General features: G+C 41.1%; 2 protein-coding genes across 8 annotated transcripts; both read right to left on the minus strand.

The window, feature by feature from the left end:
- Window positions 1-6410: 6410 nt before the first annotated feature.
- On the minus strand, window positions 6411-46489 carry DDX50 (DExD-box helicase 50). 2 transcript variants are annotated; one of them, XM_049855076.1, is made up of 15 exons: window positions 46283-46489; window positions 41281-41577; window positions 37422-37497; window positions 36895-37073; window positions 34195-34312; window positions 33898-34083; window positions 33268-33413; window positions 28947-29096; window positions 19546-19707; window positions 18761-18880; window positions 17951-18024; window positions 17565-17724; window positions 11827-11961; window positions 10563-10607; window positions 6411-6897 (listed from the first exon to the last, which is right to left on the minus strand). In XM_049855076.1, the coding sequence occupies exons 1-15, from the start codon at window positions 46367-46369 to the stop codon at window positions 6628-6630; spliced, it is 2205 nt and encodes a 734-aa protein (XP_049711033.1). In that variant the 5' UTR covers window positions 46370-46489; the 3' UTR covers window positions 6411-6627. The 2 variants fall into 2 exon arrangements, with proteins under 2 accessions (XP_049711033.1, XP_049711034.1); XM_049855077.1 differs by lacking the exon at window positions 46283-46489 and adding an exon at window positions 46028-46271.
- A 1135-nt stretch (window positions 46490-47624) lies between these two features.
- On the minus strand, window positions 47625-108506 carry STOX1 (storkhead box 1). Of its 6 annotated transcripts, XM_049855170.1 has the most exons (5): window positions 108080-108150; window positions 94814-94909; window positions 60838-60990; window positions 57355-59701; window positions 47625-53204 (listed from the first exon to the last, which is right to left on the minus strand). In XM_049855170.1, the coding sequence occupies exons 3-5, from the start codon at window positions 60968-60970 to the stop codon at window positions 53057-53059; spliced, it is 2628 nt and encodes an 875-aa protein (XP_049711127.1). In that variant the 5' UTR covers window positions 60971-60990; window positions 94814-94909; window positions 108080-108150; the 3' UTR covers window positions 47625-53056. The 6 variants fall into 6 exon arrangements, with proteins under 6 accessions (XP_049711127.1, XP_049711122.1, XP_049711124.1 ...); XM_049855165.1 differs by lacking the exon at window positions 94814-94909 and having other exon boundaries at window positions 108080-108506; XM_049855167.1 differs by lacking the exons at window positions 94814-94909; window positions 108080-108150 and adding an exon at window positions 104563-107575.
- Window positions 108507-126009: the final 17503 nt, after the last annotated feature.

Genomic DNA, 126009 nt, shown 5'->3' on the forward strand with positions numbered 1-126009 from the left:
AGCAGTTAATACACAAGCCTTGTCCGCGCAGCTTTATAGACTGGTGGAGGAGATAGACAAGGGTTCATTGTTCTGAAGGCACAAGCTTTGGGACCAGTAGAAGGCACCCAAACCACCGGGAAAAAAAAAAAAAAAAAAAGCCATTGCCATCGAGTCGATTCCAACTCATAGCCACCCTATAGGTCAGAGGAGAACTGCACCATAGAGTTTCCAAGGAGCGCCTTTGCTGACCGCGGTAGCCCTCAATTAGAAAATAACAGGGGTCCCCAGTCTTGCGTATCAAACAATATACATATGCAAGCAGTTGAGGAAAAGTGACCCATTGAGTGATCTGTGACTGTTTTAAATTTTCTGAAGAACTAGTGACCCAGAGTATTGGGAGACAATTCATCATATCTGGCATTGAAACCTACCTTTGCCACTATTTGTCTGGGATTTTTGACACCTTACTTAGTTTGAACCTGAGTTTCTCATGCATGGAACAGATAACAAAACCTACCTGATCTGTTGAGAAAATTAAATAAATGGGTTTAGTAGTGCACAGTAAATAAGAGCTATTAAAACAGATGTGTCACAAGTGCTTGGAAAAACAATTTAAAATATTTCATTTTATGGCACAAATAAAGGAAAATGCTGTAACAATTTCTATATTAAATTAGTTTTTACTACACATTTTTTAATCTGACAGTTTTAAGGGAAAATCTCGTGTTTCACCAGCTTATTGTTTGGTGTTTCACAATCTCTACCTTTTTAAGAGATAAATTTATGTAAATGTGCAACAATGCTTTAACTTACACCCAGATATTCCTGAGCCAGGAGCCTTATCCATCTTTGTGTTCTCAGCATTTCAAAAACAGTGCCTGGCACATAGCAGGCTCGCTAAATGTTTGTTGGTCACTAAAATGGCAATTGGGGGAGGAACCCTCAAAATAAATTTGATACATATGATGCAAAGGCAGTACAGCACTTCAGTCGTCTTCGTGTCGGGTGTGACAGGAGGAGCACACTTGAATGCAGTCAACGAATCAACCGACAAAATCTTAACATCTGAGGTATCAGCACTGTACTTCGGACTTAAGGACACAGAGTCAAGGCCCAGTCCCTGACGCAAGGGACCTGCAATCTGGTTGAGAAACCGTGTGATACTGCTGTATACAGTATGGGGGATGTGTTTATTACCTTAAACAGATGTTTAACAGGAGAATAAGCCCCAGAATACTACTAAATGGAAAACTGTTGTCAAAGCTTATATAGATTCCTTTGTAACGTACCTCCACGTGGCACAAGATCCAAATTCCAAGAGGGAAACACACCGAAAGTTCCTTTTAGCTCCAAGACAGTCAAATTATTGAATCTAGTTATCAATATAAAATTCAGGAGTAAGTGAAAGAGATGGGCCTTATATACATTTGGTAGGAAAGGCAAAGTCCTAATTATTAATTCTGCCAAACTAATTTCCTTTGACCTAAATGATGTAACATGTTTTCATAAGATTAATCAGTTGCCATTGAGTTGATTCTGACTCATGGCAACCCCACGTGTGTCAGAGTAGACCTGTGCTCCGTAGGGTTTTCAATGGCTGATTTTTCAGAAGTAGATTGCCAGGCCTTTCTTCCAAGGTGCCTCCGTGTGGACTTGAACCTCCAACCTTTCAGTTAGCAGCCAACTGCATTAACCATTTGCACCACCCAGGGGCTTGTTCTTAAGATTAGGGGGACAATTTCTATTTTAAAAGGTATGTATACATATACACATATGCACACACACAATTCAGAAGTCTCCATGACAAAATGTTAGCAGTAGTTATCTCTGGGTGCTGTGATCCTTTTTTCAAGTTTCCAATAATAGACATGTATTACTAATAAGAAAAAGAGAATATGGTTTAAAAGGACTATTCAGCACCCCCAAAATATATAGGAAACAAAAACAGTGTGAGAGAAGGCTCTCCAACATTCATTCCTAAATGTGAATTCATTATTCACACTTACAGTGCTAAAGGGAAGAAAACATTTTATTTATAAATTCAAAACCCAATTCTAAGGGCGACTGATTCAAATTCAAACCACTGTTCAGTGAGGACACTAGCACACAGTACCCAACAGAAGGCTCTGAATAGCCAGAAGGCAGAGCCAAGAGGAAGGAGCAAAGATAAGTGGCTGAGTGTAGCCAAAGCTCCTTTCAGAAGATATGGAGAGCTATTTTGAATCTTATTAGGACTCACCCCATCTTTCTTGGGTGAGAATAGGCTAATAGGGAAGCCAGTCTTCAGTAGGTAGGCCCCTTAAGTCCATCTTTCATCCTATTGGTATTTGCCCAAATACTTTTTCACTGTCTTCCCTGTTGTTAAGTGCCATTGAGTTAGTTCTGACTCACAGTGACCCTGTGTACAACAGAACAAAACACTGCCTGGTCCTGAGCCATCCTCACAATTGTTGTGCTGTCTTCCCTAAGAAGTCTTCAGTTGCTCTCCAAAACAGCCTACAAATCCCTCCAAGATGCGACTCTTGCCTTGCTCTCGCTACTCCTTTCCTTGCGTGAAGATTCTGGCACCAAGAGCTACTTACAGTTCCTCATACTTAGACCGTGTTGTTTTATTAGCAATTCTGTGCTTGTCTGGATGCCCATGCCACTTCACTGTTTCTTTCACCTGACTTAATTCATGTTCAATCATATCCAAAAAACTTTCTTTGAGCCCCCATCCCTATTCCTGGGCTGGGCTAGGTGCCCTTGCACAGAGCTCTCAAATCAATGCCCTTCATTCATTGCCACGTATGATGTTCCATCTATTTCATGAGATTTTGAGCTCTTGAGGGCAGAGATTAGGCCTTCTTCATTCACTTTTGGACCCAAAGCATACTGCCTGGGACATTGTGGGCACACAATGTATTCTGGCTGAATGTACTTCTGCATCTTAGTGAGAACTGAGCCTCTATTTTATCTTGGTTCTATAACTAGAGCTCACAGTTATGCAAATAAGAGTCAACTGAGATTTTTTTTTTTTTCCTCAGGTATGGCCTTATGGAACCCTGTTTCCCATAACCAAAAGTTCCCCTTCCTCAATCCATCAGTCTTTCCCTCAGCTTAGCTTAACTGAATTCTGGCTCTACCTGAAAAATATACCCTCTGCAGTTTTCTCACACAGATGTTGTTCATTCCATCACATTCCATGTACTCTGCTGTCACTGTCCTCTTAGCCTCAAAGCCACTTCCAGACTATTACTCCTTCACATTCATGTAGAAGCCCTTGTCCTTTTGAGGATATGTGATAATATCACTGTATATACTCCTCATTCAGATAGTTTACCAACCTGCCCATCATACACTGATAATTTGGCACCTGGCTTAGTCTTTTTCTTCCTTCTCAACGCTGGTTTTTCTTCATCCTAAGAGACTTCATTGTCCAGGAAAACCACCTGGTTTCTCAGCTCCTTGACCACTTCAACTGAAATGAACTTAATCCTCACAGGCCTACTACCACACCTCCAACTTGTCTTCTTACCTGCTCCACTCTTGAAATCACAAATTCACAATCCTTGCTGACATTTAGTCCTTTGCCCCCTCTACATTCTCCATTATGATCCCCATCTCCATTTCAATCCCTAGACAGTCTAGATTCCATGGAACATCACTCCCATCAGTCTTACCAAAGTCCTCAACATCCTTGCTTTGTTACCCTTTTATTTCTCTCAGAGCAAAACCCTAATCCTGAATCAGTCAACTGTCTCCCTTCTCCATTCCTACCGCCAGAATGTTGAGCGTTGCTATGGAAAATCACTCTCTGGTGCCACCACAAGTCCAGTCTATAATCTCAGCTAGACTCTCAAAGCTGCTTGTGACTTGTCAGTTTGCCTAGTGAACTCTCTTCTTGTTCTATAGTTGATACTTCGGCAGTTCTCCACTCTCCTCAGATCTCCTAGCCTAATATTTCCTTCTTTACCCTCAACAGATGAACTTGTAGGAATACCACAGAAAAGACAGAAGACATGGGGCAGGTACTCCCTTGGCTTTTTACCTTAACACCTGCAAACTCACCTCATGATAATCTTACTTTCCTCCTGATAAAATGTTACGAGATTTGTCTCTCCCATCTGAGGCTAAAAACTCCACTTGTGTACTTGATCCCATCCCTCTGCGTTTTCATTAAGGATTGTGCTCCATCATACTTTCTTCTGAATCTTCACAATTGCCTTCCTCCTTACCAGCTCCTTCCCATTAGTATTTAAACACACTCAAACATGCCTCAACTCCCCCCCATACACACATATAAACCCTTACAAACTCATCTTTTTCTTCCTCCAGCTTTAGCTTTTTCTTGCCTATTCGCAGCCATATATGAGTTGTCCAAGTTTGCTGTCCTTACTTCTTTATCTCCACTTCCTGCTGAACCCACTGTTAAATGACCTCTAAATATTCTATTAAAATGTTTGCTCCCTATGTCAAAATTTATTTTTTGCCAAATCCAGTGGTCACTTGAGGCTCCTCTTGTGGTTCCTTTAAAAAACCTCATCCTCCTGGGCTTTCTGCCCTCCTCAAGGGTGAGATAGATGGGATTCCCTTTCCTCTGTTATCCAGTTAAGTATATTGGTATGCCTTTTGGTTCCTTCCTTAGCCCTCTTACTGTACTTGCCCTGGATAATCTCTACTACCTTGATTATAATTACCATTTTTTGCTTATTATTCCCAAATGTGCATTTCTAGAATGTATCTCTCCTCAACTTCAGACCTAAAAACCCTACCGCTACTGTTTATCTCCTCTTATATATCCTAAGGACTACTCAATATGAACATATATCTAATCCTGAACTAATCATATGCCCACCCCCATCCACATAACTTCTCGTTTCTCCATCTATTACGCTATCTCAGTGACAAAAATCTAAATTTCATATTTCTGTTTCTGTCTCATCTGTTGATCCAATCACCAAGGCTGACAACTCTGTCTCCTAAAAACCTCTGGTATCTATCCATGTTTCTCAACATCCACTGCCACTATTTAGCACAGTAGTTAAGAGCGCCAGTTCAGAAGCCAGCCTTACCTTGGTTCAAATCCTCCTTCCATTATACATTAGCCAGCTGGGTGATTCTGGACAAGTAACAACCTCTCCAGTGCCTGAGTTCTCATCACACAAACTATGATACCTATCAGTTCTCACCACTATCACCTCTACCTTGGACTACACTGACAGCCTCTGAAGAGGTCTCCTGGCCTCAAGTCTGGCCCTTCTCCAATTCAGTCTCCTCAGTGTGGCCAATAGTCTTTCTGAAACACAAATCTAATCATGGTACTTATTTTAAACCCTTTAATGGTTCCCTGCTGGGGGAACCATTAAAGAGCTGGGCCGCTAACCAAAAGGTTGGCAGTTCGAATCCACCAGCTGCTCCTTGGAAACCCTATGGGGCAGTACTACTCTGTCCTATAGGGTCGCTATGAGTCGGAATTAACTCGATGACAATGTTTTTTTTTGCTTTTTACTGTCCTCAAAAGGTTTAAACTTCTTAACATGACGCACAAGGCCTTTAAAATCTGGCCCAATTAATACTAAAACCTATCTCTTGTATTCCTGTCTTCTATCACATGTAAACCATACTGAACTAGTTGTATGTCTTTAGACTTACCAGGTTATTTTTTGCCCCTACGTTTCTACATATGCTGTTTTCTCTGCCTGCAAATCCTCTCCTGCCATACACATACACTTGGCTAGATCAACTCATACTTTTGCTTTACTTCTCTGTTGGTTACCACTTCTCCTAAGCCTTCCTAACCCATAAAACTGGTTGGGCGCACCTGTTCTAGGTCTTTAGCATCCCATGCCTACCTGTAGCTTGGCCTTCACTTGTTAATCTCTATCGTGACTGTCTGTTAGAGTGTAAGTTCTTTGAGGATAATGATTATACCTGTTCACAATATTTCCCAGTGATTAGCATCGATACTGACACATGGTAGGATTCGATAAATACTTGTTGACTACATCGTTGTGCACTTCTTACATCTTTTAGTTAACTCCACCTAGAAATTTAATGTGTTATACCTAACCAAGGAGCCCTGGTGGCACAGTGGTTAAATGCTGGGCTGCTAACCAAAAAGTCTGCAGTTTGGATCTACCAGCTGCTCCTTGGAAACCCTATGGAGCAAGTCTACCCTGTCCTATAGGGTTGCTATGAGTTGGGATCGACTCTATGGCAGCAGGTTTTGTTTTGTTTTTTTCTTTATACCTCACCAACCATGTATCACCAATTTACACAGCCCTTCAGAAGGGATTTTGTATTGTCTACCACATAACCTATAGGAGGAATGACCTGAAAATACACATTTTGTAAAAGCAAGTAACCTTAAGTAGAATCTTGATTACCAAATTTTAGAAGAAATATAAAAAGATTACACTGAAGAAATCCTTAACGCATAGTGAAAAGAGACAATAAAAGGAGGTTTTTTTTATTCAAAGGTATAACTGGATAAGTAGATTTGTTTACAACCATTCTTGTGAAATACTTTTTAAAAAAATACGACCAACTTCTTTGCAAACAGCAGACACATACCTCAACTATGATGACCTAATTTTTGGTGGGTAATGTACATGATTAGGCAGAAACAGACAAGCTCACACTGGTAGATTAACTATCAAATGCTCAGTCAAAACTCCGTTTGTGGCCCCCACTTCTTGATCGATTTCTATTTCCACTTCGTCTTCTACTGTCTTGTCGACTTCCTGACCGACTTCCCTGTCGACTCTGTCTACCTGACCGGCCACCAGATCGACCTCCTGACCGGCCTGACCGGCCACCTGACCAGCCACTCCTCTGTCTGGAATTAGAAGATGTATTTCCATCATAGTATTCTTCAATTTCAGGTAATTTGGCTGGCACTGAGAGTATCCAGTCTGAATCATGCCACTCTGCCTGTTAGGGGAATTTACAGGATTAATACAAATGCAAAATAGAAACTACAAGCAAGCATATGAGTATATCCATTATCACTACACTTAGCTAAAGGCCATCTACCCATTCAATTCAAAATGTCTGGAACAAATATGAAAACCAAAGAACAAAAATGTGCTCAAAGCTCATCCACTAAAGTTCCTGAGTTTAATCTCAGGACAAATGCTCAGGCCCATTTTGAGAATCTATATTTAGTTTATAAACTCTAAAAGAGCACCATCTGGTTTCAAAGCAAACATGCCATTAATAAGTACTGCATTGATTTAAAATGGTATACTGATAGCAGTAAGAGCTGGTGAGACTAGAAACCTGTCAGCACCAGTCAGGGACTAAGACATGTAGCCACTGGAGACAATTTGGTACACAGATTAATAACTCAAGATACACAAATCATTCGGTCATAAGAGCATCACTGTTACATCCTGCTACATTCACATGTTCATTGTGATCATGAGCTGCCAAGGAAAGTTAATATCTAAGATATCTTGTTGGTGACAGTGGGAAGAAACAAACACCCACACAACACTTGTAGATTTGGCAATATATGACCTAAAGCCTTAAAAATGCTCAAACCTTTGGGCCAAGCAGCCATCTTTAAGAATTCATTTTACAGAGGTAAACGTGGCAATGCATAAAGTTAGCTATACCAATGATCTGTACAGTCTTGTGTATAACAGTAAATTACTGAAAATAAACTAAGTGTCAAGAAATACGACATTGGTTAGCACGGTTGGCCATCCGTTATGGCCAAATGCCAGAGCCATTAAAAATAACTGTCTAGGTGACACAGAGATGTATTCACAATATATTTTGAATTTTTAGAAAGGCTTCGAAAATAGAGCAATTCCATTTTTTGTTTCAAAATATGTATACAAATATGCAATAAAACTTTAGAAGGATGCAGTATTAACAGTGGTTATCTCCAAGTTCAGCTTATGGGTGATTTTTATTTTCTTTTTTATTTCTATTTTTTGAAATTTCTACAATTAACATGCATTAACTGTGTAATATAACAGATTACCCAATTTAAAAAAGCAGGTTAGATATATGTATGCGCCTGACAATTATTTCCTAACTTGAAATCTTTCCTAGTTAAACAAACTGTTTTTAAAAATATACACACACAAAAATTTTTTAAATAGATATATTTTGGAAAGTTTTCCCTACAAGAGAGTTTTTTTTTTTTTTTTAAATATATGGATGTAAAAGGATCATTCTCAATAATGTGAAAACTTGAGTGGTAAGGAAAAGGAGCTGTGCTTTGTCTACCATGAATGTAATCCAATTCTACCTATGAGTTATGTTTTAGTGGGGTATTCCACCACCTGTATGTCAGTTTGTCATACTGTGGTGGCTTCCATGTTGCTATGCTGCTAGAAGCTACGTCATCGGTATTTCGATAACCAGCAGGGTCACCCATGGTGGACAGCTTTCAGCGGAGCTGTCAGACTAAAAAAAACTCAGAATAAAGGCCTAGTGATCTACTTCTGAAAACTAGCCAATTAAAATCTTAAGGATTACAAAAGAGCATTGTCCAACTCGCTTGCTTTGGACATGTCATCAGGAGGGATCAACTGCTAGAGGAGGACATCATATTTGGGGAAGCAGAGGGCCTCAAGCTCATGGGAGACCCCTTGGTGAGATGGACTGGAACGATGGCTACAATGATAGAAAAAAAATTGAAAGAAAAAAAATTTAATCTGCATACACCATTAGTAGTAAAACCACACAGAAAGGAATGGTATTCCAAGTCATTTTTTTCCCCCAAGTGATTTTATAACACAGTAATTAATCTTGGCTGTACGTCCCAGTATAATACTTCCTAAGGACAAAAATACTTAAAAAAAATTTTTTTAAAATAGTTTTCAATAGTCATATTGTTGAGAATAGTGTTAATTAGTACTGTTATTCTGAGACTGCAATGAGGGATAAAAAAAACCCCATCACTCGTTGCTGTTGAGCTGATTCCGACTCATAGCAATCCTACAGGACAGAGTAGAACTGTTCCGTAGTTTCCAAGGAGCACCTGGTGGATTCAAACTGCCGACCTTTTGGTTAGCAGCTGTAACAGTTAACCACTACACCACCAAGGCTTCCATGAGGGATAAGCTACTAATTATGTTGATGTCATTGAAAACCAGGATTTTTAGCATGGAAGAAAGGAGATACAGTGCTGCATTTGAATTGAGTTAACCAGTATAAACTTATGATACATTTTATCTTCAAAAAAAGAAGAAAATGTATTTTCTATGATCAACCTAGCAGCAACGACCACCTCTAGTATCCAGACCGTGGTCTCAAAATACAATTACTAAAAGTAATCAGGGCTTCTTGGAGAAATGGCTGATTCCAGGTCTAGGGCAAGAATGTATAAGATGAACCCAAATATCTTCTCATGAAAGAGGGAAAGAAAGCTATAAAAGACTACTAGGGTCACATCCAAAAAGGTCTCAGGAACCAAACTGGAGAGGCTCCTGCTGTTCAAAATTGGGATCATTTGAACATTAATAAGGATAACATGTAGAACATACTGAACGCATCAAATGTTTAAATCTACTGGTTCATAAAAATACTTAAAAAAAAAAAAGCTTCATTGGTAACTTCTGGAAGCTGTTTCAGAGTCAATTCATACTTTGGAAACTACCTAATAAAGGGAAAGTATCAAGCATTTATCCTGCCTTTCCTGTAAAAACTACCTCAGGATAACCAAGTAGTTAATGAGGAATAAAAAAAAGCTTCCCTTTATATAAGTATACCAGCTAATACATGAAGAAGGAATGAATAGAATTAGAATATTACCATTTTGAAATCTAACAGATTAATAGATCTAAGCAGTGGTATCAGTGGCTGCTAATATGACAAAAGGGAAAAACATCCATACATTATATGCCTCCTGATGGAAGTACACAACATTAGTTGTATCTAACTACTAATTTCAGGAAATAAAGGAAGGCAAAGGACCATGTTAAACACAAGGATACAATTGGCAAATTCTATACTACAGGAGTCTCCAGCAGACAACCTCTTTTTCAACAGGTGAAATGCAAGGAAAATTTAAAAAAAGAAGAGAAAGGAGGGAGAACATACAGCTTGAAAGAGATTTATCAGACAACAAATTACAATGGATGAGCCATATTTAGCTACTGTAAAAAATATTTAGAAGGCAAGAGGGAAAATTTGAACATGCTATGACACTGGGTTGGTTGGGATTTGATGATATTAGAGAATTATTTTTTAAATTATGGTGTTCTATTTTTTTTTTAAAGTCCTTCCCATTTAGATGTATGGAAATATTTATGGTCAAAATGGTACAATTAATTTGTTTTCGAAAGAATACAGGAGACTGGGGAACTAGATATAAATACAGATAAACAAAACTGGTCATGAGTTGGTAATTGTTGAAGCTGACTGATAGGAACATGGGGGCTCATGCATTTCAGTCTACCTATATATGTTTAAAATTTTTTATAATTTTTAAAACTATGAGGCAGGCTGGATATTTGATATTAATAAATTATTAATTGATTTAGGTATGATAATGGTATTGTGACTATAATTAAGAAAGAATCCTTTTAGAGAAACACTGAAATATTTACAGTTGAAATTAAAAAAAATAATAATAATACCTGTAACCTTTCTGAGTCAGTTGTGGGAACATCAAAGCAAACACCCTAAAAGCAAAATGAAAACATTTTTATTTTAGATGCATATGAGCTGACTAGTCACTAACAGACTAATACTTGCTGGTAAATCACCTATTAGTTGGGGGAAAAAAAAAAAAACTACAGTTGTGTAGCCACCACCAGCATCATTTATTACGACATTTCACAAGAACATTTTTAACACCTCAGAACGTTTCATCATGTGAATTCCTTTGAATTTTCTATGTACACAATCATCATCTTCAAATAAGGACAATTTTAATTAAAAAAAAAAAATTTGTTTCCGATGATTGCTTAGAGGACTGAAATAGATAATATGCACAGCACGAACTGGCAGCTTAATGTATTTTCTGAATATGAAAGAGTAGCTAAACACAACATCTAATAAGAATCTACTAAGGAGTACCTGCTAGAAAAGATTTTGTGAATACTCTGTTGTTAGGTGTCCCTTATAAAACTGTCCTACTGATAAAGTCCTTTAAAAATTTAGTGCCAGGAAGTTTTTCTCTTGAAGAGTTGCAGTGTTTATCAGATAATAAGACAGATGTAACTCAAGATGTTGCTTCTTTGGTCTTGGTTGCCAATAAGTTGAAAACTAATTTAGTTCTCAATTATAGCAACTAACTTGACCTAAGGATCTTGTTACACTTACTTTACCCTCCCCTCTACATTTTTTTCTGTACATGTATATTTATCTAATACTTGCCCCAATTTTTTGAAGGTAGCTTATATAAAATTTTGAGACATGACTATTTCCAGTAAACAATCTAGTTATTAAATACTAGGCTACAACGAACCTATGTGGGAGTTAGATTGAATGAATAAATACAATATCTCTTTTCAAAATCATTACAAGAAATCAGAGCCACTAAAATTACAGTTTAAACTTTGCTGTTTCCTAGTCATATTATAATACTTCTTATTCAACTTGCATCATTATCCTTACTGCAATTACAAGTTACTTAGTCTTAGAGAAAACATACACACATAATATGTATACAAGGGCAGAAACTTAGATAACTTGATATTAGATAGGCAAAAGAAGCAGAGTGATTTATAGCTTCTGGGGACCGGGGTTATAACTCCCAAAGTTTACAACCGGAAACAAACTAACAGAGAAACAGTATTCTTCATCCCATCAGGCATCAAAAAAAAAGAAGGAAAAAAATCTCCTAGTCTAAAAATAGGTAGTTGATTAAAAAGCTTTTTAACTGTGTAGAAGGCCTACCATATTTCCTTTTAGGAGGCACATTCTGGTAATTTGGGACACAGCATTACTACTCAGCTTTCTGTTAAGTTCTTTCCAAGCACAGCTGACATCCTGTATTTCTTCTGGGCTTTCCAGAGTCATGGTCACAAACCCCTTAAGAAATAAAAGTCACATTATGTTTGAAAAAAAAAACCCATTATTAACAGGACAATGAACTTTACCACACTTTTAACCGGGTACTTCTTACGAGGCAGAAGTATAGACTGGTTGCTAAAAAATTAACTTCTTTAAAACTATATTGATAACCACATGCAAAAGAATGAATTTGGACCCCTACACCTCATTCAATATGCAAAAATTAACTAAAAATGGATCAAAGATCGAAATACAAGTACTAAAATTATAAAACTCTTAGAAGAAAAGGTAGTGGTAAATCTTCACGACCTTGGATTTGGCAATGGACTCTTAGATATGACACCAAAAGCAAAAGCAACAAAAGAAAAAAACATAAATTGGACTTCATAAAAAATAAAAACTTTTGTGCAAAATACATGATCAAGAACATGAAATGACAATCCACAGAATGGGAAAAATTTTTGTAAACCATTTATAAGGGGTTAATATCTAGAATATATAAAGAACCCTTACAACTCAACAACAAGAACACAAAAAACTCAATTTAAAAAATTGGCGAAGGACTTAGACATTTCTACAAAAAAGATATAGAAATGGTCAACAAGCACATGCAAAGATGTTCAACATCATTGGTCATTAAGGAAACGCAAATCAAAACCATAATGAACCATCTAGAACAAAAGAGAATGAAGAAAACCAAAGATTCAAGGGAGTGAGTGGTCCAAAGGACTATTGTACCACATGAGCCACAGCCTACATTACCCCAAGACCAAAAGAACTAGATGGTGCCTGGCTACCACTACCGACCACTGATTGGGATTACAACAGAGGTTCCCTGGCAGAGTGGGAGAAAAGTTGTAGAATGAGAAATCAAATTCACAAAAAAGACCAGACAGAGACTACAGGAGCCCCTGAGACTATGGCTCTAAGACACCCTTCTGAAGTGGAATCGAAGCCATTCCTGGAGACCACCTTTCAGCCAAACCAGGCCCATAAAATAAACAAAAATACCAGAGAGGAACGTGTTCCTTAGAGCAATCAACTACACGAGATCAAAAGGACAACATTTGCTGCAGGAAGAGTTAGAAAATCAGGGAAACTAGTGTGGAAATGAGGAGGATGCTGACACATTGTGGGGAATGAAACCAATGTCACAAACACTTTATGGACAAACTACCAAATGGGAAACTAATTTGCTCTGTAAAGTTTCACCTAATGCACAATAAAAAAAAAAAAAAAAACCCACAATGAGCTACTGCTTCATACACACTAGGGCAGCTTTAATTAAAAAAAAAAAGGAAATGACAAGTGTATTGGCCAGGAGGTGGCAAAATAAGAACCACTCTATGGTTAATGACGGGAATGTGAAATGGTGCAGATGCTACAGAAAACAGTATAGCAATTCCTCAAAAAGTTAAACACAGAGCTACCATATGACCCAGCAGTTCTACTCCTAGGTGTGTACCCAAGAGAAATGAAAACATATATCCACATAGAAACTTGTACACGAATTTATAGCAGCATTAATCATAACAGCCAAAAGCCAGAACGACCCAAATGTCCAGCAACAGATGACTGGATAAATAAATTGTGGTCCATAAGTACAACGGAATATTGTTCTTGTTGTGTGCCCTGAGTCAGTTCCGACTCACAGCAACCCTATGTAGAACGAAGCACTGCCCAGTCCTGTGCCATCCTCATAATCATGGTTACACTTGAGCCCAGTGTTGCAGCCACACTGGAATATTAATCAGCTATAAAAAGGAATAAAGTGCTGATGCGTGCCACACTGGATGAGCCTTGAAAACATTATGCTAAGAAGTCAGACAAAAAAGGTCACATATTGTATAGTTCCTTTTATGTGCTGTAGCCAGAATAGGGAACTTCACAGAGACAGAAAGCAGATTAGGGATTACTAGAGGATGGGGGGGCGCGGGAGGAGAATGGGAAGTAATTAATGGGTACGAGGTGTTTTTTGGGGGGTGGTGAAAAAGTTTGGAAAACTAGAGAGAGCTGATGGTTACACAGCATTGTGAATACACTAAATACCACTGACTTGTATGCTTTACAATTGTTTACTGCATGTTACATGAATTTCACCGCAATTAAAAAAAAAAAAACTATATTAATAGAAGACTAATGTTTATAGAAAGAGTCCTGGTGGCACAACAGTTAAGCACTTGGCTACTAACCAAAAGGGTGGCAGTTTGAATCCACGTAGCGGCTCTACAGGAGAAAGAGCTGGTGATCTGTTCCCATAAAGATTACAGCCAAGAAAACCCTATGGGGCAGTTCTACTCTGTCACATGGGGCTGCTGTGAGTCTGAATCAACTCAGCAACACATGACAACAATTTTTATAGATCATTCATAGTATTCTCCTATGTATTACTCTAAAGAGTATATTTCATCCTAACCATCATTCTTTAAGAGAGTTAAACAATTAGCGCATCAGAGAAAGATAACAAGCTTTCACCTTATCAGAAAGATGTTGATGGAGCCAAAGTTAGCTTGGAATAGAAAAATCTACAAAAGGACATAAACCTCTAAACATGTGAAGGACTATAACATAGGTGAAATTAATTGTTTTATAAAACCTTAATGGACAGCAAAACAACATGAAGAAGCTATAGGGAGGCATTCATTTAACAAATATTTGTTCAGCGCCCCCATCTATGTTCAGTAGCAAATAGTCCTTTCTCTCCCAGAGGTGTATTCTAGTGGGGTGGGGGGGGGGGGACGGACAGAAGGAAGGGTATAGATGATAAATAACCAAATATATGTTTGGGTGATAATAAGCTTCCATTAAAAAGGGGGGGGGGTAGGCAGCAGGGCAAGAGAATAGAGAGTAATGGGAGGGGTAGGCTATTTTAGATACAGTGATCTTGAAAGAGCTCTTTGATACTGGTGATATTTGAACGAGACCTGCATAAAATGAAGGAAGCTATGTGGTTATTAAAGGGGAAGAACATTTGAGACAGAAGTGCAAGACTCACACAGGAGTGGGTTTCAGTAACAAGTATAGACTAGAGTGGCTGAAACAAGCAAGGGCAGAGGTACAAGGAATGAGGTCAAAGAGATAGCAATGGGAAAATTGTAGGCCACAGTAAAGACTCTGGATTTCGGTTTCATCCTTAAATTTCAAACCACTAGCCTCCATTTCTAGTATATTTAATCAGAGCTTGGATGACCATCTGCCAAAGAAGGCTTTTTTTACTGGCTAAGGATTAAGACTAAACGACCTCTTAGGTAATTCTTACCTCTAAGAATCTAAATATTTTCACAGGAAAATAAGTATTTTCTTAAGAAGCATTTGGTGGGGTATTACCCAAAAAACCCAGTGCCGTCGAGTCGATTCCAACTCATAGTGACCCTATAGACAGAGCAGAACTGCCCCATAGAGTTTCCAAGGAGCACCTGGTGGATTTGAACTGCCGACTCTTTGGTTAGCAGCCGTACCACTTAGCCACTACGGCACCAGGGTTTCCTGGTGGGGTATTAGGGATAGGATATTTGCTCACTGCTAAAGTATCAAGTCACAGATTACTTTCTGATAACAGAGAGTAAAATATACCTTTACAATGGGAATATGTGGTGCTTTTCATCTTAACCAGGTGATCAAACTAAGCATTACTAGTATTGGAACAATCTAACCATTATATTCCTCCTGCCAAAGGGTCGGGAGTTCAGATCCACCTGCTGCTCCTTGGAAACCCTATGGGGCAGCTCTACTCTGCCCTACAGGGCAGTTACGGGTTGGAATGAACAGCACATGCATGTGATGCAGTATGAGTGACACAGTATCTCCTATGGAGTACTACTGCCAAAAGTGTTTAGCCTGGATATAAAATCGAGCTTTGATATTATTTCCAGCTTAGAGCAAAGACTTTGGATGAAGGCAAAAATTAAATGATGACTGAAGAAAAGAAAATCGATAAATCCAGAACATGAGACATTCTACCAGATGACAACCGGCCTGGACTCTTCAAAAAATCAATGTCATGAAAAACAGGAAAAAAGTAGGTAAACAGTTCTAGATTTAAAGAAAACTAAACAAAAACAAAAAAAACCCACAAAAGCATAACAACCAAATGCAACATATGAACCTTAACTGGATCCTGACTTTTAAGATGGAGAGGGAGAAATAGGATTGTGTGAGATAACTCACTCCCAGCGAAATAACATTTGGCTGAACTGTTAACACCCGCCAGGGCGGAAACCATCAGATGACCCACTCGTGAGCTGCACTCACTATGCCTGATAAGTCACACTCAAGTTAACCTGTCTTGCTCCTTTTCATCCAGCTGGGTTCTCCTACCCGCAATTACTCTGTCCTATTTTTTATCATTACTCAAAAATCCTACCTGCAGATTCCTGTCTAATATGTGTCCCCAGAACCAGGCTTGCTCTCTCTACCCAAACATCAGAAAGCCCTCTTACTGATGGGTCCTCTCACTCAGGGATACCCCTCACTTATGTCTGAGTGAATAATAAACCTCTGAACTACTTGGAACCATGGCTCTGGTGTGGTCTGTTTTGATGTCTGATACTGACCTGGGAGTGGGCGAGGTGAGACCATGTTTAGACACAGACACACACACACACACACACTCTTCCACTTATACAGGCAATCCTTGCTTTGCATCTTGTTGTTGGGTACTGTCGAGTCGATTTTTGACACATAGTGACCCCATGCAACAGGGTAGAACTGCCCCATAGGGTTTTCTCGGCTGTAATCTTTATGGAAACTGATCGCCAGGTCTTTCTTCCACGGAGTTGTTGGGTGGGTTCAAACCACCAACCTTTCAGTTAGCAGCCTAGCAATTAACTGTTGCGCCACCTGTGTTAACGGCACAGAAGCTATTTCTTGTAAAATACAAAACAGAGTAAGTTCTGATAAACGTAAGTTTCAATTAACACAGTATTATATACAATGTAGGATTTCATATACATTTCTCCAGGTAGACAGACGGACAGACATAGTTTGGATAATTAGGAAAATTTGAGTATGGATTAGTTATTAGATAATGATATGGAGCTATTACTGATTTCAATAGATAAGATTACGGTACTGTGATTATGTAGGAGAATATCCTTATTCTTAGAGGATGTATGCTGAAATATTTAGTGATGAATATCATGATTCTTGGAGCCCTGGGGGCATAGTGGTTAAGAGATCAGCTGCTAATCAAAACGTCAGCAGTTCAAATTTACCAGCTGCTCCCTGGAAACCCTATGGGGTAGTTCTACTGTGTCCTATAGGGTTGCCATGAGTTGGAATCAACTTGATGGCAACAGGTTTTGTTATCATATTCTCCAATAGTTTAGCAAAAAACAAAAAAGTATACTAACAGTTGCTAAATATAAGTAGATGGTATATGTTTATTGTACTATTCTTTCAATCTTTCTGTAGGCTTGAAAATTTGAAAGAACTGACAGTCAATAAAGTACTGAGGAGTGGGAGAAAAAGAGGAGACCAATTTCTAGCAGAGCAAAATGTGTTTTTCTACACAGAAAGCAGGGCACATTTAGGGGGTTAAATGTAAATACTTATTAACTCACTATACAGTATCTGCTATGGTTCTATTTTTGTCTTTTTTCCAAACAAATATAATTTTCTACCTTATCAGAGGTGATCAAAGATCGTGGTTCAAAACTTGATGCACCAGAGATGTGGGCTAATGCTGCAGCCAATGCATCCACTGCCCCTTTCTCTTCTATCAGTCTCTGAGCTGATGGTCGGAAAAAATCAACAGCAGCATAAGAAACAGAAGCCAGAGACCTATGGTTTAAAAATAGTAATTTTCTTGGTCAAGACACAGGTTAAAAATGAAAGGTAAGAGAATGAATGGGAAAAGAGTAACATTTTCTTATTTTAATATAACTTAAGTGTCTGCTGGTAAAACTGGTGATTAAAATTTTCTGACATTTGAACTAGGAGAGCTAAAGATGAATAGCCTAATACAAAAAGAAAAAAAAATTTTTTTCAGCAAGGTCAGAAAGCATACCTGATGGCATCCATGCTTTTAGATTTAACTAAATCCATTGTAGAAGGAACACCTACACGTTTAAAAGTAATTCCCTGAAAATGAAAGAATTACATTAAAGAAAAATGGAAGTCTTTACAAGTAATTCTTAAATTAATATAGTTTGTTGAATTTCCATTTCTTGGACACAAAGATTTCCAAGCCCTAGCCAAAAGATCTGCTTTTTCTAATCATTATAAATTGCAGAACGAAAAAAAAAACTTTGTCCTTTTAAGTTTGTTAAAATTATGAAATTTAACTTGCAAAACAAAGCTAATTCCTAAAAATAAAAAAAAAGATGCTGTTTATCAACTTTTTTTCTTATTAGCCCATCTCATTCTACAAAGTATATGCAGCATATAAACACAAACAATAAAAATAGGAAAAAACGTGAAATTACACAAAAAAATCCAGACCAGAGAAGTGTATAATTTCTTATAGAAACTGGCATTTGTACCAATACTCAATATAATCTTAACTATTATATCAAGTCCCCCATTTACGATGCTGAGTAAAAGGTACGAAATCACAGCGCACTTCTGATTTTAGTATCCAGGGAGAAATTCAAGAAGAAAATGTGAAAGTCAGCTCTTCTATCTTCACAATAAAGGCTGTACTAAAACAAAGTCTTGCAGCTAATATAAATTTAGCTCTCCACATGCTTCACATCCAAAAGTAGCTTAAACTGAGAAAAGTTATGAAGATCTATTTGTGAGAACAAATACGAAAAGAGCTCTTTTCTAAAGCACCATTTAGATAATAATAAGCCTGAAATAATTTAACTCAACTTACTGCTTTTTGTTCCACATATCTTAGTTGACCTCTTTCTCTTGGCTGATAAAAACATATGCAAATCCCTGTCCGGCCCGCTCTACCTGTGCGTCCAGAGCGATGGATATAGGACTCAACATCCTAAAAATAAAACAGGCAATACCTTTAAAAAATACGGCAAGTTACATAGTCATTCCAGCATCCAAATACTAATAATGACAACACTACTACTAATAAAAATATTTTTATCTTAATCCTGCTGCTCTTTACAACATCCTGAAGAATTTATACACTTGAATTAGGGGGAGGAAAGATTTCGATTTAAGGCCTTTTTATCCACCTCACCCCAGGGCTCTTTATATGGCTGTTGTGATTGTTGTACACCATTGATTTTCGACTCACAGAGACCTCATGCAACAGAGTAGAACTGTCCCATGGGATTTTTCTTGGCTGTGATCTGTATTGCAGCAGATCACCAGGTCTTTCTCCCACGGAGTCAGTGGGTAGGTTCAAACTGCCAACCTTTTGGTTAGTAGCTCAGTGCTTAACCAGTGTGCCACCAGGGCTCCTCCTCTATATGGCAACTTATGATAACTCCTTTACATGATTTTGTTGCTCTATGCTTCAACTCCAAATAATAAAGTTAATCATTTGCAAGGTATTAGATTCTGATCAGTTCAACACTGCATTAACAAAAAGTGGCTAAGAGCAATAACAGATGACATATTTTTCACTTCCCAAGGAATATTTTGTAAATAAAAAGGCAATTTATAAAACAGTTCCCCAAATCAAATCCCACTTCCTACCTGTGGAGGAGAACTCTGAATCACCAGGTCAACCTCAGGAATGTCCAAACCACGAGCAGCCACATTGGTTGCCACCAACACTTTAAAACTACCTTCTCTGAAGCCTTTCAGTGTAATTTCTCTTTGTGACTGTGCAATGTCTCCATGTAAACACTGGGCATTCTGTTTTTAAAAAAGGGGAAAAATTGGGTATATAGCTCATAATTGCAGTTGATGGTACCGTAACACCATATGGTCTGTGCTCTTTTTCTGTTGTTTTTTAATCTTTTCTGATAATTATAATATATCCTACTGTTTAAAAAAAAAAAAAAAAACTAACATTACAGAAAGTAACAAAATGTAAAAACTTCCCTTAATCCCTGCTTGCTGGAAATATTTAGTTCTTGGCAGTTTGGTGGATATTCTTCCAGATATTTTTTAAAATACACACACAAGCATATACTATAATTTCATGTATTTGTTTACAAAGATGGTATCATACTGCACGTACAATGTTTTGCGACCTGGTTTTTAAGCTTTAGTATACCTTACACTGTTTCCACATCTATAGACATAATTCTACCTAATTTTTAAAAGCTGTACATGATTTCTTCTATGGATGTGCAGCATCATTTGATGATGAACACTTAGGTCATATCCAAATTTTCACCTTTGAAAACATTGCTGAAATGAATATATTTCTGGACACCGTAGTATACAAACATCTCAGTAGGACACATGTATAGAAATTGAACTTCTGAGTCAAAAACTATGATAGTTAACACTGAAATAGCAATTGCCAAACTGTATTACAAAAAGGAGTTGTAGCACCCCTGTTTATTCTGCAACATTCTACGAGTATTTATTTCCTCATCCTCTATCCACCCTGTAGGTTATGAATCATTACCATCCAGTGGATCTAATAAGCAAAAATAACCCAATGTTATTTTAATTTGCATTCCTATAATTTTTAGTGAAATTTAACTTATTTATACTGGCTTGATCTTCCACTTGTGCTGCAAATAATTTTCCTTACACCCGAAAAAAAATCTGTCGTCAAGTCAATTCCGACTCATAGCGACCCTACAGGACAGAGTAGATCTGCCCCATGGGGTTTCCAGGGAGCGCCTGGTGGATTTAAACTGCCGACCTTTTGATTAGCAGCCATAGCGCTTAACCACTATGCCACCACGGTTTCCTTCCTAACATAAGCCACTATTAAAGTCAAAAAAAGTTCAAAACAATGATTTAACCCTAACAGTATCTAAATCTCAGTATCTGTTTAATGCATTCACGAATATGCTCACTATGCACCAGGCACTGCACCAAGGTCTGTAACGTTCACAGAAGAACTGCCCTGAGAGAAGAGCTGGCAGGCACGTGTGCTGACTTGTGCTTTAACAGGTACAGGTGGAGAGTGCTACAGAGAGGAGAATCCACCTTCTGTCTGGGAGGAAGGCAGTACTGCGACCGAGACGTAACAGATAACAACGAACTAGCAGTCAGGTAAAAGGAGGAGCAGGAGGCCAGGGAGTTCTGGGCAGAAGAAATCTCATACATACAAGTGAGAGGCAACATAATGAGCCCGGGGAACTAAAATATTTGCGTATTACAAAGCACAGAGTAAAACAGGGAAATGGTTAGAGAGAAGGCGGGAAAGGAATATGAACTTTATCCTCAGGACAGTGGGAACAACTGAATGATTGTGAGCAGAACAGTATCATGATCAGATCTGCATCTTAGAAAGAACGCTCCGGCTACAATGTACAGAAGGTATTAGAAATGGGCAAGGCAAAAGCCAGGGAGATCCGGTTCACATGTAGAATTCAGAAGATGTACCAGTGGCTTCAGTAGGGTAATGGCAATGACCACCTATTCACTCAACAAATCCTTAGTGAACACCTACCACACGTCAGGCACGAGGGATAAAATGGTGAACAAAAATAAGACTATCTCTGTCCTCATGGAGGAGCCCTGGTGGCACAGTGGTTAAAACATTCGGCTGCTAAATGGAAGGTTGGTGGCTCAAACTCACCAGCTGCTCCATAGGAGAAAGATATGGCAGTCTGCTTCTGTAAAGATTTCAGCCTTGAAAACCCTATGCGGCAGTTCTACTCTGTCCTATAGGGTCACTATGAGTTGGGTTTGGTTGAGTTTGTCCTCATGGTCTTTATAATCTAGTAGGGGAGATGGACAATAACCAGATAATTACACATGCCAGTAAGTATTGCCAACAAATACACTGGATGAAGCAAAAGTCTAAGAGGCAGTGAGCAATTAACAGGGCAACCTGACCTAGTTTGGGGTATGGGAGAGTTCTCTGAAAAATGATGCTTCGAACTAAGCTCTGAAGGATGAGTAGAGTTGCTAGGCAAGGTAGACCGCAAGTTCAAGAGCCCTGTGGGGTAAGAGGAAACATGGCATGTGTGGAGAGAGTGCAGAAAATGAAGGGATGGTGTGACAATAAGAGGAGGCTGGAGGGGTAAGTAGGGACTAGGTTATGTGTGAATTTGAGAAATATCAGATGAAAATGGGAGTGGAAGACAGTGGAAATGAGTATAAAAGATATTATGCATGCCTCCCAGATTCTGAGCTTCTGCAATTGGGGTAGGAGAGAAATGGGCAGTTTTAAATCATAGGAAATAGAATCCAAAAATTACGCTGTAATTAACTGGATGGAGAATGGTGAGGGAAAAAAAAGTCAGTGGTGATACACAGATTTCTGGCTTAGGCTGTAGGTAGATGTGTATCATTCACCAACAGGAAAGTTGGAGACAGAGTGAGAACAGACATCTAGGAGAGAATGAATTCAGTTTTACATTCATAGTGGGTTTTGGTGTCTATGGTCAGTAGGATAGACACAAGCCTAGTTCTTCACAGTGAATTTTTAATAATGCCCAAATCTAAGCTAGAGAAAGATGTGGGCATTAGCATATACACAATGACTATCATGTTGTTGTTGTTTGCCATCAAGTCTATTCCGAACATAATGACCCTATAAGGACAGAGCAGAACTGCCCCATATGGCTTCCAAGGCTACAATCTTTACAGAAGCAGACTGCCACATCTTTCTCCTGCAGAGCGGCTGGTGAGTTCAAACTGCTGACCTTTCAGTTAGCAGCCTAGCGTTTTGGCACTGTGCCACCAGGGCTCCATACTAGAACCATAAAAAAAAAAAAAAACACTACCATCGAGTTGATTCTGACTCATAGCAACCCTATAGGAAACAGAACTGCTCCATAGAGTTTCCAAGGAGTACCTGGTGGATCTGAACGGCTGACCTTTTGGTTAGCAGCCATAGCTCTTAACCACTATGCCACCAGCATTTCCTACTAGAACCACAGGAATGATTATGTACATGTACCCATATACACTATATTTCTTAGCTGCTTACTACAGTAAAAGCATCGTGCTAAATACTTTAAATGATTTCATTTAAATATTAAAACTGATATTTTAAAAAGCGATTTTTAATTCCACTTCTTAAAAAGAAACATGGGCACAGAAATATGAAGTGACTTGCCTAAGATTACACAGTAAGTAACACAACTGAGAATTAAAACCCTGATATGCCTGACTCCAAGTCCGTACTATCAATCATGGCGCGCTTTTCCCCTATCAGGAAGGGTCTGTAGTGATAAGAACTAAATGTAGACGTCAGAACCATGAGGAATGCCAGTATTTAAAGTACAGGCAAGAATACAAAAAGACCTCAACAGAAACTGGGAAGAAAACCTGTGTGGTATCATGGAACTCAAGTTAAGAGAAAAATTAAGTCATAAGCAAACATGCTTTAAATAAACAGCTCTTCACAGTGAATTTTTTAAATTCACTTTTAAAAAACTCAACCCAACAGAGATTTTTTACTTGATAATTAGTCCTAAGAGGGAATGATACACTCACAATACCAGTGATGGTTTCCAAGTCTTCCAAAGTAAATGTGTTTGTGTCTAACTGCTTAGAATCCAGAAAGTATTTTTTTCCTGAAATCCAGGTAAAAACTGACCTTCGAAAATTAAATTTAAATTAAAAAATAAAAACTAACCATTAAAGTTCTCTGGTTAGTCCATAAAATCTCTTATGACCTAGGAGATGCTACTGCTACTTTCCAAATAAATAGCAGACAGACACCCAGCTGAGGAGAACCTCTGTTCCTTCCAACCATAGAAACTGATAACCACCCACTGAGAAAATTCTCCCTCAGCCTCTGCAGCAAGGCAATTCCTCCCTTTGAGATAAAGCAATAGCTTCTGCAAGACAGCTGCTGCTGAGAGGCCTAATACAATGCCAGGAAAGGTAAAGCAACTACCCTCCAATGATATTTAGGGTCTGTATGTTTATACTGGACATTTTAAAAATCAAACCTAATGGTACACAATTTAGTTAAAATGACAGCAGAAGATGGGGACAGCATATTTTTTAAAGCAATTCCCACATAAAAAAAGAACACAGCAACTAGGATAACAAAACTAAAAAATCCACAGATAACATCTATGACAGAACTAAGTGACAAGATATCCTCATGATTCCTAAAACATGAGCGGGTGGGGTAAGAACTATACTTACGGGTAGAATCTGCCAGTCCTAGAAATAAGTACTCCCTGGAAACCATAATGGGCCAATTTGGGATTAACAGTTGAAGCGAGGAGGGCTCTTGCACATTGAAGGGTGATTGTGAGGAGCCTGAGGTAAGGTCTGAAGGGGCTGGAACAGGCTGAGTCCTATATAAAGGCCTACACTGAGGAGACAACGCTAGGCCTAGAATCCAAACTGAGGATGCCAGGAACAACAGAAGCAAAGGAAAAAGAAGATCGAGATAAAAGGGAAGAGACGGCAGGAGTTCAGAAAGTGGGTGACTATATATATATAACAGCTTTATTGAGATATAACTTACAGATCGTATTTTTAAATACTGACAAAAATAACAAAACAGGAAGCTCTAGAGCTGTGAAGTTGAAAAACTATTCTGACCCATGCTTCAGAAAATTCAGAAAGATTAACCTCACCTAAAAATGAGCAATAAAAAGACTACAATCTCATACAAAGTAATTAGGAGAAAAAACAAAGAACAGACAAAATAATCTCTCTACAGATCATGAAAGCACTCTAGAAAGGCATGCCCACAAAACAGATGAAAAATACAGCCTTACATTTCAAAATGAGCTACAAAAATTTTTTAAGTAATATATGAAAGAATAAACATCAGTTAGAAACACTAAAAATAAGGTGATATAACTCAAGAAATAGAACCAAGAGCTAAGAGGTTTTCATAAATGAAGACTATACCAGAAGGAATATAACATTTGTCTTATTTATCTAGTGCTGCTATAAGAGAAATACCACAAGTGGGTGGCTTTAACAAACAAATTTATTCTCTCACAGTCTAGGGGACTAGAAGTCCATATTCAGGGTGCCAGCTCCAGGGGAAGGCTTCCTCTCTTTGTCGCTTCTGGGGGAAGACCCTTGTCATCAGTCTTCCTCTGGTCTAGGAGCTTTTCAGTGCAAGGACTCAGGGTCCAAAGGACACACTCTGCTCCTGGTGGTTCTTTCTTGGTGTCAAGAGGTCCCTCTCCTTTCTGCTTGATTCTCTCTTTTGAATCTCAAAAGAGACTGACTCAAGATACAACTTAACCCTAGAGACTGGGTCTTGACACATTAAAATAATTGCCTCTAATTCTGCCTCATTAATATCATAGAGGTTAGGATTTACAACATGTAGGATAATCACATCAGATCACAAAACAGTGGACAGCCGCACAATACCGGGAATCATGGCCTAGCCAAACTGACACACATTTTAGGGGACACAATTCAATCCGTAACATACTGACAATAGACAATGCTTTAAGACGGAAAATTCTGTAAAACTGAGTAAAGAAAAACATGAAAAACTGGATGTCTATCTGTAAAAAAATGGAACAGGACGCATACTTCACACCAGACACAAAAACTAAAACAAAATGGATCAAAATCCTAAATATAAAACCCGAAATGATAAAGATCATGGGAAGAAAAATAGAAACAATGCTAGGGGCCCTAATACATGGCATAAATACAATACAAACCATAACTAACAATACCAAACAGAGAGAACAAACTAGATAACTGGGAGCTTTTAAAAATTTAACAAGCTCATCAAAAGACTTCACCAAAAGGGTAATAAGAGAACCTATAGACTGGGAAAAAGATTTTGGCTACGACATATCTGACAAGGGTCTAACCTCTAAAATATATAAAATACTTCAACACCAACAACAAAAAGACAAATAATCCAATTTAAAAAATGTGCAAAGGATATGAAGACACTTCACCAAAGATGATACTCAGGCAGCTATCAGACACTTGAGGAAATGCTCACAATCATTAGCCATTAGAGACATGAAAATCAAAACTACAGTGAGATACCATCTCACTCCAACATTACTGGCACTAATAAAAAAACAGAAAATAACAAATGTTGGTGAGGTTGCAGGTATATTGCAACTCTTACACACTGCTGGTAGGAATGTAAAATGGTACAACCACTGTGGAAAACTATATGGTGCGTCCTTAAAAAGCTAGAGAGAGAAATATCATACCATCTAGCAATTTCACTCCTTGGAATACATCCTAGAGAAACAAGAGCCATCACACAAATAGACATACGCACACCCATGTTCACTGCAGCATTATTCACAGTAGCATAAAGATGGGAACAACCAAAGTGTCCATTAACAGATGAATGATAAATAATGGTAAATATACAAAAGGGAATACTATGCAACAATGATGAATCCATGAAACATCCCACAACATGTATGAGTCTGGAGAGCATTATACTGAATGAAGTAAGTCAATCACAAAAGGACAAATACCGTATGAGACCACTATTACAAAAAAACAAGGTTTACACACAGAAAAAAAATCTTTGATGGGGAAGTCACAGATACCACACAAGTGGTAACTCTGGTGACAGGAAAGACAACACACAGTGTAGGGCAAAGCAGCACAACTTGACCAAGGCAAAGTCATAGAAGCTTCCCAGGCACATTCAAACACCTTGAGGGACTGAGTTACTGGGGCTGAGGGCTGGGGACCATGGTCTTGGGAGACATCTAGGTCAATTCGTGTAACACAGTTAATAAAATGTTCTACACTCTACTTTGGTGAGTAAGCATCTGGGGTCTTAAAAGCTCCCAAGTGGCCACCTAAGATACAGCTATTCGTCCCCACACCACCTGGAGCAAAGGAGAATGAAGAAAACCAAAGACAAAGGAAAACATTAGTCCAAAGGTCTAATAGACCTCATGAACCACAGCCTGAGCCCAGAACTAGGCGGTGCCCAGCTACCACCACCGACTGCTCTGACAGAAATCACAATAGAAGGTCCTGAACAGAATGGAAGAAAAAATGTGGAACAAAATTCAAATTCAAAAAAATAAAGACAAGTTTTACTGGTTTAACAGAGACTGGAGAAACCCTCGAGACTATGGCTCCCAGACACCCTGCTAACTCAGAACTGAAGCCACTCCTGAAGTCTGTTTTTCAGCCAAAATGAGACAAGCCTATAAAACAAACAATAACACACACGATGAACGTGCCTCTTAGTTCAATCAAGTATACGAGACCAAATGTGCAACATGAACGCACGAAGGGACAGGAAACTGGATGAATGGACACGGAGAACCCAGGGTAGAAAGGGAAAGGGGGAGGGTGCTGACACATTGCAGGGACTGCAATCAATGTCTTAAAACAATTTGTTTTATAAATTTTTGAATGAAAAGCTAATTTGCACTGTAAATTTTCACCTAACACAATAAAAAAAATTTTTTAATGAAATATTTTCTCATATGGATATGAAATAAAGTAAGAAAATATGAGAGAGAAGAAAGGAGCACCAGCATACATATGAGTCCCTAAAGAATAAAACCAAAGCAATGAGACAACCCAAATACTAAAAACTGTGATTCAGGAAAAATTTGCTGAAATTGAAGAAAAAGTTTTGAAACTACAAATTGAAAGTATACACCATGTACCTGGAAAAACTGACCAAGAACACCACTACCAAAATATGTTCTAGTAAAACTACTAATTTTTAAAGAAAAATAAAAGTCTTTGGGAATCCAGATATAAAATCATTTATAAGGAACAAAAATCAGACTGGCAGTGAAATTTTGATAGTAATACTTTATTCTAAAAACAACGGAATAACATATTTAAGACACTGAAGGAAAAAAACGTAAACCAAAAATTTTATATCCAGGCAAAATTATTTTCAGGTATAAAGGCCACAGAGAAGCTATTATCAACAGGGAATATTAGTTCCATGAGCCCTTCTTTAGGAATCTACTAGATAACTCATGGACAACAAAAACGACTGGAGAGACACATCAACATAAAGGCTGATAACATTAATTTTCAAGTGCTGTTAATATGACAAAAAGAGAAAGAATTGACATTGTATACCTCCTAATGGACTTACACAACCTATAAAGTAATTTTGCCAATAAAAATAATAATAAACTTGAATATGATGAAGCCTTTGTATCTAACTACCAGTTTTCAAAAAATACAGAAAACAGAGGAACATGTTAAATGACAACGCAGGGAAGCAGTAATCTAGGTTTTATGAAAACTTGGTTTCTTGCACAGTAATTAAAGAGATGAAACAACGCATATACTAACACAGACTTAGTAAGTGAACTCACACAATCTAAGAACCTTATTAGAATACAGATTTTTTAAAAAAGAATCTATAAAAGAAAACAAGCATTTATGAACTACTAGGAATCTGAACACTGATTAACATTAGAAGAAACTGTTGTCAATTTTTTAGATATGATAACACTATTGTGGATTTTAAAAAATAACCTTTTATTTTTGAGATACATACTGAAATATTTACGGATGAAATAATATGGTATCTAAGGTTTTCATCAAAATAGCTCACGGGGGGTAAGTAGGTGGGCATATAGAAGAAGAAAATAAGTATTGAAGTTGGAGGATGAAGATATAGGGGTTCATTACAGTATTTTGTAGACTTTTGTATGTGTTTGAAATTTTCTACTATAAAATTTTTTAAAAAAGAAAAAAGACACATAGATTTAATATTCTGGTCAATTCACTGAATACGTACTTGTGATTCTAACACACTCTAAAATATCACCCATATCACCCACTCATACCCACAGAGTCTCATTTCATCTCAACCTTTCTATCTTCAAGATCACATTTTCAGAGTCTTAATTAAAAAAGCATCTGATGAAAATTAACAGAATTCTATCCTGACTTAACAGATCATAAGAGACTGGCTACAACAATTTCTTTCTAAATTAAACTCAATTCTGAGAATGACTATCAAATCCAGTCCATATGACAATAATGATTTTTGTTTAGTAATTCATCCCTATAATCTCTACCAGAGAAAGCATTAAAAAAAATACCTGTTTTATGTGTGGATTCATGGCCATTTCAGTTACGTTCTTCTTGGTTTCACAGAAAATAATAGCCCTCCCTTCAGATCCACTATAGACTTGAAGGACATCTCCAATAACTGCCGGCCTCTGAGACCAATGGCACTGGATGGCCAAATGCTTTGAGGAAAGAAAATGTCAAATATCTGTTTCATTAAATTTATTTTTAAAATACTTTCCCTGTACACTTTTTTTAATCTGGTCAAAACTGGCCGTCCTGGGAAACTATAAGATAGCAACTCTTCCTAACCCCATTTAAAAGGCAATATACAAATGCCCATCAATACATGAAAGGATAAATTGTAGTACATTCATACAATGGACAGTATTCAGCAATTAAAAGGAACCAGCTCCTGACACATGAAACAATAGAGTACATACAGTATGATTCCTTTTATGTGAAGTTCTAGAACAAGCAAAACTAATCTATATTGGGGAAAAAAAAAATCAGAGCAGTGGTTGCCTCTGGATGGGGGAACTGACTGCGAAGGGGCATAAGGGAACTTTCTGAGATAATGGCAATACTCTGTATCTTGACGGGTTTGTTTGGATTATACATGTGTATGAATCTGTCAAAACCTAGCAAATATACACTTAAGATTTTGCATTTAATTGTACAAAACTTACTTCAAAAACTGTAAACATTACATGGATGAACCAAAAAAACATTATGCTAATACTTATACATACATAACTGTAGGTACAGCTCATATAGAGTAGACAAGGGGTACAGTCAGGGAAACTTCTTAGACATAACCAAACACCCCGCAGGATAAAGTTCCTAGGCCGAAAGACAAAGGGCCACAGATTCAGGGGACATCTGTGTCAACTGGCACAACATAATATATAAAGACAATGTTCTGCACCCTACTTTGGTAAGTAGTGTCTAGAAGCTTAAAAGCTTGTAAGCAGCCATCTAAGATACACCTATTGGTTTCCTTCCGTCTAGTGAAGAAAACCAAAGACTCAAGGGAGCAATTAGTCCACAGGACTAATGGACTACACAAACCACAGCCTACCTGACCCCAAGACCAGAAGAACTAGATGGTGGCCAGCTACCACTACCAACTGCTCTGACTGGGCTCACAACAGAGGGTCCAGAGTGGGAGAAAACTGTAGAACCAAAAAATTAAAGTCACAAAAAAGACCAAACTTACTGGTCTGACAGAGTCTGGAGGAACCCCGGAGATGATGGCCCTAAGGACACCCTTCTGAACTGGAACTGAGGCCATTCCCAGAGACCAGCTCCCAGCCAAACAACAGACAAGCATATAAGATAAACAATAATGCCCGAGAGGAATGTATTCCTTAGAACAATCAATTATACAAGATCAAAAGGGCATTATCTGCCCAAAAGCAAAAATGAGAAGGCAGGAAGAGATAGAAAATCAGAACTAAAGAAAATGTGGAACCCAGGGTGGAAATGGGGAGTGCTGACACATTGTGGGGAATGAAATCAAGGTCATGAAACACTTTATCAAATGAGAACTAATTTGCTCTGTAAACTTTCACCTAACGCACAATAAAAAAATTTAAAAATGTAAATTTTACCTGTATCTTTGTTTGAATAGTATATGCACATATCTGTACAAAATTTGAATAAGCACACAAATCATAAAAAAACAGAAGAAAAAATATGCTAAGTGAAAGAAACCAGATACAAAAAATAATCTACTATATAATTCCATTTGTATAAAATATCCAGACTGGCTAAATCCACGGAGACAGAAAGCAGATTAGTGGTTGCTAGGGACTGGGGGGAGTTTTTGCTCAATGAGTATGAGGTTTCCTTTAGGGGTAAGGAAAATGTTTTGAAGCTAAGTAGAAGTGATGGTTGCACAACACTGCAAATGTACTAAACACTACTGAATTGTATACTTTAAAATGGTTAATTTTATGTGAATCTTACCTCAATCAAAAAAAATTACAAAAAATAAAAAAGATTTTTCTTTAATTGCAAATACTGAGCTGTAGATTACAATATACATCCTAAAACACTTATGGGAAAATATACTGATTTCTGCAATTTACTTTGAAATGCATCCAAAAAAATGATGCATAGGCATAAGATAAATATAGTAAAATGTTAATGGTAGCATCTAGATGGTGCATATATATAAGTATTCACTGTAAAATTCTTTTAACTTTGCTGAATATTTCAAACTTTTCATGACAAAATGTTAGGAAAACACTTAAAGCTGTCCATTTTAAATCTGTGCATTTTAATGTATGTCTTAATAAAGTTGTTTTTTAAAAGTAACATGTATTAATTCTAGATGAGCTAAAAAACCAGAGAAAAGTACAAGAAAATTAAGACTCATTTGACCACCTATGACAAAGTCTTGCTCTCCATCCCCTCCCCTGCCAAAAAAACCAAGCCTCTCAATCCATCAGCTCAAAGGAAAAATGAGACAGAAGAACGTGCTAAACAACACCGCAAGGATAGACGTACCAATCCTCAATATTCTGTATAAATGGAATTCTATAGGATGTTATCATTTTTATCTGGCTTCTTTCACTTAGCATAATGCTTCTGAGGTTCATCCATGTAGTGTTTACAATTTTTGAAGTTTTATAAAATTAGTTTTCATTTATTTATTTCATCAATAAATGAAATCACCAAAATTGAGATGTGGAAATCCAGGAGACAAACTATGAGTTTTTTTCCAACAGAACTGCAAGGAGAAGCCACTGATTAAAAGGATAAAGATACTTATCAACCAATGGCAACGTAAGGATCTTATTTGGATCCAAATGCAAGCAAACTACTGAAAAAAAAAGACAACCAGGGTAATGTGCACAGTATTTGATACTAGGAAGTACTTTTAATTTTTTTCTACTGTGATAATGGCTTTGTGGTTGTTTTTATTTTGTTTTTTAAGAGTCCTTACCCTTTTAGAAATACGTGCCATTACATGAGGATGAAACGATGACCGGGAATGCTTTACAAGCAGGGTGAGGAACATATTGGGGGGAGGGGGGAGTGGTACAGAAAAGATAATTGCTACAGTCTTTTTTTTTAGTGATGAGTACATCGGGTTCCTTATATTCTCTTTCTGTATATTTGAAAACGTCCTTAATAAACTTTCTTGCACTGAGAAATTTTACATGCTTCCTGTAAAATTTTTAACCATTCCAAAATACCCAAAGCCTCTTTTGACAATCCTTCACTAAAACAGTCCCCTTCCCAGAAGGAATCATTGTCATCAATTTGATGTTTATTCTTCCAACCTGTTATTGCATATTTATATAAATACCTAATGCCCATCAATAAATGAAAGGATAAATAAATTACAGTATATTCATACAACGGAGAGTATTCAGCAATTAAAAGAAATAGATATTTCTCTATGCTTTTCATGTTCTCCATGAGCTTAGGAAAGGCATCCACTTAGCATTACTTGTGTATATTTTTAACAACAACAAAAAAAAGATTCTGTACATATTACCCTGTAACTTGTTCCTTTCACTCTCTTTAACCATTGCATTGTATTCTATAGATTACACTACTGTTCATCAAAACTTCCATTTTCCCTATGTACACATATATGCATATCTAGTAAACGGAAAAGGTGACAAATATGGTACACACCTGACTGTTATAAACTTAGTGCAAATATTGCCTTTTAATTTTTTTTAATACGATTAGTTAAAATTTTCATGGAGTTAAAATTATCAACCTCTTTCTTTTAAGGTTTTTTCTTCTTACTTTGTGTTTAGAAAGGTCTTCTCTTTCACAAAGTCAGGTAAATATTCATCTACATTTGCTTTAAATTATTTTAAGACTTAACTTTTTTAATCTTTCTGGAATTTCACTGGTATACAGTATGATATGAGCTTTAGCAAATTATCCCAGCATCATCCTCTCCTAACCTACGTGAATTGCCTCCTTTCTCACATTCTAAATACTTTAAGTCTGCCTCAAACTTGTTTGTCGAGTCAATTCCAACTCATAGTAACCCTGCAGAACAGAGCAGAACAGCACAGGGTTTCCAAGGAGGAGCAGCTGGTGGATTCGACCTGCCGATCTTTTGGTTAGCATCTGTGCTCCTCACCACTGAGCCACCAGGGCTCCATGTATCTGTTAGGACTTGACTATTCGCATACTCTGCTTTCTTCCCTATTTATTCTATTCTGCTCCTCAGTCTTATACACAGGTATCTTATCGACGAGGGGCAAAAAAGAGAGATTGGGGCTGAATAGTTACTCAAAGCTAAAGTTTAACTTCAACAAACTTCAAAAGTAAATATCAACTAAAACCTAAAATCTATCATGCTGGAAAGCTACTTACTTCCACAGTAGTTGCAGCCTTTTGAGTCATTTTTCCAACAAGGTCAACCTGTTCATATCTGGACTTCATGTACTTTTTTGCAACTTTGTATACCCACTGTGGGCAAGTTGCAGAAAAAAGTAAAGTCTGAGGGTTGTCTTCAGAATCTTAAATAAACAAAAAGAATTAAAAAACTTTATCATCCCACAATGTAGCCAGCTCTTGAAAAATCTCCCCAAAGTTCCAAGAACTAATGGAAAATCAAAAACTTAGGGTTAATTCTGAACATGTAGGCTTCACTTCAACTATTAGAACTTCCAACTTTCAAAACTGGGGCATAATATAAAGAAAACTGAACCCAGGAGGCACGTAAGAATTTAAAAAGGAATACTGAGCAAAGAAGTCAGTAAAATGAGTTAGTAAATTTAACTAATGACTAAAAAAAACAATACATGAAAGAGAAGACAGAAAGCTCAGAAAATAGTTGAAGTGTGCTATCATCCTTTCTTGTTCACAAAGAGAACAGATACTAAATAATTTTAGCTTGGTTAGAATGCTAGGAGACAATGTGATAAAAATCATTAAATAAAACATTCACAAACTTTTAGACAGAAAAATTGCTAATGTGCTTATTTTGCATAAAAAATATACCAGTTTTGTAGGATTCATGGATAATGTCTTCAACTTGTTCAGCAAAACCTAAATCTAACATCTGATCCACTTCATCAAGCACAACATGACGGAGTTTAGAAAGATCCAATCGGCCACTCTGCAGATGGTCTTTGATACGGCCAGGGGTCCCAACCAAGATGTCAATACCATTTCGAATATGATTAACTGTGAGAGGAGACAAATATCAGCAATAAGGAAAACTCAAATGTACATGTTCATATTATTTCCTTATATTTAAGTAGCAAACACTTTGAGCTACCACACGTATTTACTCACTTTGGCTTTGATACGATGTTCCTCCATAAAAACACGCCACGCTGAGTTTCCTAGTTATATCTTTGAAGTCTTTGGCTACCTGGTTTGCCAGTTCTCTTGTTGGAGCCAAAACGAGTACCTGAGCAAAAGATTTAAAAAAAAAAAAAAAAAATTTTCCAAAGACTTCTGAATTCGAACTGAGACGACGTTTTTAAAGTGCATTTAAAACTAGGGAATTTCAACATCAATACTGTATTTAAAGACTGCCAACAAGTAACAACAAGCGTAATAACCAGTTGCCATCGAGTAATTCTGACTCACAGTGACCCCACGTGTATGAGAGTAGAACTGTGTCTACAGGGCTTTCAAGGGCTGATTTTTTTTTAAATGATTGCCAGGGCTTTCTTACAAGGCACCTCCGCGTGGATTCAAACCCCCGACATTTTGGTTAACAGCCAAGAACGTTAACTATGTGCATCATCCCGGGACTCTCCAACAAGCACAACCGCTTATATTTACTACACGTTCTCACTTTCTTCAGGTCTCTTTCCAAAAATCATTTTCTCAGTGAGATTCCCAACCCTTTTTTCATGTCCCCCCCTTTTTGCTTTATTTTTCTTCCTTAGCACTTATACCATATAAAATATTTATATTTCACTTATTTGCTTCTTATCCATCTTGCCTACTAAAATGTATAAGCTCCATAAAGGGTAGGGATTTATGCCAGTTTTGGTTACCATATTCCTTACATTTTAGTGTCTGGCACATAACAGAGACCCAAAAAATACTTGTCAAATGAACAAATGTTTACCCTGTGCCAGTTACTAAGTGCTTTATATGAATACGTAATTTAATCCAAACAAAAACCCTAAAAGTTGGCATCATTATCCTAATTTTGTAGATGAGGAACCTGAGTCTTAGAGACGTGAAGGGTCTTGTTCAGAATCAAATAGAAATGGTGAAGATGGAATCCCTAAAAACAAAAACAAACTCACTGCCATCGAGTCGATTCTGACTCATAGTAACCCTACAGGACTGGGCAGAACTGCTCCATAGGGTTTCCAAGGAGCGCCTGGTGGATTTGAACAGCTGACCTTTTGGTTAGCAGCTCTAGCTCTTAACCACTACGCCAGCAGGGTTTCCTGGAATCCCTAGTAACATCTTTTTAACATAAAAGCTTTTAAAGATGTTGTTGGGATTGTGTTCTATTACTTGTAATCTTCTCCAATTTCACCTAAGGAATACAACTCTCCAAAAAAGATTTGTCCTGAAAACCAAGATGGCCAATCCAATCTGGGATAGTTTTTCCAAGACCATTATGATTTAATTACATTCACATATGTGAATATGCTTTTATAATGTACAATAAAACCTTCGATAGCCAGAACATGTGCAAGGCAGAAGCCTGTCAAAGAAGGAAAACTCATATTTTCCACTAAAAAGAGTAACAGACAAGTGGTAAGATGGCACCCTGTCAACGGCGGAAAACTTGCTAGACCTGAAAAGGCCAGACAGTCCCGCTGAGTTCTGGCTCTCACAGATTTAACCATTTGGGGATCTTTCAAAGAACAAATAGTTTTAGTCAGATCTGTTCAAGTTACGATGCTGATACTTTCCTTTCTTAACCAGTGTAAAAGAGATGAATATTTTACAAACCTTAAAGTGAACACAGGTTCTAAAAAGGTCATATTTTAGCCTCAAATTTCACTAGGTCCCCTAGTGCGCCTGACCCAAGCCATGGTGTTTTCAATTGCCTCATATGCATGTGAAAGCTGGACAAAAGAATAAAGAAGACCAAAGAAGAATTGATTCCTTTGAATTATGGTGTTGGCAAAGGATAACGAATATACTGTCAACTGCCAGAAGACCAAATAAATCTGTCTTGAAAGAAGTACAGCCAGGATACGCATTAGAAGCAAGGATGGCAAGACTTTATCTCACACACCTGGGACATGTTATCAGGAGGGATCAGTCCCTGGAGAAGGACATCGTGCCTGGTAAAGTAGAGGGTTGGCAAAAAAGAGGAAAACTCTCAAAGAGATGGAGTGACACAATGGCTGCAACAGTGGGCTCATGCATACCAAGGATTGTGAGGATGGTGCAGGACTGGGCAGCGTTTCGTTCTGTTGTACAAAGGGTTGCTATGAGTCGGAACTGACTCGACGGCACCTAACAACAACAGGTCCCCTATGTTCTTTACTAATTATAAATGAATACAGACATTTAACACCTCAATAATACAGAAACTAACACTGTAACTTCTATAATACTATTCTTAAGAAGTCAACCAGTGAAATAACAAATACTGAATATTTAAAATATTGAATATTTACTAAATGACCAAATGAATAAACACCTTTTTATAGCAAATTCAATATTCATTGTTTAAAAGCAAGGGCCAGGACGAAGGACAAAAAAAAAAAAAGGACACTAAATACATTAACTGTGCATATTCCTAAAATAAGATATGCTGGCTTCAAATATACAAAGTTATCAAAGATGTCTATGGGTCCACAAACATATGCAACAATTACTTCAATTTCACTCTGCCTGAGATTTCTTTATGCTAAAATTAACAAATTTTTGCTTTAGGACCCAAACTTTTATCTTATGCCAAAGGGTTAACTTTTCTATCTTGGAGGTACTTGAACTAAAGACTAATATACTCTTTCCTTTTCTATTTAAATAATGTTTAAAGCCTTTACTCCCTATCATGGTTACCTTTGGTGAGCGGCTTTTTTTAATTGTCTCTTGATTTCTTTGGAGTCTTTCAATCAAGGGAATGGCAAAAGAGAATGTCTTTCCTGTTCCTGTCCGCGCTTGTGCAATTAAGTCTTTTCCTTCATATACAGGACCAAAGGTCTTAACTTGAATGGGAAAGAGATATGTTACCCCTCGACCTGTAAAATGAGATTTCATTAAAATTTCTTTAAGAGTAGCATTAAGAAAAAAATGTATTTGTTTGAAAATACATTTGATTCCTCAATGTCTACCTAAAGATACAACACTTAGTGACATTTACAGTTATTCCTACCCCAAAGAAGAACTATGAAACACTTGGCCTAACTTCTGACAAATACATGTAATTCTCTAAGATTAAAAATGGGTCAGAATACTGACAAGAATGATGTAGCATTAACTGTATTTCTCTATGATTTTAATACTCTCCATTTTGTTAGGAAAGGCACAAAAAATTATAAAATCTAACTGAATATTTGCATTCAGATATCCATTAAAATTCAGAGTACCTTTCAGAAGTTTTATAGTCTCTTCAGAAATCGGGAAATTGGAGAAGGCGCCTTCTTTCTGTTCACGTGTTAGGGTCTGTCGAAATAAAAATTCTAAATAGTATAGTCCATTTTTGTCCAGTATTTAGAATCTTTTACTCATTTCCCTCCATTTATTCTTTTGTTCGATTTTACTAAATGAGCTAATAAATCAACTTTAGTTAGTACTTGCAAATATTGTACAGATTAACTTAGAGATAAATTTCAAAAGTATTCCTTTAAATAGCAAGCTTACTTAAACATGTTCCCATATTTTTTATATGTTTAATTCACACATAAAACTCCCTTTAGAAATAAAACTACTGTATAAATCAAAATATATCTCCATCTAATTAAGATATCAAAAAAGCTATTTTACAATCTAAATCATAATCATAGATACAGATAATATCAACTATAAGGGTTAGCACAAGGCTGTAAGTCAGGCCTAAAAGAAATTATACAATGGGGAAAGTAAACTTTTTCCAAAAATAAAGTTAGGAAGTTGCTCCGTGGCTTAAAAACTTTTTTTTTTTTTTTAAGGTCTCACTAATGCATGGAAAAGCTCCCGTAAGCTTGAAGAATTCTTTTACATACAGGTTAGCATGACATTACCATTCAACATCTACCGAAAACTTTGTGTACTAGTCAATGTGTATACAGAACAAAGACAATACACCTGCCCAGTAAAATTTATTACTCATGTGTTGAAAGAAAGCAGTCCCAGAACAACACACAGTATTTTACAAACTGGGAACCAGAGTAAAAGACATAGTATCAAAATTAAAACTGTAAGTTATTTAAAAAAATCTCAATGCTATTATCTTTTTAAGATTAAAATAAAACATTTACCACAAAAATAATTTTCATCATAGAAATTTTAGAAACTACAGATAAACAGAATTAAAAAAAAATCTATAATCATCTAAAACCATATTTGAAACACACACTCCTCTAATCCTCACTCTACGCGTGTATACATTTTTTTAAATAAAGATCATCCTGTACATACAGTTTTGTAATATGCCTTTTTCATTTAACAAAATACACTGAATAGGTTTCTAGCATTCTTCTACACCCTTTGAGATAGCTACTGCATGCATATAGCATATTTTATTAAACCAACTTCCTCCTGCCAGAAATATAGGATGTTGTACATTTTTTGCTGTGATCAACAATGTCACTGTGATAAGCGTACTTCTTCCTACATCTCTACACACCTCATGAATATCTCCTCAGGATAAATTCCTAGAAGTAGAATTCCTGAACCCTAATAAAATCTAAACAAAATAATTAACAGTTAAGCCTATTACAGTACAGAGCACTGTATCTGGCAAAATCCCAAAGAGCAAGGAGCAGCCTGTCCCACTACTAGCAATATAGATTTGTAGGGCCTTATTTAGCTCAACTTTCTAGCATCTGTGTTTCCTGACAGACAACAAATTCACAAATAAAAAAGTACCCTATTGTAAGGCAAGGACTCAACATCTTTTCCCAAAGTCCCCCAAAGAGTACACAATGAATCATAAATGTATTTAAATTATCAATAATTATCCAATTTAAAGAATGTAAAGAATTATTAATTATACAGAATATAAAATTTTTTCTTTCTGAAGACCTGAGTAGTATGCTGAAAAATTGTAGCACCTAGATGAACTCTGCTAAAGTAATATTGCAGAAGAGTTTTTAACAACTTCCGTTCAAGAAAATATCTACTCTAACAGATACTGGTAAAAGCAATGAGTCCAGGACTGTAGGCTCTGTACAAAGCATGTTTTCTACGCCACCCCCCCCCCAAAAAAAATTAATACCCAGAAGACTGACAAGGAGGACCTTCCTCCAGAGCCGACAGAAACAGGCCTTCCCTTGGAGCTGACACTGTGAATTTGGACTTCTAGCCAGCCATCCACTTGTGTTATTTCTGTTATAGCAACACTAGATGACTAAGACAAAATTTAGCACCAAGAGAGTGGGGTGCTGCTCTAAGAGATACCTAAAATGTGGAAGCTGTTTTGAAACTGTGAATGGATAGCGGACTCTGAAGGAAGTGAGAACTGTTAACACCAGTGAAGGCGCAGATGGTGAGAAGCAGCAGCAGACAACCAGCAGCAGCAGACGACCAGGAGTTGCAAAACCAGGAGACCAGCGTGACACTGCAATGGAGCCAACCCACGGAGCGAGAGAGCTGAGCGCCTTTGTAGCAGAGGCTTCCTGGCAGGTTGGGGTGCCTCCTGGCACAGATTGGTGAACTAGGCTTGCTGACCCACAGAGCAAGAGAGCTGAGTGCCTTCAGTTTACTGGGGGAGTGCAGTGCCTCCAGGCACTTACCAGTGGAGCTACAGAGTGTTTCTAAGGGTGGAGCTGCCACCCAGATGGACTAGGAGAATGGCGCACCTAAAGCTGAAGGAGCAGAGCTGCTGTCCCAATGGGCCTGGAAGGCGGTACTGAATCCCAGGGCCAAGGGGCCTCCACTCAGAATCCGGAGGGCAGGGCCATTTTGTAAATTCTCTCAGAGAACAGAGGGTCATTTGCAAAGTATTAAGGACTAATATAATGTGTTCTGCTGACTTGCTTAGTGTCTGTTATGCCTTCTTTCCCTCCAATTTTTTCCATTTGTAATGGAAGTATCTACCTTGTGGCTGTACTTTGGAAGCAAATAACTTGTATTATAGATTTCGCAGAGGAAGAGGGATTTCTGGATTTTGGACTTGGAGTTGATTTAAGACTTTTGCGATGATATGACAGGGTGAATATGTTTTACATGTAGCAAGGACATGAATTTTTAAGGGCCAAAGGATGGAATGTCATGGATTGAACTGTGTCTCCCAAAAATATCTGCCAACTTGTCTAGGTCATGGTTCCCAGTATTGTACGACTGTCTACCATCTTGTCACCTGATGTGACTTCCCTAAGTATTGTAAATCCTATTACTATGATGTAATGATGGCAGTTATATTAATGAGATTTACAAGATTAGATAGTGTCTTAAGCCAATCTCTTTTGAGATACAGAAGACAGAAGCCAGCAGAGAAACATTGGGACCTCGTCACACGAAGAAAGCAGTGCCAGGAGTAGTGCGCATCCTTTGGACCCAGGGTTCCTATGTGGAAAAGCTTCTCCTAGTCCAAGGGAAATCTGACGAGAAGGAAACTTCCTCCAGGCCCGACAGAGACAGAAGGCCTTCCCCTGGAGCTGACACCCTGAGTTTGGACTTCTAGCCTACTAGTTTGTGAGAAAATAAATTCCTCTTTATTAAAGCCATACACTTGTGGTATTTCTGTTATAGCAGGAGTAGATGAATAAGACACTAAAATAGATGTCTTCAGGCCATTTTTGTATGTTTCATTTGTTTTAAAAATCCAAACAGCTTTACCATTAATGAATTACAATAAGACCTCAAGATCACCTGCAAGTTGCTATTTGTTACAGAAGGAGAAAAAGCAGAAAGCCTAATACACAAAGTCAAGAGGCCTTATGCACCTTGTTTCAGGAGGTCACAAGTCAATTCATGAGTACTGGTAGGGTCAGAATTAACCATAAGAAATGCAAGTAGGTGGCCACCAAAAAATAATTCAGAAGAACTGTTTAGGAACCCAAAAATACAGAAAAGGTTTAAATTTGACCACCACCTTCCAGCCCAAGAAATGACAATACAATGTAATAAGGGACCCAAAAAAAAAAAAAAAAAAACCTTAGATTTCAGGTGTATAGATACCCTGGTCTAACTGATTATTCCACACTAAACAGGAAATATTGTAGAATCAACTGTAATCAGCCTAAAAATTTAAATTAGCCTGTATTTGAAGAATCATGTCAAATGCAAAACAGAAATCATCCATACCTCTTCTAGTTTATTATCACTTGATCTATGGGTGGAACCATCTAAGGATGACACTCGCTTTGACTTCTTTTCACATTCGTCAACATCACCATTAGGCAGATCTTTTCTTCTTGACTTATGAGATTTAGAGAATTCATCTGAAAGTCTACTAAATCCTTCTTCAGTGTCTCCATTTAGCTTCTCTTTCATTTTAGCTTTTTTTGCCTTGGGAACATCCAGGTCATCTGTAATACCATTTTCTCTTGTTTCTGATTTCTCATCTGAGTCATAATGGTGCCTTGACTTCCTTCTATCACTCTGTGAAAACACAAAAAAGCAGTGACAAGAGGATCACAAGGTCTCATCTCAAGACTTCAGAGCATGACTCCCCAACCAGTAAAACTCAATCTACCAGTTATCTAGAAAACCCACCTGGTAGAAATCCGGACTGGTCCCTTAATGACAAGGTGTAAGCTTCACCTATCTGTCTCATCCCATCTCTTACATTCTCAAGACCTAGCCTCCGGCCCCCTCTAATCCATCAGCAGATGAAAGAGAAATTAAAGCAGCACGTTCTCAGAAAAAGAATGAGAACCTCATGTTTATAAATTAAAAAATAAACGAAAAATTTAACATCTGCAAGAAAAAAAATTAGTATTTATTGAGTATCTACCCAGTAATTTTTGCTTACCTTGTTTAAGTCTTCACAACAACCTTAAAAGGGAAGTACTAGTCCATAGCTCCTTATCCGAAATTCCAATATCCAAAAAGGTCTGAAAATTTAAAGTTTTTTGGAACTTATCTGGAGGTAAAACCTTACCTGACCTGAACTCATGTGGCAAAATTTGACCTGAATTAATGTGAGGCTATTTATAGTCTTTATTTATTCCCCTTAATATGAATAAAGAGAGTCCTGATGACACTGTGGTGAACTGCCTGGCTACTAACTGAAAAGTTGGTGGTTCGAACCTACTAGCTGCTCTGCGGAACAAAGATGTGGCAGTCTGCTTCCGTAAAGATTATAGCCTTGGAAACCCTATGGGTCAATTCTACTCTGTCCAGTAAGGTCACTATGACTTGGCATCAATTTAAGAGCAATGGGTTTGGTTTGGCATTCTTTTAGCATGTGTTATTTAATATTAAGGTGTTTAATTACAGGTTACAGCCCCAAACCCTCTTAGGGGTGTTACCCTTCAAAAAACCCTCAAAATTCTGAATTCCAAAATACATCTAGCCCCTGGGATATTGAATAAAGGATAGTGAACCTGTACTACTTTTGCCATTTTACAGATGAGGCAAGGAAAATTTCTTAGAATCTAAGACCCCAAAGTGGGATTTCCTGCAGGTGTAAGTGCTAGAAATTCAACCTAACCCTGTCTGACTTGAGAAGCGCAAGCTCTTTTCACACTATGCTCCTCCCTGAACTTTGATAATTAACAGGTTAAAGAAAATCAATCAAAATAAAACTCAATCATCAAAAACTCTAATTGTTACATACCTACGGAAAGACAAGTATTATTAGTAAACCTGGCAAAAAAAATTTTTTTAGTCAACAGAATTTTTTTAAAAAATGAGTGGACTATTCTGCACCTTTAGTTTTAAAATATCACTGGTGGCCAGTGTTTTAATATTTGCAGACCACAAGAAATGATTTGGAAATTCAGAATTATTTCATCAGATATTCCAAAAAAAAAAAAAAAAAACTAGATAGCAGTGATTGGTGGGAGTTCCTGGGTGGTACAACCAGTTAAGTGAGTGATCAACTACTAGCCAAAAGGTTAGCAGTTTGAACCTATCCGGAGATGCCTCAAAAGACAGGCCTGGGGATATGCTTCTGAGAGGTCACAGCCTTGAAAACCCTATGGGGTAGTTCTACTCCGTAACTCTTGGAGTTGCCACGGGTCAGAATCCACTCAAGGGCAACTAACAACAACCGTGATGGTAAAAACTACCACCACAACAATTTTCACCATGACTTGTACAATTTTTACCATGACTTACGCAATTTTTAGAGTGTCTTTACGTAGTTTTCTCACCCATAAGATAGGAGTTGCTACAAAAATTGAATGTTTTTTTTTTTTTTAACATTTTATTGTTGTTTTTAGGTGAAAGTTTACAGAAAAAATTAGTTTCCTATTCAACAATTTACACACGGCTTGTTTCGTGACACTGGCTGTAAACCCCTGAACATGTCAGCACTCTCCCCCCTTCCTCCTTGGATTCCCCAAGTCCGTCTGCCCAGGTTTCCTGCCCCTACCGTCCTTCTAACCTTTTTTTTTGGGCAAATGCTGCCCTTTAGGACTCGTATAGTTGATTGTTCTGAGGTGTACATTCTTCACTGGTATTACTGTTCATTTTATAGGCCTGTCTACCATATGGCTATAATGTGATCTCCAGGAATGACTTCAGTTCCAAGTTTGAAGGGTGTCTAAAGGCCATAATCTCAGTCTCTATGAGACCAGTAAGTCTGGTCTTATTTATGAGTTTGGATTTTGTCCTATATTTATTTTGTTCTGTATTTTTCTCCCTCTCTGTCCATGACCTACTACTGTGGTCTCGGTTAGAGTGGTGGTAGTAGCTGGGCACCATCTAGTTTTTCTGGTCTCAGGCTAGTAGAGACCACGGTTCATGTGGTTCATTAGTCCTCTGGACTAACTGGTCTCTTCAGTCCTTGGTTTTGATCACTCGCCTTTGCCCTAGACAGACAGAGACTGATTGTTGTAACTTAGATGGCCACTCACAAGCTTTAACGACCCTAGTCACTGCTAACCAAAATACGATGTAGAACATTGTCTGTATGGATTATGATATGCCAATTAACCTAGATGTCCCCTGAGACTATGAGGGCACCGCACCCTAGCCCTCAAGCCCAGTATCTCAGTCCTGGGAGGTGTATGGTTATGGCTAAGAAGTTTTCATGGCTCTGTCCCCTGCATGCACTACTGCATACATGGGTACATTTGCAGCATGTACACACATACATGTACATGGGTGTACTTCAATACGCCCTCCCACTCCTGTTCAGCTTACATATCTACGTATGTATCCACTTGTACATTACTGTTTTGTTATTACTGTTGAACATGTTTTGTAAACAGTACAGCTTTACGTGAACATAAGTTATATAGTTATAGGTTCTATCATTTGATCTTTATTTAACTAAACTAGTCCCACATCTCTCCAAACCAACAGGTTCTACAGGAAAACAAGGTTATTTATAGAGTTAACCTTGGGGTTTGCTTTGCTCCTGGGCCCAACACTTCAGGGGGAAGAGGAAGCAAGGCAAAGTCAGACCCCTAGGTCCAAGCTCAGCAACATCCCAAGGTGATGAAATACACTGTTTCACATCAGACGCACAGTGCTTGACATTGTCCATTCCCTTAGTTTCTGTGACACTCTGTAATTCCTCCTATCCTCTTACCTCTATCACAACTGCAATGGTTCCTCTCCCTCCTTCTTCTGTGGATGTTCCTTAAGTCTCTTTCCTCTATGACTTCCACACCATTTCCTATCTCTTGCATACAATTTCCATGGTTTCAACAAATATTTTCAGGCCCCCTTCCTCACTTGCACTCATTTTGAGAACTTCTGAACTAGCTCCATAACTCAACATATCCAAAACCAAAGTTATCTTTATCTCAAAGCCAGACCACTATCCTAATGCTCTATTTTTATTAGTTTGTACTCCAATCCATTTCCAAATATTTAGTTATCTTTCATAGTTAATGGACCAATGAACAAGTACTTCTGGAGAATCTACAATGTGAAAGCCATGAACTTGCAAAGATATAGCCACCAACTTACAAGAATATACTGAAATGTAAGGATGGACAAAAATGTGGTCGTTTCCCTCAAAAATCTTTGGGAAGTATACACAAAGGAAAAATAAGTTAACTTTACAAGAAAGCACATCATAAACGCCAAGTGAACGATAGTCAGTGGAAAAGGACTTCAAATGGGAATCAGACTACTGTACACTGTGGTGGTTAGAAAAGACTTGAACTAGACCTTGACAAATAGATAGGATTTGGATGCAAAAGGGAGACAAGTATTTCAGGAGCAGCCATAGAAAAATAACTGACTGGAATGGTGAATTTACCTTGGTGATAAGGTCGGAAGAGTAGGTTCTGCTCTTTGAAGCTATACAGAATAAATCTCATTCTTTTGCCACGACAGCCTTCGAATATTTGGAGATTGCTATCTTACCCACCTCAGGTCTGTTCTTTCCTACAGGTCAAATGTCTCCAGTAAAATTTTACCTTTTCAGCACGTTGTGGTTCCCTAACTGTTCTTGGACTTTTCTTTTGTCTCTAGAACTCCTCTGCAGGCCCTTTACGGCCGGAACCATCTTTTATATTCTTATTTAGTTTAAACTCCTTGATGCCCAGCAAAGATCCTGGTACAAATTAGACTCAATAAATACTTGTGGATTGAATGAACATACTGACCATAAAAAAAAAAAAAAAAAGACCATAAGGGCTATTAATAACACAACTCACATCATCTCCATCACAGTCAAATCCTGACAACGGTGCTGCTTCTTAAGCCTCGACAGTCTAGTTATCGAGGTTTGTAAATCCTAAGATCGCTTTTTCCCAAGACACTCAAACACGGGACAAGGTGACAAAGAAACAACACGTAACCAAAGCAGTTACTTTCCTTAACCATCTTCTAAGATGGTCAACGAAAACCAAGTGACAGGCTTCGCTGCTTAAGAAAGAAGAAGAAAAAACAGGTTCCACTGTGATGGGAGCCTGAGTCTGCCCACCTCTTAGGAGAGATTCAGGCGCCAACGGGAAAGGCTGAGGGGCCGTGGGAGGCCGGGCCAAAGCCCAGGGCCGCCATTCTCCAGGTCGGGGGTGTGGAGGTGGAATTGGTCCCGGATCGACCTCAGACGGTCGAGGGCGGCGCGAGGGCAGGCTCTCGGATGCTCCGACCCGGTTCTGACAGGCCATCAGGGACAGCTCCCTCCCCGCCCAAGCCGGCGCAGCCCAAAAGGAGGCGCGGCCCAGCCTCAGCGCACCTTTTGCCTCTCCTTCCTCTGGCTCTCCGACTCCTCCAAGGGTGCCTCCAGCTCCATAATGTCCCCCCAGAGGAGTTTCCCAGGCATCACTCGCCGCCGCCGCCGCCTCCTTCTGGGCACGGTGGCTACAACCACCTACGGGCAGCGACAGCGTGAAAGGAAGCGGGGGCAGGGCGGCCGCCCAGCCAGAGCCGTGCGTCACTTCCGGGACACGCACCGCACCGCGGGGGGAAATAATCCCGGATACTCTCCGTTTAAGCTCTTCCGTTGCACCGCAACCTCCCGTCCAATGACTGTGAGAGATCTAGACAGGCACACCCTCGTTCTGAAGTGATTGGCTTCTAAAGCAAAACCCTGGCCAATCGCCATAAACTACGGGTGTCCTGATTAGCATAAAATTATACGGTTTCTTCTCCCCTCCCCCCCCACCCCGAAAATTTTTTCTTGGCCCGGAGGAGAGGCCTCGGGGCTTCCCAGCATGCACTGCTGGGCCTGGGAAGCCCCTCAACGGTGATGGCGAGGCGTCTGCACGCAGTGCAGGGGTCGGTGGGAAGCGCCACGCACAGCCCACCCTTTCGCCACCGGAAGCCGCCGGCCTCGGCCCCGCCCATTGCGGGGTGAGGCGTTAACGTCTAACGGCTTCCCGCGAGGCCAGCCGTCCGACCTTCGTGCTGAGGGGCTTCGTCGGGTCTGGAGTCCGACGGAAGGGCTTGAGGTGGAGGCCGGCGCCAGACAACCTTCCCTGAAATCTTCGGTTTTAGTTATAAAGTTGGTCTTCGTTCACTTTAGGTCCTCCTCACACTCTCCATTTGACAGACGAAGAAACTAAACCCGAGAAAGGGATTTACTTGTCTAAAGCCACACAATCAGTGAGTGCCACAGGGAGGACTAGAGAACTCATCTGAATCCGAGATCGGTGCTTTATCTGCCGCACCAGCCTGAAAGCTTTCAGTTTCGCAAAGCGTTTCGGGAAAGATGCTCCCATGAAACATGGAATGAATAGGAAAAAAACTGGAGAAATCTGACAGTTTCTGCTAGAGAGAAAACACGTCTAACTGTCCTCGATAGATTATTCGTTTATATATAAAAAACAAATCCATTGCCATCGAGTAGATTCCGATTCATAGCTACCCTATAGGACAAAGTAGAACTGCCCCATAGGGATTCCAAGGAGCGCCTGGTGGTTTCAAACCGCCAATCTTTCTGTTAGCCGCCAAGCTCTCAAACACTGCACCAAAGGAACTACATTCATTTATAGTGAAATAAAAAAGTTGTATTTTATTGATGGTGATTAACTACCTTTTATACAACCGCAACCTTATACAAACTGGAAACCTGACAATACAGTTACTTCCCAGGCATATACTTTTTCTTACATTTGCTGGTGCTTTCTTTTCAGAGCCATTTCTTTATCTCTTCATAATCTCTTCAACCCAGTTACTACTGAGCTGAGAAGAAACGAAATGTAGGTGCAGGGGCATCTCACAAACTCTTGGACAATTTCCAAAACACAAGCCTTATAGCCTGAGCATCCAACTTGTGTCTTAGCAAAATTACAAAGTACTACACGTCACGAAGTTTGGGGATTAGTTCTGAATAACTCAAACTACAAATGTTAAATCTGTGGAAGCTACAGACCTGCATAATTATGAATGGGCCTGAAGTCAAGGGCTATATACTTATCTAGATGTAACCTTATGGATTCAATATTGTGAACACAAGGAGTGTTCAGCTAAAGGTGGTAGAATAAGTAATGCATCTGTCTCCCTAAATGTTAACAGCTATGCATTTCTAGATTTGTGCTTTTTTTAAATCCTTTTCTGCCATCCCTTTACACCCACACCAGTCCTACCACCCTAATGTCTTTGTAGCCCTACAACAGGGTATGCTGTACATAGGAATAGATGTAGTGAAGAAGGTCACAGGTATAAAACTGGGATATTAAGAAATGTTAATATGTTGTAGTTGATGATTAAATGCAGATGAAGTGTTGGTTCCTCAGGACTATTTGTGGCATTTGCTTTTATCTTTAGGAGGTCATACAGCAGGTCTGAAAGGGGAAAGGACTATTATTATTCCAGTAGCTAACAAGTATATTAATGTTTTTCAAAATGACCTTCTGTGGTTTGAAACACACTACAACACTTGCCTTCTAAGCCCTAAACTCACTACACCAAACCTCAGGCTGCTATGTCAAGTAGAAAGGGCAAGTGCATATAAATTAAACCAAATCATAAATAACTTGACCAAGGAGTGGCTTAGCTGGAAAAAAAAAGCAGGGGTGCCGTACTATATATATGTTCTCAATAGGTATCTTGCCTCAATCGACTAGAAAACTTTGGAATGGAGATGGAAGAGAATTTTTTTTCTTTCATTTGTGTTCTCCCTACAAATCTCAAGAGATTTGTATCAGATTTGTATCTGATGATTTCCTGGGAGAAAAGAGAAACATGAATTAAAATGCACAGGTAATCAATAATGCAATCATATTAAAATATTTTTACTTTCCAAATATCTTACCAGAGTCACTGAAAAAATTTCTCCCTCAAAATTCAACATTTGGGTGCCTCGTCTGTTGCTCTCCATCCTGAAGTTCTATAAAAATTCCCTCGCCTTTGGTCCCTCTGTGACCTTTAAAGTATAAAAACAGGCTGACGGTATCCAAACTTGCCCCTATCCAATCAGGGCTAGATTTTTATGGTTAGAAAGGTGGTTAAAAAGGGCCATCAAATACAGCCTTTTGAATCTGCATGTCAATATTGTGTGACAAGAAGAATTGAACCATTACTAAGGGATGGAAATAAATTAAGAGGTAGTTATGAATTGATCAAGAGACACTGGGGGCAGAGAATGGGACAGAATAAGTATTGAGAGTACTGCAGCGAAAGGAAAGAGATGGGAAAGGGGAGGGAAGAGGATGTTTTTTGCCAATACTAGCCATGTGAATTTGGCTGACTCAAATCTAAATCTAAAACATGTTTCTTCAGTTTGCAAAACTTGCTCTGATAGTGCAGGGAAACTGGGAGGATCAGCTGATGTTAACAGCACTACAGTGATGTGCTTACATTTTTACCTTTAGCCCATGGTTTTGAGGCTGAAAAGGAAAAATCCCTGAACACATTTACACATATATACTTATGTATCCTAATACAAATTATTTGGACTAGCTTTTTAAATGTTTAACCTTTAGAAGCAAGTCTCACTACTTAGTTTGTAGTTATTATATGGGGGCGGGGGGTGTTTTCAGAGTCACAGCAGTCACTCCAGAAGAGGGCACCATTATACAAGAAATGTTTGGAAGTTACTCCTGATAAAGAGGGCACACGTTTCTGCGATATCAAATGGGAGAAAGATGTGTGAAGGCCAGCAAAGCACTCAAGTCATGAGTTTATTTTTGATACTCTATTCTTGTTTCATTACTCTCTTCCCCACTTCCCAACTTTCTCAGCTAGCTGTAAATGGGATCTCGAAACACAGTGATTCTCAATCCTTTCACTACTAAGGGCTCTTTGCATTGTTTTTTCCTCATGGATCTGACATTTTTAGACATTTTATCTACTAACTGCATTTAATAATAACTGACTGTAATTTTATAATCTATGAATAAGATAAAAATAGTTTAACAGTGTCACATCAGCGTGATACAAAAAAAAAGTCGAGATTTCAAATCATATTCATATACTCAATATACTCATGAGTCACAGGACTCATAACAACCCTGTAGGACAGAGTAGAACTGCCCCATTGGGTTTCCAAGGCTGTAAATCTTTAGGGAAGCAGACTGCCCCATCTTTCTTCTGCAGAGTGGACTGGTGGGCTTGAGCTGCTGAGCTTTAAATTAGCATCTCCCCTCTTAACCACTGTGCCACCAGGACTCCTTTTAGTGTTGCTTTACTGAGCTGTAATTTCAGCCACTGGCAAAGAAACTTGTTTTAGTTAGCCAAGAGTTAACTGTAGACACAGGAAATGCACAATTCCCATTAGGATTTTTGAAATGTTGAAAATAGCTTGCAGAACACAGTTACTTTCTTGAGGATTCCCAGAGGTCGGAGATCCCAGATGAGAGAGAATGAAAAGGATCTCACATGTTGGTAGAGGGTCAGCAAGAGGAAGACCCTCAACGAGATGGACTGACACAGTGGCTGCAACAAAGGGTCAAACACAGCAGCGACTGTGAGGATGGCTTAGGGACAGGTGATGTTTCCTTCTGTTATACATGGGGTGGCTGAGTCGGAGCCAACTGGATGGCCCTAACAACAATAGCAAGACATAACTGAAAACTTGTTATCTGAAGACATAACCTCCTCCAGGCATAACTAGATTTTGACTGAGAATACTTTCTATAGTCTTTACCCAAAGGACTGAATCACTAATGGAGAAATTTCAGACAACCTGTCAATAAACGAGGAACCTGTCCAGTGTGTCATGTATTTACCTATCGGGCAAGTCCTGTAAATATGTATGTTTATAACAATATTGTTTCCTGTATTCGATCCTTTAGCTAGATTGTCTACAAATCTCACAACAATCCTATAAAGTAGATATCATTACTCATCTCCCTTTTACAAATGAGAAAAAAGACTGAAAAGTTTGGTAATTTGCTCCATCATACAGGTACCAAGGAATGGAACTGAGATTCAAACTTGTATCTGACTCCTATACTCAGGTCATCGTGCTGCCTCAAGAGAACAGTCTTCTCATTAAAGAACAGGCTGCAATATGGAAGAGAAATTAAGAACTAAAGTTTCTACACAAAGAAAAAAATACTGGAAAAAAAAAAAAGCAAGTCACCTATTTTAGAGAACAATCTCCCAAAAAACAATTTAATAACACATATTCCCATCTTTAATACTTGTGGTCAAGTATGTACCAACAAAGTTTCTTGGTTTCATAATAGGTTTCACTTAATACATTTAACTAGAGTCATTATGCAGCCGCTGGTAAAATTAGATGGATTTCATTGGTACCTAGACGTGGCTGGAGCCGGAAGACTCTGGATTCCTCCCTCTACTAAGAAACCTGTCCCAGTCCAAAATCCAAGATGGAACAGAGTTGTTGATGCTCCTTTTTCCAAGGGCTGGCAAGGACAGGTGCAGAAATGGACAGGTGGAACCAATATTCAAGAATCTTGCATGAGCTCAGTATTTCGCAGGAGTCTCATCAGCTCTTAGAAGCACAAAATCTTACAGTTGGAAGTAATCTCCAAAATCATCTAGCTGAGCCATTTTGATAAGCTAAATATTTAAAGTCCCTCTTCAAGGGATTATCAAGCCTCTGCTTGGATGCCCTAAATACTGGGAAATTCATTATTTTACAAAGCTGCCTATTTCATCTCCAGCACGGTGGTCTAATAGGAAGTTCTTCATACTGAGCTGAAATTTTTCTCCTAACTTCCACTAACTGGCACTGAATCTAAGCTCTAAGACCCCCTAAAAAAGTCTTTATCTCCCCACCTCCCACAAGTCTTTCCTATGCCAGATTATCCTCTTGGTACTTTGAACAGGGTTGCTCATCTTCTTCATGGCCCACTAAAAACCAATAGTCAGCAGTGAGTGGTCTGACCGCTCAAGGTGTGGTGGGTCTAACCACCCCCTAGGCACTCCCATAGGGCATGGATGCAGCTCTCCACAGTGCCAAGCTTCACTCTGAACTTCTCTGCTATCAAGCTGGTGAGATCTGGAGAAGGGCGTTGTTCAAATAGTTCAATGATCCTTGAGATCTAAGGCTTTGACAATCCTTAGAAACTTCTTAGAAAAAAAATCTTCCTTAACCATATGTCAGCATCAGTTGTCTACCCAACATGCTGAAAACATGCTTGACTGCTCCATGTTCCCCAGGCCCAAGAGAACTGACCATCCCACCTTTTGGTTTGAAAAAAAAACCTACCAGAAAAAAATTCTGGGAAAACTATCTAGGTCTCATCATGAACAAAAATAGATCAAATGTAGATAAACTGCCATTGTCCTCCAGAAGCTAAAATTCTATCAGCCATCTTTTTTTTTCCTTGAAATGTCTAATCCAGAACCTTCCTCATTCACAAACTATTTTGCAATCATTCTGCTTCCTTCTATCTCCAACATCTGAGAATATCTTGACTTCTCATTGCCATGCTGAGCCTGAAATGTGGGGAGGAATCAGAGGAATAGTAGAGCCAGAGGTCTGCTGCCACAGGCCTTTTGCACGTTGCCAGTCACAATGTGGAGCAATTTGTTCATGTTCAAGCTGTTGGCAGAGTAGATCTTGAGCAGCAACAACTGGATGGAAGGAACCCTTTTTGTAAAGTACCCAATACATCTATACGAATTCTTTCTGATAATGAGAAAAGACTTCAGCTGCAAACAAAGTATCTATGCAACCCTACAACACACTATTTTCCAGAATTTGTGTCAAATCCAGTGAGACTAACTTAACATAGGAACTAGTAGTATGGGCAGAGAGAAAGGGAATACTGGGGAGTAAAGTAGCATTCTGTGTATCTGAGAAACTAATGCCTGAAAATTTAGTTATGTTGAATTGGAAACAGTCCAGTGATTCCATGTTTCTTTTTATTGCAAATTTTATATTCCTAATAAATTCATGGTAAAATTAAACTAAAAAAAAAGCTTTAAAATGTCAAAAAAGAAAAAAGCAAGTAACTAGAACAACGTATGCAATGAAGTTACTAGCATACATGCTTGGCTTTAAAGGATCCTTATATATTGGTTGATTAAAACATTCTACAGTGATGCTGTACATTTTTACCAAAAAAAACACTTTCCAAAAGAAAAATAAGAATTAAACATTTATGACTGGAGTTAGCTGTAGTAAGGAATTGGGTGTGATTTCTTGACTGTTCTTTGTGCCTTCAAAGTTCTGCAGAAAATTCTTTCTTCTTTTAAGTCCATCCAAAATGACTGAATTATTAGATGCCAGACTCTGTGTCCTAAAGATATTAAAAATAACAGAATTACTATCTTCAGAAGGGACCTGGATTTCTAATCAAGGCATTATAGCTTCATTTGTTACTTTGACGGCAGTACAACATTTATTAACACTAAGATACATTTTTCACATAAATTGACATCTAAAGTTATCAACAGATATCAATTTACTGCCTTCTATAAAAAAAAAAAAAAGCTATCTATGGGGCAGTGCTACTCTGTCCTCTAGGGTCGCTATGAGTCGGAATAGGCTCGATGACAACAGGTTTGGGTTTGAGTTTTTATGTGCTAGGCAAGGAGCCCTAGTGGTGAACTGCTGGTAAAATAGGTAATTGCTCAGTTGCTAACCAAGAGGTTGGCAGTTCAAACACACCCACCAGCTCCACCAAAGACCTGACAATATGCTCCCAGAATGCCTAGGAAACCCCACAGTTCTACTGTGTCCTGTAGGGTTTCTGAGTGAGCACCAACTCTATAGCACACAACAACATGTGCTAGTCAGGTGTCACTGGGTGGTGCAAAGGGTTAACGCACTCGAGTGCTAACCAAAAGGTTGGCAGTTTGAGTCCACTTGGTGACAGCATCTCAGAAAAAAGGCCTGGCGATCTACTTCCCCCCAAATCAGCCACTGAAAACCCTAGGGAGTACAGTTTTACTCCGATATACATGGGGTCATCCTGAGTCCAAATCAACTCTATGGCAACTGGTTTGGTTTTTTTTTTTTTTGGTTTTACATTTTAAAAGCGTCACAATAGCACCTCAACTACTAAAGCTGCTTTTTCTTTTTTTTGTGTGTGATTTAGCTGAAAGATTACAGAGCAAATTAGTTTCTCATTCAAAAATTTATACATAAATTGTTTCGTGGTACTGTCACAATCCCGCATTGTGTCAGCACTCCCCCAGTTTCGCTCTCCATCCCAGGTTCACCATGTCCATTCATCCGGTTTTCCTGTCCCCTCCTGCCTTCTCATCTTTGTTCCTGGGCAGGTATTGCCCATTTGATCTCGTATACTTGACTGACCTAAGACACTCGTTCCTCGTGCGTGTTAATGTTTGTCTTATAGGCCTACCTAATATTTGGCTGAAAGGTGAACTTCAGAAGTTGCTTCAGGTCCGAGTTAGAAGGGTGCCCGAGGGGCCATACTCTCGAGGGTTCCTCCAATCTCTGTCAGACCAGTAAGTCTGATCTTTTTTGTGAATTTAATCATTTGTTCTACATTTTTCTCCCACTCTGTCCTGGACTCTCTGTTGTAATCTCAGTCAAAGTGGTCAGTAGTGGTAACCAGACACCATCTAGTTCTGGTCTCAGGGTTGTGTAGGCTGTGGGTCATATAGTCCATTAGTCCTTTGGACTAATTGCTCCCTTGGGTTTTTAGTTTTTTTCCCTCTCCTTTGCTCCAGACTAGAAGAGACTAATAGTTTATCTTAGATGGTTGTAAGCTTTTAAGACCCCAGACACTACTCACCAAAGTAGGCTGTAGAACACTGTCTTTAAGAACTATGTTGTGCCAATTGACGAAGCTGTCCCCCGGTATATGGTCCTTTGCCTTCAAGCCCGGGAACTTCATTCTGTTAGGTGTTTAGTTACGTCTACGAAACCCTGGTGGCGTAGTGATTAAGTGCTACGGCTGCTAACCAAAGGGTCAGCAGTTCAAATCCGCCAGGTGCTCCTTGGAAACTCTATGGGGCAGTTCTACTCTGTCCCATAGGGTTGCTATGAGTCGGAATCAACTCGACGGCACTGGGTTTGGTTTTTTTTTTTTGGTTTAAGGGATTTTCCTGACTGTGCCATTTGTATTTTTATTTTATTTTATTTTTTTTTTTTATATTAATATGAGGTAAAGCTGCTTTCTAAGGAGTTCATATTTTCTGAACAACATCTGTTCTCAGATTCAATATCAACTATATTCTAGTCAGAAACAAAAAGTAAGTTCCTTGGAAAACTCTTCTATAAAACTGAAGTGATCAACATCTTCCTGTGTAATTTATTTTTGTTTCTGGGAAGTCATACAGAAAGGAAAAGCCAAAAAAAAATTTTTCGTATTGACAATGTTCCCTTCCTAGAAGCCATCTTAGACCCTGATCTAATATATCCACCTTACTTCAGCCAATTCACATTAATGTTTGGTTATTTTTGCTTTTGACATTCCCTTTTTTCCACTACACTAGGATATGTCTCAAAAATCTGCCCAAAGTTTTCCTTCACACAGCCCACCACTCTTAACTCCACACCTCTTTGGTAGTTATGAAGAATTTATGCTTTTTCTCGAGTTCAATTTCTTCTCAAACTAACCGGTAAGCTTCCCGTAAGTAGCAGTAATGTCTTGTTCATCTCCGTCCCTCCTCATCCATGTAACAATTCTGGTACGCAGTTGATGGTCAGATGTTATTTTCCCTCCTCATTCCTCTAAATGACTTTAATATATGCCTTCCAAGAACATATTACAAGCTATTTTTAAGAAATTAAATTTCTCAAATTAAAATTCTCAATTGCAATGTCAAGAAGTAATTTCTCTAATGTGTCTTTTGCCAAAGAGAAAGAAAGGGAACCCACGGCTTCTTGGTTTACACCACCATGGTTTAGTTTTGGAAACAATGTTTTAATTTTCTTGAGACACTTGATATAAAATATTGTTTCAGGCAGAAAACGTTTTGTTCCCCCAAAAAAGACATAAAGATATGTTTTAAAAATGTAGACTTCCAGGAGTTTAGCCTAGGGAAATAAAAAGAAATGCCCACAATATACATGTAAAAATAATTACTGCTGATTGATTTATTATAGCAAAATACTGGAAACAATCTAAATGTCAAAAGAAGAAAAATAATGGTTATATAAATAATGAGTCCCACATAATGTAATACTAAGCAGTGATTAAAAAGAATGAGCTAGATCTCTATAATATTGATCCTGCACCTATCCATGATAATAATAAAAAAAAAATTAGGCGAAAAAAGAAAGCCATGGCTCTGTATGATTTTTTGTTGTTAAAAATTTTTTTCTTTGTTTTTTTTTTTTACTTTTATTTAAAAAGCATGGGAAAAAGTTGAGAAGACCATATATACCAAGCTGTTAACAATGCTCAGGTCACCTCTGTCGAATGGGATTGGGAAAGGTGGAGGAATGGAGACTTTTTACATTTCCGTACTGTTTTAATTTTTCAAAAGAGGGCACACAATTTTATATAATAAAAAAACTAGTAAAGATTTATACCAAATTTTTATGATGATCTTTTAAATTATTGACATGAGGAAATGTTCACAATGTACCATTTACTGAAAAAAGCAAGATGCAAAGTACAGTTGATCTACAGTATGAGCCCAATAAGCAAAAGCTACCTGTTCAGACTGCAGTGTTACTGGGAAATACGACGGATATAAGAGGTTTTAGAAATGTCTAGATGGTAGGATGATTATTGGTATCCTCAAAAAATATTTTTTAGTACTTCTCAAATGCTCTATTATGACCATATTTTATAATCTGACAATGTTATTTAAACAAATTGGTGTGGAAAATAGCCACATCTTTAAACACTTAATGATTTCTCTAAGGTGGCAATATACTATATCATGATCTGTGTGAAAGACTGTCCACATTGTGGTCATTATTTTTTATTCCTATTTTAATAACCTACCCATTCTTATTTATGCTGCACAAGTGATGCAGGAAAGCAGGAGCCATTTCCAAACATAATTGGATTTTGCATCTTATTTGTCAAGTGTAATGATCCTTCAGTCAAGTAGATCAATACGGGTATCCTCAGATTAAAACTGAAGGAACGAACACTAAGAAATTAAGTCATTTTGCACTAAATCACTCTTTCTCAACCTATGTAGACCCAGGGATGTAGGTGAAAACTTCCAACTGTCAATTCAAGGAGTGCTTGATTTATAGCAGTTGCTTCCTGATTTTAGAAATAATTCAAGATTTAGTGGTAGTGGGTCAGTCAAATTTTTGTTCACAGTAAAGACGAACCCTATCCTATCACGTAAGAGATTTCACTGTAATTTTGTACAATGGATTCAGGAAAGGGTGGCAGAATTACATCATTATAAAAAGTTTATACAGCAATCTCCCACCAAGTAACCCAAGATGCCCTTGGTTTTAATAACTGTTGAGGGACAGTGGCTAACCAAACACTTATGTGCACTTACCGAGGAGAATCTATTCCACTATCGCCTGCCATGCTATGATTTTCTGTTCCTTCCAAGTGGCTGTGTTCATGTTGGATATCTTGAGACAACGCTGGCATATGTGAAGCACTGAGGTGTTCTAACTTCTGTTTGAAATGTCTTCTCATTTCCTGATTCTGAGGACTCTGACTCCAGGTCGCTGGTTTCTTTCCTGTGTCACCAACAGAGTCTAGCAAGGTTTCAGCCTCAGAACCGGCTTTCCTTGTGCTGTAGTAACCCAACATACTTCCATCAGCAAGCGCTGAGGCCTGTGCACATTCAGCAACACTGGGTTCCTCTTCATAACGAAAAGCAAACCTGGTCCCTGAATTAAGGCCACAGCTTTCGGCAGCGAGATTAGGTTTTTGGCTTTCACCTGGGCTAGTGAACAACCCGCTGGGTTTGTAACGTTCCTTGCCATTAAGCACCTGAGGCTCAAACCTATGTATTTTGCTGTTGTACTCAGTCAGAGCTCTTTCAACCACCTTTTGTTTTCCTAAATGATCCCACTTACGTCTACCTGGAAAGGAATCCTGAGTATGACCAGGCAATGTTTGACACAAGTCATCATTCTCTGATACGTCATCATCCTCTAGGTATAATGAACTGCAGGCACCATCATTGTCTTCCACTTCATTCTCATACAAGGCCTGGTCATTGTCAGAAGGCCTTTCATTTTCTAGATGAGCAGTGTTTGTGTCCTGGATAAATGCCTTTCTTGTTAGTTCTTCCGAATCTCTGCTTTGTCTCTCAGTTGGTTTCAAATGGTTCACACCAACTGGGTAATGCAAAAGGCCAAGATTTTGGAACTGTTGTATTGTAGCAACTAATCCACAAGCAGAGGAAGCTTGGTCTAAAGAGGCGGGATCTTGTGATGGCAGGATGTGCTGCGCTTCTTTTGTCTCCCCTAATTTGTCGAAGTGAGAATGACTTTTCCTCAAGACTTCAGGGATGACCCTGTTTTCTCCAACATACACATCATAATCCGACATGCCCTCCCTAAAGGAACAGCATTTACTGTCAATTTGCAAAACACTACATTGAGGATCATCTGGGAGGTGATTTCTGAAGTCATCACTGATAGGTTTGACAGAGTCACTCATACAAATTGATTCTGCTTTCAGTTTATCTTTACATTGTTCAGTACATGGTTGTTTGGTTTCACAGTCAAAGCTTCTTGAGGAATTTAAAGATCTTGATCTATGGAAAGTCCTTTCCTTTGGGCCACTCTGACTGGGTTTCAGATCACTGGTCTTCTGACTCTTGTGCCCTTTAGTCACTGGGTTCCTTCGGTGAGGCAAACCCTGGAAAGGATTGCTGATTCTCCTTTTGTAAATCAAATGGGAACCAAGCACTGCTGGATTCTCACCAAGTGGTTCCTGAACTACTTCATTTGGGCTTTCACTTCTGGGGGTGGGCTGTGTAGCAAGGAGTTTGGGGTGCTTCTCCTGTCTAACGTTTCTCTGCTGAGGCTCACTTGCCTGAATCCTGCCTTTGTGTCTGTCTCTATGAGAATAACCCTGCCTTCGAGACTTTGCAGATCGACTCTGCCTTTTCTTAACTCCCTCTTTTGAAGGATATTTGTGTCTACCTATCTGCATATCAGTGGAAGTACCCTGGCTATTATATTTTTTCTGTTCTTCATATTTTTGCATTAGGACAGTGTGTTTGATTAAGTTGTCAACAGTCAGAATGGGGTTAATTCGTTTGATTATCTCATGTTCAACGTCTCGTGGGATATTGTCCAAGTTATCTTCATCTCGGACAGGCCATTCTTCAGGTGGGAACTGGGCAGAGAAACTGCTGTGCTCTGTTTTGGGTTTCTCCTTTCTGGATATATTACGCCAGAAGAGACTAAAGCCAAACTTCTTGCCTTTTTCTCTGTCTTTTGTACATGGCAAAGGTTTAGCCCTATCACAGACGTGATTCTCCTCAGACGCTGTAACTGTCTGATTTTGCACCAGAAGTTTGGATTCTCCGAGACCTTTCTGGCCTTTTCCAATCACTTCTGCAGCAGTTTGTGGTTCCTGTACATCCTGAGCACACACACCAGGAAAACACCGGCAAGACTGACAATGGGAAATGGGGGCAGCATTTTCTTTGGCTAATTCTGCAGAGTTGTCCATGCTCACCAGATACGTAATAGAAGTTGGCATCGAGTGGCTTTCATCTGACAGAGCTCTCTTATTTTCTTGGTTGGTTGTATTCGTGATAAAGTAAGTCTGAGGAGTAACTATGAAGTACCCTTCTCCAGTGTGATAAATCTTTCTTTCTTTAATCAGAGTTCCCAGAGTGGCATAGAGAATATCTTGAGATGGAACTGCAATGCCTGAAACACACGAGCATTTTACATGCAGATTGATTTTGAATAAGAAACAGTTTCATGAATGAAATCAGGAACTTAGAAATAACTACACATTTGCAGGATGAACCCAATTAATTATATGTAATAAAATCGATGCATGGAATTTAAGTGCCAAAGAAGCATTAACATCCTTAATTTAATCAAATAATAGCTGGGTTAATGAAAAAAATCTGAGTCCAGGCAAATACACACGCCGTTATACAAACACATACATTTAAAATGTGACTAAGAAAAGCATTCTTGGTGAACAAACATGGGAGATTTTGAAAACCACAGTCTCAATGGCTTAAATCTTCATAAGAATCTACAGAAAAAATGAGGGCAAGCTTCAAAACATTTGGGTATGGTATTTTTTCAAGCTGGGAAGGCAACAAAATAATTTTAAAAGAAATTCTCTTTTCCAAGTAGCAAGGTTCAAAATTATATTATGAAAACAATGTTAAAAATGTATACGAAAATTTTTAGAAAAAAAAAATCAATATGTTAAGATCGGTTTTCTTCCGGTGGTGATTTCTTTTTCTACGATGGGCATATTCATTTTTACGATGGGGAAAAATAAAAATACTCTTCTACATTCCTACACTGGCAAACCATGCAGCTATTAAAAGGGTGAGATAGATCAGTATGTGCTGATATGGAAAGCTCTGCAGGATAAAATTTTAAGTTCCAAAAAAAGTGCAGAGAGAATGCAGAGGATGATCCAATTTGTTATAAAAGGGGATATGTGCAGCCAAATACAATTTATGGAAGTAAACATGAGAAACTATAAACAGTAGTGGCTATCGCCTCTGGAAAGTAGGAATAGAGGGATTAGGAGGTGGGGGAAGATGGGCTCTTCACTTTGCAGCCCCCAACTATGCAGTCTAACTTGTCATATTTACTTATTTATTGTCATAAGCATTTCTGAAAAAGCTCATCTGAAAAATAAATGTCCTTGTCAAATTTGTTGATATAGGTCTTTTTTTCTAGCAGGAGCCTGATATAAGGCTCTAGGGAAGAAAAAAAAGAGGATATTACCCGGTCTATTTATGTGCTTGAGATTATAAATACAAGCCAAACACATGAGATGAACCGCTAACAGAGAAAACTGATTACTCCACCTGGGTACTGTCTCAGCAAATGCTCTCGTAGTGACTCCTGAGTGACTACAACCTGAGCTGCATTCAGATCAGACACAGCACAGCAGAGAACTTCAGCCAAAGGCAGGAACTGAGACTGAGCTATCAGGTTCATCTGCACTGGAAAGACATCACCTAAATTGGCGATTAAAAAATAAAAGGCAAAAATTAGGCATAATATAAAATGTTTAGAATCAGTGAATCGAAAATAATTACAAAGACTGAGTAGCAGGTGGAATTGCTATTCTTTCATCAGGCTTTACTCAGGACCTGTTAACGCGCATGCACCTGGGAGAAGAGGTTTAAGTTATGGCCCCCTCTTTTAAGAAGTTTGCAATCTCTGTCCTTGCCTTACAAGCCATACGTAAGGCACAAGGTGTTAGCAGAGTTCAGGAGGACAGACGATGTTTATATGACAGTTCACATATTTCAAAGCATTTTTTTCATATTAGCTATCTGAGATAAACATAAAAAAAAAAATAGATGTGATTATTATCCTTTTCTTTAAAATTCAAGAAACTGACTATAGAAAGCTCAGGTAATATGTCCGAAGATCTAAAAGCAAGTAAAGTGACAGAAATAGGTCTTCTGACTCCTAATTCTGTATTTTCACCATTTCACACTTTCCTGATTAATATGATCAGAAAGATTTGAAGAAGGAAAGGGGAGAAACATATTCCAATCAAGCAAGAAGACATGCAGCAAAACCACAGAAGGAAAGCACAAGGCATTTAATTAAGGACATGGATAGAGTTATCCTGATTAGCCAGAGTTTGAGGGTTATACAGGACCAAAGCAGAAGATAAAGTTGGAAATATAAACTGGGCCATATTATCTTTCCTCTTGGCCAGTGTATTAAAGATTCTTCTTAACCTGCCATTACTCATCATTAATTTTAGATTCCAATGAACATCCAAGGGAACCCCTCGATCAGTCGGAAATCTCAGGAAAGAGATTTGGGAGTCAACTAATAGAGATAAAATCTGAAACTAAGGAATAAATTAGGAGAGTAGAGAGCCTAGGAATACTACCCGTAGGAGTGTTGTTCGTTGCCGTTGAGTCGATTCCAACTATAGGAATCCACAAAAGAAAGTACAGTAATGAGGGTAGGAGGAAGAATCAAGAGTATGAGAAAAAAGAGCTTCCAAAAGAGCAAGTGTGAAGACACATACTTAGGGGACACTGAGCTTCTGTTAAAGGTGATGGAAAAATTTGGGAATGATTAATGGTGATGGTTGAACAACATGATAAACATAATGTTACGAAACTGTACATGTGAAAATTATAGAAACGGCAACTGCTTTGTTACGTCTATATTTACCACAATAAAAGAGAGCAAAGGAGGAAGCGAAAGTGTTAAGTGCTTGAAAGAGATCACAAAGATTGAGGAAGAAGAAATGCCACCAGATTTCTTGGTTGGAAGGTGACCATTGGTGACTTTCAAGGAAACAGTTTCAATAGAAGGCACAAATTAAATGTCAGATTAAAGGGAAGGGAGTTTGAATAAAACAGTGAAGGTTATGGGTCTTTTTCTAGTGTTTCTCAGCTCTGGCACTTCTGACATTTTGGTCCTGTTATAGATTGAATTTATTTTTTTTTTATAGATTGAATTGTGTCCCCCCAAATGTGTTGTGAATTCTAACCTCTACGCCTGGGGATGAGTTTCTGTTATGTGAATGAGGCAGGATTAGTAAAGGTCGAGTCTTGAGTTAATCTTTTAGAAGACATATAAAGAACAAATTAACACGCCCATGGAACAAAGCAAGACTGAAGAGGCACACCAGCCCTGGGGAAGGGACTAGAAGGCAAGAGGGAATAGAAAAGCTGGTAACGGGGAACCCAGGGTTGAGAGGGGAGAGTGTTGACATGTTGTGGGGTTATTAACACTATGTCATACAACAATGTGTTTACTGACTGTTTGATGAGAAACTAGTTCTATAAACCTTCATCTAAAGTACAATAAAAAGAACAGATTAGGCAAGCAGAGATGGGGGAAGACACATGCCAAGCTACATGAAGATCACCAAGGAGCCAAGGAATAAAGACCTTCCCCCAGAGCCAACTGAGAAAGCCTCCCCCTAGCGCCATCACCCTGAATTTGGGCTTCTGGTCTTCTAAACTGTGAGAAAATCAATTTTGTTTGTTAAGCCCACCTACTTGTGGTATTTCTGTTATAGCAGCATGAGATAACTAAGTCAGAATTTGGTACCAAAGAGTGGGGTGCTGCTCTGATACCTAAAATACGGAAGCAGTTTTGGAATTAGGTAATGGGTGAAGGCTGGAAGAGTTTTAAGGTGCCTAATAAAAAAAAAAAAATTTTTTTTTTTTTTAAGGGTAAAGGCCCTTTTTTTTTTTTTTAAGGGTAAAAGCCTAGATTGCCTTGAAGAGATTGTTGGTAGGATGATGGATGTCAAAGGCAATTCTGGTGAGGGGCTGAGAAGGAAGTGAGGAGAGCTATACAGAAAGTCTCTATCAGCAATAGAATGTGGCTAGAAATGTGGACAATAAATGTGCTTCTGGTGAGGCTTTAAAAGAAAATAAAGAACATGTGATTAGACAATGGAGGAAGGGTGATGCTCCTTATGCAGTGGCAAAAGAGCTTGTCTGAATTATGTTCAAATGTCTGAAGGAAGATAGAACTTGTAAGTGGTGAACTTGGGTAACTGGCTGAGTAGATTTCAAAGCAAGACCTTAAAGGGGCCATGAGGTTTCTCCTTGCCACTTATAGTAAAATGTGAGAGGAAAGAGATGGACTTAAAAATGAACTGTGAAAGTGAAAACAGAACTTAAAGATTTGGAAAATTCTGTTGTATAAACTAAGGACACATGTCCTAGAATGTACACCAAGGACATGGCTACACAATCTTTTAAAGAGATTAAGCCTGTGACTGGTGGGTCTAACCAACTACCACGGCAGGAAACCCATCAGCTTAGACTGAAGGGGATAGAGACAAAAATGCAAGAAAAGAATGCTGTCTGCCTCTTGGAATTCTACAGGCAGGAAACAGGCCAAAGGAGCTATATCTGTTGTCCTCCAAGAAAAGGACCATCCCTAGCGCAGCTCAGAAATCAGCAGAACTGTTGAAAGGAGCACAGGAAGCAGAGCTGCCTCAGTCTGAAAGGATGGGGCCGCAGCTTCTAGGGTCTCAAAGGATGGGGCTACAGCCTCTGGGATCTCTAAGGGTAGAGCCACGGCCTCCTGTGTTTCAAAGAGTCAGATCTTCACCAACTCAGTTCCAGAGTGTGGGGCTGCCATTCAGTTTGGCCAAGAGGATTGGGCTGTTGTCCAAAGCAAGGGGGTGGGGCTGTCATGCCCAAGAGGCAGAAGAATGGAGCTTGCTGGGGCTGAGGGGGTGGGGTCACCACTCAGATGGACTAGGAGAATAGGGCAGCCCAAGGCCAAGGGAGCAGAGTTGCCACCTTAGTGGGCCTGAAAGGTGGGGCTGAAGACCAGGGCCGAGGGGCCTCCACCACCCAGAATCCAGAGGGCATGGCCAATACCCAGAGTCTGGAGGGCAGAGCCATTATCCAGATGGTTTCAGGGAACACAGGATTATGTTCAAGCGTCAAGAGATAATATCATTTGTTCTGTTGGGTTCTGGACTTGCTTGGTGCCTGTTATCTCTTCTTTCTCTCCAATTTCTTCCATTTGTAATGGAAATATCTACCTTGTGCCTGTTCCACCATTATACTTTGCAAACAGGTAATTTTGTAGTCTAGATTTCACAGGTTCACAGATGACGAGGAATTTTGCCCCAGGATGAAATACACCTAAAGTCTCAGCCATATCTGACTTAGATGATTCAGAAGGTGAGATTTTGGACGTGGAGTTGATGCGAGGACCAATGTGTTTCACATGTGGCAAGAACATAAATTTTGGGGGACCAAGGGTGGAATGTTATGGATTGAACTGTGTGCCTCCAAAATATGTGTTGTAAATCCTAAACTGTGCCTGTCGTTATAATCCCATGCACGAATGGGTTGTTTGTTCTGTCAATGAGGTAGGATTAGTGAAGGGTGTTCCTTGAGTCAATCTCTTTTGAGATATAAAAGAGATTAAACAAGCAAGTCAGTAAGTAGGGATAAAATAGAGAATGAGAAATGCCAAGCCACATGAAAATCACCAAGTAACCAAGGAATAAGGACCTCCCCCTACTGCCGACAGAGAAAGACTACCCCTAGAGCTGGCACCTGAATTTGGACTTCTAGCCTCATACACTGTGAGGAAATAAATTCCTGTTTGTTAAAGCCACCCACTTGTGATATTTCTGTTATAGCAGCACTAGATAACTAAGACAGGGCCAGATATTGGATGACCAGCCATCCCAGTACACCCAGGGCTGAGGGGTTTCCTGGAACACAGGATTTTCAGTGCTTAGACTGAGAAAGTTGCAGGCAAAGCAGTTAGTCACTCACTCTAGCCAGATAGTTCTCTGTTGTGGGGGTTATCCTGTACTGCAGGATGTTTAGTTCCATCCCTGGGCTCAACTCACTAAACGTCAGTAACATCTTCCACAGTTGACAACCAAAAATGTCCCAGATATTGCCAAATGTCCACTGGGGGACAAAATTGCCCCAGTTGAAAACTGCTGTTCTAGACAGCTTGTTTCAGAAATCTAATTGTGAAAGAGGAGAAAGAATACAAACCAGAAAAGAGTAGGATCAAGTAAATGTGAATGTGTGTGTATATGTGTGTTGAGATTTTCTTAAAAGAAGCTCTCTGCACCTTTCATGCAAAAAGGAAGGGCTTAGCAGAGACAACAGAAATGATTCTGGGAGAGAGAGAAGAGTAAAACCACAAGATTCCAGAAGGGAAAGGACAAATGAATCAAAGGCACAGGGAGAAGAACCAGCGTAGAAGATATGAGATAGCGGTATGGCATGGTCACACCCGGAACAACTAAGACCACGTTTGCTGGCTGCCAACTTAGGAGAAGCCCAGACTCTCTCACCCAGTAACCGCAGGAGCACGCTCTTAAAACCCTCACCCTTCTGATGAACATCAGCTATTGCAACATGAACGAATCTGGACGGAATTATGCTGAGTGAAGTAAGTCAATCACAAAAGGACAAATACTGTATGAGACCACAATTATAAAAACACATGAAAATGTTTCCACACAGAAAGAAACAATGTTTGATGGTTATGAAAGGGAGGGAAAAACACTAACCTAAATAGTAGATAAGTGGTAACTTTGGTGAAGGGTAAGTCAGTACACAATACTGGGGAAGTCAGCACAACTTGACCAGGGCAAAGTTGTAGAAGCTTCACAGACACATCCAAATGCCCTGAGAGACCACGGTACTAGGCTGAGGGCTGGGGACCATGGTCTCGGGGAATATATAGCTCAATTGTCATACCATAGTCTATAACGAAAATATTCTACATCTGATTGTAATGAGCAGTGACTGAGGTCTTAAAAGCCTGTGAGTGGCCATCTAAGATACATCTACTGGTCCCATCCTGGCTGAAGAAAAGGAGAATGAAGAAGACCAAAAACATAAGGGAAAGATTAGTCCAAAGGATGGTACAAGTCCAAAGGACTAAGGGGCCACAACTAACACAACCTCCACCAGACTGAGCCCAGAACAACTAGATGGTGCCCAGTTACCACCGACTGCTCTGGAAGGGATCACAATAGGGGGTCTTGGACAGACCGGAAAAAAAATGTAGAACAAAATTCAAATTCAGACACACACACACACAAAAGACCAGGTTTGCTGGTCTGACAGAGACTGGAGAAACCTTGAGAGAATGCCCCCCAGACAGCCTTTTAACCCAGTACTGAAGTCACTCCTGAGGTTCATTCTGTAGCCAAGGGTTAGACAGGTCTATAAAACCCATTTAACCCAAACCCATTGCCGTCAAGTTGATTCCAACTCACAGTGACCCTACAGGACAGAGCCGAACTGGCCCATAGGGTTTCTAAGGAGCAGCTGGTGGATCTGAACTGCTGACTTTTTGGTTAGCAGCCGAATGCTTAACCACTGCGCCACCAGGGCTCCAGACAGTTCTATATGGCCAAGAATAACACACATGAGGAAAGTGCTTCATAGATCAATCATGTATACGAGACGAATGGGCACACCAACTCAAAAGCAAAGATGAAAAGGCAGGGAAGGGACAGGAAAACTGTGAGTGTTGACACATCGTGTGGATGGCAACCAATGCCACAAAACAATTTGAGTATTGACTGTTTACCAAAAAACTAATTTGCTCTGTAAACTTTCACCTAAATCACAACTAAAAAAAGAAAAGAGCTAGTTTGGAAGTAAGGAAGATATTACTTCATCTGAGATCTGAGAGAAAAACAGAGGGCCTGAAGACCAGGAATATACTGAGCCAGAGAAAGAAAACAGACACACACATATATATATATTAGCGCTGGAAGGTCATCTGATTCTCTGTAAAGTTAGAGAGGATGGGAATGGAGAGGAGACCAAAATGAGAATGAGGGTGTGAAAGGTGGAAAGGGGTTAGAGGAGCTATTCTTGAAGGAGCGAAGTAGAAAACAAAAAATGAATAAGATGATTATGGAGGAGCTCTGAGTCTCAAGGTGATCGAAGTGATTTCTGGCAGATGGGTGTCAAACTGGAATGGAAAAAAATAAGGGCCAGGGAGGCCAGCAGTGCTTCTAAAACTTTAATGTGCATATGAGAATCACCAGGGGATCTTGCTAATGTGCAGGTTCTGACTCAGAAGATCTGGAACAGAGCCCATGACGCTGCATGTCTAGCAAACTCCCAAATGATGTCCTTGCTGCAGGTGTGAGTACCACTCTGAGTGATACAGGCTAGGATATTAATGATAGCAATATTCAAGCAGTTGACCATTCAACAAATCAACATGGCCCTGAGGATGGAAGGGGAGTCAAATCGTCAGAAGGGAGCTAAACAATTGAGAAAACTTGGCTATGCCCTGAAATTAACTCTCCAAGCGACAGTGGAGGGGATACTGGTTGTTGTGGGGAAGGATAGTGGTGGGGGCTGGAGAGGTACGAAGAGCTGTAACAAGCCAAAGGAGGTAAGTGGCCAATAGTATTTCCTATTGTATCTGCAAGAAGATAAAGGACTTCTCTAAGGACTTTGATAAGCAGTTTGCAGTTAGGCATTGCACTGGTCTGTTCCTTGTTGACTTAGCTTCTCCTTTTGGTAGGATGAGGCATCTTTGGCCTTTGAGGGCCACATCACAAGGCAGAATTGTCTGTTTCTGCAGTCTAGGGAAGGATCCCCTCTCATGTGTGGTTGTGGTTATCCCGGGGATGCTGGGATGGCTATGGCACTCAGACGCTAGGATGGAAGGCTAATCAATTAATTAGCATTTTGAAGGGCAGAAACTCATTGTCCGAGCCTAACATTAATTTTCCTGAAACTCAAAATCCTTCTTAAAATTCAACCTCTGAGCTAAGTCAGTGTAACAGGCCACTTCCCCTATCCTCATCCCATCCTGGCTTTCATTTTTTCCTCCCCATCTAAGATTTACTTTCTTTAATCTCCCTCCTCAACCAAACAAAAGTATAATTTTAAGTACTTTTATGCTTCTTTTATATAGTTTTATATGCTTAATTTATAATAAGTGGCTTTAAACTTTTATATCTCTTCCCCACCTCCCCACTGTTACTTTTTTCTTGTGACCTATCTGATTACCTGATCCCCACTCCATGTGAACTAAAAAAAAACCCGTTGCCGTGGAGTCAATTCCGCCTCATAGTGACCCTACAGGACAGAGCAGAACTGCCCCATAGGGTTTCCAAGGAGCGCCTGGTGGATCTGAACTGCCGACCTTTTGGTTAGCAGCTGTAGCTCTTAACTGCTACGCCATCAGGGTTTCCTCATGTGAGCTAGAGGCCCTTAATTTAAAAAGAAAGACAAGGGCTAGAGCATTGGAGAAGTAGATGGCAAAACCTAAAAAGGCCTTTGCTCAACCGCATAATACCCATTGAAGCCTCACCTCACCCCTTCCCTAAAACTCGTCCCTTTGAACTTAATGGGAAGAGATTGGGGGGGCGGGCACTGAAAGGAAGAGAGGAGGGACTAGAAAGTCCATTTGTGTTCATTGCCCCTGGTGTCCCTGCTCGTTTCATCTGCTGTTGGTTGCCCTTCTGAGCAAGGGCCCCAAGTACCGTGAGGAACACAGTACTTGCTCAGGTCTCCACCATGCCTTTGGACTAGAACTGAAACAGCCCATTCTCTCTAGTCAATCCTTAAGCTTGCTTCCTCTTTTCATAAGAAAACTAATAATCAAAATAGATTTTTTTGGGAGGTTGGTTCAGTTTTCAAAGCCTATAATATGGAGCATTGTAAGTATGTTTGCTATGTCAGCACTCACAGGGCCACTGAGCCCTCCAGACCTAACAATGAGGCTGCCTGATGCACCGGCAAGCACAGGAATCGTTACAGTGGCTCTAGGGGTTCATTCTGGAGCAGCAAAGGCACCAGAGGATACAGTGTGTTTCTTTGTCTAATAACTGGCTGCTGCTGATAGACTCGGGAATTTCCATGGTGCAAGCTGGGCAACAGCAGAGTGTCAAACTGCTTCACCATACTCTAAGAGGTTACCGAGCCAAGCCTTAACATTTTTTGAAGTCTCCATAAATGCAGGGATTTCGTAAGTTAACAGGTCTGACAGCAATCATCCCATCCACGCACTAGTCTAGAGATCCATGAACCATATCATATGCCGTCATGGGTGCATAGCTGTCCACATGTGCACTTGCTCCATCACTTTTTTTTCAGGGGATGCAAAATTAGTACTTAGCAACTTGAAGACAAGTGATTCAACCCAGGACTGTCGATTGATCCAATCTATAATTGGCCCAGCCGGGTAACCTATGAGTAGATTGGCTGTACCTTGTACTCATCTTTTCCAATCTATAACCATAAAGGCGTTCAACTTCCTCCTGACTTGTTCGGCATTGCTGTGGATCTTGGCCGAAGATCCAACAACTCCAAGTAACACATCACACCTGAGTTTGTAAACTGACGCTTCTTCGAAAGCGACTAGGGGTGGTGGTTTAGATGAATCCCAAGCCTTGGGGTAAAATGAGGCTGTCGCCTTTATAGTTTGTCCCTGACTTTCACTTGTAGATATGTAAGCAGACCTGATCTTAACTCCTGCACCTGCTAATGCTTCATGTAGGCCCTCCATGAAATAACCTAAGAATATAAGTCCTGGAGTTATGTTGTGGAACCTACTCCAGAGGGGCAAGCAAACCCTCCCAAGGCCTCTGATCCTGGAGAAATCCTCAACTGGAGACAATGGACTAAATCCCTCAAGTTTCCTAATGCCAGGACTCTTTTCGTCTGAATTCCCTGTTAATACTGCAATTCTCCCCTTAAAAGGCTATATAATCTGTTGTGGTCTTCCATTGCTGGTCTGATGGCTTGGTGTTCCTTGGGAAATGTTCCTCAAAATAGGTTTTTCAGGGAGCTGAGGAAGGGGTGCATGGGGCAGTCCTATCCATTTCTGTGCAATTTCCTGTGACTCTAAAATTATTTCAAAATAAAATTTTTTTTAGATTTTTCAGAAAGGGCTACTTTAAATGAACAAGCAGAAATGTGTGAGAAACAACTCTTTTCTTATATATTTTAAATCCCAAGGAACTTTTTAAAAGAGTCCTAACACTGTTTGCCAAATCCAGAGATACTCTACGAAAACTACAATTCCTACCATTGTGTGGGAATGTGTATTTTAAAAGACTAAACGAATTTACTACCCAGTTAGGATGGGTTTGGTTTTTTTTTTTTTTGGTAGGAAGAATAAGTGCCTTTTTTTTACCCTTAAAATGAATACAACAGTATATGAACTGCATTTTAGAAAACATGTGAAATTGTATTTAACCTCTGCTTTAAGCTCTCTGTAGACAAAGCCTAGAGAAAGCTTCTCAGTACATTTTCTTCAGAGCTGTTGCTAAGATACGTGTCCTTCAGGTGCATAAATCATCAAGAGTTTTCTTTGTGTAGGAAAGCAGGGTAAACCCTGACATGGGACCATTCGTGAGGGATTCAGGAGTTATTTTCAAGCTGCAGCCAGTCGGTTACAAAACATTTTGCACTTCTTTGGTTTTGGGAACGCAACAGCTCTTACTGAGTTTTCCACCAAAAACTTCCTGTGTAGAAGGTTCCACTTACAGATTACACAGTCAGAGAAGGCCAGCCCTTTGGCTTCATTCTCAACTATGATTGAGGAGCGCCCTGAGGTTCAGGCCTGCTGCACCCCTTTGACCCTTAAGCTGGAGCAGGGATCAGAAAAGGCTGAGAGGCTGTGGCCAGAGAGTAAACAGTTCACAACAATGTTCCCTCTGTTTACACGGTCTAGTGTTCTTGGGTGCTGCGGAAGTGGATGAAGTGCTTAGGCGGGAAGGCTGGTTTCATAAAACATACCGACAAAGTAGAACGGTAGAGATGCCATTTTTGTCTGCTACGTTTAATTTAATGCCACCAAAGCTTTTTTAAACGTCCAGGTTATAACAAATGCAAATTACGATTAGGTTTAAAACATTTTTTTAAAAGTCCACCCACATTGGGGGGGGAAGTAAGGGGAACAGTATAAGACAAATGAAATACAGCCTGTGGATGCCCAAACAGGCAACAAAAATTTTGAGCTCTCAACTATCAAAAACTAATGACATCCAGTAAAACCCTGGGCAGGTGCCCTGTAGCTTGCAATCCTAAAACTGTGACTAGACTCAGCCTCCTGTGGGATGGCTATAAACGCATCTAACCCCACGTAATTAATCCCTGCCTCCTGGTGCCTAATGACAGTGGCCTAGAAAGCCCCTGGCCAATAGGAGCAGACCCCTGGGAAAGTGTAGCTTGCTCCTGGGGTTTGTGACAATAGCGTAACAATAATCTTGTGCAATTCAAAACCTCATCAAAATTCTGAGGAAAAGGAGGTGGTTTCTTTGTGAGGACAAAGATCCCCCCCATATGCCTCAGGTGGAAGGCCTCCAGCAGAATACTTTTCTCTGGCAGTGTCGTATTAGGAAAGAAATGAGGCTGAAATAGCCATTTCTTGGATGATTCAGGAGATGTGGATACCCAGGCCCCAGTGTAAGTTCAAGAAGTACACCATGGCCAATATGGACACAGCACAATTGCCTTCCGCAAGCAAACCCCTCCCAAGGCCTGTGATCCTGGAGATATCCTCAACCATGGACAATGGACTCCTAAAATCTGCCAGCTACAGGTTATCAATTGGAAGCATTAGTAAAATGAAAACAAACCTAAACTTTGCACTTTCTCATAAGTGGGAGAGTTGGCGTCAGCATACTGGCCTGTCCAGTGAGGTCATTTTCCCCAGGGCTGGTGGGGGGAGCACAAGGCAAGAGACGTGTAACAGTGACCAGTGCCTGCACTCCAAGTGAAGGTCTGGCACAGGGAAGCAGTACCAGGGTTCAAAAGGCATAGCCACTACCCATCTTGAAGGTGATTATCAATTAGTTTAAGGTGAGGTTTGATATCATGGCCATTTTAGAGGAAACACAGTCAGACACACACACACACACACACAAAAACAACTTGTACCCTCAGGTAACCAAGTGAAAAAAAGGCAGAACCCAAATCAAGTTACAATCTGCCTAGCCCAATCCTATGCTTGCTCTGTCCACTGAGAAAATTCTTCAAAAAAAAGCATGGCAAAATTCAATGTTTATTTTTGTATCCGAATTAGTAAAATTCATATCTGATAGTAAAATCTCAGGGACGAATTTAAAGTTTTACATAAAAATGACCTTTAAGGTAAAAAAACTTACTACGCAAAAAGAGAAAGAAATTTTTTAACCATGCTTATATTTACATTTATGTTTTAAGGTGCCCAAACGAGTTCCAAGAGGGCCTGCTCAATTTAAATTCTGACATTTTCATTCTGGGCATTTGAAATCTATGTTAAGGTCCTTAAGGGACCGTGCTGCCAAATATACAAAACAGAGGAATGATTTCTGTGGGAAGCATTCACATCGGAAGAGTTTTGTGTCGTACTGAAACAGGAATTTGCCATAGGATTAAATTAGGCAAGGCTAACCCTAACATTAAAAAAAAAAAAAGTTACTTAGTTCATATTTAAAACATAAAACTTGCTCTGCTATAAAACTGTTCAGTCCCTATACAAGTGGGTTTATGGACTCTGCGGTAGGCAGTCCGCCAGAAATTCATGCATCATTGACCTTCAGATGGTTTAACCAAGCCGCTCAAACCCAGCTAATTACTTGGACACGTGAAATCTGAGACCATCTTTTTGGATGCCTGTAATGAATCACACTGTGGGAAAGGTATCTTCCATGTGCGTTAGAGATGACAATAGGGCATGAATAAAATAACCTGCAGATACACGAAAGTGTAGTAAAAAAGGATGTTTTGTTCTATGTAATCCAAGAAGCTCCCCTGTTTTTAAACTGCACTTTTATCCAGTACAGAATTACTGCCAATTTAACATTAAAATTAAACCTCAACTTTTCAAAGTGAAAGTATTTTGCAACAACATCTCCTCATCAGAGAGATAAGATGCTGTGCAAAACTTTCCGTGGCTTGAAATGATTGGACCTATTGTGTTATGACTTCAAATAGGTCCAGAAAATCAAACAAAATGGAAACAAAAAGAAAGGTTTCAGGCCAGCAAAACTGAGCCCCTCTCCATGCATCCCTTTTATTTTAGTAAAAGAATGCAAACACTCCTCCACATTTAGAAACAAAAGAGAACCAAGACTCAGAAGTTGGCTGTAGATCGAAGGCTAGTCTACCGGGTTATCCACTACAGAAGCTGAAGTTGTTTCTAAAGCACCAAACAAAAAAAACAAACCTACTTGTTGCCATCCAGCTGATTCTGACTGGTAGCAACCGCACAGGACAGAACAAAACTGCCCCATGGGGTTTCCAAGGAGGGGTTGGTGGATTCAAACAGCTGACCTTTTGGTTAGCAGCCTGAGCTCTTAGCCACTGCACCACCAGGGCCCCAATAAACCCACTGCCACTGAGTCAATTCCAACTCATAGCTACCCTATAGGACAGAGTAGAACTGCCCCCATAGAGTTCTGAAGGAGCTCCTGGTAGATTCGAACTGCCGAACTTTTGGTTAGCAGCCATAGCACTTAACCACTACGCCACAAGGGTTTCCAGGCTCCCATAGTAAGGCTTATTTTGGACTCCTAGATAAATGGATCCCTTCTGGGAAATGCCCTATCAAAAAGCTAAAGGCTTCCCTTAGAAAGCTGGGCCGTTCAACAGCAGGAATCTTTAGTGGCATCTTCTTTAATAATCACACTGCAACCTGTCAGAATTAGTAAATTAGCAGCCCCTTTCTTTTCAAGTGACATACTCACCAATATCGACTATCAGTTGAGTCACAGAGGCCCTGGGCCAAGTGTGACAGAAACCCCATGCACAATTTGGTTGTTGGAAAGCTGCATGTGGATAGGGTAGAGAAGACACAAGAGGTGGCCCTATCTCAGGGTAGCCCTCTGAGGCTCTACCACTCTTCCTCCAAGACTACCACCCTCACTTTGGGTAGAGATGCAGGGAAATACTGAGAGGTAAGGATGGGAATGACTCTAAACAGCTGTTTTTTTTAACCCCTAAAACTGATTCACTCTCAGCTCTAATGCCCTCCAGGTCCTCTAGGGCCCTTTCATAACCTCCCCACTTTTCCCTCTGGGGCTTTACTTATGTTAATTTGACATCACCAGGTGTTTTAGTTTCCTATAACCAGTTACCACAAACTTGGTGGCTTAAAACAACACAAATTATCTCTGAGTTCCCATAGGTCAGAAGTGTGGGTGGCCGCATTAGGTTCCTTTGCTCCAGGTCTCACAGAGCTGAAATCAAAGTGACAGCTAACCTGGGCTCTTCTCTAGAGGCTCTGAAGGGAATATGCTTCCATGCTCATTCAGGTTTTTGGCAGAGTTCAGTTTCTTTTTGAGTGTAGGCCTCAGGTCCCTTTTTGGCTGTCAGATGGAAGCCTCTCTCAGTAACTTAAGGCCACCTGCATACATTGTCATGCTGTCCCTGCATCTTCAAAGCTAGCGTTGTCTGTCTCACACTTAATTCTCTCTGACTTGCTCTCCCACTATGTCTCTTCTGACTCCAACCAGAGAAAGTGCTCTGCTTTTTAGAGCTCGTGTGATTAGACTGGGCCCAACCCAGATAATCCACACCAATCTTCCTTATTTAAGGTCCATGACCTAATTACATCTGCAGTGTAACATAGTCACAGGTTCTAGGAATTAGGACGTGGACATCTTTGGGGGTCATTCTGCCTACACACCAGGTGTTAGGGTTGGAGCAAGGAAGCGCTGAAGAGAAAGGCACAGGTTGTACACCGCCTCCTCCCTAAATGTCTGTAAAAATGGCTGTGGAGGAGAACATCTCCTTTGCCCTCCAGGCAAACCTGGCACAGATTTGAGATGAACCTCTCCTTCTCAGGATTCTGGAGGCCACATAGGCAATGACAGTGATTGGCACCTCTCATGTCTGCTCAAAGTCATGAAGATGAATATAAAATCCAGCCCCAAGGTTTTTTTTGTTGTTTGGAGTCTAAGTAAAAATTCTCTGTAATAAAAGGACTGTCCTTTATGTACACACAGTCCTCACATTACAAATGAGCACTATACTGGGGTGGGGGGGGTCAAGAGATCTGATTGGGGTTCTAATCCAGGTTCCGCTATATGGCCCTGAGTAAGCCACCTCTCGTCTCTGGGTCTTGGTTCCCCTGCCAATAAATGTGGGGCTGAACTAGATCAGCATTTCCCAAAATATGATCTGTGAAACATTCATCCCATGAAATGCTCTGCAAGGAAAAGGGTCCCTAGACCAAATCTTTGGGAAAAATTCCCTATATTCAAACCGGCCTCTCCCTAGTCTACAGTGATTTTTTTTTTTTTTAACGAATCTAATCTTCATTTATTAATGATTCTCTCAGGTTGTCTTTCCTCTTGGTAAACGAAGAGAGACCTGGTCAATGTTGTTAGTTGTAATGCCCACCTAGGCCAGTATATCCTTTTGCTCTGCAGTAAAATAGCCACTGCTCCCATGCGGAAGCATCCACGTGTACACATTTCTCAGTGCAGATTCAGAGAGTCATCCCAGGATTGGCTTGTCAGTTCTGTAATTCTTCATGATCAGTGTTGTTTCCACTGCATGATAGACAGCAGCTCATGGAACTTTAGGAATGCCTCAGGACATCTTACTACCTCAGCATTAGGGGACCACTCTCCTGTCTTCTCTTGCAGATGCTCATATGCTTCTCAGAATCTTGGTATCTTGTCAGTCACTCCAGGTACGAGAATAAGGCTTGAGTCAGATTCTCACAGGAAGGCTATCAATCACATTTATTGTGGTCAACTGAGACTCTTGCACAACCCTATACACCTGCACCATCATTTTTCCAGCAGGACCAGTGAAATCAGTGCTAAGGATGCCAAGGGCTCCATGAAACCATGGCTGAGCAGCAATAAAGGTCATGTGTCTAGTGCTCCTATAACAGGAATACCACAGGTGGGTGGCTTTAACAAAGAAAAATTTATTCTCTCACAGTCTAGGTGTCTCTAAGTCCAAATTAGTGCCAGGTCTAGGGGAAGGCCCTCTCTCTCTGTTGGTACTGGAGGAAAGTCCCTGTCATCAATCTTCTCCAGTCGAGGAGATTCTCAGTGCAGGAACCCCAGGTCCAAAGGACATGGTATTTTCCTGGCTCTTATTTCTTGGTGGTGTGAGGTCCCCATGTCTCTTTGCTCGTTTCTCTCTTCTGTCTCTCAAAATACAATATTGGGAATCATGGCCTAGCCAAGTTGATAGATATTTTAGGGAGACATGATTCAATCCATAACAGCATGCAAACAGATATATCAGCAGTTGGGTATGGTACGTACACCGCAGCCAAGTCGATAGCTGCCTTGAGTGCTGTCTTAGTCATCTAGTGCTGCTATAACAGAAATACCACAAATGAATGGCTTTACCAAAAAGAAGTTTATTGTTTCACAGTCTAGGAGGCTAAAAGTCCAAATTCAGGGTGCCTGCTCTAGAAGAAGGCTTTCTCTCTCTCTTGGGGGAAGGTCCTTGTCAATCTTCCCCTAGTCTAGGAGTTTCTCAGCACAGGGACCCCGGGTTCAACAGATGCACTCCCCTCCTGGTTCTTTATTGTTGGTGGCAGGAGGTCCCTCTTCTGTCTGCTTGATTCTCTCTTTTATATCTCAAAAGAGACTGACTCAAAATACAACCTAATCCTGTAGATTGAGTCCTGCCTCATTAACATAACTGCCTCTAATCCTGCCTCATTAACATCACAGACACAGGATTTACAGCATACAGAAAAACATCAGATCACAAAATGGTGGACACCCATGTAATACTGGAAATCATGCTCTAGCCAAGTTGATACACATTTTTGGGGGGACACAATTCAATCCATAGCAAATTCCTTGAATCAATTTTCAGATAGACAAATACAACTGCTGTCATGAGAATCTCTGAACAGCCCAATGAGCATGCTCAGCGCAGCATGGTACAAACCAAGCCTACGTTACAGGCTGTCAGGAACTTCTGGGATGCAGCATTGCGCTGTTCCACAGAGTCATGGCAACCACGGTATGGGCTGCCCTTTGGAATCCTGGAGATGCATTGAAACTTCAGTGAACAATGCCCTGACAGCAGGGCATACACTGCACGGAACTGCTGCACACACCGTAAGCACAGTATCTTCCTCTTGTTTCAGGGGAGTATAGTACAAGAAGTGAAGGCAAGTGCCTCTCACTAACAGATGGAGCAATGATTTCTTAAATTTTGCTTGGAAGGGCCAGGAATCCATGTAGAATCGAAGACAAAGCCCTCAGACTCCCTACCATTTGGATAGTTGTGTTTGGAGCACAGGAGGGCTATTCCACAGTGGCATTTTTAAAGGCTCTGAGAGCTTGTGTAAGGTTATGTAAACAACCTGCTTTATTTAACTCAATGTTTCCCAATCATAGTTGACAACAAGCCCCTTTTTTCCAAGTAATATCTTTTATTACCTTCAGATAAGACTTCCCTGCATTCAAACTGGCCTCTCCCTAGTCTATACTTTTCCACCTCCGCAACCTTGTCCATTTCCTCCACCTAAAACACTCTTCCCCACATCTCAGTGTTTCAAAATCCTGTCATTTAAAAATGCTCCAGTGCTGACTGACTCTTCTATGAACTGCTTTCTCTGATCCCATCAGCTAAAAATATATTCCCCTTCCTCACATGTACTATTTAAGAAATATTTAATAACTGCCTACCTACTATGGTTTAGCACTAAGCAGTCATAGTACACTGATACTATAATACACCCGTCACACAACCATTCATTATCCAGCAAATATTTATTGAATATCTACTCTATGCCAATTATCAGGGATATAAGAGTGAACAGGACACAGTCCGTGCCCTCAAGGGGATCCAATTCTAGTGGAAGAGCTGTGGTTGGAGGCAATTACAAACTAGTATGAGGACTATAGTTAGTAGGACTAGGACTTGGTAATCAACATTTGTTGCTTTCTCATACTTTCTGTTGAGGGCAAAATGCTTGTCTTGCAAAGGTCTTGTTTAAGGATTCTGGATTTGCCATCCACCAGGATGTCTTTTTTTCAGCACCTTGACTGCTGCAAAGGTAGAGTGCCACACTGATGGATATTTACGGAACACGTGCCAGGGCTCCAGCTGCCTGACTCGTGTCAAGTCTGGAGCATGCCATGCGAAGAATGAGGTGGAGGGGCTTTAGTTACTACTGCTAATTTTTAACTGCCTGGGGAAATCTGTACTAGACAGGTTACAACAGGCACTCTCCTCTGAGTGGGGAAGGATTTCCTTACTGCATGTAGAAATCACAGAAGGGACGATAAGAACTGTCACAGGTGTTAGCTGAACAGCTCCCTCTCAAAATGGGTATCTACCATTACAGCCCCGAGAACAGGAGGTCTTTCAATACCTCCTCAAAGGACTCTTGTGAAATGGAGCCAATAAATCAAAATCACAGTTAACATCAATGTAGGATTAACTCGGGACTTAAAGAGGCAAATAATGACTAATTCACTTATACTTCAGGGTTGGCAATCCCTGCCATTTGCAGAAGAAATTTGTCTTCAGTCCTGAAAGAGCCTGGACCAGCTAGACAGAAGGCAGGTCTCTGTGGCTGGATCTGTGTGATGGTGGAGGCCTCCTGCTCCAACGGGGACTGGGCTCTGAGGTGATCGGAAGCGAAAGAGCCTCTATTTGGCATCATGAGATAGACATATAACAGCCTTTTACCCTGGACGCTACACATACATGTATGCTTTACCAGAGGCATCACAAAAATGGCAACCATGCCCACTTCTCTCCTACAGATAGGGTGGGGTGACCCAGAATAATGCCCAGGATCTGCTCCAGAATCCAGAGAGCCTCTGCCAAGCCTGCAGGTGCTTCCCGCACCCCCTCAGCAGGGCCGCTCCACCCGGCCAACCACCCCCTCTCCCAGCCTCTGCACCACTCTTGCCCCAATGTGGAAAGCATCGTTGAGTTTCTGCATCAATGGTCTCTTTCACTTCTCCCAGACAGTCTGCCACGCTCCAGCTGCTCACAAGTTGATTACAGACTCTCTTGGCCTCCTGAAATATCAACTTCTAAAAGATAAAAGCCACTCCAGGGATAGAATTCACATAAACGTAGTTTTACTGAGATGCATTTCAAGGCTGGTAGAAAGTTTAAAGACAAAGTTTTCAATTTTAAGACTGAATTTCCTTTTCTTTAGCACAGAAGTAAGGGTTCATATTACACCTAGGCAGATGTGACTGTACCTTAGCAGGACTTTCACATATTCTCACAAGGTAATTGCCTTAGAAATTGAATGTGGAGGGGAAAAAAAATTGAATGTGAAGTTCACAACCCCTAAGAAATCTCAAAAGAAACTGGAGGTCTTGCTTATGGATCAGTGGTTCTCCTCTTTGTATGTGAGGGTCATCTGATCACTCCTCACACTAAGCCAACCATGATTGCACATTTGTCCTAGTGCATCCAGAATGTTCCCTCAGATTACATTCTAGTAGGAAGAGTGTGGGTTTTTGCCCGTCGTGCTGTGAGTGTGTCCAGGCAGAAACTTCAAAGTCCCTCTGTAGAGGCCATCTGATCTTCTCTCCCTCTACCTTCCACACAAAATGGCTCTCCAGTCCCACTCAAAACAAACACACAGACTCTCTCTCGGGTTTCGGCCCAGAAATAGAGCTCTAATATATCTTTTTATTGGGGCTGGGGGGGTCTTATAAGAACAAATTTAAGGTCTCACAGTTCTGGAGGCTAGGAGTCTGAATTCAGGGCATCGGTAGGGCCACGCTTGCTCTGTCCACTCTAGGGGAAGATCCTTCCTCATCTCTTCCAACTTTTGGTATAGCTCTGGCCGTTCTTTGGCTTATAGAGGCATCGTCACATGGCCATCTCTCCTCTATCTTACAATCTGTCTTTCAAATACACTTATTTCCTAGCTTACTGTTTTTCTATCCCACCCTACCTCCTCCTATTTAGGCATCTAATAAATGGATCCACCACTCATCTGTCAGTTTGTCATACTTTGGTGGCTTTTTAAATATCAGCAGGGTCATCCATGTTGGACAGGTTTCAGCAGAGCTTCCAGACTAACCCAGACAATGAAGAAGGACCTGGCGATCTACTTCTAAAAAAATTGGCCAGTGAAAAACTTCTGAATTGTCTGATATAGTGCCGGAAGATGAGCCCCTCAAGTTGGAAGGTACTCAAGATACAACTGGGGAAGAGCTGCCTCCTCATATCAAAGTCAACCTTAATGATGTGGATGGAGTAAAGCTTTCAGGACTTTCATTTGCATTTCTTGACTCAAAATGAGAAAAAACAGCTGCAAACATCCATTAATAATCAGAACATGGAATGTACAAAGTATGAATCTAAGAAAACTGAAGTATTCAAAAGTGTATAGAACGCATAAAGATCAATATCCTACACATTAGTGAGCTGAAATGGACTGGTTCTAGCCATTTTAAATCAATCATATGGTCTACTATGCCGGGAACGACAAAATGAACAGAAATGGCATTGCATTCATCAAAACGAACTTTTCAAGGTCTATCCTGAAGTTCAACGCTGTCAGTGATAGGACAATATCCATATGCCTACAAGGAAGGCCAGTTAATACGACTGTTATTCAAATTTACCCACCAATCACTAATTCCAAAGATGAAGAAACTGAAGTTTTTTACCAACTTCCGCAGTCTGAAATTGATCAAACATGCAATCGAGATGCACTGATAATTACTGGTTATTGTAAAGCAAAAGTTGGAAACAAAGAAGGATTAGTAGTTAAAAAATACAGCTTTGATGACAGAAATGACTCCAGAGATGGCACGATAGGATTTTGCAAGACTAACAACTTATTCATTGCAAACACCTTTTTTCAACACCATAAAAGGTGACTGACTATACATGTGGACGTCACCGGATGGAATGCACAGGAATCAAATTGACTATATCTGTGGAAAGAGATGATAGAGAAGCTCAATATCATCAGTTAGAACAAGGCCAGGGGCCAACTGCTCATCTACAAGTTCAAGTTGAAGCTGAAGAAAACTAGAACAAGTCCCGGAGAGCCAAACTACAACCTTAAGTATATCCCACCTGAGTTTAGAGACGATCGCAAGAATAGATTTGATGCTTTGAACGCTAATGACCGAAGACCAGACGAGTTGTGTAATGACATCAAGGACATCATACATGAAGAAAGCAAGAGGTCATTAAAAAGACAGGAAAGAAAGAAAAGACCAAAATGGATGTCAGAGTAGACTCTGAAACTTGCTCTTGAATGTAGAGTAGCTAAAGTGAATGGAAGAAATGATGAAGTAAAAGAGGTGAACAAAGGATTTCAAAGGGCAGCTCAAGAAGACAAAGTATTCTAATGAAATGTGCAAAGACCTGGAGTTACAAAACCAAAAGGGCAGAAAGGTTCAGCATTTCTCAAGTTGAAAGAACTGAAGAAAAAACCCAAGCCTCAAGTTGCAACACTGAAGGATTCTATGGGCAAAATACTGAATGATGCAAGAACCATCAAAAGAAGATGGAAGGAATACACAGAGTCACTGTACCAAAGAGATTTGGTCAACATTCAACCATTTCAGGAGGTAGCATATGATCAAGAACCAATGGTATCGAAGGAAGAAGCCCAAGCTGCACTGAAGGCACCGGCAAAAAACAAGGATACAGGAACTGACAGAATACCAATGCATGCAATGCTGGAAGTGCTCACTGTTCTATGCCAAGAAATTTGGAAGACAGGTATTTGGCCAACTGACTGGAAGAGATCTATATTTGTGCCCATTCCAAAGAAAGGTGATCCAACGGAATGTTGAAATTATCACACATCGTTAATATCACACACAAGTAAAATTTTGCTGAAGATAACTCAAAAATGGTTGCAGCAGTACATCAACAGGGAATGTCAGAAATTCAAGCTGGATTTGGAAGAGAACATGGAATAAGGGGTATCACTGCTGATGTTAGATGGATCTTGGCTGAAAGCAGAGGATACCCGAAAGATGTTTACATGCGTTTTATTGACTATGCAAGGGAATTCAACTGCGTGGATCATAACAAATTATGGATAACATTGAGAAGAACAGGAATTTCAGAACACTTTATTGTGCTCATACGGAACCTGTACATAGACCAAGGGGCAGTCGTTCAGAACAAGGGGATACTGCATGGTTTAAAATCAGGCAAGGCGTGCATCAGGGTTGTATCCTTTCACCATACTTATTCAGTCTGTATGCTGAGCAAATAATCTGAGAAGCTAGACTATCTGAAGATCGAGACATCAGAAGTGGAGGAAGACTCATTAACCTGTGATATGACATTGAGCAAATAATCTGAGAAGCTAGATTATCTGAAGAAGATCGAGACATCAGGAGTGGAGGAAGACTCATTAACAACCTGTGATATGACACAACCTTGCTTGCTGAAAGTGAAGAGGACTTGAAGCACTTACTAATAAAGATCAAAGACTATAGCCTTCATTATGGGTTACACCTCAACATAAAGAAAACAAAAATCCTCACAACTGGACCAATAAGCAATATCATGGTAAACGGAGAAAACATTGAAGTTGTCAAGGATTTCATTTTACTTGGATCCACAATCAACGCCCATGGAAGCAACAGTCAAGAAATCAAAGGAAGCATTACATTGGGCAAACCTGCTGCAAAAGACCTGTTTAACGTGTTCACAAAAGCAAAGACGTCACCTCGGAGACTAAGGTGTGCCTGACCCAAGCCAGGGTATTTTCAATTGCCTCACATGCACGCGATAGCTGGACAATGAATAAGGAAGACTGACGAACTGCTGCATTTCAATTATGGTGTTGGTAAAAAATATTGAATATACCAAGGACTGGCAGAAGAATGAACAAATCTGTCTTGGAAGAAGTACAGCCAGAACGCTCCTTGGAAATGAGGATGTCGAGATTTCTCACATACTTTGGGTATGTTATCAGGAGGGACCGGTCCCTAAAGAAGGACATCATGCTTGGTAAAGTAGAGGGTCAGTGAAAAAGAGAAAGATCCTCAACCAGATGGATTGACACAGTGGCTGCAATAATGGGCTCAAGCATAACGATGACTGTGAGGATGGTGCAGGACTGTTATGGAGGCTAAAAGTCCAAATTTTGGTTTTGGCCCTGTGGATTCTTTCTGTGGACCTCTCTTCTAGTTTCTGGTGACTGCTGTCAATTTATGCTGTTCTTTGGTGTCTGACTTCCTCCTGTGTGTGTCTCTGTGTCTAATTTGCTCTTTTTATAACTTAGAAGTGATTAGGTTTAGGATCTACCCTACTCTGATACGATCTCATTAACATAACAAAAGAAAAACCCTATTTCCAAACAGGATCATATCAACAGGTGCAGGGGTTAGGATTTCAACACATATTTTTTAGGGGTGGGACACAATTTAATCCACAATGTTTCACCACTTGGTCCCCCAAAAGTTGTGTCCTTCCCATGTGCAGAACATATTTACCCTATGACATCATCCAAAAAGTCTTATCTCATTACAGCATCAACTCTAAATCCAAATTCTCATCTTCTGAATCATCTAAGTCAAGTATGGGTGAGACTCTGGGTGTGTAAAATTCATTTCAATCTGTAGGCCTGTGAAACCTAGCATACAAGCTATCTGCTTTCAAAGTACAAATGGTGGAACAGACACAGCGTAGACAGTTCCATCCCGAAAGGGAGAAGCTGGAGGGGAAGAAGGGGTCACAGGTACCAAACCAGTTCAAAACCCAGCAGGGCAAATCTCATTAGCTCTCAAGACTGGAAAATAATTCTGTTTTCCAAGCACATCCGGGCAATGGCCCTGTCCTCCAGACTCTGGGCTTTGGCCACATTCTCCAGATTTTGGATGGAGGTCCCTCAGCCACGGGTGTCAGTCCCACCCTCTGGAACCAAGGTGGCAGTGACTCCAGTCTGAAACCTAGGCAGTAACCTCACCCTTTGAAACAGAGGGGGTGGTGGCTCTACCCTTTGAAACCAAGGAAGCAGCCACATACACCCTCCCCTCCCTGTTCCTTCCAAGAGTTCTGCTGGTCTCTGAAATGCTCCCAGGATGGTCCCTTCCTTTTTTTTGAGGACAAAAGATGCTCACAACCAAATACCTCTGTTGGCCCATTTCCCACCTGACTACACTGACAGTATTTCTGCTGTGATTGATTAGATCCATCAGTCACAGGCCTAATACCCTTAACAAAAGATTGCATAGCTACTATACCTTTGGTGTCAGTTCCAGGGCACATTCTCTTAGCTTTTACAATAGAATTTTCTAAATCTTCTATCTCTTTCCTCCCACATTTTACTTTAAGTGGCAAGGCAAAACCACAATGCACTTTTTAGGTTTTGCTTAGAAATCTCCTCAGCCAAATATCCAAGTTTCTACTTTCCATAAAACATTCTAACACAATTCAGACAAGTTCTTTGCCACGTTAGAGCAAGGATCTCCTTTTTCCTCCAGTGTCCAATAACTTGCTCATCAATTCTTTTTAAAACCTCACCAGAGCCACATTTAACATCCACAATTCTAGCAATATTCCATTTATGACAATAGATACTTTGTCTGTACCATTCCTCATTTCTTTCTGAGCCCTCATTACAATCACCCTTAATGTCCCTAATTCTATCAATAGTCTCTTCGAGGCAATCTTAGTTCTTATTATCAAGCACATCAAAATTCTTCCAGCCTCTACCCATTACCCAATTGCAAAATCACTTCCATATTTTAGGTATTTGCTAGATCAGCACCCCTACTGTCTGGTAGCAAATTCTAGGTCAAGTGAACAGCAGTCTAACTCAAATCACCAGTATAGACAGTCACAGCCCCTCAATCAATTTCCAGACTTGAGTGAGTTTAAAGACCCAGAACTCCTTGAATGAAGGGTTGCCAGGCCCCCTTGAGCAAGGACTCAAATACATTCCCCAAAACTTATACTGTTAATCTTTCTCCCAGCCTTCCCCAAAAGGATCTACGGCCTTTTATGAGAGTGACTGTTCATTGGGGAAAAGGAAATAATCAGACTTTTGGAGGATTACTGGATACTGGCTCTGAACTGACACGAATTCCAGGAGACAGAAAACATCACTGTGGCCCATCAGTCAGAGTGGGGGCACATGGAGGTCAGGTTATTAGTGGAGTCTTAGCTCATGGCCATCTCACAGTAGGTTCAGCACATCTTGTAGTGATTTCCCCAGTTCCAGAATGCATAATTGGAATAGATATACTCAGCAACTGGCAGAACCCCTACACTGGATTCCTGACAAGTGGAGTAATGGCTTTTATGGTAGGAAAAGCCAAGTGGAAGCCATTAGAACTGCCTCTACCTAGAGAAATAGTAAACCAAAAACAATACTGCATTCCTGGAGGGACTGTAGAGATTACTGCCACCATCAAGGACTTGAAGGATGTAGGGGTGGTGATTCCCACTACATTCCCATTCAACTCACCTCCTAGGCCTGTGGAAAAACAGATGGATCTTGGAGAATGACAGTGGATTATCGAAAACTTAACCAGGTGGTGACTCCAAATGCAGCTACTGTTCCGGATATACTTTCATCTTGAGCAAATTAATACATCTCCTGGTACCTGGTATGCAGCTATTGATCTGGCTAATGCCTTTTTCTCCATACCTATTTCAAAGCACCACCAGAAGCAGTTTGCCTTCAGCTGGCAAGGCCACCAACAAACCTTCAGTGTCCCACCTCAGAGGTATTTCAACTGTCCAGCCTTATATCATAATTTAGTCCGCAGGGACCTTGATCACCTTTCCCTTCCACAAGATGTCACATGGGTCCATTACATTGATCACACTATGCTGGCTGGGCCTAGTAAGAAAGAAGTGTCAATGACTCTGGACTTACTACTAGAACATTTGCATGCTACCAAACCAAAAATCAAATCCATTGCCGTAGAGTCGATTCCGACTCATAGAGACCCTATAGGGCAGAGTAGAACTGCCCCATAGGGCTTCCAAGGAGCAGCTGCTGGATCTGAACTGCTTACCTTTTGGTTATCAGCCACGCTCTTTACCACCACACCACCAGGGCTCCACTTGCTTGCTAGAGGGTGGGAAATTAATCTGATAAAAATTCAGGCGCCTTCCACCTCAGTGAAATTTCTAGGGGTTCAATGGTGTGGAGCACGTTGAGATATTCCTTCTAAAGTGAAGGATAAGTTACTGCATCTGGCCTCTCCCACAACTAAAAAGGAGGCACAATGCCTAGTGGGCCTCTTTGGATTTTGGAGACAACATATCCCTCATTTGGGTGTGCTACTGAGGCGTATCTATCAAGTGACTTGATAAGCTGCTAGTTTTGAGTGGGGCCCAGACCAAAAGAAGGCTCTGCAACAGGTTGAGCCCACCATGCATGTGGCTCTGCCACTTGGGCTGTATGATCCAGCTGATCCAATGGTACATGAAGTGTCCGTGGCAGATAGAGATGCTGTTTGGAGTCTCTGGCAGGCCCCAATCGGTGAATCACAGCACAGACCCTTAGGATTTTGGAGCAAAGCCCTGCCATCCTCTGCAGATAACTACTCTCCTTTTGAGAAACAGCTTTTGTCAGGTTACTGGGCCTTAAAAAAAAATATATGCTTAACCATGATCCGCCAAGTCACCACATGGCCTGAGCTGGCCATCATGAAGTGGCTATTGTCTGACCCACAGAGTCATAAAGTTGGATGTGCACAGCAGCACTCCATCATTAAATGGAAGTGGTATATATGATCTGAAGGCAGAAGTAAGTTGCATAAGTGGCCCAAATGCCCTTGGTCTCTACTCCTGTCATATTACCTTCCATCTCCCAGTCTGCATCTATGATCTCATGGGGAGTTCTTCCATGATTAGTTGACTGAGGAAGAGAAAACTCGTACCTGGTTTACAGGTGGTTCTGTGTGATATGCATGCACTACTTGAAAGTGGACAGTGGCAGCACTATAGCCCCTTTCTGGGACCTCTTTTCTGGGACAGTGGTGAAGGGAAATCCTCCCAATGGGCAGAACTGTGAGCAGTGCACCTGTCTGTTCACCTTGCCTGAAAGGAGAAATGGCCAGATGTGCAATTGTATATTGATTCATGGGCTGTGGCCAATGGTTTGGATAGATGGTCAGGGACTTGGAAGGAACATGGTTGGAAAATTGGAGACAAGGAGGTATGGGGAAGAGGTATGTGGATAGACCTTGCTGAATGGGCAAAGAAGTGAAGGTATTTGCATCTCATGTAAATGCTCACCAAAGGGTGACCTCAGCAGAGGGTGATTTTAACAATCAAGTGGGTAGGATGACACGTTGTACGGAACCGTTCGTCTTCTTTCCCTAGCTACTCCCTTCATTGCTCAATGGGCTCATGAACAAAGTGGGTGGCCATGGTGGCACGGATGGAGCTTATGCATGGGCTCAGCAACATGGATTTCGACTTACCAAGACTGACTTTGCTACAGCCACTGCTAAGCGCCCAAACTGCAAGCAGCAGAAGCCAAAACTGAGTCCCCAATATGGCACCATTCCTCAAGGACATGAGCCAGCAACCTGGTGTAAGGTTAACTATATTGGACCGCTTCCATCATGGAAAGGGCAGAATTTTGTTCTTATTGGAATAAGCACTTACTCTGAACATAGATTTACCTTCCCTGGATGCAATGTTTTTGCCAAAACAAACATCTGCAGACTTGCAGAATGCCTTATCCACCATCATGGTATTCCACACAGCATCACCTCGGATCAAGGGACTCATTTCACAGCAAGTGAAGGGTGGCAATGGGCCCAGGCCCATGGAATTCACTGGTTCTACCATGTTCCCCCTCATCCTGAAGCAGCTGGCTTCACAGAATGATGGAATAGCCTTCTAAAGAGACAATTATACAGCTAGGTGGCAATACCTTGCAGTGTTGGACGGTGTTCCCCAGGAGGCTGCATATGCTCTAAACCAGCATCCAATATACGGTGCTCTTTCCCCCATAGCCAGGATTCATGGGTTCAGGAATCAAAGGGTGGAAATGGGAGTGCCACCACTCACTATTACCCCTAGTGATCTATTCACAAAATTTTTGTTTCCCATCCCTGCGACCCTATTGCTCTGCTGGTCTAGAGGTCTTAGTTCCAAAAGGAGGAATGCTCCCACGTGGAGACACAGCCCTGATTCTAATGAACTGGAAGTTAAAAATGCCACCTGGCCACTTCTGAGTTCCTATTCCTCTGGATCAACAAGCAAAGAAGGGGGTTACCATATTGGCTGGTGTGATCGATTCTGATTACCAAGAGGAAATCAGATTGATATTAAATAATAGAGGTAAAGAATGAGTATGTCTGGAATGCAGGAGATCCCTTAGGGCATCTCTTAGTACTACCACGCCCTGTGATTAAAGTCAATGAAAAACTACAGCAACCCAATTTTGACATGACTACTAACGGCCCAGACCCTTCAGGAATGAAGGTTTGGGTCACACCACTAGGCAAAGAACCACGATCAGCTGAGGGAACAGGGAATACGGAATGGGTGGTGGAAGAAAGCAGTTTTAAATACCAGTTATGACCACAAAACCAGTTGCAAAAATGAGGACTGTAATTGTTATGAGTGTTTCTGCATTATATGTGTGCATCAGATATTTTTGGTTTTCTTCACTTATAAAATATAAGATGTAAACAGGGCTAGTGCATTTTCAGTTGTATGTGTGTTAGTTGTATCACATCAGGCACAAGCACGAATTTATGATTGTCTTTATTCAGAGATTACGTATGGTTTAAGATGTGTACAGGTGCCAAGCTGACAAGGGGTAGGCTGCAATCATTAAGGTTGTGTGTCACTGTGGCTAGGCCATGATTCTCAGTGGTTTGGCAGTTACATGTAGTTCGGCAGTCATAAAATGATGTGATCATCTCCATGATGAAATCTGATATAGTGTGATTACGTCCATGATGGGATCGGCTATGAGTAGCCAATCAGTTGAAAGGGAGTTTCCTTGAGGGTGGGGCCTGCATCCAATATAAGTGGACTTTCTGGCAAGGCTTGCGGGCTTTTGTTTGCACTGGATCCTGCACGTGGCTCCTATTTGTCTCATCTCTGGTGCTTGGAGCTTGAGCTAGCAGCTTACCTGTGCTCTTGCCTGCTGATCTTGGGACTAGTTGGTCTTTGTAGCCTGTGAGCCAGAACTCTGCTGACTTGCTGATCTTGGGTCCACCAGCCCCTGCAGCTATGTAGATTAGGAGAAGCCTTCAGCCTGACCCATGTTCCTGCCTCTACAACTGCATAAGTCATTTTCTTAATATAAATCTCTCTATACATTTTTTTTTTATACACACATTTATACACATTTACTAGTTTTGCTTCTCTAATAACACAGCCTAAGACATCCTCCTTGTTGAAGAGTCCTTCCATGTCTCCCAGAGGGGTAGAAGGTACCTCTTTTAAATGGTGAATGGGTGGAAATCACACAATTATCAATTTTTCAAAATGTAATTTTTATGTACTCTATATAAAAATGTGGGCCATTTCATATTTTTAGGAAATAGTGATTTATAAATTAAACAATGGCAAGAGGTTGGCAATGACTAGCCTAAGAGAACCACTCAGTGATTCAGTGTAATGAGAATAGTATATTACAGCACGGGACATGCCCACTCCACAAACTAAAGCTAAAGGCCCGAGACAGTAACTGACTGACTACTAAGGGAAAAGTTAGGACCAGAATCCAGGTCTCGTGGATTTACTAAGCCAATAATGCCTGGCTGAATCTGAAAAAACAGAGCCCAGACCACACTAGTGAAGTGTAAATACAGAAGAAGAAAGGTCCTCTCAGGGTCTTTTACCACCATGTGAAGTCAAGATGACCAAGAGGACATGCCCCAGAGTGACAGAATGAGGTCTCCAGGGCAGTCTGCAATGTCAGACTTGAGTGCTGTGCCTGACACTGAATCACAATCATCAGGAGCACCGCTCTAGAAGTCCAAAATCATAATGAATAATTTATAGTTCACTGTGTGCTTGGCACACTTCAAAATGCTTTATATCACTTCATTTAATCCTCACAGCAACCCTGTAAGATTGGTAGTACTGTTATCTCCATTTTACAAATGGTGAAGCAGAGGCACAGAGAAGTTAAGCAAATTGCCCACTGTCTCACAGTTAGTGACCATTATAGAATTTGGTGCCTGGCAGTCTAGCTCCAGAGCTGGTACTCTTGACCACTGTTTCCCTTCTTACATATCTGAGTGATATTAAGTGTCACTCGGAGCCTCCTGAATAGCCCAAGTAAAGGCTGGGTGAGAGGAGGCCTTGGGGACCCCTTGGGCTTGGGGAGACAGCTGCTGTGCAGCTGGGTTGAGCCTGACCTGGCTGAGGAATTAGCGCCTCCCCATTTTTGATCAATCAGCAGGGTCTAGGGGCCAGGTTCCTTGCCTCTGCCCTGAAGGAGAAAAGGGAAAAAAATAATTATAGATGGTGTTTTCCAGTACAGGCAATCCTGCTCACAAGGCAAGGGGACCAAGTATCCCTCACTGTGCCCCACCTAGCACCCAGGTCAGGGCCAGCCCGGCAAGGTTCTTGATCAGCTCCTAAACGAAAGGCCTTGATCAACTCCAAGCAGGATGTCAGTAGAAGACTTGAAAATACAACGTCTACCCTTTAATCCCTAAACTCACTCCCAACCCACCAAAAAAAAGCTCCCCAAAAACCCAAGCCACCACAATAAACACGTCTGCTGATGCTCTTAAAACTTAAACCAGGGACAGCTTTTGCTGCCTTGCTAAATATTTTCTCCCTCAGCTGATATGGATTTTATAATTTTCCCCAAGAATTTGTTTCTTTTTGATCCTCAGTGCCCCTGTGCCTCTAGAGAATTTAAATGGGTCTTCTGGGGTTTCTTGTTTTCGCTCCTTCCTCAGGCACCTGCCTTGCTTGCTTCTTGGTATCAGGAGGGTATTTGGTTTCACAGGCTTTCAAAGACTCCGGGGGTCAAAGGTCACAGTTGACATTTGCAACACAATCAAAAACAAAGACGATTTAATAGCTCCCTATATTGTGTTCATAGATGGGAAGATTCAATGTTGTTAAGATTTGAATTCTCCCCAAATTGATCTACAGATTTAACACAATCCCAGTAAAAATCCCAGTAGGCTTTTTATGTGGAAATTGACAAGCTGATTCTAAAGTTTATATGGTAAAGCAAAGGACCTAGACTACCCGAAGCAAAAAAGAAACAAAGTTGGAGGACTCACAATACCTGATTTCAAGATTTACTATTTAGTATACAGTTACAAGCAAACCCTGGTGGTGCAGTGGTTAAGTGCAATGGCTGCTAACCAAAAGGTTAGCAGTTCAAATCCACCAGGTGCTCCTTGGGAACTCTATGGGGCAGTTCTACTCTGTCCTACAGGGTCACTATGAGTCAGAATCGACTCGATGGCAATGGGTTTTTTATATAGTTACAATAACCAAGACGGTGTGGTACCGGTAAGAGGATAAATATCTAGGATCAACGGAACAGAACCGAGTCCAGAAACAGACCCACACATATACGGTCAAATTGATTTTTAACAAAGGGTAACAAGGTAATTTAATGTCTTGCCTACAAACGGTGCTTGAACGATTGGATATCTATATGCCAAAAAAAAAAAAAAAAGAACTTTGACTCGTAATTTAAGCCATATACAAAAATTTACATGATCTGAAATGTAAAACTTAAAGCTATAAAATTTCTAAAACATAGAACAAAATCTTTGTGATCTTGGTTCCGTGATTTCTTAGCTAGCACACAACAAAAGCACAAACCTAAAGATAAAAATGATAAATTGGACTTCACTAAAATTAAAAACTTCTCTTTACAAAATGCTGGTGGGAAAAAAGACAAGCCATAGATTGGGAAAAGACACTTGCAAAACACATAGCTAAAAGGAATATCCTAAATGAAAAGACACAAAAAGCTACATACTGTATAATTCAATTTATAATGACATCCCAGAAGAAACAAAACTATAGAGACTGAAATCAGAGCAGCAGTTGCTAGGGGCTGGGAGGGACTGACAACAAAAGCACACTCCGGAACTTTTTGAGTGATGGAACTATTACATGTCTTAATGGTGGTAGTGGTTATATAACTCTTTGTTTTCAAAACTCAGAAATGTATACCTAAAAAAGGGTAAAACTTTCTGCACCTAAATTATACCTCACTAGAGCTAAAACCTGGTAGTGTAACGGTTAAGTGCTATGGCTGCTAACCAAAAGGTCGGCAGTTCAAATCCACCTGGTGCTCCTTGGAAACTCTATGGGGCAGTTCTACTTACTCTGCCCTATTGGGTTGCTGAGTCAGAATCGACTTGACACCAATGGGTTTGGGTTTTTTTTAAGACCTAAAAAAAAAAAAATGCCAAAACATTTCCTTTTATAAATGTAATTTATAAGTAATTGCAATTATGTAAGACCAACCAGGCATGCAAAAATCTATGCTGCCAGATGACACCTCATACCTTCCATCAAATGACCGCAGTCACTGCTGATGCGTTTAGACTTGAGAGGTCAAAAGCAGTTTTGGTTTAAAAAGAATTTCAGAAGGGACTTCCCAACCCTGAATAACTGCTAAAGGAAAGGTGCAGAGTGATGGTGAGGTTCCTGGCATCAGCAATAAGAAAGAAGACCATTTTGTACTTTTTTCCTCCATCAGTTAAAAGTAAACTTAAAAAAAAAACAAGTTAATTACTATTGTAATGAGCTTAATAATGCAAACAATCTTGGGCAAGCAGTTTGTTTCCTCATCCGTAAAAAGTTAGCCAGCTTAGGGACATCTCTGCACTGTAAAAGCTTCAAGTCTGACCTAACCAGCACAGAATTTAGCTGAACCTCCAGGGGGCCTTTGAAAGAAAGCCCTCTGATCTATGTAACCTGTGAACCCGTGGGAAGTCAAACTCTGCCCTTTCCTGAAACCCCACTGTGGGGTGGGGGGAGGAACACCATCCTCTGAATAGGGCATTTCTACATCCGAATCCCACAACTTTGGGACAGGGCAAGCATGGTGATTGTCATTTCAAAGGGGAGGACTCTAGGATCAGAAAGCTGTGAAAACTGCCCCAGACCACATGGTAATACTGTGCCTCCAGACTCTAGGTCCAGTGTTCCCTTCACAGTCCTACCCTTGACCCACCCACACACACACCTCCCGAGGCAGGTTTTGGTAACTTTTACACTGTCTGTTTTTTTTGGTCCTTACTCTGGTCTGGGTTTTTGGGTCCTTACTCCACTGTCACTTGATACTCTGAGACCACGGCCCACTTTGATGTTTTGACCAGCTCCTGCCATAGCAAGATGCTCAGAGCCAACTCAGGGTTTCCCAAGCGTGCCTCCAACACCTCTCCAACAAGAAGTTCACCAAAAGGAGCTTCCAGGTTAGGTTCCTGCCTCCTGGACATAGACAATTAGCATACCAAGGTCTCCCAGAAGTCTTTGCGGTAATGGAACCTATTTAAACGTAATTCGCACACTCATTTCGTAGGAAATTTTCTTTCATGTAGTACTGATTTACATTCCACATTGCAAAGCTGTTAATGCCTTTACGTTTATACTGTTCCTTTTGTTTTAATGATTTTTTTTAGAAGCCTTTGGTGTCTAAGAAAAAGTGATACATGTTGTCATGGATTGAATTATGTCCCCCCGCAAAAATATGTCTATCAGTTGGGCTGGGCTATGATTCCCTGTATTGTGTGATTCTCCTGTGTGTTGTAAATCCTGCCTCTATGATGTTAATGAGGGAGGATGGGTAGCAGTTGTGTTAATGAGGCAGTACTCAACCTACAGAACTGGATTGTGTCTTGAGGCAATCTCTTGAGATATAAAAGAAAGACGGGAGCAGAGACTGGGGAACCTCATACTACCAAGAAAGCAGTGCCAGGAGCACAGCACGTCCCCTGGACCTGGGGTTCCTGCGCAAAGAAGCTCCTAGTCTTGGGGAAGACTGATGAGAAGGCCAACAGAGAGAGAAAACCTTCCCCTGGAGCTGACACCCTGAATTTGGACTTTTAGCCTACTTCACTGTAAAGAAATAAATTCCTCTTTGTTAAAGGCATCCACTTGTGGTATTTTTGTTACAGCAGCAGTAGATGACAAAGACACATGTAATATGCTAACATTTTTGTAAAAATGGGGGAGGATCTATCTGTACACATAGCTTATACATAAAAAAATAGTGCATAAAAACTATCTCTGGGAGAACACAGGAACTGGCTGGCCCCAGCAGCTGTTTCCAGAGAAGGCAAAGGGGTGGCTGGGGACAGGAGAAGGAGAGAACCATGGGCACGTGTTACCTAAGCAACACATTAAATTAAAAGCAAGTTAAAATAACAGGTACTAAAAAAGAAATACGCATGCTTTAAAAATATAAAAACATTCACAAGTGCATACGCACGTGACACACAGACAGCCCCACCAAAATCCGCACCAGAGGAAACTTGACTGCTGTTAGTATCTGGTGTTTGTGCTTCATACTTTTCAAAGTGGTTTCACAGATAATGTCTCACTCGAGCCTGGTACCCACCTGTGAAGAAGAAAGGGCAAGTGGAAGGGTCTCCGACAGATGAAGCAAGCGAAGCCTCAAGAGAACTGGATGAGTAGCTGGTCACTCAGCTGATTAGTGACAGAGGATTCGATCCCGGGTGCCCTCCATGGCCCCTTGGGCTTCTTCTATGGCCAGCCTTAAGCAGATGAGAAACTGCCATTTAACAAGCACCAAGGCATTTTTAAGCTGCTGGGAGCCCACGGGGGCTTACCTAACTCCTCAAAGGCACCTCTGCTGCAACAACAATCGTGATGGAAGACAGTAAGGCCGGGGAGTATCTACTATGTATCATGTAAACAAAATTATGAATGTAATCACATACACCTGTGTGCACTCTGCTGCTTAAAACTCTTCAATGCCTCAGGCTCAAACCCATGCCATTAGCAGAGTCATCAAGGTCTGTCACAAGCCAGCCTCTGTCCAGGCCCTTTGTGCCATGACCACCTCCCGCTCCGTGCTCTGGCTGTGCTGAGCTGCTCACAGTTCCCACGTGGGTCATGCTCTGGAGCACATGCCACCCTCTCTCCCTTTCTCCGGCTTAAAATGTGCTTCTAACCAAGCTAACACCTACTCATCCTTTGCATCTGAGTTTAGGAATCACTTCCTCCACGAAGCCTTCCCTGAACACACATGCACACAGGCATGCACACACGGAATCTATGACTCTGTCACTTAGTCATCCATTTGAACTCCTTGGGGCCAGGGCATAAGCCTTTTGCCCCTTTGTATCTACCAGAACAGGGCCAGGCACAGGTAAATGCTCAATGCATATCTGAAAAATGATTGTGGGAGCAAGAGAAGCCCAACACAGTGTGGTTGCTCCAACAGCTGTGGACTTCTGACATCTCATGAAGGGAGAAATGGTCTCAGAGAATCAAGATGTCTGGGCAGGTCTAAGGGGAAGGCACAGCTTCCCTGCTTGTGGAAAACATCTTAAGCACTTCAGTGTGAACTTTTATCTATTCTTCCCTGGAGCCTCATGACACCAGCAATTGGGAAGGTGGCCCTGCTGAGGTCAGTGCCAAGCCAGGAGCTGGGAAGCCTCAGCTGCTCACAGCTGAAGAACCAGAGACCCAGAGATGTGAGATGACTGACCCAAGGGCACCAGCCACTCAGCAGCAGGGCTGGCTCCAAAACTCCAGCATCGGTATCCCAGTTCAGGGCTCTTTGTAGAACACCAGCCACCCTCTATGATCTAGACTGGGGCACAGGACAACAAAGGCTGCGTTCCCTGGCCAGCACCAATGAATCTGGAACATAACAGGAAGGACAGGACAGACAGACAAAGGTCTTGAACATAAATACGTGCCTAGACCGGCAATAATGGGCACGGGCCCCAGTGGAGGTAGGCTGTCTGAGGAACATGTTTTTCTCCCTCCATGCTGGAAATTGTCAAGTGCTTGCTGTTTTCCTGATGCTGACTCTGCACCAGGCACAGCGTGAGCGCTCCTGGGGACCTTTATCTTCAAAACAACCTGTAAAGTAGCTATTAAGTCCTCATTTGCACCCACCAAGACACTGGTGCTGAGAGGGGTAAGTAACAGACTGAAGGTCACACAGTTAACAAGCAGCAGGGCCGGAGTTTGAACCTGAGCTCTCTTCACTGCACAGGGTGGTTCTGTGTGATCCGGGAACTTCACAGCTTCCACTGACTCCTCGGATCTCAGTTTTGCTGCCTGAATTTGAAAATAATTTTGCACTAGTGCTCTTCAGTAGTAACGCACATGAGACTCACAAGACTACTGCAAGGGCTCAAAGCACAGCACAGTGAGGGAAACCCAGAGGAGGAAGATGACCAAGTGTTAAAAAAAAAAAAAAAAGAAAAACCAGGCTGAAGCTGACCACCAAGCTTTCTGGGACATTCACTTCTCAGGCAGCAAAGCTAAGAATGGAAGTGTCCAAAACTCAAAGCTGATGTGAAATAATTTGCTTTTCCCTAAGTGCTAAAAAGTCTTTTTTACAAAAATCCAATTCGTCCAATTAAAACATTATTAAACACTGTATATTTAATATCACGTGATTTCTCTGGGAAGCAGGAAACTGAACTTGTTTTCCAGATGGGGAAACTAAGGTACAGAGAAGCTGACGCACTCAATTAATTGCCACACAGCAAGAAGAGAATGAGCGGAATCCAGACGCCCAGCCTTCCAGCTGAGACCACAGAGAGTCAGTTAGGGTTGGGCAGGCAGTGAAGTTCTCCACGCAGGCCCAGGTGGGCAGCTGGGAGCAGTGGGGAGCTCTGAGAAGACGGGCCTCCAGTGTAGCCCGAGGGCACTGCAGGGCTGTATTAAGGCAACACCAACGGCTGGAGAGGCAGGCAGCCTCTCACATGGCCATTCAGAGTAGTTTGGCACTGCCCTCTCTAGATCTCGGGGTCCTCTGGAAGTGGACGGAAAAGAACCCAGAAGGCAAAGCTGCTTTTTAATGGCACAGATCCAGAAGTGAGAGCCATCACTTTTGTTCACATTTCATCGACCAGGACTAGTCATAAGGCCCCTTCCACCTGTAAAGAAGGCTGAGGAATGTAGACCCTGAATAAGTGGCTGGTTGATTGTGACAAGGCTACACTATAAAGGAAGACCTTTGACGGAACCTTTCATGGAAGGCTGCAAGGCTTATGCCATAAGGGCCGAAAAGGTCCAGATCCTAGAAGTTTACACTCTAGTTTGAGAGATAAGGCAAAATTTCACAAAATGTTAAATGCTAACGCAACAGAAGTCCCAAATGGGCACAGCAGACAAATTTTCTGAGCTTTGGGTAGGGAGAAATCCCTGTAAGCAGGGTGAGCTGGAAGCAGGAGTGGATTAACCAGCAAAAAAAGGTATGCACAGGCTTACTGTGATCAAGGTACACACAGGCTTACAAAGAGCAAGGTATGCACGGGTTTACGGTGAGCAAGGTAGGCACAAGCTTACAGTAAGCAAGGTATGCAGAGGCTTGTGTTAACTGACTAAACTGTAGTGCACAATTTCAACTCATGTAAGCGCGTGTGTACCCTGTTTATTGGGTAATCCATCCCTGGCTGGAAGGCTTTCTGAGGTTATTTCTATCCAGGACCACAGAAGCAATACCAAGCCGAGCATCCTGCAGGGACGACAGAGGCATGTAAGCCTTGGCACAGCAAACTCTGCCAGGGAAGACGGATCAGGTGGCTCAGGAAGTACAAGCAGGTCACAGGGGGCACATGTGAAAACCACGTTGATAGGCAGGGAGAATCCAGTCACTCATTCACTTACCACGTGCCCAGCGCCACGCTGGACATCAGGGACACAGTCCCTGCCCTCGAGCTCTGACAGACACACGTAAGTACACTCCAGGTCTACTAACAGCATGCATGAGAACCCAGGAATCCAGAGAGAACCCACCTCGGGCGCCCAACAGATGGAACAGCCTGTGTGAGACCACAGCCTACTCGGGGAACAGCCCCCGGGTTGAGCTGAAGAAAAGTATGAAGGTCAGTTTTAGTGTGCCAACTTGGCTAGCTATTTTGTAGATGTGATTAGAGTCTACAATCAGTTGATTTTTAAGTAAGGTTATGGTAGATAATCTGGGTGGTCCTGATTCAATCAGTTGAAAGGCCTTAAGGGCCAAACTGAAGAAAAAAGAACACCACCTACGCATAGCCATTTCAACTTGTGCCTCAGCCTTCCAGCCTGCTCTTCCTGACAGCCTGACCTATACAGATTTTGGACTTGCCAGCCCCCGTAACTGTGTGAAGCCAATTCCTTACAATAAATCTCTTAATATCTCATACTGGCTGTTTCTCTGGCTGTACTCTGACACAGGAAGGAAAGCACCTCTCAGAAGATGGGGAGAAAGGGAGGCTCGGGCTGGGACTGGATTACAAAGAGCCTTGCAATGCATGTTAAAAGTCTCGACTTTTCCTGAAAAGCTAAGGGGAGCCGTGGAAGGGATTTAGCAGGCGAAGAGCAGATGTGACCTGCATTTTAGATGTCTGGCTGGCTGTAGAATGGAGAACGGACTGTGAGGGGTCAGACAGAGGTGACACTACCACCAAGGAGAAAGCTGGAGCCATAATTCAGATACGAAATGACGAGATCTTGGGTGGGCAAGGGCTGGGCAGTGAAAACGCAGAGAAAGTGATGAGTTCAGGAGACTCTGAGGAGATAAGCCTGATGGGACTTGGAGACCCACTGGCCTGGGGCCTTTCACCACCTGGAGAAGGCGGAGGCATCCAAGTTGATTTTCTAGTACTGGCTCTTTTCATCTCACTGGGCTTCAACATTACAAGGCAGCAACTAGAAGTGTCTTCTCCGACTTGCCAGCTGCTAAAGCAAACACAGAACTGTGGACACTTGCTAAGTACCCAGATGCTCCACACGGCTTGATAACAACATTATGCCTACAGGACATCCTGTTATGAGCCCTCTGGCTCTCTCAAACTGAGCCCCCCAGCTGCCCCCAAACGGAATAAGGTAAAAGGCAACATCTGGCAGCAAGGAAAAAGAAACAGAAAATACATGGCTGAAAAGATCCCGGGTGGGAAGGGAGGTGAGAGCAAGGGCATGGTCGGAACAGCTGTTTCTGCCATTTCTCAGGCCTTGGGGTGGACCAATAAATCTGACAGCCTCATGGGGAATGGCAATGCTGGGGCGCTGGCTGGAGAGGAAGACCAGAGCCTTTGGGGAAATGCTGGGAGGACTGGTGGTGAACAGAGAGGAAGGCAAGAAACCCAAGCAGCCTAGGACACATCCTTGATTCAGTTTCCTGTCTGCAAAATGGGTGGAATTATTCCAGTTTACCACCTAACAGAAGAAAAGGGGTCATCAAGCTAGGAAAGACCGGAGAGGCGCCAAGATCTATCAGGGAAGAAAAGATAGAATGGAGACATTTATTTTTGGTGACTGTCCAAATGATCTTGTCACAGCCATCAATTTCTCTAGATTCTAGACATTTCTCACCAACAGAACTATATTTTAAGAGGGAAAAAGATAGGAATCAATTCATTAATGGGTTTCACTTCCAATAATGGTGGACTGTATCCTATTAAGCCAACCTTCTTGCAAAGAGCAACTACAAACTTTGGACAAGATATGAAAGGCCATTACCCAAAGATGCTGAAGAGGGACCAAAACCAGGCAGAAATTGAAAGGGAAGTCTCTTTGTAAGGGAATAGCACTGGGTAAGTCTCCTATTTTTTTCTTTTACAGCTCTTCATCTAGCAGGAGCCAGGCTAGGAAAATAAAACTTCATAGAAATCCAGGGCCTAAAGGCTTAAAGAATCTAAGGACTGAGTTTAGAGTGACTGTGGCAGCTAGAAAGTAACAGGTAAAATGCTGGAAAGGATACAGCCACTGAGGTGGAACTCCAAGTTCTACATATATGCTCTGCCCAACTCTATGGCTGAGCCATGAACTATACACGCTTAGGGTACGAGCAGCCTATCTTAAGCTAGAAGAACTGAACGGTGATTTTAGCTGCCATTTACCGAAGGGAAAACAGAATTCAGAGTTTTGAATCCAGCCAAGTTAACTGCCTGATAAAGTAAATGAACAACAAACAAATAAAAAAAAATCAACACTATAGAGAGGGATTAACAATCCAGAGTCTCTACGATATATCATACACAATGTCAAGGACACAATCCATAGTTACTAGATAATACAGAAACAGGAGAATGTGACACATACCCAAGAAAGAAGGCAGCCAGTGAGGTGGACCCTGAGATGACCTAGATAGTGGAATTACAAGGATTTTAAAGCAGTTATTACAGCTATGAGGAGCCCTGGTGACAATGTGTTTAAGTGCTTGGCTGCTAACCAAAAGCTTGGTGGTCTGAACCCACCACCTGCTCCATGGGAGAAAGATGTGGTAGTTGGCTTTCATAAAGATTACAGCCTCGGAAACCCTAAGAGGCAGTTCTACTCTGTCCTGTAGAGTCACTATGAGTCAGAATCAACTTGACGGCAATGGGTTTGGTTTTTTTGGTTTATTATAACCATGCTCAAACACAAAAAGGAACATACGCGTAATAGAGAACAAACTGGAAATCTCATTAGAGAAACAGGAATTATAAAAAATAACCAAACGAGATCTACCCAGAATAAAGATATGTCCACACACAAACTTGCATACGAATGTTCACGGCAGCATTATTCAGAGTAGCCAAGATGTGGAAGCAAACCGAATGCCCATCCACTGATAAATGGATAAACAAAATGTAGTATAGCCATACGATGGAATATTACTCAGCCACAAAAAAAACTGAAGTACTAACACATGCTACAATATGGATGAACCTTAAAAACATTACGCTAAGTGAACGAAGCCAGACACAAAAATATGAAGTGTCCCCAAATTAGAAACAGAAAGTAGTTTAGTGGTTGCCAGCTGACTGGGGGAGGGGAGAAGAATAGGGAGAAACTGCTGGGGGCACAGGGTTTCTTTTTGGGGTGAAGAAATACTCTGGAATTAGATAGTGGTGATGGTTGCATGGAATCCCTGGGTGGTGCAAATAGTTAAGCACTGGACTACTAACTGGAAGGCTGATGGTTCAAACCTATCCAGAGACACCTCGAACGTAAGGCTTGGCGATCTGCTTCTGAAAGGTCACAGCCTTGAAAACCCTATGGAACAGTTCTACTCTGTACACATGGGGTCACCATGAGTTGGAATCAACTCTACGGCTACTAACAACAACAACAACGGTTGCGTACCCTAGTATATATACTAAAGGCCACTGAATTGTGCAGGTTAAATTGGTGAATTTTATGGTTAGTGAATAATATCATAATTTAAAAAAATTTTAAGGTCAAAAATGGGAGCTGGGTGATAGGTATAGTAAAATTCTGTATCACCTTTGCAATTTTTCTGTAAATCCAAAATTATTCCAAAATATTTAAAAATAATTTAAATAATTATTTTTTTTTAATTCCACTTATAATAGCATGAAAAAACATAGTGTTCTTAGGAATATAAATTTAACAAAAGATATGCAAGACCTATAATAACACTCCAAAGAGAAATTAAGAAGACTCAAATAAATGGAGAGATATACCACATTCATGGATTGCAAGACTCAATATTATTAAGATGTCAACTGCCCCCAAATTTAGGTGACAAATCATCCCAGTTTGCCCAGGACTGAGGGGTTGCCTGAGACACAAGACTATCAGCTCTAAAACTGAGGCAGTCTAAGGCAAACCAGGATAAGTGGGTCATCCAACCCCAATCAAAATCCCAGCAGGATTTTTTTTTAGAAATTGACAAACTGATTCTAATTATAGGGGAAAAACAAAGGACCTAGAGTAGCCATAATAATTTTGAAGAATGTTAGAGGACTCACAATATCAGATTTTAAGTCTTACTACATAGTAATAAATACAGTGAAGAAAGGGCAGACTCAAGATCAACAGAATAAAATAGAGTCCAGAAATCTATCCTCACATAGTCAACTGATTTTCAACAAAGATGCAAAGGCAATTCAATGAGAAAGGACAGTCTTTTCAATAAATAGTTCTTGAACACTGGATACCCATATATAAAAAAATGAATCTCAATCTCGTATCAGACACAAAAAAATTTACTCAAAATGGATTATAGACCTAAGTGTAAAACCATAAAACCAGGAAAAAAAATTTTTTTTTTAAACTTCCAGAAGAAAACAGTAGAGAAAATCTTCAGGTTAGGCAAAATTTCTTTATATAGGATACAATTTAAGTTATGAAGCAAAAAAAAAGGATAAATCAACCTTAATCAAAATTTAAAATTTCTCCTCAAAAGATACCACCAAAAAGTGAACAGGCAAGTCACAGGCTAGACCATATTACAAAACATATATCTGACAAGGGACTGGTATTCGGGATCTATAAAGAACTCTTACAATTCAACAATATAAAGCCAAACAGACCAGCTTAAAAAAAAAAGCCAAAGATTTGAACATAGACTTCACAAAGTCAATAAACACATGAAAAAGTGTTCAACACCATTAGTCATCAGAGAAGTGCAAATTAAAACTACAAGTTATCCCTACATCTCACCAGAATAGGTAAAATTAAAGACTGACATCAAATGTTGGCAATGATGTGGAGCAACCAAACTGTCTCATGTTGTTCATAGGAGTATAAAATGGTACAATCACTTTATAAAAAGGTTCCATAAAACTAAACATAAACCTACTCTATGAGCCAGTAATTAAGTATGCACCCAAGAGAACTAAAAGCCAATGTCTACAAAAAGATTTGTACATGAATACTCATAGAAGCTTTATTCATAACTGTAAACTGAAAACATCCTAGGGGTTCATTTAAAGGAAAATGGGTGAACTGCAGTATATTTATACAATGGAATACTACTAAGCAGTAAAAAAGCACAAGCTGGTAACGCAAAAGGGTGATCTCAAACATAAAGCTGACTGAAAGAATCCTCACACAGAAGAATACATACCGTATGATTCCATTTACGTGAAGTTCTCGAACAAGCAAAACTAACGTACAATGAAAAGAAAATTTAAACAGTAGCTACCTCTGGGGGTAGGGTAAGACTGACTAGAAAGGGGCATGAAGAGAACTTTCTGCAGTGATGGTAACGTTCTAAATCCTGATAGGAATTGGGATTACACACGTGTATGCATTTGAAAAATTCATCATATGGTACACTTAACCCATTAGCTACTTAACCCCTTAGCTACTAAATCCTACAAGATGCCCAACTACCTGCCATTCAAGGCAGAACTTCAGAAACAAGGCAGAACAGGAGTTAGGTCATTCCCTCTCCTCACAACCTCTACACAGGCCACCCCAGTCCCTAGGTCACAGGAGAAGTCAGAATAAAGTTTCAGAGATTTGTCCAAGTCTTGATCGGACACAAGGTAGTTTTGAACTCTTCCTCCTCTGACAAACCAGATCTCAGGATAGACTCTGAAATCAGTTATTTACACCTAGCATAAACTAGTGACTGGTCTCTACTCTCCTGGGGCACTTGCAATTTAGCCTTGATATCTGTGATTGGAAGACTATGCTCAGACATGTTTCAAGGAGCAGGCAGGAGAAGCAAGGGAAGAGGTGGGAAGAGCCTCCCATCACCTCCCCTTGGCCACCAAGACCTGCCTGATCTTCAGTACTCCCCAAAACACACACCAGAGAACTCTTGCCCATCTAACCCAAAGGCAGGATCTGGACGGCCCACACATGTCACTGCGGGACGGAGAAGCCTGTGTGTGAACCAGTCAGCTCCTAGAACATGGCCTCCTGCTCAGCTATGCGCTCGCTCTTGAACTGAATGCAGTAGAAATAGGCTGACTCCACTTTTTCCTTAAGTACATGCAACTCTCAATGAAAGATGCACTAAAACACACAATCACCTAGAACAAGGTCTGGCACATGAACGAATTCATGAAGCAAGCATTTAAAAAAAAAAAAAAAACAAAGGCATTTAGGGCATTTTTATTCAGAGACTGGATGGAAGGCCAGGCTGCAGGTGAGAGGTTAGTGACAGCTTAGCTACAGATTTCAGAAAAAGGGAACAAATTTCTTTGGCCAAGTGGCCTTCCCTCCCTCACCCCAGGAAGCCATTCTTTGGCCTCCCACTATTCACCTTTCACCTCCCCAGTAGGTGTAGTCTCAGGGTAACAACAGATTCATCCAAACAAATACAGGTGCCCCCATGGCTACCTCCTGCCACCTCCCGCAGTAGCTCAGGCCTGTTAACAGATGTCTCCCTCCAGCTTCCAGAGCAAATCCCTTTCATTTGTTAACGACAAAGAAAAAAGAAAAGAAAAGCTACTGGAAGATCTGAGCACAACAGTGAGTTCCTGGTTATCAAGTTAAAGATCCAGTGTCCTTTTTAAGGAAATGCCCTCTCCCTAAAATCTGCTGTTCTTGTCAGAGGAAAGTCAAAGTACAGAACCCAAAATCAAAAAACCCATTGCAGTCGAGTCCATTACTACTCACAGCGACCCTAAAACACAGAGCAGAACTATAGTTTCCAATGCTGTAATCTTTACAGAAGGAGTGCTGGTGGCGTAAACAGTTAAGAGTTTGGCTGCTAACCAAAAGGTTGGCAGTTTGAAACCACCAGGCACTCCTTGGAAACTCTATGGGAGCAGTTCTACTATGTCCTGGAGGGTCGCTATGAGTCAGAATCAAAATCTTTACAGAAGCAAATCACCAGGTCTTTTGTCCTGCAGAACGGCTGGTGGGTTTGGGCAGCTGGGTATTAACCATTGAGCCACCAGGGCTCCTCACAGAAGGTGAAGAGGAACTAAATGTGGAGGAGAAAACATAAACCATAGCAGGGCCTTAAACTGCCCACACGTTCAGGTCTGCACCCAAGACTCAGGTCGCTCCTGTCTGCTTAGCCCGGGTGCTCACTCCTCATGCTCTATGAGGCCCCATGAGCATGAGGTCCAGAAGCCTGGGAGAAGGGCCCAGGAAAGCACAGTTGAGCTTACAAAGCTGAAGCCATGCCTCTTTCTCTCCCTGTGCCCAAATACATCCAAGCGGGAGTAAATCAGCCTTTGAAAAAAAACCTGACAGCAAAGAAACCAACTTGATCCTTTGATCCCTTTTCTAATATTTTGCTCCTCCCCACAATAACAGTGAGAACAGAGCAAGAACCTTGCAACAGTCCACAGCAGCTCTGTTCTCACCCTCCTGCGGCCCATTTGAGTTTCTGGAAGCCAGAACTGCCCAAGTCAGGAAAGTAAGCCAAATGAAAACTTCCTGTGGGAAAGGGTAGCTCCTTCTGCCTTCACCACCCTCTGGGATTCTGCTGTGACCCTGGTGCCTCACCTCTTAATCTGACCCAGTGATCCCAAGTTAGACTAAAACCAAAAAACCCCAAACCCATTGCCGTCAAGTCGGTTCCGACTCATAGCAACCCTATAGGACAGAACAGAACCGCCCCACAATGTTTTCAAGGAGTGCCTGGTGGTCTAGAACTCCTGATCTTTCAGTTAGCAGCCATTGCACTTAACCACTACACCACCAGGGTTTCCCCAAGTTAGACTAAACCAAAAAAAACCAAACCCACTGCTGTCGAGTCGATTCCAACTCATACCGACCCTACAGGACAGAGTAGAACTGTTCCATAGAGTTTCCAAGGAGCGCCTGGTGGATTTGAACTGCTGACCTTTTGGTTACCAGCCGTAGCACTTAACCACTACATCACCAGGGTTTCCCCAAGTTAGACTAGTATTTAGCAATTCTGTTTAAAAAAAAAAAAAGCTCCCTCCCGCCATGTGCCTGCACTGCTGGACATGAAATTAAGATCTTTTCCCATTTCACTCCTCAAAATGTTCTAATAAGTAGTTTTGTCCAAACTCCAGCTGAATGTCCAAATTATCCAAACTCCTTTAAAAATGTCAAAAGCATTCCTGCCAAGAGACCCAAGTCAGGGGCGATGTCCCAAGTCAGAGGCGATGACCCAGTGTAAAGGCCACTGTGTTACACTCCAGACCGTACAGTGCCCCCCACATCCCGGGCCCATGCCATGAGGCAGTACCAGTGTTAACTAGCAGCACCTGCTGGATGTGCTCTGTCCACTGCATCTTTCAGAGGGCAGCAAACAGGGCCAACCCAGAAACCAGCACTGACGACTGCTTTGCTGGATCCCATGTAATGGCGTTATGGCTGCCTCTGAATTAGTACAAGCCCTCTCGTATTTCACCCCCAGGTCTGGACCCCCACTCTGTCCCACCCTCTCTCTCCAACGCACTCTATGCTCACCTTTGAAAGGGGGTTGGGGAATCAGAGAATGTAGCCACTAATTCAAACCAGAAAAACCGAGACTGAAAAGGGTTCTGTCTGAAAGACCCCTTCCCCCTGTGGGGATTTTGGTTTGGCTACCTGGCTCACTGCTCTCGGAGCCAGAAACCTATTTTCTTCACTTGTGCAGGTAAAAGTCGTAATGAAATGTGTGTATGTGGCTTTGCAATTAACTCTTTTTTTGCTCTTCAGGAAAGAAAAAGGAAAAAAGACAAAAAATAGACCAAATAGGAGTGCACAGAGGTGAGCAACCGAGGTTTAAACTCACCGATCAGCACTGTCTGGGATGTAGAGACACCGTCTGGGAGCAGATGATAGACAATTATCAGGTGCCTCTGGTTGCCCTGGCCCTGAGGACTGAAACAAACGTTTTTGTTTGTTTTTATTTGCTACCTCTCCTCAGATGGAAGAGGGAGGTGATTTATGGACTAAGACAAGAGAGGGGATCCTTACCAGGAGTCAAAAGTCAGGACTGGGACAACTGGTGACTTGTCAACAGCACACCATCAAATGGCCCGTCCCAACCCCACAGAAGGGCAGACAGACAGAACCAGGCGGTTACAGAGAGCTAAAATTCCCGCCAGAATTTAGTGGCCGGCATCAGAGACCTCTCACTGGAGCAGTGGGTTCCCAAATAAGAAGCTATTTTCCAAACGGGCTCTCTGAGAAGATGGCGAAGGCAGAATTCTCTCTATCTGTAGCTGATGGGATGGGTGGTGTCCGAGGCCCGAGGCGCCCCTTGTCAATTCTTTTTCTCAAGCAGTTAGCCACCCCAAACTTCCCCCGAGGCTCTGTTCCCAGACCCCACACACCACCTAAGACAGCATAACATGAAAACTACAGTTTCTTTGCTCCAAGTCTATAACTAAAAGAAAAAAAGCAGCCAGTTAAGAATCGGCGGGTTTTACCCTTCTCAAGAGCTCCCACGGAGCTGAGCTCGGGGCCTCTGTCTCTTGCTCGCAGCTCGTACTCCCCACCCCCCACCCGCCCCCCCGGCCCGGACCCAAAGACTTTTTTTTCCAGAGCATCATTTTCTTGAGTAGAAAGTTCCTTTCTTCCGCCAAGAACCTGTGCGCCTAGCAAGCTGAAGAGTTGAGGAATGGAGGCATGCTGGAGGGGTACAACTTGGAGGTAAAAGCAGTAATGAAACGTGTGCATACGGCTTTGCAATTAACTCTTTTTTCGCTCTCCGACGAAGAAAAAAGAAAACAAATCTTAGGGGCTGGGACTTAGGTGTCCAATCGGGACGGACTGTCTCCAGGGCGTATCGGGAGGCCAGCACCTCCTCCTCCAGCCACCCGGCCTGGCCTCCCGCCCACCTTTGGCGTCCTCCCTTGCCCCGACAGGCTCCCTCGGAGTTGGGCAGGGGACTGAGTCCCGGCAGCTCTGGCGGGGTCCCCCCACCTCCGGGCCCCGCACTCACCCACCGCCTTGATGCGGAATCCACGCGGAGGGCGCAGAGCCCGGCGCCGCCAAGCGTCGCGCAACACCTGCAGGCTAGCGGGGGGCGCGTGCACCAGCAGCACCCCGCGCTGCAACCAGCCCTGGAACGCCAGCCGCGAGGCGGCGCGCGCCAGTCGCGCGTTCCAGAAGCAGCGCGCGTTGGCGCGGCAAAAGGCGCGGAATACCGCGCGCCCGCTGGGCTCCTCGGTGTCGCCAGCCTCCGTCGCCCCTTCCTGCGGCTCCTGCCTGCACAGCACCAGCGCCAACGAGCCAGGAGCCAGCTGCATGGGCCGAGCCATGCTGCCGCTGGTGGCCGGGGGCCCACAGCCTAACGCATCCTTGGCGAAGCGGCCGCGGTGCACTGGGCGCGCGGGCGCCGCTGGCCCGGCGGGAGGGATCGGCTTACTGCGCGCGGCGCCGGCTGCCGGGGGAACAGGGCTCCAGGGGGCGGGGCCGACTGCGCCTCGCCGGGCCAGTGGTTGGGGCGGGACGCGCAGCCGGGTGGCGGCCGCTGCCTTCGCGGCCGGGCACCGTACGGGGTTTCGAAGTGCTCAGTTACCGGCTTCGTTCTCCACACCCCAGCCAGGACTCTGCCCCCCGCCCCGGCGACCTTCTGCGTGTTCCTCCCTCTCCAGTTGCCCGGGGCTCCTTCCCGTCCACCGACAGGCACACCCTGGGACTTTTCCAGGTCCTCTGGAAGGCCCGCAGCCCCCTTGGAAAGCGGAGCCGCCTCTAAACGCAGCCTGAGTGACAAGGCCAGCGGTCCCCAGAGCCAGGAGGACCAGGATCGCCACTGCCACCCTGGTTTAGGGCCAGCCTCACCTGCCTCGGGAGGCAGGAGACCCAGATTTGAGTCTCGGTTCTGCTCCTAACATTTTTACTGCAATTACTTCCCCTCTCTAGACCTCAGTTTACTCCTCTAAAATGAGGAGTTGGGACTCAGTTTAAAGTCCCTTTCATCCATGATTTTCTGAGATTTTAGGACCTGGGCCCACCCCTGGGATATCGCATCCACTTGAGTTGTGACGAAAGTAAAGTGCTCGAGAGGCGCCCCCCAGATTGGCAAGGCAGGGTGGTGAAATTCGAGGTATTCGGCCCTGGGCGGGAGCTGGGGACACCAAAAAGGCTAAGTACTTTCTCCCAGGAGCTGCCAGGGGGGAAGGGAGTGGGGCTTATGACCTCATCTCCCAGACTGTGGCCCTGTGCCTCCCGGCAAGAAGGGAACAGAGGTTAGAACCCTAAATAGGACACTGGGTGAGAGCTCCTTGAGAGGAGAATATTTGAGAACAGAAATTGACAAAAAGGAGAGGAAGAGAATTGTTCTCAGTGCTTAGATCAGCATTGTAAGCGGGAGCAGAGGTGCCTGGCAAGACCTGGGAGTCATTTCAGACTTCCCCTTTCCTCATCTCCTCAGTCATCCACAAAAACAGCTAGAATCATTTGAGATCATCTATACCCTGCCCCTAGTAAGCATGCAATAAATGATAGATGGTGTTATAGCTAACAATTATTAAACATTATATGCTGGGGACATTAATTTCATAACTCAGTGTTTACTATTATTATCCCTATTTTTCTTCCTGTTTTACTAGGTGAGGAAACTGCAGCTAGTTTGGATCAAGAAGTGTTTGCAGGTCACACAGATAATAAGAAATGGAGTCAGACAGCTGAATCAGTCTTTATGTCAGATAAGTCTTACTTAATTTTCAATTCAAATAAGCATGCAAAGCTGAGACAACCATCTCACATTTGAATTCTGATTCCAAGAGGGATGGATGGATAAATACCGCACAGGGCCTGAATGGAAAACCCCCGTGCCTGTGTCATCTCTACAGGGAGGGTACGTTCCTTCTCTGAGCTCTCTATCCTGACACTCACCTTGCTGAATCATAGCTTCCGTTTTCTCTTCCCTCACTGTGTGCCTAAAACTGTGCTGAGGGCTTTACATGTGTGATCTAGTTTTATCCTTAAAATAACCCTCTGAAGTGGATACTATTAAAGCCGGGATCCCAATGTCCTCTTGGGACACACCTAGCTAGAGGGGAGGGCAGGAGACAATCACCCTGACTCATTAGACCTGTGGCCTGGTGTGAAAAGTCCTGAGCTTGATTCTCTCTCCCAAGAATTTGAACTGGGAAGTACACAGAGACAATCAGGCCCTTATTAGCAAAAGCTATAACTGCAAGAGGAGCCCTGGTGGCGCAGTGGTTAAAGAGCTCGATGGCAATGGGTTTTGCTTTTTGTTTTGGCAGCTGTAAGGATGCTGTGAGGTAGAGTCTGGCAATGAGGTGTCATGTCCTGAAATGGTGGTGGTGTTGTTGGGTGCCCTCGATTCTGACTCATAGCAACCCCATGTGACAGAGTAGAACTGTCCATAGGGTTTTCTTGGCTGTAATCTTTACCAGAGGAAGCAGATCACCAGGTCTTTTCACCCACCGAGCTGCTGGGCAGGTTCGAAACACCAACCATTCCGTTAGTAGCTGAGCACTTAACTGTTGAGACATGAGGGCTCCTTTGTCCTGAAATTATGAGGTAGAAATGGTCTTAAGCAGTGGAACCTTTTATTCAGATTGTGACATTCCTTTTATCATTTCACTTAAGCTGGCTCAGTTAACAAAGAATGGGTAAAGAATGTAACTCAGAGGAGAAACATTTAAAACTAGAGCCAAATCCTTATCTACTTTTTTCCCCAAAGGATCTGCTATACCCCCCACATCTATCCAAATATGCCCAAACTCCTATAAAATGGAACACGTCTTAAAAGGTAAATGGAAAACTGTAGGTCTCCAACCTGGATGATCCTACATTACATGGGAAAACTAGAGAAACAGGAATTGCTCAAGGGCCTTCCATCTTTGTGGTTTCTGTAGAGCCGACACAGAAGAATTTTTAGAAGCTAGAATTGGCATCATTTTCCACTTAGAGAGGAACATGAGTAGGCAGATCATATTTGAACTACAAGCTCTCAAGATAGAGGAAATTGGTTTTTTATTTTATATTTGCAGTGGCTCCTGTGTGCCTGAGAAAGGACCAGGTAATCCTGACATGGTACGAGAGCATGCTATGCAGTCATTAAAAAGATGGAGATAGAACTTCATGTACTGATACCAGACAATACCCAAGATCTATTTTAAGTAAAAACAATAAGATACAGAATAGTCAGTATAATTTACTAGACCCACTACTTGTGTTTAAAAAAAAAAAAACCAGCACATATATTCATATGTGGCTGGAAAATCTCCGGTCCGTAAGAAGCTGGTGATAACTGCAGTTACCTCTTGAGAGAAGGTCGAAGGGACAAAATGAAAAGAGAGGCTTGCTTTCACCCTGAGTGCCCATTACCATGTGCAAATACTTCTTGTGAAAAAAAAAAAAAAAGCTCTAAAAAACATATATCAGGGAATTAGTTCTGGTCATTTTGAGAAATTGTGTAACAACTGTTCAATCCATTCCCTCCAGAGTAAATGATACTCATAATTAATCATAAATAAAAAATAATTTACTTCACTTTTCTCTTCTCGTATTTCCAGATGACTCCTCTCTCGCCTGCCTTGTCAGCCCTGAAATTCCTCCCCAGACAACCCCTCCTTAGGAAAGACCATGTCTCCAAAGTCATGGTTAATGGTTTATATAAGTGCCTCTCCTATTATCACATTTTTGCAAGGATTTATTTACTTCATCCAATTTACCATTGACTTCAAAAGCACAGTGCACTTTCATGGGAAAAGACACAGGAATGTCAAGAGCTTTTGGGCCTCAGGACCACTGAGTGAGATTAAGTTGGCTTGTCCTAGAGAGGAAGGAATGGGAAGCTAATGCCTTTGATTGAATTGAGGGACCAGGACTACTGGGAGGGGATAGGGGCTTCTGGCCCTCTCCATAGGAATTGGAGATGCTAATGCTTATGGGGATCAGACCCCAAGGCTTCAACCTTGAGAGCAATAGTGAAAGGGTCTCTGAAGCTACACAGTAACGACCATTGCAGGGAGTCTTTCTCAGCCAACATAGAGCTGTGGAGCTTTGTACTCAGCAGAGGTAGAGGTAGGGGGAGTAGCTCAGTTACCAGTGACAGCAGGTGCCTAAGGGAACTATGATGCGCACCCCAGGAAAAAGATCAGCTCGTATTCCCTGTTTATTGGGTACCATATAAGACCCCAAGATTCTTGGACAACTCCAGGGAGTACCTCACCATCACCACTGCCACCACCAATATAATCAAGATTCAGTTTTTAGCCAACTCTGGCAAATGGGGCTTGGAGTTAGATTTTATTTGGATTAGAAAAATCAACCTGAAGGGGAACAAATTTATAATTGCTGTTGTAGGGTTATGTTATAATTGCTTGTCTTAGTTACCTAGTGCTGCTATAACAGAAATACCACAAGTGGATTGCTTTAAAAAGAGAAATTTATTCTCCCACAGCCTAGGAGGCTGGAAGTCTGAATTCAGGATGCCAGCTCCAGGGGAAGGCTTTCTTTCTCTGTTGGCTCTGGGAGAAGGTCCTTGTCATCAATCTTCCCCTGGTCTAGAAGCCTGTTAGTACAGAGACCCCAGGTCCAAAGGACATGCTTCCTCTCAGCTCTTCTTTCTTGGTGTTAGAAGGTCCCCCTGTCTCTCTGCTCTGCTCGTTTCTTTCATATCTCAAAAGAGATTGACTCAAGATACAATCTAATCTTGTAGATTGAGTTATAAACTTCCTCTAATCCAGCCTCATTAACATCATAGAGGTAGAATTTACAACACATAGGAAAATCACATCAGATGATAAAATGGTGTACCGGGAATCATGGCCTAGCCAAGCTGACACACATTTTTGGGGGACACAATTCAATTCATAACATTCCACTCTTTGGCCCCCCAAAATTCATGTCCTTGCCACATGTAAAATACATTCACCCCATCATATCATAGCAAAAGTCTTAGATCGACTCCAAGTCCAGTATCCAAAAATTCCTCTTCATCCATGGAATCTAGAATTCAAGTTATCTGCTTCCAAAAAAATACAATGGTGGAACAGGCACAAAGTAGACATATCCATTACAAGTGGGAAAAATTGGGGGGAAAGAAGGGATAACAGGCACCAAGCAAGTCAGCAGAACACATTCCATTAGCTCTCAAAGCTTGAAAATAATCCTCTGTTCTCTGAGGCCATTTAGGCAATGGCCCTCCCCTCTAGAATCTGGGTGTTGGCCACACTCTCTGGGTTATGAGTGGAGGCCCCTGAGCCCTAGGCTTCAGCTCCACCTTCCAGGTCCACTGGAACAGCAACTCTGCTCCCTCGAATTTGAACAGCCCCATTCTCCTAGTCCATCTGAGTGGGGACCCTACCCTTTGAAACCCCAGAGGTCGTGACCCTACCCTTTGAGACTGGGGCAGCTCTGCTTCCTGTGTTCCTTGTCTCTTCAGTTTCTGCTTCCTGGTTTCTTGGCCTCTCAGCCCCTTGAGAGCGTCGCTGCCCACACTTTCCCTGCTGGGGCAATGTTCCAAAGCTCTTTAGCTCCACTGATAAGTGAGTGTTGGCACCCCACTCCACCAGGAAGCCTCCTGCCTGAAAGCACTCAACTCTCGTTCCATGATTTGGCTCCAGTGCTATCTCACTCCGGTCTCCTGGTTCTGCTGCTGCCCTTCCTCTGCTGCTACTTCTTGCTGTGTGCACCATCTCCAGTGTAACAGCTTTCTTGACTTCTTTCTGAGTCCTCACCAGAATTGTCTTTGATGTCCATAATTCCACCAACAGGCTTTTCAAGGCAATCTAGGCTTTTACTATTGTTGTTGTTGTTCTTAGGTGCCATCAAGTCGATTCTGACTCATAGTGACCCTATCTATGCACAACAGAACGAAACACTGCCCAGTCCCACGCCATCCTCACAATTGTTGCTATGCTTGAGTCCATCGTTGCAGCCAGCTTTTACTATTAGGCACTTTAAAACTCTTCCAGCTTCTACTCATTCACAGTTTCAAAACCACTTCCACATTGCTATAAAACGAACTTGATCCTTTGATGCTTGCATCTGCCTAGTATCCATCCTGAGTGTGTCATTTGATGTTCTTCACACTCTGACCCCAGCCTCTAGTCAGAGTTTCATCTCCATGTCCATCATTGCATTCTTCCGCCATCCACACCAAGGACCTTGTGTTCCAGCCACACACAGTGACACACCTTCCCAGACAGATGCTCCCACATCTTTGCTCACACCATTCCCTTTGCCTAGAATGCCTTCCCCCTTTCCCACCAGGTGGTATCCTACAAAGCGCAGCTCATAAAACCTTTTGTGACACATTCAGGAAAAATTAATCTGCTCCTTTCTCTTTTTGGAGCATATTGTTAACCCTTCTATAACCCTTGTGTGTTAAGGGCTATACTATTTGGTTACCTGTCTTATCAGGCAAACTGAGATTCCTTATGGGCCAGGCTCCTGCTTGTTTCATCTTTGTTCCCCAGAACTTAGCCCAGCGCCTGGCACATAGTTTCGTGTAACCTGAATCAGATTCAATTTAACTAGTACCTCTTTGGATCCCTGGTGGCACAATGGTTAAGAACTTGGCTGCTAACCAAAAGGTCGGCATCAAATCCTCCAGCTGCTCCTTGGAAGCTCTATGGGGGCAGCTCTACTGTGTCCTGTAGGGTCACTATAAGTCAGAACCGACTCGACAGCACATAATAACTACTACTTTGATCCAGGGTAACATTGCCCCGGCTGATTTCTGACTAGTCTGGTGACACCATACATAAGGCATTGCTGGTTGGAGGGTGAATCGCAGGATGATCTGACTACTCACCAGTCAGTGCCAGGTCAGAGCCTCAGGAACAGGCCTCCTCACACACCTAGATGTCTGCCTTTCAGTTGTTTCTCCTGTGGAGCCTGTCTGTAAGCACACGTTATATGGAGGATGGGGTTTGAAGTAACCACCTCAAATTTTTTTTCCATGCCTAAATTCATCAGGCTGAAATTCCCTCCCTTTAACTCAGAAACTGAAGCCTTGACACTTGAAGCTGATTGAGAAAGCATTTTCTGTCTGAATTCCTTTTATTATGACCATTTCCTCGGCATTTATTTTTTTATAGCACTTATACTGGACAGCAACAGGGTTTTTTTTTTTTTTTCCTTCCCTTTATCAGGAAAAAAAAAAAAAGCCCTGGAGACATTTGTTTCTATTTCTTAAAGAGAAATGTGGGGCTTTGCTAAGCAACTGTGCTGACTCAAAGGGGAGGAAAAAGGAGGAGGGAGGGAAGGAAAGGACATTTAATGCCATTTCATTTAAAAACATCACCTCCTTTATTGTAACTGCTGAACTTAGACAAGACACAACCTTCGTAAAATGAGGGTAAAAATACTTAGCCTACCTGAAGGATTTCTTAGGGCCATTCCACCTTTGTGATTCTGTTACTCCCAAGATTCTCATATACCCAAGGATGGGAACTCTAATGCAGTTGAAATAACTAATTAAGTCAAATTAGGCACTAAACAGGAGATGTAAAATCAGAGCCTGAGAGCCATATACATCCAGAGCTGATTCTGATTTGCCTTGAGCAATTCACTTAATTTCTTCCTGTCTTCCCAATGCCAAGAGTCCAATAAAGGAATATATATTGGAGAAAAAAATTCCTCAACTTGAAATGTGAGAAGGCTAAGAACATTAGAAATCCCGTGATTCTGATGTGAGAAGCCAGTACAATATTCCCATCACTGGGCTCCTCCCCACTTTGTTAAAGAAATGAACACCCATAAAGCATTTGAAAAACATCCTATAATCCTGTTTTTGTTTGCAGGGGTTGGGGGTGGGGAGCAGGAGATGACTGGAATAATTATTATGTTAACAGAAATTATTTCTGGATAATGGATTATAAGCAGTTTTTATTTCTTTACGCTTTTCTATCCTTTCCAAAAATTTTACAATTAAAAAAAAAAAAACCCCGGTAATTTTTTGTTTTGAAAGAAGTTACGGCTGTTGACTTTCCTGCACTGGGACCAAAGGAGCCAATAAGCTATTTAACCAAAAAGAGGAGACTCCACCACTCCCCCCACCCATTAAAGTCAGGGTGGGGGTGGGGAGTTGGAGAGCAGGCAGGTCTGATCAAAACACTGGAGCCAGGTCTTACAGCCCAAAACATCACTTCTGGAAAGAAAGCTGGAGCACCAGGCTGTCAAGAAAGTGTGCAACCAGATACCCAGGAGCCAGTCAGAGCAAATCAGCAACATTCTTATTATTTGAAACATGGAAAATAAGATCAATAGTTTTCCACCATCAAAAAAAAAGAGAAGAATAAGTATGGAGGCCTAAGGCAAGATGCCAAACCCAGTTTCAGGATTTTAAAGGAGAAACCAGTTCCCTTCAGTCTTTATTAGAGCAGAGTGTAAAGCTGGGCCTCATAGCTCATTATTTACAAGCAAATCCCATAAAAAATGAGTTGGCCCCACTCCAGTGCCCAGATCTCAAAGGAACTCTGTTTCCAATGAGTCCTCTGACTTCTAACCCAAAGTCTCCCTCTTCTCTGGTTTCTTATAGGGGGAGGAGAGAAAAGGTGCTAAGACATCTTCCTCACGCCCTGAAATTATTATTGATTGGGAAACAAACTGTTGCTGTTACCAGTTTTTTAAGCTTAACAGCAGGAAGCTGGCACTATCTCTTACTCATCTATGTAGCCCGCCAAACCAACAAGCCAAACCTGTTGCCATCAAGTTGATTCCAACTCATAGCAACTTTATAGGACAGAACAGAACTGCCCCACAGGGTTTCCAAGAAGCGGCTGGTGGATTCGAACTGCAGGCCTTTTGGTTAGCAGCCGAGCTCTTAACCACTACACCACCAGGGCTCCAACATATAGCCCACAGTACCGTTTAAAAGGAAGAAAATGGTTCTCTGAACAATTTTAATAATTAACAAAAGCATGATACCAGGGGACAAAATGTCCAAGTTGGTAGCAACCTTAGCTTAGGACTACATAGATTTAGTTCATTCAACATTCTACAGATGTCCCAAATAAAATGTAAAAGGCTTTACAAAAATACATATAATACAACAGGAATAAAAAACTTATTGAATCTGCTAAATACCCGGTACTTTTTTGGATAAGAAAAGGAGGACACAAAGCTGAACAGGCATTTCTATTAGTTCAAACAGCTTACAATCTAGTGTTTTTCAAAACAGCACAGGTTTCTTCAACAAATTCATGACAAGAAAACAAAAGGGGGGGACTATAATTAAAAGAGAATTAAGATACACATGAGCCAATGTAATGGGAAGTATAGACCATATATGGATCCTAATTTGAACAAACCAAATGTAAAACAAATAATTTATGAGACATGAGAGAAATCTGAACATTGACTAGATAGTTGATATTAAGGAGAAAAGAACAAAAGGGGTATGTGAAATGTGAATTTATGAAGGAATGAATATACTTTTAAAGTACCTTCACCCTTTTAAAAATACCAGTGTGCTGCGTAAGTTTTATAATGTTCTTTTCTGCTCTTGAGTAAAAATGATTACTAATCCTCAGCTACCACCTCTTACAATAAGGTACATATGAGTAGGAGAGTGTTTATAAAATATACTTGCCAATGAGACACAAAAACATTCATATTTTTAAAAAACATCTTTGCAAGAGAAAAATGTGGTTTTCAATAAACTCAGCATCATACACTTCACCCTCATGCCCAGAAACAACAGAAAAGAAAAAGAACAGCACTGGAAGAACAAAGAAGTGGTATGAGCCTTCAAATAGGAGATGGCAAATTTTGATCAAGCTATGAAGGAGGTGGAGCCCTGGTGGCATAATGGTTAATAGCTTAGCTGCTAACCAAAAGGTTGGCAGTTCGAATCCACCAGCTGTTCCTTGGAAACCCTATGGGGCTGTTCTACTCTGTCCTATAGGGTTGCTGTGAGTAGGAATCGACTTAACAGCAATGGGTTTGGTTTTCGTTTTGGTATTAAGGAGTTGGGAATTAGGAAATTATGACATTCGTTGTTTCTTATATTAGGATAAAGATTCACATTGGCAATATTAAGACTTATTTTTTCCTTTAACTAATTTCCATTCCACATAAATAACCTTGCTGGTGTTGACATATGTCCTAAAATAGAATTAGGAAGTCCAGTATTATAGTTAAAAGGAAATTTGTTTCATCTGTTGTTCCCCATTCTGTCAAAACACAGCTGATGAAAAAATCAAGGCCCAGAGAAGTTATGTGAGAGCCCAGGGTCCCATACTGAGTTAGTGGTTGAGCCAGGAGAGGAAGTGGGGGAGGCCTCCAGACTCTTAGACCAGAGCAAAGGTCAGTAAACTATGGCCAGTGGGCCAAATCTGGTCCCCTGCCTGTTTTTGTATGGCCCACAAGCTAAGAATAGTTCTTACATTTTTAAATCGTTGAAAACAATCAAAAGAATTTTTTGACATATGACAACTATAGAAAATTCAAATTTCAGGGTCTACTAATAAAATTTTATTGGAACGCAGTCACTCTCATTCATTTATGTATTATCCGTAGCTGCTTTTGTGCTACAGTGGCAGAGTTCAGTGGTTGCAGCAGAGACCACGTGGTCCAGAAAACCTAAATATTTACTCTCTAGCCCTTTGCAGAAACAGTTTGCAGATCCCTGGTCAAGGGCCCTATTAGTGTCAGGACTGACTTATAGAACAGGGCCAGGCATGTGGAAAGAATTCTGTGGAGCTCCTAGTCCAAACCCGTTGCTTTACATGTGGCATGCTGCTGGAAGAAGGGAGAAAGGGTAGCTTCTCTACGTGTCCTCTAGCCAACAGGCTGAGCTGAGGTGGGGTAATTTAGTTTCTCTTCTCACTGCCTGTTCAATCATGAGCCTTCAGCTAAACCTGTCAACAGGGAGACCAATTAGTGCCAATTCTGATGTGAAAGGCATTTCGTTAAGGCAGAATTGAGATGACCACCTCATTTCACACAATTTAGGGTCACAAGGTTAGATTCAAGCCAGGGTGTAAAAAAGTAAAAGGCAGCCCTCCTGCCAATCCCTAGAGCTCTCCAGACTCCTTAGGAAAAAAAGTGGCAAAGAACACACCTCATTTACCAGAAGGGGATCTGACACTGCAGGGGTAAAGAGCCAATAGGTCCTGCAAATTTAATATCCCTCCACAAGACTACCCTCAGATTTCCCTCTTATGTTTATGACAAAACTTTATTAGAGCCATGTGTAGTAATCAGTTTCCTTGAAATTCAACTCAAGAGCACCAAATAGCAGGCACTCCACTTCAGAGTCCTAAACTTCTAGGGAGTCAGAGATGCACCCCCATGGGCTGATGAGTTCTCAAAACATATTTCTTACAAGTGAAAATACTCTTTTGCTTAGGGGGAAAAGGTGCATTTACAGACAACCTTATTTTACACTAACCCATTGCTGTTGAGTTGATTCCAACTCATAGCAACCCTATAGGACAGAGTAGAACTGCCCCAGAGGGTTTCCAGGGAGTGCCTGGTGGATTCGAACTGCCAGCCTTTTGGTTAGCAGCCGTAGCTCTTAACCACTATACCACCAGGGTTTCCTATTTTACACTAACCCAAAAACCCAGGGCCATCAAGTAGATTCCGACTCATTTTACACTAGATTGCCTAAAAATGTACTGCAAATGAATTTATGTGTATACTAGAATATTTTAATAACATGAGAAGAGCTTACTATTTAAATCCTTTTGGTGACTCATTTCATAAAATTAATAAATATGTCTTATTTTTTAAATTGAAGTGCAATTATGACCACTCAGAAAGAAGATTTAACCAAAGACACAAGGGAAAGATTAGTTCAAAGGACTAACAGACCACAACTACCACAGCCTCCACCAGACTGAGTCCAGCACAACTAGATGGTTCCTGGTTACCACCACCACTGAATGCTCTGACAGGGATCACAATAGAGGGTCCCGGACAGAGCTGAAGAAAAATGTAGAACAAAATTCTAACTCACAAAAAAAGACCAGAGCTACTGGTCTGACAGAGACTGAAGAAACCCCAAGAGTATGGCCCCCAGACACCCTTTTAACTCAGTACTGAAGCCACTCCTGAGGCTCACCCTTAAGCCAAAGATTAGACAGGCCCATAAAACAAAGTGAGACTAAATGGGCATACCAGCCCAGGGGCAAAAACAAGAAGGCAGGGGGGGATAGGAAAGCTGGAAAGGGCAAACCCAAGATCAAAAAGGGGAGAATGTTGACATGTTGTGGGGTTGGCAGCCAATGTCACAAAACAGTATGAGTATTGTTTAATGACAAACTAATTTGCTCTGTAAACCTTCATCTAAAGTACAATTTAAAAAAAAAAGAGATCACAATGTGAAAAAAAAAAAGAGATTTACTTGGTTTTATAGGTTGTAGACATATCTCTGGAGACATTAATATCTCCCAACCTCCCCTCACCCATTTTTTAAAAAAGAATGTCACTATTGTTTTTGAAAAAAATGACAGATCTCATTATTAAAATTTCAAACAATCTACACAAAAAAATTCAATTGTAATTTTACCACCCAGATGATGGTTGCACAACATGATGAATATAATTATTGCTAGTGAATTGCACATGTAAAAAATGTTGAAATAGCAAATATTTTACTATATATATACAAAACAAAACAAAAAAAGCCCTTCCTATCAAGTCCATTCCAACTCACAGCAACCCTATAGGACAGAGTAGAACTGCCCCATAGGGTTTCCAAGGAGCAGCTGGTGGATTTGAACCGCCAACCTTTTGGTTAGCAGCTGTAGCTCTTAACCACTACACCACCAGGGTTTCCGTTACATATATACTCACCACAATAAAAAAATTTTTGTTACCACCCAGAAATGATCATCTTTAACATGGTGAACATTTCTCCAGGTAAATATATAAACATAAAAATAGAAATAATTTTAGAAAAATGCTATACAGGACATTTTAAGCTAAAAACATTAGACCTATACAACTTGAAGAATGTAATCAGTGTCACTGAATTATACGTGTGGGAATTGTTGAATTGGTATATGCTTTATTGTGTATGTTTTCACCACAGTTTTTTTTTAATGTAAAAAAAAAAAATTAGACATAGTTTCAGGATGATGGTGTAAACATTCTTTTCCATATTCTCCCCGCTTAGTAAAACTATATAAATAAAACAAAAGACAAGAACCACATGATCTTATCAACTGATGCAGGAAAGGCATTTGACAAAGTTCAACACCTGTTCATGATAAAAACCCTCAGCAAAATAGAAATAGAAGGGAGATTCCTCAACATAATAAAGCTCATTTATACAAAGCCAACAGCCAACATCATCATAAATGGAGAGAGTCTGAAAGCATTCCCCTTGAGAAGCAGAGCCAGAAAAGGATGCCCTTTATCACCACTCTTATTCAACATTGTGCTGGAGATCCTAGCCAGAGCAATTAGGCTAGATAAAGAAATAAAGAGCATACATATTGGTAAGGAAGAAGTAAAAGTATCTCTATTTGCAGATGACATGATCTTATACACAGAAAAACCTAAAGAATCCTCAGGAAAGCTACTGAAACTACTAGAAGAGTTCAGCAGAGTATCAGGATACAAGAGAAACAGACAAAAATCAGTTGGATTCCTCTACGTGAACAAAAACAATATCAAAGAGGAAATCACCAAATCAATACCATTTACAGTAGCCCCCAAGAAGATAAAACACTTAGGAATAAATCTTACCAGAGATGTAAAAGACCTATACAAAGAAAACTACAAGATACTACTGCAAAAAACCAAAGAGACCTACGTAAGTGGAAAAATATACCTTGCTCATGGATAGGAAGACTTAACATTGTTAAAATGTTTATTCTACCAAAAGCCATCTACAGATACAATGCAATTCCGATCCAAATTCCAATGACATTTTTTAAGAGAAAAATGTCTCCATTTGAGATGGAGAAACAAATCACCAACTTCATATGGAAGGGAAAGAGGCCCTGGATAAGTGAAGCATTACTGAAAAAGAACAAAGTGGGAGGCCTCACTCTACCTGATTTTAGAACCTATTATACCACCACAGTAGTCAAAACAGCCTGGTACTAGTACAACAACACACACATAGGCCAATGGAACAGAATTGAGAATCCAGACATAAATCCATGCACCTATAAGCAGCTGATATTTGACAAAGGCTCAAAGTCAGTTAAATGGGGAAAAGACAGTCTGTTTAACAAATGGTGCTGCATAACTGGATATCCATCTGCAAAAAAATGAAACAAGACCAATACCTCACTCCATGCACAAAAGCGAACTCAAAATGGATCAAAGACCTAAATATAAAATCTAAAACGATAAAGATCATGGAAGAAAAAATAGGGACAACGCTAGGAGCCCTAATACATGGCATAAACAGTATACAAAACATTACTAACAATGCAGAAGAGAAACTAGATAACTGGGAGCTCCTAAAAATCAAACACCTATGCTCATCCAAAGACTTCATCAAAAGAGTAAAAAAATTACCTACAGATGCGAAAAAGTTTTTAGCTATGATATTTCCAATCAGCAATTGATCTCTAAAATCTACATGATACTGCAAAAACTCAACTACAAAAAGACAACCCAATTAAAAAATGGGCAAAGGATATGAACAGGCACTTCACTAAAGAAGACATGCAGGTAGCTAACAGATACATGAGGAAATGCTCACTATCATTAGCCATTAGAGAAATGCAAATCAAAACTACAGTGAGAATCCATCTCACTCCAACAAGGGTAGCATTAACCCAAAAAACACAAAATAACAAATGTTGGAGAGGTTGTGGAGAGACTGGAACACTTATGCACTGCTAGTGGGAATGTAAAATGGTACAACCACTTTGGAAATCGATTTGGTGCTTCCTTAAAAAACTAGAAATAGAATTACCATATGATCCAGCAATCCCACTCCTTAGAATATATCTTAGAGAATTCAGAGCCTTTACACGAACAGATAAATGCACACCTATGTTCATTGCAACACTGTTTACAATAGCAAAAAGATGGAAGCAATCACGATGCCCATCAACAGGTGAATGGGTAGATAAATTATGGCATATTCACACAATGGAATATTATGCATCGATAAAGAAAAATGATGAATCCATGAAATATTTCATAACACGGAGGAATCTGGAAGGCATTATGCTGAGTGAAATTAGTCAGTTGCAAAAGGACAAATATTGTATGAGACCACTATTATAAGAACTGTAGAAATAGTTTAAACAGAAGAAAATATTCTTTGATGGTTATGAGAGGGAGGAGGGAGGGAGGGAGACCGGTTTGCACTAATTAGGTAGTAGGTAAGAACTATTTTAGGTGAAGGGAAAGACAACTCACAGTACTGGAGAGGTCAGCATGACTGGACTAAACCAAAAACAAAGAAGTTTCCTGAATAAACTGAATGCTTCAAAGGCCAGCGTGGCAGGGGCAGGGGTTTGGGGACCGTGGTTTCAGGGGACATCTAAGTCAATTGGCATAACCAAATCTATTAAGAAAATATTCTGCATCCCACTTTGGAGAGTGGCATCTGGGGTCTTAAATGCTAGCAAGTGGCCATCTAAGATGCATCAATTGGTCTCAACCCACCTGGAGCAAAGGAGAATGAAGAACACCAAAGACACAAAGTAATTATGAGCCTAAGAGACAGAAACGGCCACCCAGAGACTACATCAGCCTGAGACCAAAAGAACTAGATGGTGCCCAGCTACAAACGATGACTGCTCTGACAGGGAAAAGAACAGAGAACCCATGAAGGAACAGGAGAGCAGTGGGATGCAGACCTCAAATTCTGGTGAAAAGACCAGACTTAATGGTCTGACTGAGACTAGAAGGACCCCAGAGGTCATGGTCCCCGGACCTTCTGTTAGCCCAAGAAAGTAACCGTTCCCAAAGCCAACTCTTCAGACAGGAATTGGACTGGACTATGGGATAGAAAATGATACTGGTGAAGAGCCAGCTTCTTGGATCAAGTAGACACATGAGACTATGTGGGCAGCTCCTGTCTGAAGGAGAGATGAGAGGGGTCAGAAGCTGGCTGAATGGACATGAAAATAGAGAGTGGAGGGAAGGCGTGTGCTAGAAGTATATAGCAAGGTGTATATAAATTTTTGTATGAGACTGACTTGCTTTGTAAACTTTCACTTAAAGCACAATAAAAATTTTAAAAAACTAAAAATCTTGGGCATTATATATATCTATTTATATGTATATATATAGTCATTGTTGGGTGCCATCAATTCCAACTCATAGCAACCCTATGTGACAGAGTAGCACTGCCTGGTAGGGTTTCCTAGGCTGTAATCTTTATAGAAGCATATTGTCAGGTCTTTCTCGCACAGAGCCTCTGGGTGGGTTTGAACTGCCAACTTTTTGGTTAGCAGCCAAGTGATTAACCATTGTGTCACTGAGGCTCCATATATATAAACCAAAAAACCAAGTTGCCATCCAGTGGATTCTGATTCATAGCGACCCTAAAGGGCAGAGTAGAGCTGCCCCATAGGGTTTCCAAGGTGTGCCTGTTGGATTTAAACTGCAGACCTTTTTGGTTAGCAGCCATAGCTCTTAACCACTGCACCACCAGGGCTTCCTCCATATATATATATCAAGCATAAAAAGACTGGAAGGTGGAGAGAAGGCACATTGGCTGTACGCCTCAGGACCTGAGAAACAACCTAGTGGTTAGTTCCCTGAGTTTTCTTTTTGCCTCACATATTATTTCTATAATTTCACATATTATAGAATGAATACTGAAGTCAGCAACCTGGAAATGTCAATGGGCACAGACCAAAAAAAAAAAAAAAGTCCCAACAAAAGCCTGCTCTATGTAAAGGACCAGGAAAGGGGCAGCCTAGCAAGAAAAAGAACTTTGACAGTAACTGCTCTGCTCCAGCCAAACACCACAGAAAAAACTTGGCCCCATTCCCACCAGCAAAGGCAGAGTGGAGATCCTAGACTTCTACTCTTGTAGGGCTGTAATGAAGCACCCCGAACCACCTACCCTGCCTCAGTAGTGACTGAGCAGACAGAGTGGGGAGCTGGTGGTGAAGACTACCCACTAGCCCCTGGCCTGTCAATGGAGACCATGTGGAGAGCTTAGACTTCCTCTTCCACCTGGCAGTAATGAAGTGCTCCTTTCCCTTCCTGTTAGAATCGTATCAGAGGCAGCCTGTGTCTGACAAGAAGCAGAGAGTGAGGACTTGTACTAGGACTTAGCGATGACAAGGCCACCTCCTCCACGGTGTCAGTGGAGACTATATGGAAAGCAGTAACAAGATGCTCCTCTATCTTCCAGTCAGGGTGGTATCAGCAAAGGCCTAGCGGAGAGCCCAAACTCCCATCCCCGCAAGAAGTAACAACATGCCCCCATGCACCCCAACCCTTGTCAAGAGAACAAGAGTGGAAAACGTGGACTTCCACCATGATCTGGAAGTAACAATATCTGGGACAGCCCCTTCTCAGGTATCTGGAATGAAAATGCCCTCTTTGCTTCCATTCATCCGCCTTTCACCCTCAAACGTTTTATATATAATGCTCTTTCCCACCTTCACTCCTTTTCATTATGGCTGATACCGTCTCCATCCTTGAACCCCTAAGTCCAGTATATGCAAAGGAATTGGGGAATCCTAGAATACCAAAAAGATGCCCCACGTGTCTGTCAGTTTGTCGTACTGTGGGGGGTTGTGTGTTGCTGTGATGCTGGAAGCTATGCCACTGGTATTCAGATACCAGCAGGGTCGCCCATGGAGGACAGGTTTCAGCTGAGCTTCCAGACTCAGACTAGGAAGAAGGACCCAGCAGTCTACTTCTGAAAAGCATTAGCCAGTGAAAACCTTATGAATAGCAGCGGAACATTGTCAGATATAGTGCCGGAAGATGAGCCCCCCAGGTTGGAAGGCACTCAAAAGATGACTGGGGAAGAGCTGCCTCCTCAAAGTAGAGTTG

This window comes from Elephas maximus, chromosome 16 (genome assembly GCF_024166365.1).
Source record: "Elephas maximus indicus isolate mEleMax1 chromosome 16, mEleMax1 primary haplotype, whole genome shotgun sequence".
Taxonomy (NCBI): domain Eukaryota; kingdom Metazoa; phylum Chordata; class Mammalia; order Proboscidea; family Elephantidae; genus Elephas; species Elephas maximus.

Excerpts from the sequence above, each read along its gene's own strand:
- DDX50 (XM_049855076.1), bottom strand. The coding sequence starts at position 46,369 with ATGCCTGGGAAACTCCTCTGGGGGGACATTATGGAGCTGGAGGCACCC. Across the intron at positions 33,414-33,897 it reads CCATGAATCCTACAAAACTG|ATTCTGAAGACAACCCTCAG; the intron begins GTATATTTTTTA and ends TGTTTATTTAAG. Across the intron at positions 17,725-17,950 it reads AAAAGCATGGATGCCATCAG|GTCTCTGGCTTCTGTTTCTT; the intron begins GTATGCTTTCTG and ends TTTAAACCATAG.
- STOX1 (XM_049855165.1), bottom strand. The coding sequence starts at position 108,398 with ATGGCTCGGCCCATGCAGCTGGCTCCTGGCTCGTTGGCGCTGGTGCTG. Across the intron at positions 60,991-108,079 it reads ATTCCGCATCAAGGCGGTGG|GTGATGTCTTTCCAGTGCAG; the intron begins GTGAGTGCGGGG and ends TCGCCAATTTAG. Across the intron at positions 59,702-60,837 it reads TTTGCTGAGACAGTACCCAG|GCATTGCAGTTCCATCTCAA; the intron begins GTGGAGTAATCA and ends CGTGTGTTTCAG.